This window comes from Nelumbo lutea, chromosome 3 (assembly GCF_056320005.1).
Source record: "Nelumbo lutea isolate HS-2025 chromosome 3, American lotus-T2T, whole genome shotgun sequence".
NCBI lineage: Eukaryota > Viridiplantae > Streptophyta > Magnoliopsida > Proteales > Nelumbonaceae > Nelumbo > Nelumbo lutea.
The window spans coordinates 99,913,551-100,017,525 of record NC_142686.1 but is presented as its reverse complement, the minus strand read 5'-3'; the positions used below and the strand labels follow the sequence as shown (position 1 = coordinate 100,017,525).

The following is a 103,975-nucleotide window of genomic DNA, read 5'->3' as shown; positions in this document are numbered from 1 at the left end:
TTGGTGTCACAGAGGACCTTGCTAACATATTAGATAGGCCTTTGCACTCCATCTTCTCTTATCAAAACTAAATTAATGGCCTCGTCTACCGAGAGGTATAGGTATAATACGTCTCCTAGAAGTGGCCAAGTGAGTAGGGGAGGCGAGGCATGGTAGAACTTCAATTCCTTGAAAGTGGCACTCATCCATCCATCGGAAGTCCTTTAATTTCTTAGTGGCCTGAAAGAAGGACAGACAGTGGTCGACCGATTTTGACATGAAGCGGCTAAGGGCAGCCACTTGGTCAGTGAGTCTCTGAGTCTCCTTAATTGACTAAGGTGGTGCCATGTCGAGTATAGCCTGGATCTTTTCTAGGTTGGCCTCTATACCCTACTACATGACGACGAAGCCCGGGAACTTGCCCGAGGCGATGCTGAAGGCACACATGCTGGGGTTGAGCTTCATGTTGTACTTCTACAAAGTGTTGAAGGTCTTAGCTAGGTAGTTGGTTGGCCTTTAGGCTCTTCACAACCATGTCGTCCATATAGGCTTCGACGTTTCTCCCCATCTAGTGCTTGAAGACTTTGTTCACTAGGCATTGGTAAGTGACCCCAACGTTCATAAGGCCGAAGGGCATGACCTTGTAACAATATGTGCCATACATGGTGATGAACGAGGTCTTCTCCTCATCCTCGGGGTGCATCTTTATCTGATTGTGTCCGAAGAAGGCATCCATGAAGCTGAGTAGCTCATACCCTAAGGTGGCATCGACGAGGTGGTCTATCCTCGGTAAAGAAAAACTATCTTTGGGGCAGGCTCAGTTGAGGTCTCTCGGATGAAGTGGATGTCAAGTAGCTTGTCAACTTCCTCTCCTATGGCTTCCATCGCTCCTTGGCAAAATTCCTCTTCTTCTACCGAACTGGCTTAGAGGTCAGGTCCATGCTCAGCTAGCTCGGAAAGGCTGTCTGAAGGAAGGTTGGACCCGATGCGAACCATTTTCTCGGGCTCGGCCTCATCGAGGCCTCTATTGGTAAAGCTTCTTTGTTCTTGCCCTTTAGTGCTACCACATTGCATTGGTGAGCAATTTGCTCATCCCCGCGGATGACTCCAATGCTATGTTTAGTGGGGAACTTGAGAGCGAGGTGATAAGGGGAGATGGCTTCCTTGAGTTCATGGAGAGTTAGCCGCTCGATTATGGCGTTGTTGGGGGAGTCGATCTTCATGACCAGGAACTCATTCATTCTCATCACCTACCGAGGTTCTATTCCTATTTTAACCGGTAGGGTGATTCTTTCCTCTGGTTTGACAACATTCTCGGAGAAGCTAACGAGTGGCATGTCGGCGGGCTGAAGGCGCTCTAGTGCTAGCTTTATCTTCTCGAAGGCGTCGTAGAAGAGGATGTCGGTTGAGGAGCCGCTGTCGACCAATATCCTCTTCACAATGAAATTTGTGATGACGACTGACATGTTATGGTCACACCAACCAGCAGCGCACTGCGGCGTAGTCATAGGCAGCAGCACGCACAGCTAGCCGCACAGCAGCAGGCACCGCCTGGCAGTGCCGCACAGAAGCACGCACCACTGGCAGCGTGCAACGCACACCTCCTGGCAGCGCACAGTGCGCACCGCCTGGAAGCACGCAACATGCACCGCCTGGCAGCATGCAGCACGCACTGCCCGACAGCGCGTAGCATGCACCGCTTGGTAGCACGTAGCACGCACCGCACGACAACAACACTAGGCAGCAGCACGCATTGCACGACAGCAGCACGCACCTCACGGCAGCAGCACGCACTGCACGGCAGTAGCACCACGAGGCGCGCGCACCGCCCGGCAGCAGCAGTAGGGCGGGGCCCATGTGACAGCTCATCAGGCTAGGCCCACACTTATCTTACCACATCAGCTCTGCCGCCAACTCGCCGCCAGCTACACCATTCCTTATCCCTTATCCCTTATCTTATCTTATCCTTATCTTTATCTTATCTTAAGTAAGAGTGAGTTACCAATAGGAGTAGGTGATTAGGAGTTTGAGTTCAAGTTGGACTTTGAGTTTAATTAGGAATTTCCTTCTGTAAATCTCTTATTTAAGATCTATGGATTGAAGTAAAGCATTCAGTTTTGCAGGAAAAAAAAGTGTGAGGAGAGTTCGGGTGGTCTCTTGGAGAAATCACCCCAAGGGAGAGTTCGGGTGGTCTCTTGGACAAATCACCCATTCAGTTTCTGCAATAGGGTTTGCACGCAAGGGAAAGCAGGGCTTTCGCACCATGGACCGACCTGTGACGGGATCCTACGCGCGGGATCATAACAATTGGTATCAGAGCCAAACGTCATGGGCGATATGGAGCAGCTGACTTCCAAGGTCCACGAACTGGAACACCAACTTGCAGAAACCAGCATGGAGGTTCGTGAAGTCAGAGAAGACGTCCGGGAGATGCAACGCCTGCTGGAACCTCTCCAACAAAGAAATGAGTTCGGAGGGAATCGCCAACACCAACAGACACCGTCCGGACTGGGCAGAGGCATCCAACGAACAACAGATCGCTGCCCCTACAGCCGCAGTTATTCCCAAGGATCAGCTATGGAGGATGAAACTGTAAAGTCTCCTCCTTTGGCAGGGGACAACATCACGAACATTATAGTAGAACCTGCAGAGCGGGCTCCTTCGACGAAGACAGGTAGGCGTGGAGATGTTGCTAGGGCTTTACCGAAGGCCTTGGCTCGGCGTGGGCATAGAGTTATGGTTGCGGCACCACAGTATGTTAACTATGCAGAAATCCAAGAAATAGGAGTGCACAATAGATGTAAGATGGAGGGGCAGGATATAGAGGTAACTTTCTCTCAAGCTTATATTGATGGCATGGATTTTCTGTTCATAGAGAGCCCTACGTTTCGCAATATTGAGAAAAATATATATGGGGGAGGCCGAGAGGATATTTTAAAACGCATGGGTCTCTTCGGTAAGGCTGCGTTCTTGTGATCCACAACATAGCACATCGGGGCCGTGGTCCAGTACGCGATTTTTGTTATGTGGATCTTCCACAAAACTACTTCAAACTATATGACCCAGGAGGTGGGGAACACTTCAATGTCCTTGCGGCTGGCCTGAGTGCAGCAGATCGTGTAGTCACTGCAAGCCTTGGTTATGCTTGGGAGCTGGAAACTAAAGAAGGGGGCTGGGGTTTGTGTCAAATAATCCAGCTTTATGCACTGAGCTACGGGGCAGTCCCTGTTGTTCATGCTGTGGGTGGACTGAGAGATAGTGTGCAACCGTTTGATCCATTGGCAGAGTTCCAAGCCCCGTATCCGGAATTCGAGCTTGAGGACAAGATCGTTGTCCAGGAGGGGTGTAATGTTATGGTCACACCAACCGGCAGCGCACTGCGGCGCAGTCATAGGCAGCAACACGCATAGCTGGCCGCACAGCAGCAGGCACTGCCTGGCAGTGCCGCACAGAAGCACGCACCGTCGACAGTGCGCAACATGCACCGCCCGGCAGTGCCGCACGGCAGCACGCACCGCCCGACAATGCACAGCACGCTCCGTCAGGCAGCACGTAGCACGACAGCAGCACTAGGCAGTAGCACGCACCGCTCGACCGCAGCACGCACCTCATGGCAGCAGCATGCACCTCATGGCAGTAGCACGCACCGCACGACAGCAACACCATGGGGAGCGCGCACTGCCCGACAGCAGCAGTAGGGCGGGGCCCACGTGACAGCTCATCAGGCCGGGCCCACACTTATCTTACCACATCAGCTCTGCCGCCAACTTGCCGCTAGCTACACCATTCCTTATCCCTTATCCCTTATCTTATCTTATCCTTATCTTTATCTTATCTTAAGTAAGAGTGAGTTACCAATAGGAGTAGGTAATTAGGAGTTTGAGTTCAAGTTGGAGTTTGAGTTTAATTAGGAATTTCCTTTTGTAAATCTCCTATTTAAGGAGCTATGGATTGAAGTAAAGCATTTAGTTTTCTAGCCAAGAAAAGAGTGAGGAGAGTTCGGGTGGTCTCTTGGACAAATCACCCATTCAGATTCCGCAATAGGGTCTGCACGCAAGGGAAAGCAGGGATTTCACACCGTAGACCGACCCGTGACGGGATCCTATGCGCGGGACCATAACATGACACCTGTAGCGCGTTGTCATGGGAGACTAAGATCCCGTTCAAGTCCTCATTTGTAAAGGTGAGGGCCTCACTTTTCTTCAATTTCCTGGGAGTCAGTCCTTGGTTGTTTAGCTGCTTGGCATATGCCTTTTGTGCTGAGGCCAAGGAGCCACCCGAGGTCGTGCCCCTGATGATGATGTTGATGACACCAACTAACTGTTGTTGTTGTTAGGAGGACAAGGCATCAGCCTTGCCGCTCATGTACTACTTCAGGTAAGGGACTTGATCTCATTCTTTAGTTCATAGCAGCCCTCGGTGTCATGGCTGGTACCACGATGGTACTTGTAGTACTTTGGATTACCCCTCTTGGGGTTCTCTTCATCTTCTTGGGCCACTTCACATACTCCACTCGGGTGGAGTTGAGTGGCGTATAATTGTTATAAGCCAGGGCCAAGGCTGGTGGCTTTTTGTTGTCTTTGTTGTTGTTGTTGTTGTTGTTGTTGTTGTTGTTGTTGCCACTGCGGCCGTCTCCATTCCTTCTTCTTCTCCAGGCCTCAACAGTGCTAGTCGACTTCTTCCTCCTGATGGTACCCAATCGAGGCCTTCTCGGTGGCAATGTACTTCTAGGCTTTCTCAAAAATTCTGCCTTGGACTTGGGTGGGGTCTTAGCAACGGAGCACTTGAGGGCTGAGCCCGGATGGAGGCCTTTGATGGTTGCGTGCATGGAGACCATGAAGTCGAGGTCTTGGACCTTGAGTGAAAGAATGGTAGAATCCATCTAATGGACGCCAATACGATTGCGGAATGGGTGGGCGAATTTCAAAAATTTTCCTACCTTCTTCCAACTGGGAATCATATTCCCTAAATTTAGAATACTATATTCAAGGATCTTACTTGAACCATAATCGAACCAGATCTGAACCAAAAACCAAAAGGGAGGAATATACCTGATCCGGAGAAGCAGTATCTCCCAAAGTTGGTGTTCACGCCCAAAGAAGAAACCAAGATCCGCTCCCGCTGAAGATGACACAACTGTGGATGGAACGGATCTAGCAGGGTGCGTCCTTCACACTGGATCCTTCACAAGAATCCTCTGGAAACTCTGAACACTGAATCTTTCTTAGTCTTTTTCGCAAGACTAATGCCAAGAACTGATTTCTTGACTCCCTATTGCTGCAAAGATCAAATATTGCAAGAGGGAATTGAAGGGGATGAGAGATCCATCCCATGGACGCCCAAAGATTGCGGAATAAGGGGCGAATTTCAAAAATTTTTCTCTCCCTTCAACTGGGAATCACATTCCCTATTTAGAAAATCATATTTTCAAGGATCATTCTTGAACCTTAAACTGAACCAGATCTGAACCAAAAGGAATAAGAGAGAATTATACCTGATACGGAGAAGTAATATCTCCCAACGAAGGTGTTCACGCCCAAGGAAGGATCCAAAGACAGATCCACTGAAGATGGCGCAGTGCAGGATGGAGCAGAATCAGTTGTGTTCATCCCCAAGAACTCTGTCCTTCGAAAGAATCAGTAGAATGGTATGTGAGCACAACTTCCTTTCAATCTTTTCTCAAAGAATTGATGTCAAGATCCAATCTTGACTTCTCCCACAACTGGAGATCGAACTGGCAAACATGGCGGCAAGAACAGGGAGGCGGCAAGAGAGTATTCGCAGGGTGCAGAATTCTCTCTTCTTGAATTCAGCACTAAAGAGGATCTGATGTATGTCTTCTAAAGGCTGCCGCCCCCTCCTTTTTGTTAATTTAAAGGATCAGCTCCTAATCCCATTAGGAGCTGCTTATCCAAATCATATTTGGATTAGCCTTCTCTTCTAGTGATAAGGATAAACCCTTATCTTATCTGCAGATTATATTAGCTTTCTCCTAATCCCATTAAGAGGTTTCTAGATCTGAATCACATTCAGGTCTAGACTCTCTGAGTGGATAGGATTAAGACCCTATCCTATCTGCTAATCCATCTCAGAATTCGCCCCTTTTTTTTAACTAAATAAATAGCCCAGTTCGAAATGGGCTTTAAGCCCATTAAGCTTATGTGCTCACTTAACCTTCCTAACTACTGCCCAGTTGGGCTTCCTTGTATGGCGTGGGACCCAAGCATTGATCTACACATCAGTCACATGGGTTTGGCCCAGCCTTTGTTACAAGGCCTGGTTGAATACACTGTTAAAGACAATGCACCCCCTGAAACCCATTGAATGGGCTCTATGGGCCCAACACTTACCCTAAGTGGTCCCTGGGCCAATCCACCTTGTAACACCCAGGGACTGTGGGCAGATGCAAGATTAGCCCATCAGGTATTATCCTCAATGGTCTTACACTTAACCTCTCAGCCCTTAATGATCATACACTGCTCGACAAGAGAGGACCTCTCCCTCGGCTGCAAGGAACAGTGTTGCACTCTCCACTTATATGGATCCCGGGAATTAAAACCTTTTGCAAACATTTTAGAAACCATAATATATATACTTTTATATCTCATATAAAATATACTTTGTAAAACAAATCTCAACGGTTGAAATCAGCTGCCTGTAGTCTTGGTTTCCAACAGTGAGAGTGCATCCCCGATCATTACCTTTGTCCGACAAAGGGGCTGATCCTGTCACTATGATCACCCACTCAGATGAATTCTCGGATTGTCCCAACATACCTAGGTTTTGACCCCCGCTAAGGATCTCACTGATTGATACATCAAAGACAGCTCGATCCGACACCTAGTGCAGTATCATAATCGAGTCTAGGGGTCGGGTGTAACTTTCCAGTTTTGCCCATCAATCTCCAAGGTCCAGGGCAATACTAGAAATCTGGTCCAGTTCAAAGATTCAATTAATCCCACATTGTAAGTTCCTAGGGTCTCACCCTGGCAGCTAAGACAGGCCACCCCAACCGACTTGGTGGCACCACAGTGTCAGCCTTGTCAGGATAGGTCTCCCAGACAGACCCATTGGCTGTGAACATTCTAAACTAACACGAGTCTCATTAAGTGTCCAGTTTAAGAGTATTACACAGAAACATACCAAGGGAACATCAATCAAATATGCACTTTTATTCATTTACAATAAACTCATAAAGTACATCATTCTGATTGAAGCTAAGGGCATACAAAACTGTCTAACAGGAATGGCGGCAGCTGGAGGAGAACTCTTGGGACAAAGAGGGCTGAACTACTTCTCTTCTCTCTGGAGTTTTGTGTGAGATCTTATCTCAATTCTCAGGGAGTCTGTTTGCTTTCCCTCCCTAGGTTCAAAATCTGATATATTTCTCTTGAGCTTCTCCTCCTTTTTTTCTTGATTAAGAAACCTCCTAATTAGGAGTTATCCCAATCCAAATTTGTATTTGGATAGGGGATTATCTTAATCCTATCTCCAGATTAAGTTAGATTACTCCTGATCTTATCAAGAGGTTACCAGATTCAAATCTGTTTTGAATTTGGTCTCCCAGAATGGATAAGGTTAATGGCCCTACCCTTTTACTAACATTAATCTCAGATTCGCCCCATACATGGGTGATCATATCAGCCCCGCTCGAAAATGGGCTTTTGGCCCATTAAGTGTTCAGTGTTTAATTAGTTTCCAATTTGCTGCAAAGTTGGGCTTCTTTGTATGGCGTGAGACCCAAGCATTGATCTACACACCAGCCACTTGGGTTTGGCCCAGCCTTTATTACAAGGCCCAGCTGAATTCACTGAAAAACACAATGAACCCTATGGGCCCAACGCTTACATGAAGTGGTCCCTAGGCCAAGCCATCTTATAAAAACCCAGGAACTGTGGGCAGGTGCAAGATTAACCTATCAGGTACTATCCTAAATGGTCTTACACTCAAGATTAACCTCTCAGCCCTTAATGATCAAGCACTGCCCGACAAGAGAGGACCTCTCCCTCGGCTGCAAGGAACAGTGCCGCACTCTCCACTCACATGGATCCCGGGAATTAAAACCATTTGCAAACATTTCAATACCATACATATATATATATATATATATATATATATATATTAATTTTGCAAAACAAAATTCCAATGATTGAAGTCAACTGCCGGCAGTTTGGTTTCCATCAGAGATAGTGCATTCCCGATCATTACCCTTTGTCCGACAAAGGGGCTGATCCTGTCACTTTGATCACTCACTCAGATGAATTCTCAAACTGTCCCAACATACCCAGGTTTCGATTCCCATCTAAGGATCTCACTGATTGGCATATCGAAGACAGCCCGATCCGACACTTAGTGAAGTGTCATAATCGAGTTTAGAGGTCAGGTGTAACTTTCCAGTTTTTCCCATCTATCTCCAAGGTCCAGGGCAATATTGGAAATCTGGTCCGGTTCAAGGATTCAAGTAATCCCATATTGCATGTGCCTTGGGTCTTACCCTGGTGGCCGAGACAGGCTATCCCAACACTTGATGGCACACCAATATCAGCCTTGGCAGGATAAATCTCCCCAGACTTATCTAATGGCTGTGAACATTTAAAACTAACACGAGTCTCTATAAGTGTCCAGTTTTAGGGTTTTACACAGAATTAAACCAAACAACATGAATCAAACATACACTTAATTTATTTCCACTAAATAACAAAAGTACATCAAATCGGATTGAAGCTAAGGGCATACAAAACTATCTAAAATTGAGCTCCTTCTTGAAGCGGTTGATGTAGGACTGTAACCTCTCCCCACGTTTTTGTAGCACGGTCATAAGAGAGACAACACTCTTTTGGCATCGTCGACTACTGGTAAAATGAGACAGGAAGAGGCTGGCGAACTACTCCCATGAGCTGATGGATTGAGGGGGGAGTATGGAGAACCATCGATGAGGTCTGGCACGTTATGGCGTTGGAATACCCATATAGGAGCATGAGTGCCTTGAAACTTTCTAGGTGGTCATCTGGGTCGGAGGTTTCATTGCACATCTCGAGCGTTGGATTTTTAAAGTGTGGCGGGAGGAACTCCGAGGTGATGTCAGTGGTGAAGGCGTCCATTTTCTCGGACGATGGGTCTTGGCTTGCTGAGGCATCAACTCGACTCTCTTTAACTTGGTGGATTTTGTCTTTGACAGCGCTGAACTACGCCTACAGGTCAATGATCTTCTGGTCGGTGGGGGCTTGGGCCTCATCTTGGTTTTCCCGGACAAGGAATGGATCAGCCCGATTCTGTGAGTACTTTGATGCGAGTACCTTTCCATTCCTTTTGGTCTGCCTATCGTTCAAAAGATCGCAAAGGTCTGAGACACGAGAGGGAGAGGCGCGGTGTCGGCCCTTCGCCTTTGAAGAAGGGCTATGGTGGCCCGATCACCCGCCTTCATCCTTGTGGGATTTCTCATTGGCGGCGGTGTCCTTGGTCTTGGCAGTGATTGCAAGACTACGTTGATTCAACCCCTTGTCGGCTACAGGGCCAGGAGGTCCTCGGTAGCTGACTGGCACGTTGGCTATCGTTGGACTCTGAGGGGTCGGCCCTATTGGATCCAACTGAGCCGATGGCCATTGGGTCTAGAGACACTTGTCTGCCATGATGCCCTAGGCTTCCATCTGGGCGGCCACCCTGAGGGCAGCCTCCTACCGGGAGCCCCACCTCATCCAACCTCTATGCGAGGTTGTCGAGGACCGCTTGGAATTAGTCAATCGTGACCAGGTTCTGAGCATTCCTAGTGTTCCTTGCCATCTTAGCTAAAGCTTTGGAGTTAGTTTTTTAGAGTGAAAGTTCAGTTGACTACGATGCCAATTGTTGCTACCTTGGATGGGTTGAAGGCAACAAGGTAAATCTTCTTTCGAGCCGAGGGTTGACTGATGTATCCGCGATCTACTGTGGTTGAGGGTTGGTGGATCAGACTTGGAGAGAGAGAGAGAATGTCAGAGGCCTTAGGTGCTGACCCAAGGTGAGGGCTCCGATGGTTAAGTTAGCACATGAGTGATAGGAGGTGGGCAAGGGTGAGGTTGGGATGCTCAAATGAGGCCACAAGGGAGGTAAGAAAGTTTTTTAGTTGTAGAGAGTCTAGATGTTTACATTGGGGGGTCACTCCTTATTTATACTTGAGTCTGCCTGGAGGTAGGTGGACGTGGACGGCCAGGATGTGGTCCGGCCTTGAGCGCATGGCCATCCAAGGCCGCTGCGTGTGGCCACGCTATTGGTCGTGTGTCGTGTGCTGGCCTCTGCTCTACGCGCACTCTCATTGGGTCTGCTCTGCATGCTGCCTCTCGCCATGTGTGTGCACTCCATTGGCCTGGGCTATAAGAGCCTATATCAGATTTAGTAACCTGAGCGGGTCATGGAAACTAGTTGGATTGTTGAAACTTGATTGGTTTTCAATGGTTCCATCAAGTTTTGATTGGTTCTTCATGTTTTTCAAAAATATGGAACTAGGGTGTAAAAAAATTAGAATACCTTCTAATTCCTAGGTTGAACGGTTCGACCATCCAGTCAGGTCTAAGTCTTAAAACATGCTTGGCATTGTCCTATGAAACCTTGGTGTATCCTTAGCTATCTCCTCATGTTTTCCCTTCTTTCATTATTGTCTTCCTTCCTAACCTCTTTCCTTTGTATAATTAGGTTAGAACTTCCTTTGGATGAGGTTTGCATTTGGGGATCTATTGAGCTATCTTTGCTTTCCTCTATAAAGAAAATTTTCGTACTAAGCACTTCACTTGAACCCCCACCCAATCTTTGGTTACCATTGATATTGCCATTGTTAGAGTCTTCGTCTGACTTTGATTCCTCGTCATTTGAGTTGTCACAATTTATTGAACCAACATCCACCTCTTTAAATTCCTTTATTTTATCCCTTGAGTACCAAGGGTTAGGCCGATCAATCGGTTGGGCACTAGCCACTAGGGAATTGTTGCAACTGCTATCAAAGGGTCATTCTTAAGAATGGCAATGGGGGAGGTTCAGAGTGGGGATCATATTCACTGCCTCCTACCTCGATCCCTTTCGGGGATAAAAGTTGTTCTTCATCGTCAATCTCCGACAGGGATGGTTTCCTTACGGGGACTCAAATCCCTAGAATTTTTTTAATTAATAATATTAAAAAAAATAAATTTATTTAAAATAAAGAAAAAATATAAATATAAATTGATGGAGGAAGATTTGACCCGACCCCTTGGCCATACGACACGTGGAAGCAACCGAGAGTGACTTAGCAGAAGCGCCAGCTCGGCACGACAGCGGGCCCACAACCTGAGCCCACAACCCAAGGAGGAACCCCAGCTCTTCCTTGAAGGTCCTGATCCATACAAAAAGCACAAAAGGCAAAGACCAGAACTGCCCATCGAGGGGCAGTTCGAGCCATACTTCTGTCCGAATTCAAGACTTCACCTCGCACACCACTTTGGCTCCAAGTCGCTTGACTGAACCGTACCTGATGCCCAGGAAGCCCGTACACGGAGACGACGCACCTGACTGATTAGGGGTCCGACACATGACAGTCGCCCCCCAATGGTCACCTGCCACTGCCATCTCAGACGTGGCAGGGATGGCCCTGACAAGGAACAATGGAGGTTATGACACCCAAACTATCAACTGGCAATTGGTAGTGGAGGTTATGACACCTGAAATGACACCCGATCTGGCGGAGGTAATGATACCCAAACTGGTAGAGGTATGGAAGTAAGTGTACAAGGTGATTATAAAAGGCCCCCATCTCTCAAAGAAGAGATAGGTGGTTCTTGCGCTTTCTGGTCTTGAAATTCTTCATTTCCCTTGCCTTCTCAAGAGTACTAACTTGAGCTTCTGAGTGTTCCAACCGGGTTCCTCCCCGGAAGTCTCCATTTTCGTCCTTGTTTCAGTCACCCCCGATTCCATCAGAGGCGAGTTAACCGACAACTAGGACCGATCGGATTGCGCACCATCATTTGGCGCCGTCTGTGGGAAACCTTCAAAAGGCCTCCCCAATCCTTTAACTCTCTCTCTCAAAGAAACTTTAGCTTCCATGGTTTCCTCCAGCAACAACAAGCACAACGCCGACTTGAATGCTGTAGGCCATACAAAACTGTCTAACAACTCCCATTTGCACTTAGGTCAAATCTGGTACAAGTCGGAGTCCCATACTTTCCACGGGTTTCTCAAACACTGTTAGACAGTTTTGTATGCCCTTAGCTTCAATCAAAATTGATGTACTTTATGAGTTTATTGTAAATGAATAAAAGTGCATATTTGATTCATGTTCCCTTGGTATGTTTCTGTGTAATGCCCTTACCTTCATAACCGAGTTCGGCCTGTACTGCTACAAGGTTATGCCCTTCGGACTGAAAAATGTAGGGGCGACCTTTCAAAGGCTCATGAATAAGCTGTTTCTGCCCTTAATTGGCATGAAGATAGAATGTTATGTAGACGACATGGTCGTCAAGACACAGTTTTCGCATGAATTTATACAAGACTTATATTCTGTCTTTCAAATTCTGCGTCAATTTAGCATGAAACTAAACCCAAACAAGTGTGTCTTCGGTGTCACCTCGGGTAAGTTCCTAGGGTACATCGTCAATCGATGCGGTATTGAGGCCAATCCGAACAAAATAAAGGCCATCCTATACATGAGACCACCCTGAAAAGTTAAAGAGGTTCAGAGGCTAAACGGCAGGATAGCCGCTCTGAATCGTTTCATGTCTAAGTCAGCAGACCATTGCCTTCCCTTCTTCAAGGCAATAAAAGGCAAAGGGTTCGAGTGGAACCCAAACTGCCAGCTCACATTTGACGAGGTTAAGAAATACCTCGCCAGCATCCCGGTGTTGACCCGACCCGAAGAGGGCGATGTTTTAGAACTGTACCTCTCGGCAAGCAACGAAGTGGTAAGTTCAGTACTGATAAAGGAAGAAGATCGGGTCCAACGACCCATCTACTATGTTAGTAAGATATTGCAAGGAGCAGAAACAAGATATTTAGAGATAGAAAAGCTAGCCTATGCGCTGGTCATTGTGGCTTGCAAACTCCGCCCATATTTCCAAGCTCATACCATCATCATCCTCACTGACAAACCCTTGAGGCAAGTATTACTCAGGCCCGAGGTCTCTGGACGATTGACGAAGTGGGCCATCGAACTCAGTGAGTACGATCTCCAGTACAAGCCCCGAACCGCTATTAAAGCCCAAGCCTTGGCAGATTTTGTTGCAGAATGCACGTTCAGCTTCGAGGTCCTCAGCCCGGTTGAGCACGAGGCTCCCAGTCCGGGTGAGTTTGGTGCTCCGAGGCTAGTTGAGTCTGAGCCCCGTGAGGTCGCACCCAGTTCGGTATCTCTCCTAGTTAGGTCGAGCGCGAATTGGGATGAAGAGCCCTGGATCCTTCATGTAGATGGCTCCTCAAATCAGCAAGGCAACGGAGCTGGTGTAGTTCTTCGCGGACCGAGTGGCACGAAACTGGAGTACGCGCTACGCTTCGAGTTTGCGACATCCAACAATGAGGCGGAATACGAGGCATTGATAGCAAGGCTAGCTCTGGCACAAGAGGTAAAGGCAAAACACAGTTATTTGCAGCGATTCCCAGCTCGTTGATAGTTATAAATATATAACTCTAGCAAGTGCACTAGTTATCAAGTAGTATAATAATATCGTTCCCATGGGGATTTAACAAAATAAGTATTAGAATCACAATTTTCCTTAATTATTTGGATAATCGAAATTTAGAATTGAGCAAGAACTACTGAAAATAAAACTGGAACAAAGAAAATAAAAACAAAAGTGATCACTAATCGAATATGCAAATGATGGAATCGCTAGGACTTTTGGTCCACCTAACCAATGCAATGAATATTGATGGGTCCAATTATCCAAGACTAATTGTTATTCCCATAAGCTGAGATTTTCACAAATTTATTTAATATTCTCTCTCTAGATATACTAAACCTACGCCCATCAGGTAACCCTTCGATCTCTCGAGTAGAGCTCTCAAGATGGAAGTGCATTAAGTCTAAGAAAACCATTAAATTTAGATGAATCATGTATATATATTTCTATATATCATTCAATTCACACTATGAATTATTCTGTTAATTATGTGAATTCCTCTCTCAATTCATTCACATAACCCAAATCAATTAAGAGGTGGCCAAGCTCTTAATTGCAATAAGCACAATAATTCATAGAATATATGGAAATCACAATCTTGGATAAATCAAGAAGATAAAAATATATTCATTAATATGGCTAGGCTTTCCATAGCCCTAGCAAGAAACAAATCAGTTCATGATAAAAGAATTAAAACAAACAAAGGGAAAGAAAGAACTCTTGAATTCGCCCATGGTGCTGAGATATCCTCTTCTTGCCGCCACCTTCTTCTTGAAGTTTCTTGAATTCTTAACCCTTTCTTGACTAATTGCTCATTGCTTCTTGATTCAATCCCCAAGATTGTGTGATGACTAAAGCTGGTCCGCCCCCTCCTTTATATAGCTTAAAGGGGAGGGGTGGTCTCCTACTTCCTCTTGAAGTTTATCTTACAAGAATAGAAAGTCCTATTCTAATCCACTCTTATCTCTTTATCTAATGAACTTAATCCCTTTATCTTTCTAAGATTACATCAAGAATTTAGATCTGGAAGGACTCCTCTCAGTTTCTTGTTCTTGGATTCGTATTAAACCTCTTCTGCGAATTGGGCTTCAGCCAGGCTTTTCTACAAGTTGGGCTTCAGCTGCGGATTGGGCCTTCCTACAAATTTTCCACGACTTTGGGCCTGGGTTTGACTTCGATGCAGGCCGAATCTGCGAAAGCCCAAAACATTAAAGTTGTGGCTTTTTCTCTTATCTTTCCAGTGGGTCTTGAATCAGCCCAATCAGAGTTCGGATACGCGAGTTAGGCCCAGATTACTGAACGGTGCCGAAACTGTGAAAAATCATCCGATTTGCCTTTCTTTGCTCCTGATGCCTTCTTTCATGCCCTGAACCGAAATACAAGATATATGAGTCCAATTAAGTACTAATTAGGTATGAAAGACAAAATATCTGGGGATAAAAATGTGATAAATTCTACTTTCATCACTCGTGGTCAACCAAGTTACAGGGGAATACGAAGCCCGCGAGCCAGCTATGATCGCCTACTTGGCAAAGGTAAAAGAGGCACTGCTTAGCTTCCAGTCACACTTCATCAAGCAAATCCTGAGGTCAGAGAACACTGAGGCCAACGCCCTGTCCCGGCTAGCCACACCAGTGACAACACCATGAGAACTGTGTACATAGAGGAGTTACCTCGACCTAGCATTCTCCGGGGGGCAGAGGAGGTCGCTCTTGTCACCCAAGCAGAACCAAGCTGGATTGATCCACTCACGAGCTTCCTGCTACATGGAGCCCTCCCCGCAGAACGCAATGCCGCCAGGAGGGTAGAGCGCCAGGCATCCAAGTACGTCATGATAGACGGACGACTGTACCGAAGATCCTACATGCTCCCCTACCTGCGCTGCTTGCGACCTCCCGAAGCCGAGCTTGTACTCCACGACATTCATGAAGGCCTATGTGGCGGACACCTAGGGGGCAGGGTTGTCGCTCAGAAAACACTACGACATGGGTACTATTGGCCAACAATGAAAGTAGACGCCGTCGGGCTAATCAGGAAGTGCGAGAAGTGCCAAAAGCACGCCAATATTCACCATCAACCCGCCGCCGACCTCAAGTACCTCACCAGCCCATGGCCTTTCGCACAATGGGGTATCGACCTACTCGGGCCATTCCCGCCAGCAACGGGAGGAAGGAAGTTCCTAGTAGTGGCAGTAGACTACTTCACCAAGTGGGTTAAAGCTGAAACTCTCGTAACCATCACAACTCGAAACGTCCAAAACTTCTTCTTGAAGAACATAGTGTGCCGCTTCGGGCTACCTCGGGTGATGATCTCCGACAACGGAAAGCAGTTCAAAGACATCAAATTCCAAGAGTGGTGCCAAGGCATGGGGATCTAGCAAAACTTTACGTCGGTTGTGCACCCACAAGAAAACGGTCAGGCAGAAGTCACGAATAGATCTATCCTCTGTGGACTAAAAGCCAGGCTAGACCGAGATAAAGGGTTATGGGTAGACGAGCTGCCCAGTGTCCTATGGGCATACCGAACTACAGAGAAGACCACCACTGGAGAAACTCCCTTCAACCTCACCTATGGCACGGAGGCAGTCATCCCAGCCGAAATCGAAATCCCCTCACTTTGGTTGGAAGCATACAAACAATACTAATAACGACGAGCTACGTACCAACCTCGACCTACTTGACGAGGTGAGGGACCTCGCATACATCAGAACCGCAGTGTACCAGCAAAGGGTATCTCGATACTACAACGCCGGAGTTAATAAATGAAACTTTTGCATCGGCGACCTGGTCCTCCACAAGATCATGGTTCTTGAGCCCGGCGTTGGCGAACTCGGGCCGAACTGGGAAGGACCCTATCGAGTAAAGAGAGTACTCGGGGGAGCATACGAGCTCGAGACCCTAGAAGGTAAACAGATACCTTGGGCATGCAACATCATCAACTTAAGACGATTTTACCTATAAATTATCAAACTAAGCAGGCCATGAAGCCACTACCAGAGCCAAAGGACCAGAATGCCGAGCTAACAAAGACCTCGGCACCCTAAGGCCCAGAATGCCGAGCTAACAAAGACCTTGGCACCCTAAGGCCCAGAATGCCGAGCTAAAGATGACCTCGGCACTGTAAGTTCAGTGCATAGCCCAAGGCCCAATTCAGCCTATGTTAGCTAACCCCGACGGAGAACAGATCGGGCACATAGCCTTGCTATGTTAACTTGCCTCGGGGCTTAAGTCTAAGCAGTTTGGGCTGTTAGACAGTTTTGTATGCCCTTAGCTTTAATCCGATTTGATGTACTTTTGTTGTTTTGTGGAAATAAATAAAGTGCATGCTTGATTCATGTTGTTTGGTATGATTCTATGTAAGACCCTAAAACTGGACACTTATAGAGACTCGTGTTAGTTTTAAATGTTCACAGCCATTACATAAGTCTGGGGAGATTTATCCCGCCAAGGCTGATACTGGTGTGCCACCAAGTGTTGGGATGGCCTGTCTCGGCCACCAGGGTAAGACCCAAGGCACATGCAGTATTGGATTACTCAAATCCTTGAACCGGACCAGATTTCCAACATTGCCCTGGACCTTGGAGATAGATGGGCAAAACTGAAAAGTTACACCAGACCCCTAGACTCGATTATGACACTTCACTAGGTGTCAGATCGGCCTGTCTTTGATATGCCAATCAGTGAGATCTTTAGATGGGGATAAAAATCTGGGTATATTGGGATAGTCTGAGAATTCATCTGAGTGGGTGATCATAGTGATAGGATCAGCCCCTTTGTCGGACAAAGGGTAATGATCGGGAATGCACTATCTCTGATGGAAACCAAACTGGTGGCAGTTGATTTCAATCGTTGGAATTTTGTTTTGCAAAATTAATATATATATATATATATATATATATATATATATATATGTGTGTGTGTGTGTGTGTGTGTGTGTGTGTGTGTGTGTGTGTGTGTGTGTGTGTGTGTGTGTGTGTGTACGGTTTTGAAATGTTTGCAAATGGTTTTAATTCCCGGGATTCATGTGAGTGGAGAGTGCGGCACTGTTCCTTGCAACCGAGGGAGAGGTCCTCTCTTGTCGGGCAGTGCTTGATCATTAAGGGCTGGGAGGTTGAGTGTAAAACCATTTAGGATAGTACCTGATGGGCTAATCTTGCACCTGCCCACAGTCCCTGGGTTTTTATAAGATGGCTACCACTAAATGTAAGTGTTGGGCCCATAGGGTCCAAGTGATGGACTCAGGGGTTCACTGAGTTTTTCAGTGAATTCGGTTGGGCCTGGTAATAAAGGCTGTGCCGAACCCATGTGGCTGGTGTGTAGATCAATGCTTGGGTCCCACGCCATACAAAGAAGCCCAACTGGGCAGCAGATTGGAAACTAATTAAACACTGAACACTTAATGGGCCAAAAGCCCATTTTGAGCTGGGCTGATATGATCACCCATGTATGGGGCGGATCTGAGATTAATGTTAGTAAAAGGATATGGCTTTTAACGTTATCCACTATGGGAGACCAAATTCAAAACAGATTTGAATCTGGTAACCTCCTGATAAAATCAGGAGTAAGCTAACTTAATCTGCAGATAGGATTAAGATAATCCCCTATCCAAATACAGATTTGGATTGGGATAACTCCTAATTAGGAGGTTTCTTAATCAAGAAGAAAGGAGGAGAAACCTAAGAGAAATACATCAGATTTCAAATCTAAAAAAACAACAAGAAAACTCCTTGCGAATTGAGATTAGATCTCATACAAAACTCCATAGATAAGAGAAGCAGTTTAGCCCTCTTTGTCCCAGGAGTTCTTCTCCAGCCGCCGCCATTCCCTCTTGCAAGATTTGATCTTTGCAGCAATAGGGAGTCAAGAAATCAGATCTTGACATTAGTCTTGCGAAAAAGACTGAGAAAGATTCAATGTTTAGAGTTTCCAGAGGATTCTTGTGAAGGATCCAGTGTGTAGGACGCACCCTGCTGGTTCTGTAACATCCACAGTTGTGTCATCTTCAGCAGGAGTGGATCTTGGTTTCTTCTTTGGGCGTGAACACCAACTTTGGGAGATACTGCTTCTCCAGATCAGGTATATTTCTCCCTTTTGCTTTTTGGTTTAGATCTGGTTCGATTATGGTTCAAGTAAGATCCTTGAATATGGTATTCTAAAATTCACCCACCCATTCCGCACCCTTATTGGCATCCATTAGATGGATCCTACCATTATTTCTGTGGTATCAGAGCCACAGTTTCGAATCTTGAACCAAAGAAAATCAGATCTGACCCTGCGTAGATGGACAGAAGTTGTTATGCCAAGATTTGCGCAGATTGCTTTCTTTTTTTTTTCAAGAAATGGTTTCTTGTTAAGGGCGATTGATCTAAAATTAATCCAAAATTTATTTAGAATTGTTCTTTATTTATTGTGATTTAATGGATTGTTCGAACCTGGAGATCGCAATGTAGATTTGGCACAGATAGTCTGCGTACCTTTTTCATTTATTTCATTCAATTCGGTCTGTAAATAATTTTTTTTTTATTTTCTAGACTGAATGTATAGGATTTGATCAAGAATGTAATTATTTAATAGAAATAGGATTTCTGTTATTTATTTTCTTGATTAAAGAAGAAGGAAGAAGATGGCGGCACTAGATATTTGCAGATGGAGAAATCGCTTCCTGCGATATGCAGTTTGTGAAACTACAACATTAGTGATTAACCTATGTTTTGCAGGTGGTGCAAATAGTCCATAGTTGATTTGTGATTGTTTAAAATCAAGATTATTAATTTCAGATCTTTCATGAATTAATTCTTGAATTAAAAATCAGTTTTGGAGCATTTTGGACTAGATTGGACCAAACCTGTTTGGACTGAATCTAGGGTTCGAATGGGACTGTTTTTCAGTCCATATTTCTCACACTTGTTGTTCCAAATCTGATGTTCAATTATAGGGATTAATTTAACCCACCTGTAAAGCCTAGTTTTAAAGGGTTATAACTGCAAGAGCCCATTATTGTGAGAAAAGATGTATGGGCTGAACTGCTAACTGCGATTCAGCCCATACACCTAGTAGACATTAATTGTTAATGATTTAGATTTTAAATGGGCTATTCGATGGGATTTACAACAGTTAATTGATTGGATCAATTCCTCCTTTACATGTGATGTTTGGACGTTTGATGTGTTGCGACCATAGGCCATAAGCACTTGGCCCATGATGACTCTTTAGTGGCTCTTGCGCACACCATGGCTGAATGCACATCATTGCCATGGTGTCCCTTAAGGTCATTGGATGATCCCTCCTTGCTTGGTGGGCCCCACAACCCTGAAAAGAGATGCGTGCGGAACCCCTAGCCGATTAAGGCCCACTAAAAATCTGACTTTATGAAAGTCAGTGGGAGCCACTCTGGTTTAACCTAAATTAGAACTAGGGTGTAATCTCATTCCCTCCAGCAAATATGAATGCATGTGATAGGGAGATCCATATGATGGACTCTCTAAAGGCCTTTCGTCATTAGCACAATGATGGGTCCTTCAGTAATGAAGAAACGCAACATAAAATTGGACTATCCATTTGCTGTTGGATCTGTCAGGGTGTTTCATAAGATGATAGGGGCATCATAGACCGATGTGGGAGGGGCTTCACCAAAAAATGGGAACTCTCTCACAGTACCTTGGCGTAACCTGAATATGATGGGTGAGCACTCACTGGACAGAAAGGTTTACCTGAAAACGGCTCTGAACCTTGTCTGACAGAGGCCAAGGGGATACTCATTTGATGAGTGGATATGATCCGTCACAGAAGGGTGGGGGGGTTTTGTAGCTGAAACAGTTGGCTTCACGCACCCCATGTGATTTCCCACATTTCCAGAGACATTTCTTCGTCTCCATCACTGAGAAAGGAGGGAAATCTCAGAGATGAATAAATGGGAATGGAACATAGATTAAAAACCATATCTATGTAGGTAACATGAATCAAACTAAGGTTGTGGACTAACGTCTTTGTTGTTTTATCAGAAAATGGCAAACGGTCAATTTGCAAAGCTTCTAGATGATAACAAGCTTAAGGGCCCAAACTATGCCGACTGGTACAAAAATCTTATGCTGGTCCTAACTTCTGAAAAGTTAGATAAGGTGGTGAAAAATCCTGCCCCGGAGCGTCCGGGTGATAGGGCTTCTGAGGCCCGTAGGAGGGACTACCAAGATTGGGAGGATAAGAACTCCCTAGCCCGCTGCTTTGTCATTGCTTCATTAGAAAACTCAATACAGAGGCAGTTCGATCAGATCAAACTAGCCAAGGACATATTGGACGGTCTAAGAACAATGTATGAAGAGCAGAACCGTTCTACTCGACAGAAGGTCCTGAAATTGTTCATGACCGCGTAGATGTCCAAGGGGCAGAAAGTTCATGACCATTGTCTTCGCATGATGGGATACATTAATGAAATAGAAGCTCTTGGATCCGGGCTAGATCTTGGCACGCAAGTGGATGTCATCCTGAACTCTTTGCCCTCTTCCTTCAATGCGTTCACAATGAACTACAACATGAATAAGTTGAATGTCAGCATCTAGGAACTCAACAATATGTTGCAGAGGGCCGAGGATCTACTCAAGAAGGATGAGCCTGTGGTTATGCTTGCTGAATCTAACAAATGGGGCAAGAAAAAGAGAAAGGCAAAGAAGCCCCAGAAGAAAGCTACCAAACCCAATATGAAGAAGAATAAGGCATCTGATGTCTGTCACTTCTGCAAGCAGACCAGCCACTGGAAGAGAAATTGTCCGGCCTACCTGGAATCTAAGAAAGGTAACATTGAAACTTGTGTCATAGAAACTAATATGTTAGTTACTTCTGTGTCCTGGTGTATTGACTCTGGGGCTTCAACTTATGCGTGTAACTCACTGCAGGGGTTCAAAGTTAGTAGAAGATTGAGTGAAGGCGAAGTGACACTATTCTTCGGAACTACTGCAAGTGTTGTAGCTGTGGCAATAGGGACTACCAAGATTGGGAGGATAAGAACTCCCTAGCCCGCTACTTTGTCATTGCCTCATTAGATAACTCAATACAGAGGCAGTTCGATCAGATCGAACTAGCCAATGACATATTGGACAGTCTAAGAACAATGTATGAAGAGTAGAACCGTTCTACTCGACAGAAGGTCCTGAAATTGTTCATGACCGCACAGATGTCCAATGGGTAGAAAGTTCATGACCATTGTCTTCGTATGATGTGATACATTAACGAACTAGAAGCCCTTGGATCTGGGCTAGATCTTGGCACGCAAGTGGATGCCATCCTGATTCAGAAGGTAGCATCAGCGGATAATGTGGTAGACCCATTGACTAAACCACTGACGCAGAAGGTGTTTGAGAAACCTGTGGAAAGTATGAGACTCTGGCTTGTACCAGATTGGACCTAAGTGCAAGTGGGAGCTGTTAGACAGTTTTGTATGCCCTTAGCTTCAATCCGATTTGATGTACTTTTGTTATTTAGTGGAAATAAATAAAGTGCATGTTTGATTCATGTTGTTTGGTATGATTCTGTGTAAGACCCTAAAACTGGACATTTATAGAGACTCGTGTTAGTTTTAAATGTTCACAACCATTGGATAAGTCTGGGGAGATTTATCTTGCCAAGGCTGATATTGGTGTGCTACCAAGTGTTGGGATGACCTGTCTCGGCCACCAGGGTAAGACCCAAGGCACATGCAGAATGGGATTACTCGAATCCTTAAACCGGACCCAATTTTCAGCATTGCCCTGGACCTTGGAGATAGATGGGCAAAACTGGAAAGTTACACCTGACCCCTAGACTCGATTATGACACTTCACTAGGTGTCGGATCGGGCTGTCTTTGATATGCCAATCAGTGAGATCCTTAGATGGGGATCAAAACCTGGGTATGTTGGGATAGCCTGAGAATTCATCTGAGTGGGTGATCATAGTGACAGGATCAGCCCCTTTGTCGGACAAAGGGTAATGATCAGGAATGCACTCTCTATGATGGAAACCAAACTGCCGGCAATTGATTTCAATCATTGGATTTTTGTTTTGCAAAATTAATATATATATATATGTACGGTTTCGAAATATTTGTAAATGGTTTTAATTCCCGGGATCCATGTGAGTGGAGAGTGCGGCACTGTTCCTTGCAGCCAAGGGAGAGGTCCTCTCTTGTCGGGCAATGCTTGATCATAAAGGGCTGAGATGGATCCTACCATTCTTTCACGGGCATATAGTCACTTCGGCAAAAGAAGAATTTTTGCACAACACTTGAACAGAAAAAATACTTCATTTCTAAATGTTCGCTTTGCAGTATTTAAAAAACAAAAACAAAAAACACAAATGAGCTCACAAGCCAGAAGGTCAATCTTCCTCGCCTTTAGAAGGGACTTCGACAATACCCGAAAGTCTCGCTTCGTCTTCGGAATCCGCAGCAGCCATTTTCATGGTGATGCGCGAAGTGGTTATGGCACTAATATCGAGCACGGGGTACGTGTTCCTTATCATCCACGGGCTCAGCTTGAAACCCCTTCTGTAAGAGCCCACCATCACATCGTCAAAGTGCGGTGAAGCGATGTAATCCTCAACGGCTTTCACCTTCGCCTCCTCAACGGCTTGAGAGAAGATCTGAGTCTTCTCCCTGATATCTTCCTGGAGGTACTCAACCTGATGCTCCAGGTCCAACTTCAGGTTCGCCATGTGCCTCACCACCATTCCTAAGGCCTCTTTGTCCCTCTGAGACCTCGACAGCTCAGCTCACGCAACACGGGAAGCCGCTTCGGCAGCTTGTGCTCGCTTCAAGCCCCTCTCCGCCTGGATTGCCAAAGCGTGGATAGAAGAGTTCACCTGCTAGAATGAGGACAAATCAGCTCGGTAAAAAAAAAAAGAAACACTACTTCAACTTATCACCGTGGCGTGAGTGGCAGCCCGAGCGCCTATGAGATTTGTAGGAAGATCGGCCCACGCTGCAACCTCCTCGGGGCAAGTAGCCTTCTTGCTTTTTCGGAGAGCATAGCTCGGTGTCAGCATGCTTCCAACCTCATCTTGACTTCTCAAGCCCGAAGGCACAACCCGGGTATAAGCAGTGTCAGCATAGGAGACCCCTGCCGCTTCCTGAACTGGAGGGGGCACCTCGGGCTCCCCAGGAGGCTACATTCTCGGTGCCTCGGGCTCCGCAACCCTGGAAGAATCGGCACGGACCCACTTAGTAGCTCGCTTCCTCCTTTTCATGCCAGCAAACAAGTTCGCACCTCAAGTCTTCTCTGCCTCCATAACACCTACAAAAAGGAGCTCGGCGTCATAAGACAGGAATAAAAGCAAAAGAGTATCTTCGTCTGAGCAAGAAATCTACCCGAACTCAGACCGGCCTGAATAAGCTTGTCTTCCGTTAGGTAGACTTCGCATTTGAGCCCTTGCCGGGCCTAGTCCTGGAGGCCCTTCACCGTATCTTCGTCTTATGCGACACCGGGGTCAGGAGCGGCCAAACCCCACTCAGTAGGAAACGACCACCCCGTAGCACTTCGAACCACAAAGTAGTCCCGCTTCCATGCCGGGACCTTATTTGGGAGATTGTGTAAGAGCTTGAAGCTCGGGTGAGGTGACAAGTAGTACGCCCTCCTACGCCCGGGCAGGGGACCCGCTTGTTTCTTAAGCATGAGAATAGCGGAAAAAATTTCCAAGTCCAAAAGAAGGCAGTGATCACAACAAAGGGAGATGGTTTCGACAAGGTTGCGGATAGAGTTCAGGTGAAGCTGACCTACAGTGACACCGAAGTGGTTCATGACCTCGACGATTAGGGGATGGAAGGGAAGGCGCAGCCCGGCAACAAGCTGCTCTCGGAATATAACGATCTCATCTGGACAGTGCTCCCAAGGAAAGTCACCCGAGAGTAAAATGTAAGTATACTCCTCGGGCAGGTTGTACTAGACGATAAGGGACCAAAGCCTTTCGGACGTCATAGTGGAAGGTACAAACTTATCTGGCACCCGACCTCGGCGGGAGGTGGATGCCAAACTACCCGAGGTGACTCGGCTTACGGGCTCGAACTCGAGCTCTACCTCGGGCCCCGCCTCGGACTCACTAAGGCTTTCCGGTGCAGCAGCTCGGTTTGTAGAACCAGCATCGAACCCCCAGGAGACTACCTAAACTACCCGAGCTAGACATCGAAACAAAGAGGGCTGAGGACTCACTAGGAAAAGCTACCGGACTATGAACAAGTGACGCGAGCTGGCAGGCTTGGACGCGAGCTCAAGGAACAAATGCTGAAGGATGACAGAGGAAAGTGACAAGGGGCCCCCCACTATTTATAGCCACTATACCTACACATCAATGGCCAAGATCGAAACCATCCAACGGCTCCCCGCGAAATCAGTTGTGCACTCCCCGAGGAAAAGACACTTTGGCGCGTGTTGTTTACGTTCAAAAATTTGAAATCGTTTACGCGCGTGAGCTACATGCAGCCCGGGACTGACCCTTGGTCGAACCAAGCCGACCCTGGTTGAGCCAAGAACACAAGCAGGTCACATCAAAGAAGTACCAGATCGAGGCCAAAGTGTCCCGAGGCAAATCCACCTGTCATCCCATGAACTCCCCACGCCGGGTCAAGACCCCGAGCATGGGGAGTGGGGGGCAATTGATGGAGGAAGATTTGACCTGACCCCTTGGCCATACGACACGTGGAAGCAACCGAGAATGACCTGGCAGAAGCGCCAGCTCGGCACGACAGCGGGCCCACAACTCGAGCTCCGAGGAAAAAATTCCTGATCTCCCCCAAAGGGGGAACCTACAACCCGAGCTCCAAGCTGAAGAGTCCCGAGCTCGCCAAGGAGGAACCCGAGCTCTCCCTTCGAGGTCCTGAGCCTTACAAAAAGCACAAAAGGCAAAGACCCGAACTGCCCACCTAGGGGTACTTCGGGCCATACTTCTGTCCGAACTCAAGACTTCACATCGCACACCACTTCGGCTCCAAGTCGCCTGGCTGAACCGTACCTGATGCCCAGGAAGCCCGTACACGAAGGCGACGCACTTGACTGATTAGGGGTCCGACACATGACAACCACCCCCCAATGGCCACCTACCACCGCCATCTCAGATGTGGCAGGGACAGCCCTGACAATTGTCAGTGGAGGTTATAACACCCGAACTGGCAACTAGCAGTGGAGGTTATGACACCCAAAATGACACCCGATCTGGCGGAGGTAATGATACCCGATCTGGCGGAGGTATGAAAGTGTGTATAGGGTGATTATAAAAGGCCCCCATCTCTCAAAGAAGAGGTAGGTGATTCTTGCGCTTTCTGGTCTTGAAATTCTTCATTTCCCTTGCCTTCTCAAGAGTACTAACTTGAGCTTTGGAGTGTTCCAACCGGGTTCCTTCTCGGAAGTCTCTGTTTCCGTCCTTGTTTCAGGCACCCCCGATTCCATCAGAGGCGAGATAACCGACAGCTAAGACCGACCAGATTGCGCACCGTCATAAATAATATTTTAAATATATTTTGATATAGTATACTATAATATATATTTAAAATGAATAATATCACATATATAAAACAATATAATAGAGGTTGGGGCAGGGTGGGGACTTCATTCCCCATCCCCAACCCTGACCCCGATTAGGGATCCCTATTAATCACCATCCTCAACCCCGACGCCGAATAGGGGGATCCCTATTAATCCCATCCCTGTGCCCACCCCACCAAAGCAATACCCAGGTCGAATACCCAACGGGAATGGGGAAAATTGCCATCTCTAGTAATTCTTTGAAGCTTTCTTCCAAACTCACTACACTAAGTCTTGCTTGAACTTATGAAGAAGAAGATAGACCCAAGGAAGTATCTATAATCCCAACCCCCATATTCAACTTCACATGATCACTAAAATAGCCACATGAGTTTGACCCTCCTCTTTCATGAACAACACTGGTTCGTTCTTTTGCTGGGTGGACCTCATCGGTCTTCTCTTGGGCTGGTTCACTTAACATCTCATTGTGAACCATTTTTATCTGACCACCACCTACCCCTCTTTCTTTGAAACCCTCCTTTTTAACCTGTTTGTCAGAAGCCTTATACTTGGGCAAAGGATTTAGATTGGGCCTCTTGAATTTCTTCGTGCGGCCCATATACTAATGTAGATAGGAATTTGACCCTCTTCTTTTCTATTTCCAGAATCTTGCTCTTCCTTTCTTGTGAAAACCAACTCACACCTATTCACCAATTAAGCTTTCCTACTAAGGTGGCATTTGATAATTCTGAAGTTTGATGTCTGAAAAGTTAAGAAAACAAAAAACTAATTAAGGTTTGAAGTCTGCAAACTAGCAAAATAATTTTCTACTTTTTATATCCTCATTGGATCAATGTTCCAACATCTGAAAATCAAATTTTACTTTTTAACCTCATTATTCATCTCTGTGAATGCGCATTCACATACCAAACCATGAACTACCTGAATTACATAAACAATAATTAACATTCTATGAATGTTAATTTTCAAAACCAGTAAATTAGATCCAGTATCCATGAACACATTATAATCTCTAGAGTGTATTTTGATCTATACAAATGTAAAACTGGGTTAGTTCTGCATTGAGAAACTTACCTTCTTACCAAATGAATTTTTGCTGTAATGGATATAAACCCGAATCCAAATAAAATAAGATGTCCTTTTTAACAAAAATTCACTTTGAATACAAATTTATTTCTTTTTTATCGATGCATCTCATTTTTTATGTAAACATGCTTTGGAATGTGTTTTCTGTTATTGTCAATGAATAAATGCATTATTGCCAAACACTAGCAAAACTGAACCATAGTGCATATTTACACTGAACCGCATTTGCACTCTTTCCAGAGCCTTGGGCTCAGCTTAGAAAGAGTATATATACAAATATGTACAGTGCAAGTACATACAAAAATACAAGGTTTTGCACTCACATATTTGTATTTGCACTCTTCCTAAACTGAGCTTATACAAGGTTATGCTCAGTTTGGGAAGAGTGCAAATACAATGTCTAAAAATACCTTATACAAGGTTTTGCACTGATGATATTTTGTATTTGTACCGATCACATACGGGTTTTAGTCAAATGAAGATTTGGAGATGTAATAATAGATTATGTTATTATCAGTGAACTTTTCAGTGTCAAATGGTAATGGCAATCTTCTTTCCAGTGATAATTGTGATGGAAAAAGCAAAGTGAACCGTAGATATGAAATCTCAAGCTAGTTATTTAAGATGGTAATTTTGAAATTGTCACTTTGCCATCTGCTCTTGTTTTACTCTAGTTGAGTGGTCCGTGCATTTGCACGAGAGAGAGATTAATACCAATTAGCTAAGCCAGAAATTTTGCACGAGAGATTAAGTGAACTAAAAGTTTTGGGATGACACCTTTGGACGTGAGGCCAAGGCAAGTATCTGCATATAGTAAAGATTAATACCAATTAGCTAAGCCAGAAGCCTGCTTCCAGCAGAAAAAACTCCGCTTTCTTCTTTGTTCTCAAAAGACACAGAGGAATCAACCCACGATCCTTCCACCGACGTGCTGTTTTGTATCCAACTTCCTTGAGATGTGCTGGAGACATTTGATTGGCTTTGGCTGTAATTGTCATGGGAGACCAGCTCAAAGGCTTTAAATTTCAAACCCTCCTTCACTGAGCCTTGCTTGTGTAGTGACTCTTGGACTGAAATCTTGCCCTCGAGCATTCTCACCACAGTAGACATGAGTGGCCTGAGAGAAGGAGATGGATTTGTGCATAAGAGAGCCAAATTCAGCATTGTCATTGCCTCTTCTTTGGAATAGTTTGACTCAAGGATAGGGTCAACAAGATGTAGGAGATTCCCCCGCTCTTGTAAAGCATAAGCCTGCAAGTTCCATGAGAACAGAAATTAAATTTATCTGTGTCTTGTCAAACTTTTATCCATCGAAGTGTGCATGACACTATACTTATTTATCCAACCAATAAAAAATAAATAAAATATAATCTATTGTATGATATTCCTTGTTGTAAGTATAGTAGTACAATTGTACAACTAGCTCAGCTGTTAAGGTCTGTGGCTGGTTGTAGCAGAGACTTAGAGAGAGAGAGAGAGAGAGAGAGAGAGAGAGAGTATTAGTACAACAAATCAATGGCAATTTCTTCTCATAATGCCAAAAAATCTATACATGTTAGTTGTGAAACTGTAGAGATTGTGAGAAGATCTAGCCGCAGGGCTAGTTTTGTACTTTTACTTTTATTTGTTGTATAACTATCCTTTGTGTAGAGAGACTGGGCTGAATGGGCCCTAGCTCATTTGTGTCTTTCTTATTAGTTCTTTTTTGTTATGTTTTCTTATTGGGCCTTTTTTATGGGCCTTTCGCTCTTGTTTATTTTTTCTAAGTATAGTGCTAATGTGGACACCTACTTAAGGGAAATTTTGTAAATTATGTAACTTAAGCAAGTTTATTAAAAGATTAGTGGGAGAAATAGGAGATTGTAAATTATATAACTTAAGCAAGTTTATTAAAAGATTGTGGAACAAAACATGGTGTTTGAGTTCCTTACAGGACTCAATCCTGAATTTGATATTACAAGGTAGAATATCCTAGCCAATGATGAAGTGTCACTTTCTCAAGCATACTCTATGGTGAGCACTGAAGAGAGCAAGTAATAGGTACAGCTATAGACCCCACTTCCTCCATAACATTTTGCACATGCTGGAATAAAACCAAAGGGGCTAAATGAAAAAAGAACAGGAGGTGATATGTGAATACTGCAAGAAGCCGAAACATACTAAGGATTCTTGTTGGAAGCTTCATCCTGATCTTTTTCCTGAGAGGTTTTGAAACAACTTTAAGAAGGGTGGTCACCTGAAAAGCCCAAGAATGCAAATGTTGCTACAGTATCTGAATGTGAAGAAAAATCTACTATGGAACAGCTAGCAGCAGTGAAGGCAAAATTTGAGAGATATGGGAAGTTCATAAACCACTTGGAGTCTACTGTTGCATCTTCCTCGTCAAGCACCCCCTCTACATCTGCTTTTTCCCATTTAGGTATTCATGCTTCTACAACTCATGCTACAACCTCAAGTAATCGTAGAATTCCTTGGATCATAGATTCTGGTGAATCAGACCATATGACTAGCATACCCAACCTTTTTTGTTCATACCAGCTCCTCTCGGGTAGAGAGAAGATTTCTCTTGCCAATGGGTCTCTTGCTCCCATCTCTGGCAAGGGGAATATTAAAGCCTCTGAATCATTTGTATTATCCTCTGTCCTTTATGTTCCAAAACTTAGCACTAACCTTTTATCTGTTAGTAGTTTAACAAAATCAATGAATTGTAACATAACCTTCTTTCCTACTTATTGTGATTTTTCAGAACTTGTAGTCTTAGAGGACGATTGGGAGTGGCCATGAGGCGAATGGGATATACTTGCTGGAAGTCTCTGATCAAAGTCCTTGATTACCTAGTGGAGTAGCTTTGGAATTTGTTTTATCAAAGTCAGTTAATAGAGTCATGATATGTCATTTCAGATTTGGTCATTGTCTTTTTCAGCTTTGAGAGATTTGTTTCCAGAAGTTTAAGGGAATATCCCTATCGAATATTCATTGTGAGTCATGTGAACTTGTAAAACATTGTAGACAATCTTTTTTCAGTGAGTAACAAAAGATCTGTTTCTCCTTTCCATATTGTGCACTCTGATGTATGGGGGCCATATCATTTACCTACTATGGGAGGTTAAAATTATTTCATTCTTTTCATTGATGATTTCTCTCGTTAACCTGGATTTACCTCATAAAATCCCAGGATGAAGTACCAAATATTGTACAAAAATTTCATGAACTTATACTTACACAATTTAACACTCAGGTCAAAATATTCCGATCTGATAATGCAAAGGAATATTTTGAGAAGAGTCTTTCCTCCTACTTTAATACCTTTAGAGTTATTCATCAGAGTTCCTATTCCTACACTCCTCAACAAAATGGAGTGGCGGAAAGGAAGAACAGACATGTGGTTGAGGTTGCGAAGAGCCTCCTTTTTGCTTCCCATGTTCTTATTAAGTTTTAGGGTGATGCTGTCCTTACAGATATATACTTTATCCGAATGTCTTCTTGGGTTCTAGGGTTTAAAATTCCCTTTAGTTTGCTTTTCCTAAATAAAGATCTCTTCTCTCTTCCTCTCAAGGTGTTTGGGTGCACTTGCTATGTTCATGTTCATAGTCATCAAAGACAAGTTTGAGCCTAAAGCACACAAGTGTGTCTTTTTGCAAAATGTTCTGTAGGTGGACTCTGCAACTGCACCTGCCGCCTACTCTCCTCACTACTTATCATAGCATATGCCTGTGAAAGAGTAACCTCATCCCTGGCCAAGATGTTTTGTTTGATAATATCAAACTCAGGGTTGAGTCCAGTGAGAAACTCAAACACCCTGTTTTTCTCCACTAACTTTCTATACATTTCAGCATCCTTTTTACTCTCCCATACCACTGTCTCCATAACATCAATTTCCTGCCATAGGGATTTTAGTATAGAGTAGTAGATTGCCACACTCTTTTCCCCCTGTCTCAGGTTCTTCACACCACTTTTCAATTTGTATGCTCTAGCTACATTCATTTTCTGTGAATAGGTCTCAGTTACACTGTCCCATATCTCCTTAGTCGAAAACATCCAGAGATAGTGTTGGCTTATATGGGGTTGCATAGAGTTGACTAACCATCCTATAACAGTATAGTTCTCTTGCATCCATTTTTCAAATTCAGGGTCTATCTCTTCGGGTTTCACCTTACTACCTGTGAGATACCCGAATTTTCCTCTACTACAAACATAGATTTTTATAGACTGTGCCCAAGCAAGATAGTTCGTTCCATCTAGCTTAATTGTGGTAACACCAGTCAAAACGAAATCTACTGAGGCAGGTCCAGAAACCGGCACCTGCTTGAACTCACTTCCGTATGCCTCTATTAATCAAACGGAAATCAAAGAACATAAATTTTGACTATGTAAACTTACTTGAAGTCAAACCAAAACTCGGGTGCTTGAAAAAATAGGGTTTTGCTCCGTCTAGCAGATGAAAGGAAGAGAGAAGATGCTGCCGCACCTACCAGACTAACCCAAACTCTTCCAAACCTGAACCGCCCTCCTTTATTCTTGTTTTATTTTCTTTATGTAACTGCCAAGTTGGCCGCCCACTTAAGGGTATTCTTGTCATCATCAAATATTTAGATATTAATAAAATAGGGTTAGAGGAGAATGGAGAATTATTCGACTCCTTCTCTTACCTCTTCTCTTCGCCATCTTCTTCTCTTGTACAACTATTCAGACCTGTTTTATTCTGTTAATCACTAAGCTTAATCTTGATATTAGAGGACTGATTTGCATCTCTGGGAAATTGTGGATTTGCCTAAGGGAAAGGAACTGGTTGGTTGTAAGTGGGTGTTCACCATTAAGTATCATTCTGATGGTACTGTTGAGAGATATAAGGCTCACTTGGTTGCTAAAGGATACACTCAGATGTATGGCATTGACAAATTAGAAACTTTTGCCCCAATAGCCAAGATGACTTCAGTTCAAGTTTTGCTATCTTTAGTTACTGCTTTTGATTGGCCTCTTCATCAGTTTGATGTAAAGAATGTTTTTTTGAATGGGGACCTACATGAAGATGTTTACATGTTTTTATCTCCAGGGGTGTATGGAAAGGAGATGCAAGGAAAGGTCTATAAATTGAAGAAGTCTCTTTATGGCCTCAAGCAATATCCTAGAGCCTAGTTTGATATATTTCGGGCTGCTCTTGTTTCTTTTGGGTACACACAGACTCAGTCGGATCATACTTTGTTTGTTAAAAGGAGAGATTCCTTAGTGACCCTTCTGATTGTCTATGTGATGATATTGTGGTTACTAGTAATGACACTCAGGAAGTTCATCTCAAAAGTTTTCTTAACTCTGAGTTTCAAATTAAAGACTTAGGAGAACTCAGATATTTCTTGGGAATTGAAGTTGCCAGATCTAAGGATGACATCTTCATTTCTCAACGGAAGTATGTTCTTGATCTCCTTGCAGAGACTAGCAAACTGGGGGCTCAACCTACTTCTACTCCTATTGACCTAAATCATAAGTTGTCAACTACTAAAGGTGAACTATTGCCTGATAAGGGAGTGTTCTAGAGACTAGTTGGGAAGTTATTATACATTTACATGACTCGGCCAGATATTTCTTGTGTAGTTAGTGTAATAAGCCAGTTTATGCATTCTCCCAGAGATACACATTTAGCAGCTGCTGAGAGAGTTTTGTGCTATCTAAAAGGTAGGAGGTCAACTTCAGGTTACTGTGCTATGGTAGCAAGATTGTATCATGGAGCAATAAGAAGCAGTTTGTAGTGGCAAGATCCTCAGTTGAAGTGGAGTACAAGGCAATAGCAAATGGAGTTTTTGAACTTTTGTAGTTGAGACCACTTTTAGATGAATTGGGTATAGACTGTGAGAAGCCAATGATGTTATATTGTGACAACCGGGCTGCTATCAACATTGCACATAATCCTGTTCAACATGACAGAACTAAGCACATTGAATTTGACAAGCATTTTATAAGAGAGGGAGTTGCCTCAGGAGAAGTTTGTCTACCATTTGTTACTTCTAAAGAACAGTTGGCTGAAGTTTTGACAAAATGTGTTCCTAAAGGAAAGCTGGTTCATTATATAAGCAAGCTAGGCATGATGGGTATCTATGCTCAGCTTGAGGGGGAGTGTAGAGAGACTAGGCCGAATGGGCCCTAGCCCATTTGTGTCTTTCTTATTAGTTCTTTCTTGTTATGTTTTCTTATTGGGCCTTTTCTTTATGGGCCTTTAGGTCTTGTTTATGTTTTCTAAGTATAGTACTAATGTGGATGCCTACTTAAGGGCAACCTTGTAAATTATGTAACTTAAGCAAGTTTATTAAAAGATTAGTGGGAGAAAGAGGAGATTATAGAACTCCTCCTTTCTTTCTCCTTTCTTCTCCAATCTTCCTTCTTCTTCTTGCTATCTTCTTCTTCCTTGCTTTCTTTTTCTTTAATCTAAAATATTTTGCTAATTTTATTGGTTTGAATCACATCTCTTTGTACACTAAGGGTAGATTAGTCCTTTAATCTTTTTAGTATAAATATATCCTTTAGGGTTTCAACTGACACATTGTGTCACACCCGTCAATCTGCTGTGTTTTCTTCTCTCTCTCTGACTTCTCGATTTGACTCTAACATGGTATTAGAGCAGGTCATGATCTAATCTGCATATAACCTCTTCATAACCCCTTTCTTCTCTACTATCTAGAGTACTCCCTAACAGTATTTGGGAGGTTCTCAAGTGCTCTTAAATCCCTTATCTGAGGTTGCATTAGATCAGAACTCTACAGACACTTTTATTGGACTGTTGTGCCATCAGATTTCTCTTTTTTGTTGGATCTCCCTCTAGAGGCATCGGATCAGGCTGAAACTTTGGATCTAGTGTTGACCAGAGCAGATCTACTAAGTCTAATTGGTTTGGTTCGAATTGGATTTGATTTAGAAGGGTTTTGAGCCACTTTTGAGTTCAGTAGACCCTTACAGTTTCCTTTTCTAGATGTCGGCTGAAAGGTACCTCTTTCTTTCATCTGTTTTGAACCCTACTCTTTGTGGTTTTCTTGCTCTTGTAATTCAATGGCATCAGAAAGGATGCAAGTTCTCCCTATTAAGTTTAACAGTACGAACTATGCACTTTGGAAATTTAATTTTCAATTTCATGTGGAGGCAAAAGGTCTCTGGGGATATCTGGATGGATCTGTAGTTAAACCTGATGATTTAGACATTAAGGGTCTTAATCAGTGGAGAATTGATAATGGGAAAATCGCATCATGGATCCTAGGATCGGTTGAAATTGATATCGTAATTCCTATGAGAGGATACATGACTGCCTATGAGATGTATGAGTATCTTGAGAAAGTATATCAGCAATCGAACACCTCGAGATAGTACTAGATAGAGGTTGACATCTTCTCATATGATCAAGGAGAAAGGAAGGTCTAGGAGTATTATGCTGGGTTTATTAACCTTTGGGCAGAGTATGAGCTTGTACACTTGGGAAATGATCCATTAGAATGTTGTGTGAAGTATATGAAGGAACATTTTGATAAAAGGAAGATTACGCACTTCCTAATGCATCTCAGACCTAAGTTTGAAGTTGTTAGATTTAATATCCTAAGCCGAGGAATGCTTCCTGACCTAGATACTATTCTTGGAAAAATTCAGAGGGCTGAAACCAGATTTGCCACACAGACTACTCTGGATGGAAGAAAAGAGTCCAACATTGATACTGTCTTCCTGGCAACAAAACCGAAGGGGAAGAAGGGCTTCTCTTAAGTACAATGCTATGAGTGTAAGGAGTTCGGGCATGTTGTCTCCCACTACAAGAAAAAGAATACCTGCACTTACTGTAAGTAGTTCAGCCATATTATTACTGAAAGCCCCACTCGGCCTCAGAAAGGCAGTTGATCAAATCAGAAGAAAGGAAGCTACAAGGCTTATCAAACTTCTGTAAATGGATCAAATGCAATATCCTCCATTACTTCTGTGGCTGGCCAAAATGACACTTCAGGTGGCATGTCTGAAGAACGGATTCGATAGCTCATCCTCGGTCATCTCTTCAGCCTTCTATGCTATTGGTCTATCTGGCAAGTCACTAACCTATTGTCCCTCACTGAACCATCTCTGGTATATTGACTTAGGAGCCTCTAACCATATGAGAGGGGCCACACTTGGTCAGTGTCCCAAACCCCATCTTCCCAATAAATACATTGTTACTGATAATGGTGAGAAATTAGATATACTTGGATGTGATGAATTGTATTTATCTACTTCTAAGTCATCTCTATTTCATTTATCCAAAACTTTATTTGTACCTAAGTTTACCACCAATTTAATTTCTATTGGCCAACTTGTAGAAGAAGGTAACAATGTCTCATTCACTTCTGATGGTTGTTTGATAATAGGACCAGCAAATTGGGGAGGTGAAAGGGAAGGAGCGTAGAGTAGGAAGACTATTTGCTTTGGAATTTGAGAAGAATAAGACTGCACATGCTTCTACTTCGTGTTTGATTTCTACTACTTCTAGTTTTGAATCTATTAACTGTAATAATGATTGGCACTTGTGGCATAAACACCTGGGCCATCCATTCCCTAAGAAACTTGATTAGTTATTTTCTTCTGGTAGTTTACTCGTTTCTACTGTTTCCTTTAAGAATGTGAACAAAGATTGCATCACTTATGGTTTATGTAAGAGTCATATTTTACCTTTTCCTTCTCACTTTGAGCATACAACAGTTCCTTTTTATTTAATACATAGTGATGTCTGATCGTCTCTAGTTGTCTAACGGCTAGGATATAAGTACTTTGTGACATTTATTGAGGATTGCACCTGTTTCACTTGGGTTTATTTCCTTCGAAAGAAATCTGAAGTGTAGATAGTATTTAAACACTTTCACACCTATGTTACTACCCAATTTGATGCTTGAATATGTGAAGAAGTGTGCTACGATCGGATTTAGGGGAAGACTATATTGATGGAAACTTTTAAAATTATTTAAAACAACATGGAATTCAACCCCAAAAGTCTTGTCCAAACACCCCACAATAAAACGGGATAGCAGAAAAGGAAGAATGGGCATATCTTGAGTACAGTCAGAACACTTATAGGATTCCCATGTACCCTCTTGGTTTTGGGTGGAGGCGGCCAACACTGCTGTGTATCTCATATATTGTCTTTCGTCATCTGTTTTGAATAACTCTTCTACTTTTCAATTTCTCTTTCACAAACCCCCAGACCTATTCATGCTTAGGGTTTTTGGTTGTGCTTGTTTTGTCCACCTCCCACCTCATGAACGCATGAAGTTAACTACACAAGCAGCTTTGTGTGCCTTTATGGGGTACACTTATGAACATAAAGGGTTCCTTTTCTATGATCCTTCGGTTCGTTGTACTAGAATCTCTCGTAATGTAGTTTTTCTTGAAAGTGTGTCATTCTTTTAGCATATTGTAAAATTCCTAGCTGCTTTCATTTCCTTGTTGCACAGTTTTGATTCTATAGGTACCTCGGACATTCCTTTGTCAACCCCGCAACAACTTTAGATCTACTTCAGGAAGCAATAGTCACTCCAGTTGCCTCAGTAAGTGTACTTGACCTTCACCTGAACCTATTGTTCCCACTCTACACCGTTCTTTTAGAATTTCTCACCCACCTGACCGTTATGGTTTTTCACTTGACCATAGCTATTTTTCTGCCATTTTATCTACCACAGACATTCCTAGAACTTACCAGTAGGCTATAACAGAACCATACCGGAAAGATGCCATAGATTCTAAGATTCGAGCCATTCTTGAGAATGACACCTGGGACTTGGTTAAAGCTCCACTTGAGACATCTCTCATAGGAAGTAGATGGGTCTACTTTGTGAAACTAAAATTTGATGGAAGCCTAGACAGATACGAAGCTAGGTTGGTTGTACAAGGCTACAAACAGGAATATGGGATAGACTATGAGGAGATTTTTGCTTCTGTAGCTAAACAGTGGACAATCCATCAGATGGATGTCAAGAATGCTTTTCTCTAAGGGGAGTTGAAAGAGACGGTCTATATGAAGCCTTCTCCTGGATATTGTAGAGACCTACAACATGTTTTTCGTCTAAAGAAGTCACCTTATGGCCTGAAGCAAGCTCCTAGGGCCTGGTTTGAGAAGTTCAGATCTGTCATCACTGATGCTGGCTTTGTCCAGAGTTCTTCTGATTATTCTTTATTCATCTTAAGGCGGATGTAGGGAGTAACGATATTACTCCTCTATGTCAATGACATTTTCATTACATGAGATGATACAAAAGGAATTTCTAGGCTACAACAATTACTCAGTGAGTCCTTTAAGATGAAAGAGTTGGGGCCTTTGACATACTTCTTGGGACTTGAAGTGAGTAAAAACTCTTGGGCCTACTTTATTAACCAACGAAAGTATGTGGCTGATCTTGTCAAACTGGCAAATCTTAGTGACTCTAAAATTGTGGATATCCCACTAGGACTAAACTTGAAACTCAACAAAGATGATGGCTCTCTCCTTGAAGATCCTACCCTTTATTGTTAATTAGTGGGCAGTTTGATATATCTCACCATGACTCGGCCAGATATATCTTATGCAGTTCAGATAGTGAGCCAGTTTGTGTCTTCCCTAAGACAACCTCATTTATCTGCAGTTCATTGGATCATTAGATATGTGTGAGGCACCTTGTCACACAAGATATTCTTCTCTTCCTCATCCTCTATTAGCCTTATAGCTTATGCGGATGCTAATTGGGTTGGATGCCCTGACACCCAATAGTCTACTACTGGCTGGTATGTATTCTTAGGCAACTCTCTTATCTCGTGGAAGTGCAAGAAATAAGCTATTGTGTCCAAATCTTCTACTGAAGCTGAATACAGGGCTGTCTTCCATGTGTAGTGAGATCATATGGCTTCGGGCTCTTCTATTTGAAATACTTCATGAACCACCACCGTTTGTTCCTCTCTATGCAGACAATGTTAGTGCAATTAAAATTGCTCCCAACCCTGTCTTCCATGAGCGCACCAAACACATAGAAGTTGATTGCCACTTCATCCGCGACCTCCTTCTTGAGGGTACCATATCTCTTCCTCATGTCTCCTCCGGGCTCCAACTAGTAGACTTGTTGACTAAAACAATGACTCGAGCTTGGTATCTATTTCTCATGGACAAACTGATGCTTATTCCTAGGCATCAGTTTGAGGGGGAGTGTAGAGACTGTGAGAAGATCTAGCCGCAGGGCTATTTTTGTACTTTTACCATTTTTTTGTTGTATAACTATCCTTTGTACACTCTTTCTTTTGTACACTAAGGTCAGATTTGTCTTTTTACCCTTTTAATATAAATATATCTTTTAGGGTGTCGACTGACACATTGTGTCACACCTACCAATATGTTGTGTTCTTTTCTCTCTCTCTCTTTGACTTTTCGATCTGACTCTGACAAAAACTACTAGGACATAAAACTTCGGAATATGTATTATGTAATATCACTTTATAGTTTAAATAATCAGGCAAGTACCTAAGATTAGAAAGACAATTAATCAAATTAGTATGGCATATATTTTAGTTGAGCAGGTCTAGCGTAGAGACCACCATGCATACCTCTAATCTCAACAAACCTATATGCACTCACAGGGAGAGATATGCATAGCCAATGATGCCTTGTACAGATTTCTAAATCAATCAAAAATCCAAGTTCTGAATAGAAAATTACAAAGCATTATGATTTGTATAGAATGCAAAATGATACTTGGCTTACCCAATCAAGAAGTTGAACAAAATCCTCCTTTAGCAAATGGCTTGTATTGCTCTTTCCACTGACAGTCTCTAACATGACAACTCCAAAGCTATAAACGTCTGCTTTGTCAGTCAAATAGCCCCTTGTTGCATATTCAGGTGCCATATATCCTCTACAATAAAAGGAAAAACAGAAAATTATGTTATATTATACAGCTTAGAGCCCGCATTTATATACGATACGGGTCGATACGTGTCGGGTCTATGGCTTCCCAATACGCCCCTCCAGGGGTTGTATCGGGTCAGACCATGGTTCAGAGGGTAGTTGGGCCTTAAACCGACCCCTCTGAACCGGTTTAAAAAAAAAACCTAAAAAAGAGTACTGATACAGGCTGATATGCCCAACCGGCATATCGATCAGTGTCGATACTTTGAACCTTGGCAACATGGTATGCATATATCTGCACTGACACTGACACTGGATGGGACTTTACTTTTTGGCTGTATTTAATTTGATAAACAACAAAAGAGAAACAAAGAGTTGAGGAAAAGTTCTTATGGAACTTTGTCTCTTATTTTCTATCAAACCAGACATAGCCTTTGGGTATTAAGGTAGTAATTTTGTAACTGTCATTTTGCCAATGGCTTTAGCCTATGTAAGACTAAAACCTACAAAGCTAGAAATTTCATATTAATAATATGATGCTTTAACTAATTGAGCTATAGGGTCTTGTGAGTTTTTTATTTATTTTTGTAGAGAACACTGATGTGGGCCCCATAGCTACGGTCCCACTGTGTTCGTAGGGTAGAAGATGTTCTAGTCTGCCTAGGGTTAGCTATTGGTCATTTAGTTGTTTCAGTTGTTATTTATTTCAGTCTTATTTTTTGCTCTATTTGTTATGTAAAGACTAAGGGCAGATCTGTCCTTTCCATGTAATGAGCATAACCTATAAATATTATTTAAAGTGGCGGCGGCAGAACATTAAGCTTCTGCTCCTCCTTTCAACTCTTGTGTTCTACTACTTCTCCTCCCTTTTCCTCTTTTTCCCTCTTACCTTTCTTCTTATTTTCGATCCTGAAATCCATTAGGGTTCAAGACTGATAACAGTCCTGAACTTCTACTTGGTATCAGAGCTAGGGTTTCTCATGTGAGTCTAGTCCAGCCAACCACATGAGAACCATCTAAGGCTGGAAGCTGAGATAGCAGAGTTCGTTGACTGGTTCTTGGAGATCTCCAGAGGATTAGCAGCTGTTTGAAGAAGTGCCACAGTTGCAGTGAGTTGGTGATCAGGAAGAATTAGAGAAGGCTAAGGTTCGGGTAACCTTGGTAGGCAGCGAACTGAATCCTATTGTAAGTCCTTTATTTTCTGAGATAAGTAATATCAGAGAAGGTAGGTTGGACCTATCCAGCAAGGGTGGCCGAACCACTCTAGGGTTTTATCTCTCTATTCTCTAGGGTTTTGTCTTATCCTTGCGGCAAACCCTAGTATTGGATTGAACCTTGTGATCTTATCCCTGCGGAAAACCCTAATAGTTCTCCTCAACATTGATCAGTTTTAGGGTTTCATATTAACCCTAATACAAACCTTATCTGTACGGTACTGTCTGGAGTGTACGGCCTTTAGGACTGATTAAAACCTCAAATTGGCTTCAGCATATCAGATTGTTCTTCAAACAGTTTTTTAGTTTTCTCTTGGGGTTTCGAACACTTCTAAAGGGGTGAAAACAGTTCGGACTGTTGCTGTTGTGTGTGGTTATTGATTTCAGATCAGTTTTATACATGTTTCATGCACATCTACTGTGAGTACAGATTGGTTCTATACTGTTTTTTGTGATTGTGGTTGGTAGTCCTAGTGCTGGTTTTGACTGTAGTAACCTAATTTTGTGACTTTTGGTTCTTGACCGAAATGGAGTTTAAGAATCAGGCAGAAGGTAGTTGTGGGAACAGCAGTTATGGTGGTGGTTCTGAGACAGGTTTTCAGATTACAACCGTAAAGTTTGATGGATCAAACTATTTGGAATGGGCTCAATTAGCCATGATGGCTATTGGGGGAAGGGGCAAAGTAGGGTATCTCTTGGGAGATGTGGCAGAACCTTCCAAGGGAGACCCTATGTACCAAGTGGATCCAAGAAAACTACTTGGTTATGACATGGCTATGCAATTCTATGCATCCCCATATCAGCCGAAATTACTTAAGGGCAAAGACAACCAAGGAGATATGGAATGTGATGAAAGAGACTTACTCCCAACCCCTTAATGTTGCCGGAGCATATGAATTGAAATGTGAGGTGAATTCCCTTAAACAAGGAGAGAAACCGGTGTCGGTCTACTTCTCTACCTTGAAGTCCTTGTGGCATGAGATTGATCACTTAGAGACTCTTGAATGGGAGAGTCCCAAAGATGCTCAGATACGTAGAAAGCACATCGAGACAAACAGAGTGTTTGAATTCTTGGCAGGACTGAATTCAGAATATGATATTGTGAGGCAGCAGATTTTGGTTGTGGGCCCATAACCCAGTTTGATGCCAGGATCAAAGTGCTTAGATCTGATAATGCAAAGGAATACTTTGCTAAGCCATTGGCATCGTACCTCCTTAATCATGGGGTTATCCACCAGAGCACTTGCCCTCATACACCTCAGCAGAATGGGGTTGCAGAAAGGAAGAATAGGCACATCTTGAGGTGGCTAGAAGTATTATGTTTACCTCCAATGTCCCTATTCGCTTTTGGGGTGATGCTATCCTTACGGCGGTATATCTTATTAATCGGATTCCTTCCCGAGTTCTTGATATGAAACCTCCTTTTTCCCTTCTGCACCCTAGTGAGGAGTTGATCACTATTCCCCTCAAGGCATTTGGTTGTACCTGTTTTGTTCAGCTTCTCGGTCCCCATCACTCCAAGTTTGAACCCAAGGCCTCCAAATGCATCTTTATTGGTTATGCACAAACTCAAAAGGGTTATTGTTGTTATGATCCTGTCTCAGGGAAGAAGTTTGTATCCATGGATGTCACTTTCTTTGAGGAGACACCCTATTATTCTCGGGTCTCTCCTCAGGGAGAGAGTAGTGAGCGTGGAGATTTGGGTCCTTTTCTTCAGGGGGAGTGCAGTGAGGACAGGGTTAATACTTTTGGGGCTGTTCCCTTACCTATTCCAGTTGGTGATGAGGACTACAGTAGCGAGGGTGGTCAGAGGGATCGGGAGTTGAGAGCCTATCACAAGCGACGCATGCAGGTTGATCCCGGTCATCAGCAATCCTGGCCAGCTCCAACCTCTTCTGCGGCTCCAAGTCCAGATATTACAGTCCCAAGGCCCACAGAGACTCCTTCCATTGTTGCTACCTCACCCCCTGCAGATGACCTTGACCTTCCCATTGCCCTCCGTAAAGGAAAACGGCATTGCACCACATCTACAGCCCACTGCATCTCCCAGTTTTTGTCCTATGATCACCTATCTCCCTCCTACAGGTCCTCTCTCACCTCCGTTGCTGATGTCCCTATTCCGAGAACAGTGCAAGAAGCCCTATCAGTCCCGGAGTGGAGAGGTGCAATGCAAGTTGAAATGGATGCACTGTTGAAAAATAATACCTGGGAGCTAGTTGACTTGCCCAAAGGAAAGAAACCAGTTGGATGCAGGTGGGTATTTACTGTGAAGCACAATGCGGATGGTTCCATTGAGAGGTACAAAGCTCGGCTAGTTGCAAAAGGGTTCACACAGACTTATGGTATAGATTACTTGGAGACATTTGCCCCGGTAGCCAAGATGACCACCATTCGAGTTCTATTATCTCTTGTAGCAAGCTACACTTGGCCTTTGTACCAAATGGATGTTAAGAATGCCTTCCTGAATGGGGACTTGCAGGAAGAGGTTTACATGCAGTTGTCTCCTGGATTCTATGATACAAAGGCAGGTAAGAAGGTTTGCCGGCTCAATAAGGCATTGTATGGTTTGAAGCAATCACCTAGAGCTTGGTTCGACAGATTTAGACTAGCCCTTGGGAAGTTCGGTTATGTACAGGACCAGTCAGATCATATACTGTTCATCAAGAGGGTGGAGTCGTCACTAACACTACTTGCAGTATATGTTGATGATATTGTGGTGACAGGAAATGACAACCATGAGATTGAGTCCCTCAAACAGCTCCTTCATCAAGAGTTTGAGGTGAAAGATCTAGGTACACTACGGTATTTTTTGGGTATTGAGGTTGCTAGATCTAAACAGGGGATCTTTGTCTCTCAGAGGAAATATGTTTTAGATCTCTTGGCTGAAACTGGAAAGTTGGGTGTCAAACCTGCAGATACACATTGAACAGAACCACAAGATTAGTGCAGAGAGTGGGGAGCTGCTTGAAGACAAAGTTATGTTCCAGTGGTTAGTGGGAAAGCTCCTATATCTATGCCTCACCCGGCCAGATATCAGTTATATCGTTAGTGTTGTCAGTCAGTACATGCATTCTCCTAGAACCACACACCTTCTAGCAGCAGAAAGAATACTAGCATACTTGAAGAGATGCCCGGGTAGAGGTATACTGTTCAAGAACAATGACCACATGATGGTGGAAGTCTATACGGGTGCCGATTGGGCTGGGAGTGTTGATGACAGAAGGTCTACTTTTGGATATTATGCTCTTGTGGGAGGTAACCCGGTCTCTTGGAGGAGTAAGAAACAGAGTGTTGTCTCCCGATCCAGTGCTGAAGCTGAGTACAGGTCAATGGCTAATGGAGTGGCTGAAATTCTTTGGCTGAGATCACTACTTGGGGAGTTGGGTATTGAGTATGAGAAGCCCCTGATGTTGTATTGTGATAATCAAGCGGCTATTAATATAGCACACAACCCAGTGCAGCATGACAGGACTAAACATATTGAAGTTGATCGACACTTTGTACGAGAGAGGGTCTCATCACAAGAAGTGTGTCTCCCATACATCACCTCCAACATGCAGCTGGCAGATATCCTCACCAAAGTTGTACCACAGAAGAAGCTAGAGGCAGATCTATCCAAGTTGGGAATGATAAACATTTATTCCCAACTTGAGGGAAAGTGTAGAGAACACTGATGTGGGCCCCACAGCTACGGTCCCACTGTGTTCGTAGGGTAGAAGATGTTCTAGTCTGCCTAGGGTTAGCTATTGGTCATTTAGTTGTTTCAATTGTTATTTATTTCAGTCTTATTTTTTGCTCTATTTGTTATGTAAAGACTAAGGGCAGATCTGTCCTTTCCATGTAATGAGCATAACCTATAAATATTATTTAAAGTGGCGGCGGCAGAACATTAAGCTTCTGCTCCTCCTTTCAACTCTTGTGTTCTACTACTCCTCCCTTTTCCTCTTTTTCCCTCTTACCTTTCTTCTTATTTTCGATCCTGAAATCCATTAGGGTTCAAGACTGATAACAGTCCTTAACTTCTACTATTTTAAATTTTAGATTTTCAGATTCTTGTATAATATATATATATTTTAAATTTTCAGCATCAACATTTAACTTCTTTCAGGCATTTACCTTGCCTTGTACTTTGTGCCTTAGGCTCTAGGGACTCTTTACACTTTATTTGTGCTTCTTGCTTTTAAAACATTGCCTCAGATTAACAGCCAAAAAGCACTTAATTTAAAAGGAAAACAAATATTCCTGTGCATTTAATTTTATCATTATAAAGAAATATGTATTTTGTCTTTTCATTGTGCATGTGACTGATCACAAAAATGTAGGGGGTGTTAGCCAATAATCATACATATTGGCAAACAACCCTACTGTATTCCCAAATTAGAACCCTTTTTCAATTTTATCCATAAATGAGGCCTAGATGTAGGAGGATTGCATCAAGTTCGTATCCATCTGTACAAAAAGAAAAAAAAAACAATAATCTGATTTGATAACAATGAGAAAGAAGAGAGAGAGAGAGAGAGAGAGAGAGAGAGAGAGGGTTCTTAGTGAGAAGAGAAGAGAAAGAGAAGAAGAGATGGGGAGAAACCAATAATGATCTGGCTGCCCCTCTCATTATCTTATATACTCATAATAAAGATTAATTTCAAAGACTAATATGCCCTTACTAGGGCGGCTACTGCTAATAACTTAAAAGCAGTCTCAAAAGGCAACACAAACTGATGGGCCTTGGGTCCAACACCACTAACTAATGGCCCAATGACACTAACTACTGATTTATGTACAAGAAAAGGCATAAAAAATGCTGAATTTCAACACCATCCAGAAGAATTCTCCCCATCCTTTCCAAGAATATTGATTCCTTATTCTATAAATTTATGCTTGTATGAGTTTTGGGCTTCAGGCCCTCAGCTAATGTCAAATGGTAGGGAGGTTTGTATAATTATATCCTTAAACAGTATGTAATAGGCTTGGAGATGATCCATGTAATTAGTTACTAGTGTATATTGAAAGACTGGTCGTATTATTCCAAACCTCATCACATGCAAAGAAGAAAAAAGTAGTGGGAATAAAACACATCACTCACATAGTTCCAGCTATTCGGGTGATGATATGGGTTTTCTCCTTTTCATCAAGTTTAGCCAAACCAAAGTCAGATATCTTAGCATTGAGATCCTTATCAAGAAGCACATTGGTTGTCTTTATGTCTCTGTGGACAATTTTCAACCTTGATTCTTCATGCAGAAAAGCTAGACCCCTAGCCATCCCTAAGCAAATCTTATGCCTTGTTGGCCAGTCTAAGTTTGGTTGATGTTCCTCTTTTCCTACATAAAAACCAAATGTATTAAGAATATATATTGTTGGCTGAACCAAATAGAACAGGCAGTGGTAGTACTAAAAGGATATACTTTTTAATGGCTGAAAGAAGGACAAAGGGACTTACCAAAGAGAGCATGGGCAAGGCTATTGTTTTCCATATATTCATATATTAGTAGTAGTTGGTTTCCTTCAACACAACATCCGAAAAGCTTCACAAGATTTGGGTGTTGTAAAGCAGATAACATGCCTATCTCATTCATGAATTCATGGTTTCCTTGCATTGACTTAGAGGATAGCTGCTTGACAGCAATGGCTGTACCATCTGGCAGAATACCCTAAAAACAAAAATGCAAATTTGGGAACCTTGAGTTTATGGAAAAAATGAGCATATGAGACATGGAAAAGCAAAAGCAATAAAATTCGAAATTGCATCTTTTTTCATATGCAAGAATGGGATCATTGATCTTGAGGCTGCAAAACATATTTTGCCAAGTTAGAGCTGTCAATCCCAAGAACAAGACACAATGATGATAATAACAGGAAAAAAAGGATATACTCTCAATCCAGAATTACCTTATAAACTGGTCCAAAGCCACCTTCACCTATTTTATTTGCAGAGTCAAAATTCCCAGTTGCAGCTTTAATTTGTTTGAGAGTGAAATAACCTTTTTGTAGCTTTAGATGTCTAAGTTCTGCAAACCAGTGAAAGCTCATATTGAAGTTAAAAATATAATCTGAGAAAAGAATACTGCATTATTTTGGTGCTACAGGAGTGATGTGAAAAAATTTACATGGCTAACCAGAATTATAAGTTAAGGATACAATGGGTGAGGATATCAGCAAATGGGATGGCGGATGCTTTGGCTAAGTATGGGATGAATAGATCTATTTTATTCAGGGCACAATTCTAATGTGTTTTCTTTTTGTATGAGAGGTAGCAGCTCATGCCTTTCTAGGGGATGCTTGTAAAGATTACATAAAGTCTATTAATAAAACTCAAATTATTCTTCAAAAAAACTGCATTAATCCTTCATGGATAATGATTTAAACAGAGACGGATACCTAATGGCATGTGACAACAGTGTCAACATGGACACACATGAACAATGTCTTATCTCTGTATAAGAAGATGATGAACAGTGTTTTGAAGGGTAATTTTGTCATTTTTAAAATATTTAATTTGCATATGTCATCATGTGATACATATAACTGACAGTAGGTACTAGATTGACATATTTTGAAAGTTCAGGTACTGAATTGTTGCATTTTAAAGTTTGGGGACCAAACTGGCACTAGGACCAAAGTACAGGGTACTAATCGGGAATTTTCCCAAAAATTAAATAAATTTTATTTCAAAAATTACAAAAAAATAAATGTTTTACAAGAAATTTCAATAGATCTATGGATATGATAGATCACCCATAGATCTATGGCACAATTACTCTTCATTGGCGGATTACACCATAAATATAAAATTTTCTTTGTTTTTGTTATTTCATTTTTTTTGAATTTTCTTCAAAAAATTACATAGATCTATTTAAAGTCCAAAAAAATATAGGATTTTCAATACAGGGAGAGTATATCAATGTATATAGAAGCATTTTGAAGTATCAAAACAAAAAGAAAGCATAAAATATTGCAACTTATTATGAAATAAATTGAAAAAATACCTACCTTTGCAAATTTTGAAGGAAGTTGAAAAAACTTCAAAAATCTTGAGTTTTGAAGTTTGTTTTTGGGTCTTTTTTTAAAGATCTTGCAACCCAAGAATGTGTAGGGATGATTTGGTGAGTTTGGTAGAGAAAGAAGGCCTTTGGAGAGAGTTAGAAGTCTTTATTCTCAAAGGTTTTTAATTTTTTTTTGCCTATAGTAAAGTTGTACTGTATCGGCTGATACACCTTGATACAGTTACAATATGGTCCCAATAGACCCCAATATGGCGCCGATATATCCCGATATGGTCAAGATACGGGGTCAGCATAACAAAAAGACACGATATAAAGGATTTTGTAGTGTTTCCCATACCAACCCCTTAAAGATACAATATGTGACGGGCCGATAAGTTGCGAAATTTTGAACCTTGGTAGTGATTACTGTAAAGCTAGATGGGACTAACTCTTTGGCTTGGTCTTAATAAAGGAAAAATGGGGGTACCTCACAGCTAGTAAGAAGAACCAAAGGAGGATGATCCTACTTATGAGAATAGAATTTAAGAAAACTACACTGTTATAGGTTTGTTAGTAAATTTTGTGCAACCTCATATTAGCCAACACTATCCATCGATGGAAACGACAACAGAGATATGGGATAATGTTGCTGAAACTTATTCCTAAGGTTAAAGGTGGCTAGAGCCTTTGAGATGAAAAATGATGTGAACAACTTAAGATAGGGGAGAAGCCTTTGGGCGTGTACTTCTCAATGTTGAAATCTCTCTAGTAGGAGATTGATCTGATAAAGATTGTTGTGTGGGAGAGCAATAAAGATGCCAAAACTCACAAGAAGTTGGTAGAGATAAATAGGGTCTTTGAATTCCTCACTCGACTCTACTTAGAATATGACAGTACTAAACATAATATTCTATCGAAAGATGAGGTGACATTAATCTCAAGCCAATGCTCTGGTTAGTAGTAAAGAAAGCAGAAGATAGGTTGAGGATTTGGAAGTGTTCTTGAACCTATAAGAGTTTTGGAGAGGAAGAAGGGAAACTTCAAAGAGAATGGACAGTAGAAAAATCTCTCTCTACCTGACCCTAATTTCTTTTATTAAGACATGATTTGAAGTTACATAAAAATACAAAAATACCCTTGATTAATAAAACATGAAATGGATCCAACAGGCCCACACGTGTGACTCATCTACTACAACACTCCCCCTCAAGTTGAGCATAAATGTCAGTCATGCCTAGCATGCTAAGTAGACCTTGAAACTTTGCTGAAGCAAGTTCCTTAGAAACATCAGCTAGTTATTACTTTGCAGGAGTGTATGGAATAACGTAGTTCCCCAGAAACAATTCCCTCATGCACAAAATGTCTATCAACCTCTATGTTTAGTCTTGTCATGTTGTACTAGATTTTTGGCAATGTTAATTGCAGCCTTGTTATCACAATATAACTTGAGAGGACCATCAGCATCAAGCTTCATTCACAACTCAGTAATTAGGATGTGGATTCTTGGGGTTATAATTGTTTTGAATGGGTGTGGATCCTTGGGCGCTATTTTTGGCTTTGTTTGGAAGGGATTTGGTGGGTGCAGACCCCTTTTATAAGTGATATTAACATTATAAAGAGTAAAATCACAGTAATGCCCATACTAAAGTAATAAAGAATTAACTTAATAACATTGACATCTATATCCTATGGTGCAGAATATATAACTTTAACAATGTGGAACACATTCCTATCAAAAATAAGGCCCTATCACATGAATTAGTTACAAAATTCTAAAATAAATGGTCAGGAAAACTGTATACTATATAAACTTTCTACTGATATACAAAAGCCAAAATCATTCCCAAATAAATAAATAGATAAGTTGAAAATTCATTTATCGTACCTTCGTCCTCAAGGTATTTTCCTTTCTGGTGACATTTCACCCAAACAAACATCACAATCAATACAATAACCATGCAAGCAGCAGCTACAACTCCAAGAGTAGCTCCGATAGAAAGTCCATGATCAGGATCTACAACATGAAACGATCACTATGGTGAGATTGTTGAGAGGGGAAACCAGGAAAGAGGCCCAGTCATCAAACGTCCAGATAAACTTACTACGTGTCACTGCTATGGCTGATATAAGGGGTCCATATACACCTCTGGCTGGAACAAAGGTAGTGCCTTTTCCTGCCCAGTACAAGTGAATCTCTAGAGTGCTACCACTAACAATGATGTCATTAAATTCCCTAACAGTGTCTCTACCAAAACCTTTAGCTTCTTTGGCAATATTGAAATCTTTCAGTCGCATCTGACCCTGCAAGAAGCAATAGCACATCAGAAGTTTCATCAAGATAAGAACTGTCATCATTATTCTTCAAATACAAAGCATAATTGAACTCAAGAAGTTAAATATATGTTCTATTTTTCATAAACAAAAGGAAGAAACTAAATGCTATCTTCCGTTGGAAATGATTATCAGCACTCAGAGATGACATCAGTGACTGTATGAATGATGGCAATTTATACTAATAAAAAATGAATGCTGGGAATTCTCAACTCACTCACTTGAATTAATACATCAAAAATGCGCTCCCCAACACTGTTAAACGTATGGTCATCTGTATACATAATTTCAGCAAAGTGGAGTTTCACTGTATAGACTCCCTTCAGTAAGCAAAGTCCATAGTACCTAAGTGACAGAGGGGCAAGACGAGCTGTCTTGTATATTCCTGGAACAGTCAGTGCATTGTTCGAGGTATTGTAATTAGTAATGCTAGTTTCCAAGTAATCTCCTGTGGTACTACAAGCCCATTTCTCATTAGGTTGGTAGAAGTATGATGGACCCATCTGTGCTGAGTCATCTTCATATTCCTCCCCAGCAAATTCCTCCTTTGGGCCACCACAATTAATGAACAAGGAATGATCTACATTTGTAACATGAATTCCATTCAATCGCATTCACAAGTACCAATTCTTTCATGGGAATGGTAAAATATAGCACCAAATATATAAGAACTCAAGGATCTCATAAATGGAAAATTACTTAAAGAGATTACTTACACTTGGATTTACTAGAGCATGGAAGGTCCTTCTTGAAGCACCACTCCATTCTACAGAAGTTTTAAGGACACATATGTCAACATGGTTCCTAAGTGAAGTAAATATAATTCTAAAGAGCTAGGAACTTACGAATTGTTATTTGAAGATGAATAACTGGCAATCATATTCCTGTTAAAGAATATGAAGAGGAAGGTTGTAAGAGAAAGGAAAAAAAATGGGACAAGGAACTAATAAATATCAAATATGGAGAGACTCACATGCTTGGTTGTTTTTTACAGTTCAGAATTGACTCTCCTGTAAAATTGTTGCAAGATATGTCACTGCAAGAATTATCTAACAAGTGTTACAGTAATGAATTTCTTGATGGAACAATGGCCTAAATGGCTAGTAGGAGATATATGGGGTAAAAACTAATTTAACAAAATGAAATAAGGTTTCAAGCTTGCAATAAGAAATACTCACATATTCCATTTGCTACTCATATGCACCACCCAATCTGGTACTGTTCCAGATAGTGAGTTGCTGCTGAGATACCTACATATGCATAAATACTATTATGTCTACCTTGTAATTAAGGTATCTACGTATGAAGGAATGCCAATAAATGGTTAAATGCAATAAAAAATAAAAGAACAGGACTTTAAAAATAAATTTAAATTTCTAATGTAAAGAAAATTTAATTTTAATTATTTCCTACATGATGATTTACATACAAATATTGTAAATATCGCAATTTATTGAAGCTTTCCGGAATTGGGCCAGTCAATTTGTTGAAGGTCAGGTCTCTGCAATGACAAAGAATCAAGTTATGGTGAGAATCAAAAAATGAGAGGAAGCATATCTTCATAGTTTAATAGACAAGAAACTCATGATACATGTACATATTGGATAAGCCATCTGTAGAATACAAGGTTATCATTACATTCCTAATGCATTGTATTTAAGTAAACTAGAACACAGTTGCGAAATGTTCCCTGAGCATTTTGGCCTGGAAAAGTAGGTTATCACCTAAGTCAATACATACAGACATACATAAGATTCTTGAATAACCTTCCTGGTTCAAAGTAACAAAGACATGTGAACGTACAAGAAGATTGAGAGAGAATAGGATTCTGAGAAAGATTTTCTTCAATTCTCATGCCCTTCTTTCATTAGAACATATATTAATTTGATGAAATTACAAAAAGGCCATTAATTATGCACCTCATTTGCAGCCTATGAACAATTACAATGTTGCCCTCAACATTCTTAAAAGATCACGAGAGTCTAAATACAACCCCATCTTGATTAAACTCAACTATCATTTGTCAAAATTTGTGTTCTTATTGCAACTGTAATAGGATGTCTGTTCAATGCATGATCTTAATAATCAGGACCTGTAGGATTGTTGGTAATTTTTTACAGAAACTGCTGTCTGATTCGTTCATTGGGAACTGGACCAAACTTCCCGTCTGATTACATTCATTCCATCACTATAATTCTGTAGAATCCACAATCAGAATATAGACAGGAGACGCTTAAAGACTGTAACTATGATATATATTTCAGGAATTCTCAGAGTCTCACAATGTTCAAAAACCAATAGTAAATAATCTAGAGAAAGGCATCTACCATGGAGACTTACATTTTTTTCATATGTGTCATCACTTCTCCAATGTAGTTGGGGATTTCACCAGTAATCATGCAATTTCTAAGTATCCTATAGAAAACAATGAATACCCCATGAGTGAAAAGAACCACAGAGATCACTATACAATTAGACAAATCATATTTCAACTCACAATTCATTTATCTGTGTCAGGTCTTTGAGGTCAGGAAAACTCATATTTGATCCATTCAAGTCAGACACCCTCCTGAAATTTAAAATCCTTAAGATTAGAAAGCTCATAGTGTCATTATATCTTTTGTCTTAGAAGTTTACATGTAAAAGAACTCCACTAGACTAATCATAGAAGTCAAATGAGACCAGAATCTTGACTCACAGTTGAATTAAGCTTTTCAAGGAGGAGACTGTAGAAGGAAATGGTCCCTCCAAGGATGTTCCTTGCATATCCCTGCAACAGTTTGAATTAGTGTTGACACAAATTTCGTGTACTGAATTAACACAAAACATGGAGACAAATTACAAATGAAATTTTGTAACGAAGAAAATACAGTAAGATTTAACCCACATTAATTCTGCTTGATCACATAAGCAACCTCTAATTAATAATCGAAAATGGTGAAGACAAGGGTCATCAGTGTCATTCTCATGGTTCTTGAAGTGTTGATGTAATTTTCTTCACTCCAGGCTTTGTGCTTCGTTGGTTGTGAAGAGTGCTTCTCTAAGGACTTTTCTTGATGGGTTGATCTTCCTTGAAAGTTTGAGTCCAGGTGTGAAGTAGAGACAAGAAATTGTGTTTCTTCCTTCTCTCTCTTGAACTTTAAGTAGTGTTGGATTTTGCAAGTGCTTGTGATTGCTTGCAATACTCAAGTATGTTTAAAGAGAGCTTCTTCTCCCTAGGCATTGTCATTTACAACCTAGGATTAGGGATGCCACCTCAGCCCACTTGCTGACCAATCCCATGTAAGTGGGATGTTGGTTAGGGTTAACTCCTATACATGCTTCATTATGTAGGAGCTAATGTGATTGCCAAAGGAACCACTCTATTACAATAGGACATGGACCTAATTAAGCTTATACACTTGGATCCTTAGGCCTTGGATCATGTTTACTTAGGCTTTGGGCCTATGGAAGCCCTTTTTAGGGCCCATTTGTAAGAAAGAGCCTGTTTGTGGACTTCTAAAATTTTTTATACCTATAAATGCCCCTTCAAGGATGTGGTGACAGAGGTTTGTACATTTCCAGCATCCTTGATAGATGTTGATTTCAATGTTGAATAATTATTTCCAAGGTTGTAAGACTCAAACCATCTCTAACGACCTCCTTATTACTTGGAGCGTGTCACTTCATTTCATCTAAGAATTTACAAAAATGAATGCCAGATGTGGTGACCAAATTTAGAAGTGTCATGAACTTGTTTGCAAGGTGAAGCTTCAGAAGGCCGTCAGCTAAAAGATTGGCACCTAGAGGCTAGCATTGTAATTGCAATCCTAGTTGACCCGATGACTTTTCATTGCCATAAGTACCAATATTCTTTGGGGTGTGATAGCTGACATGAAGTTGTAGAGTGAATTTCCAAATTGCAAAGGATATTGTGCATTTTATTTCGTTAGAACCACCTCCTTTCTCTTGTTAATAGAGGAAATATATGTAGGTCATTAAATGGACACTTAATCACATATGGAGTGTGTAAACACCAAGTTCTAGTGACATGCCTTTCCTTCTTAATTGGCTAGTAAATTATTTATGCATGATGCATGTCAACAGCAGGAATCAGTTTGTCCTTGATGGAGTCATGATAAAGAACACATGGCAAGGAATCACATGACATTGTATGACCTCACCCACCTGGGAAGTTAATTGTAGTGTGATCTGCTTGTGACCTGCAACTTTCTTCATCTTGAGTCGTTTCATGTACATAATGCTCTCCACTATGAAAATTTATTGCAAATTGAGTTGAGATAGGATTCTGTTACCGTTTGAATCCCCAGTGTTACAGGTTAACCAACATGAGAACAGTCTCATAGTTTGAATGGGATACAAGATAATGAATGGCACAAGCTTTGAGATGTTTTGAGGTGGGCCATCCTCTTCTTTTCATCTATCCTCTACTCTTAGTTTTGATAGAGTAGAAAGGGGAAGGCCTCCAACACACCTGCATCTACTTCTTGGTTGTACTGCATAACTCTATTGTAGAGTTCAAGTGATAAATGACTTGTTTGACAAGAACCAAATCAGGCACAAAATCTGCTTTATTTATATACCCTCAAACATCCTTTTCTTCTTCTTTGTTTTGTAGTCTCATAGGCACAATTTGTAATCTGTAAATCGCACCCAGCAACAGTAAAACAGCAAAAAGAGAAGCCTTGAAACAGAAAGAAGAAGAGAGAAGAAGATAATGAAGGAGAGGAGAAAAATTGATGAGCAGGACAAGAAACTTAACATCTGCCCTAATAAAACACTTAGGGTCCATTTGGTTCATGGTCGGAATCCGAATCGAAATGGTCTATTCCCCTCTCCAGTTTGGTTCAGAACTTCAGATGGGAATTGGAATTGACTGGAATGGGATTCTCATTCCCAAGGGACAAGAAGGGAATGGGGGAATGCCATTCCACCAGGAATGGGAATGGGATTCTGATTCTGCCCAACCAAACAGTTGGAACCGAAACAATAAAAGGACCATCATACCCCTGCTGCCCTAATAGTGGTAAGGTCCCAAATAACTTATACAACAGTTCAAAAATAAAACACCTAAACCAGGCCCATTAACCCAAAAAGAATAAAAAAGACACTAACAAAAGACTAAAAATATACTAGGCCCAACCCATAAACCAGCTGGCCATACAATATAGCCCATTACACCTATAAACTCAACATTCCCCCTCAAGTTGGGTGTGGACAATAATAACACTCAACATTCCAACATCATTCTTCAATTTATTTGTTGCAACTCCCTTTGTAAATGTTGAGTGAGGGCAATTTTGTAATTTTGGGCTTATTGTAATAAGGAGCACTCTTAAGAGGACATTGGTAATTGTCATAAATATAATCTTGTCTTGGGTCTGAGAACAATTCACTCTGTCCATCCAAATCCCTTTTCCTTTCTTCTCTTCCTACTCTTTCTTCTCATTTCTTCACAAACTCTCTATCTCTAACAACTTGGTATTTGAGCAAGACCAAGGGAAACTTTTGCTCTTCTTCTGCTGGTTGTGCCAGCTAGGATGGCCTGCTGATGTTAGCATGCCACTGGATGATGTTATCAGTTTGTTCCAGTGTTTTCGAACCGTCATTGACCCAGATGGTTCGACCATTCGGCCCAGAAACCATCCAAGCAACTTGTTCCATTTCACCCTTAACCCGTTCCTGGGCTAGAAACCATAGATTTGGTCAAAGAACCACTGACCTGGGTGGTCAAACCGTCGACCCGGACAGCGGTTTGCAGTTTAACAAGGAGGCAGAGGAGATTCAAATATGATGGTCTGAAACAAGAATGAAGAATGATTTTAGATCTGAGATCGTCCTAGAGAGAGCGAGAGAGAGGGTGAGATTGAGATCACAGGGAAATCAGATCTGAGATCTGAGATCTCAGTTCTCAGATCTCAGATCTGAGTTCAGAGAGAGATTCGATGCTTGGATGCTGCGTTGCTGTTGCCTCTGCTTTCTTCCCTCCTTCCTTCCTTCCTTTCTTTCCTTTCTCTCCTTCCTTTCCTTTTTTTCCTCTCTCCTCCCTCATCTCTCTTTCCTTTCTTTCTTTCTTTTTTTCTCAGCCGAGTGCCAACCAGATATATCTCTTTCTCTTAATAAAAGACTAAACCACCTGAACCGTTTGACCCGAATTGGTGAACCGCTGACCTGGAAACTGGTGGCCAGAACGGTTCCGTTTCCGGGTTGGTTTTTAAAACCTTGGTTCGTACAGTAGGTGGCAACTCTGCATAATGAACACTATCTAGGGCATTCCTTGATTTTAGACGAATTTTGGTATGGTTTGGTTTGAAGATTAGAGACTGTTTAGTTTTTTTATTCTTTTTTTTTTGAATTTTATGGATTAGTAGTAGTGAAAATTGAAGATCTGAAGTTGCAACTTGTGTGATTGATTGAGGCAATGCTAGTGAACGAGACCAGTTGTAGTTGATCCGTGCCATATTTCATGACTCTTAAGAATGTGGTTTTGTAATTATCTAAGACTTGGAAATTTTTTTCAAAATTTTTCTTCTCTTGCTTTTCTGCCAGCCCTAGTTTCCCACCTTTTTTGCTGTCAATATGTACGCGAACCCGGCATTAGGGTTATAGTGTTGGCAGCAAGTGTTGTGATGGTGTTTTGGGTTGGTAAGAGGTGTTTGAAGAGATGTTCAAAATCAATGGATTTCAAAAATTTTTCTTCTCTTGTTTTCTGTCAGCCCTAGTTTCCCAGTTTTGGGTATTGTGATGTGGACAGAAAAACAGGTTATATGAAGCAATTCAAGTGTATACAATAAGCAAAAAAATACCAAGATGAAAACAACAAAACTAGTTGGCTTCTTAGGGATTTCAGATCTGAACCTGAAGTAGTACTCCGCTTAGAACAATTCTTCTATAGTAACAATGGTATCAAGCTGGCTTCTCGTTCAAACACATAGTGATAGAGGGATTGGTAAGTGCCAAAATGGGTTGACTCCCCAAAACCCAAGCTCTCAATACTTGAAAACTCTAGCAAGGCCTAAGCTACAACTGAAATAAGAGAGAAAGAACCAAAAAGATCCCCACAGAAGCAGCCCCCCGTCCCCCCCCTCCTCTTTTATAAGACTCAATGGCTTGCTAGAGAAGACAATTTATGCATAAGACCCTAAAATGTTCTCCCCTTCACAAAAGCTCCTTAAAAACAAAACAACTTCAAACAGACCCCCAAAAGATAACTTTTATTACAAAAAGACCCAAGAGACCAAAACCCAACAGATGTGCACGTAACTGCCCTTGGCTAGAATCTGAATTATAAAAGATGGCGGGTGCTGTTCTCAGTTGATCAGAATTCTGATGTAGCTTCAGTAGGAAAAAACAAAAAGCAATAACAGAAGAAGAAGAGAGAAATGAAAGAGAAGAGAAGAAGAATGTGAAGAAGAAAAGGGTGCAGATTAGGATTGGTTTCTGCCGCCCAGAATTAGAATTTATATGCTTCTATTAAAACAATAAACACAAAGACATCTATGCCCCTGCCGCCCAACACACTCCTTAATCAATAATAGGCCTAGTACAGCCCATAAAGACTAATAACAAGGCCCAAAATACTAATAACAAGTAAATAAAAGAAAAGACAACTGATAATGGCAGGGACTCCACTAAAATACTAAAATACTAGTCTATTTCTCCACACTCCCCCTCAAGTTGGGAATAGATATTAGTCATTCCAACTTGCATAAATTTGTCTCTAATTTGACTCTTGTAACTGCTTTGGTGAAGAGATCGGTCAGCTGCATATTGGAGGCAACAGAAGGAAGGCACACTTCTTTGGAGGCAACTCTTTCCCTAATAAAATGTTGATCCACCTCAATATGTTTGGTTCTATCATGTTGTATTGGATTATGAGTAATATAAATAGTGGTCTGATTATCACAATACAACATTTAGAGGCTTTTCATATTCAACCTCCAACTCCTCAAGTAGTGATTTTAACCACAACACTTCAGCCACCCTATTAGCCATAGATTTGTATTCTGCTTCAGCACTAGAGCGGGCAACAACTATTTGTTTCTTACTCCTCCAAGAGACAAGGTTGCCCCCAACAAGGGCACAATACCCTGAGGTAGATCTCCTTATCATCCACACATCCAGCCTAGTCCACATCAGTGTACACTTCTATCTTCATATGATCATTATTCTTGAAGAGTATACCTCTGCCTAGACACCTTTTTACGTAGGCAAGTATCCTCTCGATTGCAAGAAGATGGGATGTTTTGGGAGACTACATATACTGGCTGACAACACTAACAACATAAGAAATATTTGGGCGTATTAGACAGAGGTAGAGAAGCTTTCTAACAAGCCGTTGGTACATGGTTTTATCTTCAAGTAGTTCACCCCCTTCTGCATTTATCTTATGATTTGGCTCAATTGGTGTATCTACTAGCTTAATTCCCTATTTTCCAGTTTCTTCTAAAAGATCAAGGGCATATTTCCTTTGGGATATGAAGATACCATGCTTGGATCTAGCCACTTCAATTCCCAGAAAATATCTCAAATCCCCTAGATCTTTTACCTCAAACTCCTTACTGAGAAGCTTCTTGAGAGAATTAATTTCATCACTATCACTGCTTGTCACCACAATATCATCAACATATACAGCTAGGAGAGTTAAAGCCGAACCTATTTTCTTAAAAAAGAGAGTGTGATCAGATTGAGCATGTGCATACCCAAATTTTTCCAAGGCATGTCTAAACCTATCAAATCATGCCCTTGGAGACTGTTTCAAGCCATACAAGGCCTTCTTCAATCGACAGAAGCAAAGGAGACTGGAGGTGGCCCGGACTGTTCATTATTGGAACCAACATGCTTCCACCATCGTTTGTGGAACACTCTCAACTCCTTACACTTTTGACAGCCCCCCTCACTATATTCCCCTTCATTGACAGGAATAAAGGTAATGGAACTTCCTGAGCAAAAACACCCTGCTCGCCACTCTTCCATTGGGGTGAAGCCCTGGAGTAATAAGGGACATCCTCAAAGAATGTAACATCCATAGACACAAACCTAGTCCCAGAGACTGGATTATAACAGCAATATCCCTTTTGATTTTGTGCATGCCCAAGAAAAATACACTTGGTTGCCTTAGGATCAAATTTAGAATGGTGAGGCCCAAGAATTTGAACAAAGCAAGTGCACCCAAAGGTCTTAAGAGGAATAGTGAATTGGTCTTTATCAGGGTACAATAGGTTCAAAGGTGCTTTCATGTCTAAAACCCATGAAGGAACTTTGTTGATAAGGTAGACAGCTCTGTGGATTACATCCCCCCCAAAAAGCGAATGTTTCTATTCTTTCTCTCAGCTACTCCATTTTGCTAGGGTGTACGAGGATAGGTACTCTAATGGATAACTCCATACTCAAGTAGATATGAGGCCAAGGGCATTGCGAAATACTCCTTGGCATTACCAGATATGAGAATTTTGATCCTTACTCCAAAGTGAGATAAAACCATATGGTGGAATGCACGGGTTAGAGTAGGAACCTCATCTCGAGACTGCATAAGGTAAACCCAAGAAAAACGAGAATAGTCATCAACAAATAGAAGGAAATATCAGTAACCACCCATTGCATTAATGTGATTAGGTCCCCAAACATCGGTATGCACAATGTCAAAAGGAACAAGTTGAAAACAGCCCACTTGAAGTATAGAACTGCTTGAGATTAGATGCAAAACTAGAAAACAAACAAGAGAAGATTAAGAAGATGAGAGAGAGAGAGAGCTGGTGGCAATGAGAGTTAGAGAGTGAGAGGTTCGAACTAAACCTTCCTCTAACACTCTAAAACATTTTATTAAGTTAATCTTTGAATTATTACAGAGAGGCCCTTGGGTGGGCAAGAAATTACAAAAACATAGTATATAAGAGTATGGACCCAGAATAAGGCCCATTACAGAGGAAAACATAAACATAACATAGAATGACAGCCTATGGGCCATTCGGCCCATCTCCTCTACACTCCCCCTCAAGCTGAGCATAGATGTTAATCATGCCCAGCTTGCCAGTGTCATGTTGAAGCCTTGCCTTGGAAATACCTTTGATGAAGAAATTTGCCAATTGTCCTTCAGAAGTAATGAATGGAAGACACACTTCACCAGAAGAGACTCTTTCTTGAATAAAGTGTCTATCAACCTCAATATGTTTGGTTCTATCATGTTGTACTAGGTTGTGAGCAATGTTGATGGCAGCCTGATTATCACAGTACAACATCATGGGTTTGTCATGATCAATCCCAAGTTCTTCCATTAAGGACCTTAGCCACAACAATTCAGAGACTCCAAGTTCTTCCATTATCACAGTACAACATCATTGATTGTTTCTTACTCCTCCAAGAGACAACATTACCAGCTACCAGACTGTAATACCCTGAAGTAGATCTTTTATCATCAATATTTCCAGCCCAATCAACATCAGTATAGGCTTCAAGTTTCAGATGACCATGCTTGGTAAATAGAATTCATTTTCCTGGAGAGCCTTTCAGATAGCACAAAATTCGTTTTGCTGCTGCCATATGAGTACCTCTAGGAGCACGCATGAACTGGCTAATACAACTGACAGCATACGCAATATCTGGCCGAGTCATGCATAGGTACAGGAGCTTCCCAAGAAGTCTCTGAAAGTTTGTGACTCATATCAATGGGAGTTGTAGTTGGTCTAGCACCCATTTTTCTAGTTTCAGACAGCAAATCAATGACATATTTCCTCTGGGAAATAAGAATCCCATCCTTGGGTCTAGCAACTTCTATGCCAAGGAAGTATCTCAACTCCTCCAGATACTTAATCTCAAATTCTGTACGGAGGAAAGACTTAAGGGCCCGAATGCCTGAGGCATCATCACCAGTCACTATAATGTCATCAACATACACAATGAGATACACTGCTAGAGATCCACTTTTCTTCATAAAGAGAGTATGATCTGACTGTGTCTAAACATAGACGAATTTAACAAGTGCAGCTCTAAATTTCTCAAACCAAGCTCTAGGAGACTGTTTGAAGCCGTAAAGTGATTTCTTCAATTTGCATACCTTTCCTTGCATATCTTTCCCATACATTCCTGGAGGGAGACACATGTAGACCTCCTCATGTAAGTCACCATTCAGAAATGCATTCTTTACATCCAACTGATAAAGAGGCCAATCAAAGTGAGCTAACAGAGATAAGAGAACCCTCACAGATGTCATCTTGGCAACAGGGGCAAAGGTCTCCAGGTAGTCAATCCCATATGTCTGTGTGTAGCCTTTTGCAATAAGTCTGGCCTTGTACCTCTCAATAGTCCCATCAACCCTGTATTTAATGGTAAACACCCACTTGCACCCAACTGGATCCTTCCCTTCAGGCAAATCCACCACCTCCCAAGTATCATTTTAGTGTAGAGCATCCATTTCAGACTTCATGGCATCTCTCCATTATGGAATCCCAAAAGCTTCTGACACAGACCTAGGAATGGGGTTAGAAGCAACTGAAGAGAGGTAGGCAAAGTATGAAGGAGAAAGTAGATCATAAGAAAGGTGTTTGGAAATGCAGTGTGCAGTGCACTTCCGCTTTCCTTTCCTAACAGCAATGGGGACATTAAGATCTGGGAAAGATGGTTCCAAAGAGGCTGAAGCAGTACCTGATATCTCATCTGTGATTGGGAATGTATGAGTCTCATCTGTTGTAAGGGAAACAACTTACTCATTCCTGGATCTTTGCCTTTGATACACTTTGGGATTATGGGTAGGACGAGGAGGTAAAGAAATAGGGGCACTAGGACAAGAGGAATGAAGTGGTTGATCCTCCTTTGATTCATTTGGTGAGGATACAGGCTTGTCAAGTGACTCAACTGGGACAGGAAGAGGAAGAGCAAATACTTGTGACAGATTCTCCCCCTGTTGACAATGTCCTTCCTGAGAGGAACCATAAAAATGAGAAAGTTCATCAAAGGTAACATCCATAAAGACATGTCGAGTGCCAGTCTTTGGATCAAAACAACAATAACCCTTTTGTGTGGGGGAGTAACCAAGGAAGATGCATTTGTGGGCTTTTGGTTCAAACTTATGTCTCTGGGCATTTGGAATGTGAACATAACAGGTACAGCCAAATACACGAAGAGGAATCGGGAAGAGATCCTTGTCTAGATGAAGAAGACTAAAGGGGGATTTAAACCCTAAAACCCTAGATGGCATATGGTTTATGAGATAGGTAGCAGTAAGAACAGCATCACCCCCAAATCTTGTGGGAACATGTGAGGCAAACAAAAGGCTCCTTGCAACTTCAACAATATGTCTATTTTTCCATTCAACAACTCCATTTTGTTCAGGGGTTCTAACACAGAAGCTTTGATGAATAACCCCCATGTCAGAGAAATACAAGGATAAACTCTTCTCAAAATACTCTTTTGCATTGTCAGATCTGAAAACCTTAATTCTGGTATCAAATTGAGTTAAAACAAGCTCATGAAATTGCCTCACAAGTCTTGGGACTTCACGGGATTTCGTTAGGTATATCCAAGTGAATCTAGAAAAGTCATCAATAAACAGGATGAAATATCTGTAGCCCCCCATAGAAGATAAGTGGTAAGGCCCCCACACATCAGAGTGCACAATATGTTAAGGAAAAGAAGATCTTTTATTGCTCACAGGGTAATTGTTTCTACAATGCTTTGACAACTGACATGACTCACAATTGAGACTGGACACACTGACTCCCTTAAACAATTCGGGAAGTAAATGACATAAAGCAGAAAAAGGTAAATGACCCAACCGACAATGACTCAACATAATTCAACTGACAGACTTTGAAGAAGTAGAACCAAAGGCAACATTCTTGGGATGATCAAAGCATTGGCCAGGAGTGTTGAGCAAGTATATTCCATTTGCTTCATGGCCACTCCCAATCACCTTTTGAGACTCCAAGTCCTGAAACACACAGTGAGAAGGGAAAAAGGTTACACAACAATTCAATGACTTGGTCAAGCTACTTACAAATAATAAATTGGTATTTAATTTAGGTACATGAAGAGTGGAAGATAAGAGTAAGGAGTCTGTAGCCTTGACAGTTCCCTTGCCAGAAATAGAGGCAAGAGAACCATCAGCTAAGGTGATTTTGTCTCGACCAGGAAGCAAATCATACGAAACAAACAGAGTGGAAAGGTTGGTCATGTGATCAGAAGCACCTGAGTCTATGATCTAATGGGTCTTAGGATTACCTGAGGTGAATTCATGGTTAGCAGAAGCTCTTATACCTGAGTGAGCAAATGCGGTGGTGGCTGAATTTCCAGAAGGGTTGGATGATGAAGTTACACCTTCAAGATGGCTGATCATCTTTCCAAACTTCTCATACTCAGCTTTCATGGCTGCCAACTATGCACAGGCAGACTCAACTTTTGTATCTGTACCCATGGCTGCATTTGCACTCCCTGTCTTTCTACTATCATTTTTCTTCTGGAACCAAACAAGGACAAGACTGGGATGCAATTTCCAGCACTTGTCCTTGGTGTGTTTCAGCTTCTTGCAATATTCACAGACCACCTCCTTCTTTCCTGTGCCACTGGGAGCCCCTATAATCCCTTTGGGTTTAACCCCCATATTTGCAAAATGATCATTGATGCCAACTCCTTGAACCTGTACTTGTCTTCTACTCTCTTCACTGCTGACCAAAACATATGCTTGCGACAATGAAACACTTTCCTTGGACAAAATGTTCTGCTTTGTGATATCATATTCAGGATTCAGCCCAGTTAGGAACTCAAAGACCCTGTTCCTTTCAACTAATTTCCTGTATGTTTCAGCATCATTGGAGGTATCCCATTTTACAGCCTCTATCAGATCAATCTCTTGCCATAAAGATTTTAGGGTTGAGAAGTATGCCGCAAGGGATTTCTCCCCCTGTCTTAGATTCTTCACATCACTCCTCAGTTTATAGGCTCTGGCAACATTCAATTTCTGGGAGTAGGTTTCTGCAACACTATCCCAGATTTCCTTAGCCGAGTTCATCCAAAGATAGTGTTGACTAATCTGTGGCTGCATTGAATTCACAAGCCACCCAATCACTGTGTAGTTCTCTTGCATCCATCTCTCATAAGATGGATCGTCCTCTGGGGGAGCTTTCTTGCTCCCAGAAACAAACCCCCATTTTCCTATGCTACAAATATGGATTTTCACTGATTGTGACCATGCCAAGTAGTTGGTCCCATCAAGTTTAATTGTAGTTACAGCCAACATAGAATTGGCAGGGGTTCCCAAAGTCTGTCCATATTCAGTAGCACTCTTGCTTTCAAGGTCTGAGAAGTCCATCATGAAAAGGTTCCAATTAGGGTTTTAATATGTTTCTCAAAGTGCAGGGATTCTAGATGGACTTGGTTTGAGCTGATTCGGCAACACCACACAACTCACAAAATCAGTTCAGTCTTGACAACCGTGACAGCCAAGCTCGGTGGCAGCTCTTTCTAGAAGAAGAAATACTATTTCAGCCTTCAAGGGGCAACCAGCAGACCTCCAAACACAAAGTATTCCAGGTCCCCAACAACCGTTGTCCCAAAGAAAAGAAATAACAATCCACAGTCCTTAAGAGGCATTTTAACAAACACTCTGTGTGTAGTAGTTAACACCCTATTGATAACTAGTAGAAACCACTTCAATAGTATTTTGTATAGGTCCAAGAAAAGGCTGGGCTGAATTAGAGACTAATACCACTGAGTCCAAACCAGTTTCAGCAACTTGACAGTCCAACAACAGCTGAACTGCTCCCCAAATAACCCAGAAATCTCTGAGTTGAATCAGTCCAGCAACAGCGGAACAGTAGGGCAGAATGGAGAGGGGTTTCGAGTACTTTAACAGCCCTCCCAAGCAAAGAAAATAACCCAGCAATAACTGCGGTAACTTACAGTATGTGAATCTCTGATTTGAGCTTCAAATCAGGCCGAACACCTTTCTCTCTGATTCTTCCTGGTCACCGAACTGTTCTCCAAGTGGGTAGAGACTTGGGCACCCTTCAATGACCTCCAAGAACCAGGTGAATATGACATTAAACTTCCAGCCCTAGAACATCCTCATGCAGTTGGCTGGACTAGAACCACATGAGGGTCACGCCAAGCTCTGACCTGCTCTGATACCAAGTTGAAAACAGCCCTCTTGAAGTATAGAACTGCTTGAGATTAGATGCAAAACCAGAAAACAAACAAGAGAAGATTAAGAAGATGAGAGAGAGAGAGAGAGCTGGCGGCAATGGGAGTTAGAGAATGAGAGGTTCGAACTAAACCTCCCTCTAACACTCTAAAACATTTTATTAAGTTAATCTTTGAATTATTACAGAGAGGCCCTTGGGTGGGCAAGAAATTACAAAAACAGAGTATATAAGAGTATGGGCCCAGAATAAGGCCCATCATAGAAGAAAACATAAACATAACATAGAATGATAGCCTATGGGCCATTCGGCCCATCTCTTCTACAGAACAATGCTTCTTTTATTTCTCAAAGAATAGGTTGATCTACAATGCTTTGCAAGTTCACAACTCTGACACCTTAGGCTAGGCACTTTGACAGACTCAAACAAAGTAGGAAAAAGACTCTTCAATGACCCAAAAGATAAATTACCCGATCAATTACCAAAGCATAATCTGACTCATAGACTGAGACACAAAAAACCTCCCAATATCTTTATTCCTTCCATGTGGATGCTCAAGCAAGTAAATTCCATTCGTCTTATGGCCAATCCCAATCACCTCCTTGTCACTAGATCCTGAAAGACACAATGATCAGGGAAAAAGTTTACTGAGCAATTTGGATTCTTAGTAATGCTACTAACTGAAATCAGATTTGTGCTAAGTTTAGGGACATGTAAGACAGAGGATAATGAGATGGTATCAGACACTCTAATATCTCCCTTGCCTGAAATAGGTACAAGGGAGCCATCAGCAATAGAAACTTTGTCTCTACCAAAAGATAAGGAGTAGGAAGTAAACATGGAGGATAAGCTAGTCATATGGTCAGAAGCACCTGAATCAACAATCCAAAAACGGCTAGTGTTACCTGGGGCTGAAGCATGATATGCAGTAGCTTGAGTACATGAGTGAGAAAAAGCCAAAGTGAGAGTAATAGTAGATGTTTGTTGAGCAAAAAGAAGAAGAAGAAGAAAGGAAGGAGGAAAAAGAAGGAGAAGAAGAGAAGAGGCTGCAGACTTAAGGCCTCAAAAGAACAGCTTCAGCGGGTGAAGCATTTGTATTTATACTATACTGGCCGTACAACACAAGAGGACTACAAAATTACAGAAATACCCCTGCGGGCATTAAACCTGTGTACAGTACATACAATACATCTGTCAACACTGTCCCTCAAGTTGGGGCATAGATATCAATCATGCCCAACTTGTCATAGAGATCTTGGTGTCTGGAATGGTTTAGCCCTTTTGTAAAGATGTCTGCTAGTTGGTCTTCAGAGCTGATGTATGGAGTGCATACTTCGCCTATGATGATTTTCTCTCTGATAAAGTGCTTGTCAACTTCAATGTGCTTTGTTCTATCATGTAGTACCGGGTTAGCAATGATACTTATAGTTGCCTTGTTGTCACAGAGTAGAGTCATGGGTTTGTTCATTGGAAAACCCAATTCTCCCAATAGATTCTTTATCCACATACCTTCCACTACATGAGCCATTGCACGGTACTCAGCTTCAGCACTGGATCTAGCTACCACGGTTTGCTTCTTACTCCTCCAAGTAACGAGGTTCCCTCCTACAAAGGTGCAATAGCCACTAGTAGACCTCCTACCACTTTGAGATCCAGCCCAATCCGCATCTGTGTAAATTTCAACTCTCAAATGTCCATGTTTCTGGAATAATAAGCCAGCACCCGAGAACTTCTTAAGATACCGCAGTATTCTCTCGGCTGCTTCAAGATGAGTGGACCTAGGTGCATGCATGAACTGGCTGAGGACACCAACATCATATGCTATGTCTGGACGAGTCATAGAGAGGTACAACAATCTCCCTACAAGCCTTTGAAATTGCTTCACATCCTTAAGAGGTTCACCTTGGTTGTCACTTAACTTATGGTTGGGGTCAATGGGAGAGTCAGCTGGCTTAACCCCAATCTTCCCAGTGTTCTTAAGCAAGTCTAGGACATATTTCCTTTGGGAGATGAAGATACATTTTTTTGATCGGGCAATCCAATTCCAATGAAGTATTTGGCGGGTCCTAGATCCTTCACTTCGAACTGAATGGCAAGGAAGCCCTTCAAACTTTGAATTTCATCATTCCAGTCACCAGTAACAATTATGCCATCCACATATACTATTAGGGCAGCCATTTTACCTTCTCCCCTTTTTACAAACAGTGTGTGATCTGACTGACATTGCTTGTATCCCCTCTACTGAACTGCAGTATGAAATCTGCTGAACCAAACTCTTGGTGATTGTTCAGCCCATATAAAGACTTCCTAAACTTGCACACTTTCTGTTCATTTCCTTGAGCCAGAAAACCGGGGGGGTTGAACCATATAAACTTCCTCTTCAAGGTCACCATTTAGGAAGGCATTCTTGATGTCGAGCTGATGTAGATCCCAATTCAGATTGGCAACAAGAGAGAAAAGAATTTGGCAACAGGGGCAAAGGTTTCTGCATAATCAACTCCATATACTTGAGTAAAACCCTTTGCCGCTAAATGAGCTTTATACCTCTCTACGGTTCCATCAACCCCATGCTTAACAATGAACACCCATTTACATCCAACTGGATCCTTTCCCTTAGGGAGATCAACAAGTTCCCACGTTCCATTCTTATGAAGAGCATCAATTTCTTCATTCATGGCATTTGTCCATTCTGGTACTGAGAGAGCTTCTGCCACATTCTTGGGAATAGGGATACTATCAATGGAGGTAAGGAAGGCACGAAATGAAGGTGAGATGTTTTCATAGGAAACAAAGTTGAAAATAGGGTGTTTAGTGGTGCACGACCTAACACCTTTCCTGTGGGCAATAGAAAGGTTAAGATCATTAGTAACAGGGAGGTCATGACCATCATTGGGAGTTAAGTTACCTGAGTGAGTATGATCTTCCCCCGAGGAATTTGATGGCATTTGAGGTACAACTTCTGGATTCTCCACAGCTCTTGAACCTGGTTGGCCTTTACGACGACGAGAAAAAACACGGAAAGGTGGAGGATCAGAAGGAGAAGGGGAAGGAGGAGAAGGATTAGGAAGAGGAGGAAGCTGAACTAGTTTCTCCTCATGTCTACACTCCCCCTGAGGAGAAACAGGAAAGAAGGGCTCATCTTCAAAGAAGGTCACATTCATGGAGACATAGAATCTCCGAGAAACAGGATCAAAGCAACGATACCCTTTCTGAGAGAATGAGTAGCCAAGAAATATGCACGGGATAGCATGAGAGTCCAATTTCCCACGGGTGGGAGATAGGTTTTGGACAAAGCACCGACAACCAAATGAGATGTATAGTCTAGTGATAGTAAGATAGATAAGTTTTCGCACCATCCTTGTATCTTCTTGGATCATCCAATAACTCCCCCTCACTATCAGTTACCTTAGTGTTCGGGTCAATAGGAGTTTCAATTGGCTTAACCCCTAGTAACCCGATTTCTCCCAACAAATCAAATACATACTTCCATTGTAAGAGGGAAATTCCATACTTCGACCTTGCCACCTCAATCCCCAAGAAGTATTTTACCTGTCCCAAGTCCTTGATTTGAAATTTGTGCTACAAAAATTGTTTCAATTCATCAATCCTCAAGGGTTGAGAATATGTATCTAGGCAAGGATATTTTGTCTTTACCTCTTATTTGTTTTCAAATGCCTAGTTAAGGGTAGTCTTGTAAGTTTTTTATCACAATATAATTAGATCTTTTTGGGGTGTGAACAATAACTTAACCTCCTTTATTCATAACATCTCTCTTTTCTTTTCTCCTCTCTCTTCTCTTCACACTTTTCACAACTTTACAAACTTGTTGATATAGCTTTTTCCACTCACACTTGATTGGTTGTGAAGAGTGCTTCTCTAAGAAGGGCCTTTCGTGATGGCTACATGATCTTCCTTTAGAGATTGAATCCAAGTGCACAGTAGAGAGACAAAAAAATTGTTTTCCTTACTTTTCTCTTTTGCACTTGAAATAGAGTTGGAGTTTGCAACTGCTTATGATTACTTGCAATTCTCAAGTGTGTTTGTAAGTCAGAAAGAGAGAGCTTCTTCTCCCTAGGTATTTCTATTTATAACCTACAGTTAGGGCTGCCACCTCAGCCCACTTTCTAACCAATCCCATGTAAGTGTTAACTACTATACATGCTCCATTAGATAGGAGTCAATGGGATTGCCTAAGGGCCCACCTTAGTACAATAGGAAATGGGCATAAATGGGCTTGGTACACTTGGATTCTTGGGCCATGGGTCATGCTCACTTAGACTTAGGCCTTGGACATATGAAGGCCCTTTTTATGGCCCATTTGTAAGAAAGAGCCATTAGTGGGTTCTTAAAAGAACCTTCAAATAACAAAAATCTTTCTGTGGAATTTTTTATTAAACTCACCAAGTGCAAACTGCAGAGAAATGGAATATAATAATATAAAAAAGTACTCACAAGGTTTGAAGTTTGGTCCAATTCCCAATGAAATCAGGCATCCTCCCAGATATGCTGTTTCCATCTATCCTACTGCATGATGTAACCAAACTAAATAATATGCATTTGGAAAATGACAGATGTCAGAATTAGTAGAATTCACTTACAATTCAGTCAAGTTCTTTAGATTTCCAAACGTTTCAGGTATAGATCCCATAATATTGTTTGCAGAAATAACACTGCATGATTGAGAAAGCAATCTATGTGAGGTTGTTTTTAACAATAACAATTAGTGTTGATTATGATGATGCTGATGATGGAATCATTGATAGCAAAAGAATTAGAAATTAAGAAAGATACATAAATTGGGTCACAAGGACCCACTAAGTAACATTCACCACACAATGCTTTATAAAACATGCATACTCTAGCATGTATAAAATTTCTGTGCAAACCAGAGATGGGGGAAATTAAAAAGCACAAAACAGAAATAAGGGCCCATTCTACAAAATATGCAAGAGTAGCTAGAGAAGAGAGAGAATTGAGAAGATAGGAACCCCCATATCCTCTTCCAGAGTCAAGAGACTTCACACTGCACATATATCCCTAAACTGTTGACAACTTCAAAAATACACAGTAGATTACTGAAAAGATAATCATTCTACGGAATTAGTTTTCTAATATATACTGGCATGGAAGGAACATGAACAAATCTATATTTTGTCTTTGAGATTGACTCTAATCCTGCAATAACGTCAAAAACTTGCAAAATCATAGGGAGAGTGATGGCATGTGAAGTGTTAGTCATGGCTCGTAGGGAGAGTGATTCTTTAATTGCTCATACTAGATCATGGACCACTTGAACAGGTTGTTCATTTAAACCCTATTTTGGATATAAAGTTCTTCACTAAATGTTGATACAACTATAAATACCTGACAATATGAGAACAAAGGATTGAATTGTGATAAATCTTCAGTAATTTGATACTCTTTCTAATCAGATAAGAGATAGCATCAACATACAATAATTTGATACTCATTCTAATCAGATAAGAGATAACACCATCATGCAACAGCTAGTGTCCTCACATACATTTGAATCCAAGAAAAAGCTTTTTGAGTTATGCACCATGGTAATTTTTAATGGAAGATAGCTGATGAAAAATGCATACTTTGTTGATTGTAGGAGTACCATCTCCAATTACTTAACATCCCATGAGATGGAAAGATGTACATTTATGCTTTACTCAGTCCCTCTCTTTGGAGCAGTTAACCAATACAAACACTGACAATATCATCTCAATTAATAGTTGGTGTGACCCCAAATTTCTCTCATTTTAACAGATTTACAACACCTTTGCAAATCACCATGTAGCCACCCAATGATACAACTATACAGTATTTGGATAGAGAATATGTTTCCAAAGACTTAAAATCTTACCTCTAATCTAATTTTGTAGAAAAGAACTGGTCACAACATTTTATCTATGATTCCCAGATACAGATGTGAACATGGATATGGGTATGGATATTGATGCAGGATCAAAGAAGCAAAAGCTGGAATATTTTGAGTATTTTATGTATTTTTGTATTCTTAGACAGTTGGGATATTTGGGTCTTTTTATACAGTCTGTGGGGTCCAGCATAATAGTTTGATTTGTCTAGTTTTATTTTACTTGTATTCAAAATTTCAGAGACATCGGTTAATTAGTTTAAGAATTATTTAGCTTTCTTATGACAGTGACAATTCTCTGATTTTCATTTTTCCTAGTTTTACTAGGTTGGCCACCCTATAGTATCAATAAATATATGTATAGAGTGCAAAAATGAGGATGGTGAATGAAAGAATATTACTTAAAATCTTAAAGCTGCCAGTGAAAATTTTTGAAGCAACTCCAGATAATTACACATATAGACCAGTTTGAACCAGAGCTGATCAATAACCATCAGATAAGGAGCTGCCAAGATCAGAGTGAGAGGTGAAAAGACCATGTTTGATGGGTTGTAGTTTGAATTCTTGGAGACAGCAGAACTGTTTGACCTGGGAACTGGTTGTGATTTTGGGTCTGGTTTTGGACTGGACCACTTTTTGAAAAAAAAAACGTTGAATTGGTCAGAGAACCGCAGACGTGGATGGTTGGACAACTAAACCGTTCAACCAGGGTAGTTGGTCGCGGTTTAATAAAAAATATTTAATTTTTTTAAGATTATTAACAAAGAGAAAAAGGATATTGAGAGATGAGGGACCGAGACAAGATCTCAGATCTGAGAGAGAGAGAGAGAAGCAAAATCTCAGAAGTCAGATCTGAGATCAGAGAAAGGGAGAGCCATCGTCATTGCCGGTGTTAAGTCCTTAATTTTGCTTGACTAGGAGCATGTTATTAAGCTACTCCCAATCACAGCTTAAAGAAAAAAAAATGAAAAAGGGGCTTTCTTTCCAACTTGAAATTTTAAGCCCAGTCAGTCCTATGGATGGGATGAAATAATTTAAGAAAGAAAGGGGGCTGCAGTCTAGTTTAGTGAACAGCAGGCCCTAAGTTAATTGGGCCTTATTTGTAATGCAATAAGCATTTAATGGGCCTGTAGTAGAGCCCATTTAATGGGAAAGCAGGCCATAAAAAAATGTATTTGTGTTAATTCATAATTTTGTGAGTTGTCACACTTATTTATAAAGGGGATGCTATTTGTTCTACTCTAACAAGAGGGTTATTTTCCCTCCTTTAACCATTTGAAGTGTGGGGACACATGTCACCTTAGGGAAGAGAGTTATTTTCCCTCTAACTATTTTAAGAGGGGGACACATGTCACCCTAGGAAGAAGGATTTATTTTCCCTCCCTTAGCCACTTGAAATGGAGGGACACATGTGACCCCAGGGGAGAGTTATTTTCCCTCCTCTAACCACTTGGGGGGACACTTATCACTAAGGAAGAGTTTTCTTTTCTCTCCTTAACCCATTTTAAGTGGGGTGACACTTGGCACCCTAAGAAGAGAGGAGTGGGGAGTTACTTAACCACCTCCCTCCTCTATATAAACCCCTCTCCTACAAAGAGAAGGGGCTAATGCTATTCAGTTTATAGAATTTACAGCAACAAGAGATAAACCAAAGGAAAAAAGAAAAGAAGATTGTGGTTTGGAAGAAAAAGGAGACTAGAAAGAAGAAGGTAGGGATTGCAGTATTCCTCCTCTACCTCTTCATTATGATACTCCTACAACTTCCTTTATTAGACCTATGTATTTCCTTATACTCCTTTCACATTTTCTTTCCTTATTGTTATTATTTTTTTTCTTTGTCCTTGTCTCATTTTTAATCATACATGAGGGAGACAACCATCTATAGCATTGTTTATGAAACTTGGTTGATTATGGTTTCTCACAGCATATTAACCTATGTGTGACGGGGAAAACTATCTACAACTTTGTTCATGAAACTTGGCTGATTATGGTTTCTCACATCATGATATTGCACAACCACAATTTAAAGGCCATTTGTAGCCTTATTGATGAAATATGACTATTTGTGATACTTATTTACTTGTTATGTATAAAAAGTTTGTTCATTTATATTTGTTGGCTTTCTCTCAAACAAAGAGGGAATATATACCAGAATTTTCTAAGAAAAATTCTGTAGAAAAATGATACTTAGTTTGTCTATTCATTTGTACTTCTAAATCAGAATCAAAAGGTTTTTTCTGCCCTTAGTAGAGATGTAATTAAGGGAACATCTACGTGATTCTTGAATGGGGCTTACCCAAATAAAAAAAAACCCAGTTATTAGTCTAATTGGGTGAATTATGTCATGTGAGAAATTATACTAAAAATTTTTTCCACTAACAGCCAGTGGACGTCGCCTCCTTCTCCTTCTTCTTCGTCGTCATCGTCTTCGTCTTCGTCTTCCTTCCTTCCTTCCTTCCTTTCTTTCTTTCCTTTCCTCCGTCCTTTCTTTCCTTTTGTTGAAATCAGCTAGTTTCTCCTAGTTGTTTATTTATTTTTCTGTTCTGTAGTGCCGCATGGGCACTTTTGTAATTTCTCTCTTGTTTATTATAAGTTGGGTCGCCCTAATATAAAAGTAAAAATAGCTGGCACCGCCAAACACATGTTTTGAATCCAAATTCTCTTCTCTCTTCCTCTTCTTCCTTCCTCCTCTCTTCCTCTCCTTCTCTGATATGTCTGGCCTGAAAACATGGTATCAGAGCAGGCCTTCTGAGATTAGAAAGTGTGTGGTAAAGTTTCCTTTTTTGGACTCTCCTTTCTGTGGATCGAATCTGATCAAGAAGCAGATCAGACTGATCTGAAGGGGGCTCTGCTGGTCTCCTTCTCTTCTCCCTTGGTCATGTGCCAAGAAACCCTTAAGAGGAAGGGAAATCTGATGTTGCGAGGATAAACCTATCTTCTGTGGATTGAGTGATCCTCTCTTGTACCCAGGTAAGTGGGTTTTTTTGGAGGTCTAGATGACCTCAAACTGCTAGGTTTCCTTGAACTTTGGATCGTCTGAACCTGGAATGTTTTTTTTTACCCAGACAACTAGGCAGTGTAGGTCTAAATGACCTATAACTGTAAGACAGTGGTCAGCTACCTTCTTTGTTTCTGAACCGTCTTTCAGCAATGTATAGACAAGCTGATCTGTGTGGTATTCAAAAAATTTATGACTGAATGTGAACTGGGGACTAAACTGAATTAGGGTTTGAACCTTGACTGAACTGTGACTGAATTGGGGACTGAACTGACTGAATTGTAACTGGACAGAACAATAACTATTGCCCCATTCTCTTGCTCAAAACCTTGATGGTATCAAGGCAATAGAAGTTCCTTTAGGGATCGAATCTCCTTCACTCCTTTTCTCTTCCTTCTACATTTTTTCTTTCTCCTGAAGTTTTGCTACATTGAAACTCTAATTTGTTTTTGGGGTACCAGAAAGGCTGCACTCCAACTTCCAGGGTTTCTACCTTGGAAAGAGACCAAGAGAACCCAGTCATGTCATATTAGGGGAAGGTGAAGAACAGTAGTCTAAGGACTGCTAGAGAGACATGAGTTTCAGGTCTAGTTTCTTGACAACAAGCATAAACGACATAGGAGGCTGTTGGAGGCTGCTACCTAAAATCAAAAGAACAAATATCTAGACTGTTATTGCAGGTTTTGGACTGTTCCTTCGCATCCAAAAGGTAAGCAGTCAAGTTCTGTTCGCTGGTTTGCAGGTGTTTTTGTTTCTAGGGTGAAGTATCCACAATAAATATGTCTACCTCTAGTGAAGTTTCCTCTAAATAAATCAGATCAGGGGAGGATCTTCCTAGTCTTGAAAACCCTATCCTTCAGATCACCAACGTTAAGTTGGATGACTACATTCATGCTGATTGGGCTGTTTCAGCCAAGCTTGGTATAATAAGTAGAGTGTTAGTGTCGAGTAAAGAAGGATAGAATAGTCAATTAAGTTCTATTAATATGGTGTTATGTGGGTGCTGATGTGTCCCAACTTAAATAGGAGCATAAAAGTCTTTTTATATTCATTTTAGTAATCTATATATCCTGGCCGACCTAAGAGAGAATGAGAACGCTTGGGTTCGAACAGGTTTTTCTTCTTCTTCGATTTCTCTTCTTCTCTCCCTCTCTCTCTCTTTTACTTCTTCTTTTCTACATCAAGTTAAGATTTGAAACTGAAATCGTCACATGGTATCAGAGCCAGGTTAAGTCGGTCCAGATCTCTTCTGTTCGTAATCTCTCATTTTTCTTCTCTTTTTTTTTTGAGTTTCGAAAAAGGGCTGAAAAGGAGTTGCCGTATCTTCATTCTGGAGTTTTTAATGTGTTTTGTTGGGTGTGAAGCTGTGGTTTCGGGTGATTAGTAGAGAACCCTCTACTCGATGGAACGAAGAGGGCTGCAACAGTAGGTTTCGTGGTAGGTGCAGATGTGTGGTTCAGATTAGTATCAGTTGTATGGTGGCAGGTTCAGATGTGTGGTACTCTTGTGTGTGATGTGTTTGTGAGGTGCCGAAAGTGAATAGTAGAGGTTAACATTGCTGAAACCTGTGACAGTGTATGTTTCAGCAATGGTCAGTCGTATGGTGGTGAGTAACTTGAGGAGTGAAGTACAGTGTTCTTAGAGAGCAGTGTAGTGGTTACTGGGTAAGGCAGGTTGAAACAAAAAAATAAATAAATGAATTACAGCCATGAGAGATAATGAACATAAGTCGATTATGATCCCCCAAGACTACTTGAATGTACAGATGACCTCAATTAAATTGAATTGAGAAAATTACATACCTTGGGCCAAATCTGTTGAAGTGTTTCTCAAAGCCAAGAAGAAAGCAAAGTATATAAGAGAAAAAAAAAAAAAAAAAAAAACCCCACTTGATTCCTAAGAGTATGGTGATTGGGAGCAAAAGATGCACAGATTATGACTTGTCTGTGGAACAGTATGAAACCTAAGATTAGTGTAAACTTCATGTTCTTAGACACAGCCAAGGAAATTTGGGATCATGCAAGGAAGCTTTATTCAGGACTGGATAACACCACCAGAGTATATTAGCTCTATCAAGAGTATTTTAGTCTGCAGCAAGGTAACCGGAGTCTTGAAGAGTATTATGCTAGTCAGAGAAATTTGAGAAATGAGTTGTGTGTATCACCCCCTTACATCTGATGCTAAAATTCAGCAACAACAGAGAGAGCAGCTAGATGTAGACAGATTTCTAGTGGGATTGAATCCTGAATATGAACTGGTGAGGGCTCATATACTAGGTGGGTCTGCCCTGCCCACTCTCGAGGAGGTGTTTGCCCATCTCCGGAGGATTTCTGTTGGCTTTCCAGAGAACCCCACCATATCCGATAGGACTGCCCTTGCAGTGGCTAGAGGGGGCGGCCGTGGTGGTAGAGGAGTAGTTCATCAGGGCCGGCCAGGCAATGGTGGTAGAGGTGGACTCATGTACAGTCGTGGTGGTGGGCGTGTTGGCGGTCGAGATTCAGGGGGAGCTCGTGGTAAAGGACGTAATCATGGTCCGAGAAAGTGTACGCATTGTGGTATGGATGGGCACACTATTAATTTTTTCTATGATCTACATGGCCCACCATCATCCTAGGCAAATCATGCAGTGGAAAGTGGTGATATGGAACAAAGGAGTCAACAGACCGGTCCGACACCTTCACCTATAGATGCCTCTAGATAGGAGATGATGAGTATTTCTCGTACTGAATATGAGCGGTTGATCCAGGCTACTTCTCAGCCGAGTACAGCTACGCTTGCCCACTCAAGTATGGCTTGTCTGGCATCCAAACCCTTCCACTGGATCATTGATTCTGGAGCTTCCAATCACATGACTGGGACTCCAGGTGTGTTCTCTTCACTTTCTTCATCCTCTACAACCAACAATGTCACTCTTGCTAATGGTTTCACTTCTTCCATAAGTGGTATTGGTGATGTTAAGCCCAAATTTACTTTTAATCTTATGTCTATTAGTAAATTGACCAAGTCTCTTAATTGCTCTATCACTTTTTACCCTTCATCTTGTGTATTTCAAGGTCTCAAGATGGGGGATGAAGATTGGTGGAGGGCATGAAGCTAGTGGACTGTATTACCTTGATGGTGGTGGGGGTGGTTCTTCAGCAGCTCTTCAGTCGTCTCTCACCCCCCTCTCCAGTGGCATTGCAAACTTGGGCACCCGTCTCTTAAAGCACTTAAGCAACTCGTTCCAGCATTGAGTCGTCTTTTTACTTTGGATTGTGAGTCGTGTTAGTATGGGAAACATCATCGGGTTTCCTTCAGTCCTAGAGTCGATTATCGTATGCCGAGTCCTTTTTTTTGGTCCATTCGAACATTTGGGGTCCAAATAAAGTAGTGTCACACAATGGATACAAGTACTTTGTTATTTTTGTTGACGATTATTCAAGGATGACATGGCTTTATCTTATGAAAGAAAGAAGTGAATTATTTTCTATTTTCCAAAAATTTCATGCTGAAATCTACACTCAATTTGGTGTTCACATTAAGATCCTATGTTCAGATAATGGCAGAGAATACTTTTATACACCCTTTTAGCAATATTTAGAACAACATGGTATTATTCATCAAACCTCTTGCTCTTACACCCCCCAACAAAATGGAGTAGCTAAATGGAAAAATCGCCATCTCTTAGAAACCACTCGATCCCTGTTGCACCATATGAATGTACCTAAGCACTTCTAGAGTGATGTTGTGCTTACATCTTGCTTTCTTATTAACAGAATGCCTATGTCCATCCTTGATGGTCAGTCTCCCTTCACTGTTCTGTTTCCTACATTGTCTCCTTTTCCTCTTACTCCTCAGGTTTTTGGGTGTGTGTGCTTTATTCATAATTTGGTCCCGAACTAGACAAACTAGATGCACGATCTACGAAGTGTCTTTCTTGGCTATTTTAGGACCCAGAAATGGTACAAGTGTTACAATCCCGATTCTCGATGTTGTTTTGTGTGTCCCGATGTTACCTTCTTTGAGTCGGTTCCGTTCTTTTCTGGCTCAGATGTCTCTTCCCCTTCTTCTTTCCTTCCGCTTCCAGTTCCTGTCGCGAACCCAATTCCTCTTGTTCCAGCTACGCCTAAGTCTTCACTTCCGGTGCCACTTCCTCTTGCATGGCCACCTATTCATCAAGTGTATACGCATCGAAATGCACTGGCCCCTCCAACTTCTTCACTGTCAATGGATCCAGAAGTGATTTCCGCGGCACCATCACCCCTCGTTTCTGACCTTGACGTTCTCATTGCCCTGCGGAAAGGTAAATGTAGTTGTACCCTTCGTCCTATTTCCAATTATGTTTTTGTTTCTCACCTATCTCCTTCCCATCAACAATTTATTTCGTTGTTTTCTTTTGTTTCTGATCCTAAGGATGTCCAAAAAGCCCTTATCTCTCTAGGTTGGTGTCAGGCGATGGAAGAAGAACTCTCCACTCTAGCTCATAATCATACATGGGATCTCACCACTCTTCCCTCGGGTAAGCATGCTATAGGATGTAAGTAGGTATATACGGTCAAGTATTTGCCTAATGGTAGTGTTGAAAGATTGAAAGCTCAATTGGTTGCCAAGGGTTATTCACAATTATATGGTATTGACTACACAGAGACCTTCTCTCCTGTTGCCATGATTGGTTCTGTTCGTGTTTTGATCTCCCTAACTGCTATACATGATTGGCCCTTGTTTCAGCTTGATAATAAGAACACCTTTTTGCATGGCGATCTTCTTGAAGAGGTGTATATGAAGCAACCACTCGGATTTGTTGCTCAGGGGGAGGATGGTAAGGTGTGTAGACTCAAGAAAGCTATTTATGGACTTAAACAGTCCCCTTGCGCTTGGTTTGGCAGATTCAGTGAAATTGTAAAGAAGTTTGGCATGAAACAGTATCATGTTGGTCATTCAGTATTCAGCTATGACTCTGATGCGGAGAAGATTTTGTTAGTGGTTTATATTGATGATCATTTTCAAACGAAAGGCCTTGGCAAATTGAAATACTTCTTAGGGATAGAAGTGGCAAGGTCCAAGTATGGTATTAATTTGTGCCAAAGGAAATATGTACTTGATCTATTGGAGGAGACAGGCTTATTGGGTGCCAAACCAGTGGAAACACCCATGGAATTGAATGTCAAGTTGAGCAGTGATACATGTGAGGAGTTTGAAGATCCAAGAAGGTACAGAAGGTTGGTGGGCAAGCTAAACTATCTAATTATCACTCGGCCAGATATCTCATTTGCAGTGAGTGTGGTGAGTCAATTTATGCAGAATCCGCGAGTTCCACATTGGGACGCAATCCTAAGGATTGTAAGGTATTTGAAGGGAGCTCCTAGTCGTGGCTTGCTATATAAGAGTGGTGGAAATATTGAAATAGAGGGTTATACAGATGCTGATTGGGCTGGATCTATATCTGACATAAGGTCCACTATAGGTTATTATACTTTCCTTGGGGGTAACTTGGTGACATGGAAGAGCAAGAAGCAGACCGTGGTGGCAAGAAGTAGTGCAAAAACTGTATACAGAGCCATGGCACATACAACTTGTTAACTAGTGTGGCTGAGAAATCTCCTACAAGAGATGGGGTACTTGATTACCACTCCGATGAAGCTATATTGTGACAACCAAGCTGCAGTTCACATCTCCTCTAACCCAGTTTTTCATGAGAGAACAAAACACATAGAGGTTGATTGTCACTTTGTGAGAGAAAAGATTCTTAAAAGAATGATAAGTACATCATATGTTAATACAGGGAGTCAATGGGCAGACTTTTTCACCAAAGGGTTGAGTCGGGCAAGAGTGGGTTACATATGTAACAAGCTGGGACTATATGATATATACTCTCCAGCTTGAGGGGGAGTGTTAGTGTCGAGTGAATAAGGGTAGAATAGTCAATTAAGTTTTATTAATATGGTGTTATGTCTTTTAGTGAGTGCTGATGTGTCCCAACCTAAGAGAGAATGAGAACGATTCTCTTCTCTTGGGTTCGAACAGGTTTTTCTTCTTCTTCGATTTCTCCTCTTCTTCTCTCCCTCTCTCTCTCTCTCTTTTACTTCTTTTCTACATCAAGTTAAGATCTGAAACTGAAGTCGTCACATAGAGGAATGCAGGTACATATTAATGGGTAGATTGTTGAGCTGAAGGAGGATAAGCCTGAATATAAGACTTCATGTAGAGAGAATGCCAATGTAATGTCTTGGCTTCTCTATTCTATGACACCTAAGATTGCTAGGACAATGCAACACTACAGCACAACTTTATATGGGATAAACTTTTGAAGACCTACAGAGAGAGGAAAAACTTTACATGAATTTTAGGCTGAATAAAAACATTGCAGCCATGAATCAGGGAGAAACTCACTGTAGCCACATATTTTGCAACACTTGAGGTCCTCTGGGAGGAACTTGGTCATCATTTGATAATGGGCTAAGAAAGCAACAAGGATATAGAAAAACATGATAAACAACTTGAAGGAAGAATTTTCAAATTTCTTGCAGGGATGAATCTATCATATGATAGCATTCACTCCCAAATCCTAGGGAAGGGAGTGATGAGCTACCTGACCTTTGGCATGCTTTTTACTTATCAGGAATGAAGAATTGAGGAGAAAAGAGATGGGAAGTGAGATTCAGTTTCAGCTCACTGAACAACCAGTTCTTTTATCAGCTTCAAGTAAAGGAAGTAAGGGTGGAGACAAGGAACATTTGAAGTGTATTCATTGTGGAAGAGAAAAACATACGAAAGATATGTGCTAGATTCTGTATTCAATCTAGTTGCCTCAAGGAAGGTTAGGAAGCCATATAAAAGTTCTAGTGGTGTTGGTCATGTTTCCAGTTCAAATGTAACTGAAGGTGGTAAAAAAAATTGCTACTCCAAGTGCTTCACCCATTTGGGACAAACCACTACTCCTAACCCTAGCTTTCCTGACTTTACTACTGAGGTAGATCTTCTCAATCAGCTATGGATCAATAATCAATTGAAACAGTCTTCATTTGCTTCTTCTTCATTTTCTAAGACAAGTGTAGGTTCTGCCTTCAATGTCATTCATTCTTCTTCCTCTTTCCCCTGGGTGATTGACCCAAGAGCTTTGGGGCATATGACTAGTGTGTCTTCATTGTTCTCATCGTATCATCTTTCTTCTAGTCAAGACAAAGTAAAAAATTGTTGATGTGTCTCTTTTACCCTTCTAATCAAGGGAACTTAGGATGACTACAAGTCTACAATGTAGACAAAGATGGCCAATGACCAAATATTTGAGATTGGTCACTCTGTCACTCCAAAAAAAAGGAGTCATAGGATCAAAGTCATGGAATTGCAGGCTCTTTGCGGTATGGCCAATGGGCCTTATGTGCACCCTTCTCTGTCCTCCCACTCCTGAGTCATCACTAATTTATACTATGTAATAACAAATAAGAAAAAAGAAAGTAGATAAAGATGGTTTGAATATGTGGAATAAAAACCATCTGATGCACTCGTTAGAAGAATTGACTTGGAGATGATTGAATAATCTTAGTTGAAGTCTTGCCAGATAATCTACTAATAGAACATATGGCCTTAGTGCGGAATGGAATAACATTGTATCTGCTGCTGCCAACGCAATTAGAATGATGATGATGATGTCAGAATTTCAGTGATTCATTATGACTAATGCACAAATTGACTTATATCCTTAAAATAGATGATAACCGGTATGGGAGACTCTCAGGGAACTACGAGACAGTAAATGGATATTCATAAAATAACATAAAAACAAACTAAGGAAATTAGAACTTTAGTCTTACAATCTTCTCAACCGGCTTAGGTTTCCAAGTTTTGGAGGAAGTTTTCCTCCGAGCTGGTTATCTTCCAAAATCCTGCAAAAACCAGTTTGAATCAGAAAAACAGATGGCACTCCCTGCATAATTTACCGAGAGTATTAAGCCATGACTCACAGCTCCTCCAGCGTTTCAATATTGCCAAGAGCCTCTGGAATTGATCCGCTAATGCGATTTCCCAAAAGAGATCTGCGATGCACAATGATGTTTGTAAGGAAATGCCATTAAATGATTCTTTTAGAACCATATAATGACGAAGAATAAGAGTTCTTACATGGTGACGAGAGGGATCCGGGCCCAACTCACGGGAATGGATCCATTGATATAATTGAGAACTAAATCTCTGTTTTTAAGAAGAAGAAGAAGAAGAAAAAAAAGATCAGCCAGGCCAGAACCAGAAATCTTTCTCAATTTCCGCGCGCTCTGTGCGGACTGCGGAGCCCATCTAAACATCTCCAAACTGCAGTAAACTGTGAGACGGTTGTTACTAGGCCCCACGGGCCACGGTCAAGCTAGGGTACCGAAAAGATACATGCAGTACCTGAAATATTGAGAACCAATGGACGAATGAATTGGGATTGGGTTTAGACTATGATATGGAAAAGATATGATGGGTGGGTTTTGATCGGTCAAAACTCTTTCCATACCATATCTTTTCCCTATCATAGATTTTTCTATTGGGATTTCATTCTCATACAGTTTTTAGTTTTTACAGCCCTTGCAGCTAAAATTGACTCACAATAAGTCAATGCTAAATGCAAATTGGGATATGCTTCTCATAGACGCACCTCACACCGACCTTACAACACATTTCAGCTGTGCATATAGAACATCTCTCCATGGATAAAAAATTACAAGCTCGGAAATGTTTTAGATTTACAGCCAAAACAACAATGTGCAGTGAGACTGGTGTGAAGCATGCTCTATAAAGAGCAGAAGGGATTATGAGTATGGACTTGTGTGAACATTGAAGTCAATTTCTCTTCCATTGAGGAATAAATATCACATCTTCGCCCCACAATGCCCTACAACACATCCCTGCCATGTATTAGGAACATCTCTCAATGATAATGATAACATCATCGGTTCTGATACTATCATTGGGATGTTCCCAATACACGGCGGGGATGTGCTGTAGGGCGGAGATGTGATCTCTTGAGAATATTTCCTTGTATGACTTTTTTCACGATGAGATATTCTCAATGTAAGCCTATAGTTTTACAATTTTGCATTGGGAATATCTCATCATGAAATAAAATACATAAGTATAGAAATAATCTCAATACAAAACAGTAAAAGCTATTGGAATAGGCATCACACTGACCAAAGCCAAGCTCTAATACAAAGCTGCAAAAGACTGCGAATAGTGTGAGCACAATCTTATGAGCATTGAAGTCCATCTTGTATCTGCACTTGTACATTAGTAGGAAGATATTTTTAATGCACGATTGCAGTTGCAGGCTGTGAGGACTAATTTTGTGATTACAAAATCCGAATTCCCAATGAATATTCATCTCAATAGTAACTATAGACTTGATAGGTTGGTATTGGGTTTGTAATTGAATAAGTTATTTACCTTGATAGACATTTTTTATGGGAAATTGTCTAAAACTCACCATGAGTTTTCAGCATTTCTCTTAAACTCACCGGTCACCACAACTTTTCAAAATGTCAAAAACTCACCATGTCACTAATTTGACGTTAAACAAACTAACGGATGTTAATATATTACCATTTTAACCTTTATAGAAAAATATAAAATATATACAAAATAAATCAATGGGTGTTAATGTATTACCATTTTAATATTTAGACATGAAAAAAGGAAAAAAGTTCAAAAAAATGTTTTCAAATATAAAATACATAAAAACATATAAATTACAAAAAATATAAAAAAATTAATAGAAATTTCTAACAAAATAAAAAATTATTTTCAAATTATAGAAACTATAGAAATTGAAAAACAAAACCAGAAAATAAAAATTGCAGAAAAAAAACACCAAAAATTATGGAAAAACACAGAAATTGTAAATAAATAACAATAATACAGGAAATTTTATAGATTGTAGAAAATAGACAAATGTAAAAAAAAACATAAATTATAATAAAACATTGGAAAGTATAATAAAACACTAAAAATGCAAAAAAAAAAAGAAAATTGAAAACTGAAAAGACCATTTTTTTCTCTAATTCACCATTCAAGGGTAATTTAGTCATGAAAATTGTTATTTATGCTGACATGGACAGTTCTGTTAAAAAGCATTTACGGTGCACTAATGGAAGATGAGTTTTGGAAAATAAAAATTTATTGACATGATGAATTTTAGACATTTTGAAAATTATGGTGAATTTAAAAAAAATATTGAAAACGCATGGTGGATTTTAGACTATTTCCCCTCTTTTTTACCTCATTCATGGTAAGGATTACACACACAATTCAAAACACACAAAGGACTCAAGTAATTGGCCCAAAGGTAAAAATGGAAATAAATTAAACAAACAATCAACTTATCGAGAAATTAATAAATGCAAAAGAACATGAATAACGGAAATTATCTTATTTAAACAGATAAATTTTCTAATAAAAGAACTCGGATAAGTGTGCTCCTGTTTAAATAACAAGCCTTTGTGAAATGTCAATGACTTACATATCTGTCAAATATGGAAGATCCCCAAATTCTTCAGGTAGAACTCCGGTTAAGTTCAAACTCTTTAACTGGCTGAAATGTACAAGGAAGAAAATATAAAAAAAAATATTATTATTATTAAACAAAAAACGTGACAATATACAAAGGATGTGTGGATGGGAAATAAAGAGGGGCTAGCCCCTTCCCCAAACCCCCTGTGGGATTTCAATCTCGAATCCTCACTACAAATCTACAGAGATCATTACATCAGCGCCTCTATTTTACAAGAACCTCACATGCACATCTCAGGTTGCATTGCCAAATGGAAACATCTTATGTACTTTATTATTGAGAGATATTTTCAATACACGAGTGGGATGTGACATGGGGCAGTGTGAGCGCCGATTTGAACTCAAATCTACAAGCCAATTAGTCAAATGACCTTAAGCCGGTTGATAGGACGTTCAAAGCTAAAATATGTAACTGTGGATTGTGATATTTGATTGAGCTGATGTTTCTTTTTTTTTTTCTTTTATTTTGTCAAGCATTATTTAATATGACCATGTTAGAGATGACAATAGGTCAGATCTGACAAGGTGGACCATTCTCAAACTAATTATTAATAAATTCTATAAAATAGAGCCAAAACCGAGCGGGTTATTAATGGGTGTTTGGTTATGTTTACATTTATTCAATAAATGTTTATCGGTGGTGCCATCTTAGCATTTTTTCTCTTTTGCTCTTTTGCATGTATAGAAAATGTAAAAAGTGAATTTTGGTTTTTGTGCATACTAATCTTGGTGGAAGTTATTTTTTAAAGTTTCCATAAATGATCAAACATTTATTCATTTTTATAATGATATGGTGTCTGATTGTCATAAATGATTGCAATTATTGCATTTTTCGATTTTACTAACAAATAAATTACAAATGTTTATTCAATAAACATAAACGGAACCAAACACATACAAAGACTGACCAGATGATGAGACCTAATTATACTTAAATGGGCATTTTCATGGTTTTATCCCTTCATAGTAACGTAAGTTTAATGGAGTTGAACTTAAATGTAGATTTTTTTTTTAAATTCAGGTATTACAATGGCACATTTGAAAGTTCAGCCCTAAAATGAAACTATTCCTATGAAGTACTTGTATGCAATTTACTTTATTAATTAATAAAATAATCAAACTACAAAGGTTGGTCTAATCCAACTATCCAAGTATGATCAGGACACAAAACTAAGAACCAATCAGTTCAAACGGTTTGGTTCTATCATGTGGACCCAACCCATTGACAATTCTAGGCACTAGTTCATGTGGAACCATTTGATGATGGGTCTCCATATTCTTTAGTTGAATACCTGGAAACTGCCATGGCATGTTAGCATGCCTCTACAAAAGTTTCTCATGTAGGGGTAGATGGTGTCCAGGGATACATCAGTTGGGTCCCACTTCATTACCTAATATGAATTCCCCACTCCCACGCTCCCTTCTCCCATCTATTTGTCATCCGTGGATGTTCCCAATACAAGGTTGCTATGTGCTGTGGGGCCTTGAATTCAACTGGAGATCATATCAGCACCCCATAGGGGTGCCCCACATGCACATCTCAGTGTGCATTGGGAACATCTCCTGTACTTGTCATCAGGAGATGTTTTCAATACAAAGTTGGGATGTGCTGTGAGGAGTTGATGTGAACTCTATGAACTGATACTCCCCCCCCCCCCCCGCCCCTTCCTTCAAATTGACATTCTCAACATGCAACTCTACGTAGGTGTGGATAAGATTCTTATAGGTAGGAGATTTGGATTGTTCCATTTATAATTCTATTAAAGAAAAATATATTTTTTAGGATAGAAAATCTTTGTTAGTATTTTTGAACCATTGTTGACCTGGACAATCGGGTCGTTCGGCCTAGGAACCTTCCAAGCAACCAATTTCATTTCGACCCTAACCCATTCTTTTGCCAAAAATCATTGATTTGGGCGGTCAAACTATCGACCCGTTTGATTCAAACAACGATTTTGACCATTTTTTATTTTAATTATTTTTAAGTTTTTATTTTAGAACTAACTGTTTGTTTGAACCGAATGATTAAATCATTGACCTAGAAACCGATGGCCAAAGCAGTTATGGTTTTGATTAGTTTTTAAAACATTGATATCTATGAAGATAAACACATCAATTTGATTTGTAGAGGAGGTCTTCTTTTCCTCTATCAAAACTTTCCTAAAATAATAATGATCTAGAGGTCAAAGATTTCCATATCATTTTAAGATATTATTGAAAACACCACAATTTTCTTTAAAAACAAAAAGAAAACAGCACAAGTAAACTAAAAACACAATTGTTGTGATTGTTTTTAACTTGTATATATGAAGCCTAATTTTAAAATTTCCTCTTTCCCCTCCCTTGGAATATCAGCATCACTACTCAAACCACCCGTGATCATCCTCAAAATTTGTGGAAGCATTACACTTGGATCTTAGTAGCCAAATAAATGCTTGTCAAATGAAGAACTAAAGAAGTTAACCATACAAAGTTACATGGAATTTTTTTCATGATCTTGAGATGGTTGTCCATTGTTCTTTAAGGACAATCTTATTGTGTTCGGGTAGCAGGGCGCAGCTTGGTATTTGTTTATCTAATAAAGCAAGCAATTCCTAAGATGGTTTTTCATTCTGCAAATAAAAAAATAAAAAATTTCTTAAACTATCCCTTCTAATTCTGCCTTTATAGTACTTTTATTGTTTCTGAAAATTGACTAATTACCCCTACCAGTAGGGTTCCACGTATCCGTCATAATCCACTGACATACCACATCACGTGACTGTTATATTTTGAAAAATGATAGTAACTTCACCCCGATGGTGCTTGTTGTCAGAAACGTGGGAGGTGTTGATACCTGCTGTTTGAACCTCAGGAGCGGGTGCTTGCTTCTATTCTCCCCCGGCCTCGGTGCTTGCCGTCTGAAGCGTGAGGGTGTGTCAATGCTTGCCATTTAAAAATGGGTTGTGTTAGGTATATAAAAGATTTTTTTTTCTTGTTTTTCTTTCCAACACCGTCCCTGCAAAAGAGGCTAAGTTCACTATTTATCTAGACTAGGGACAGACGATGGGTCACAACAACAATCTGTTCACCGATCCCTGTCAGAGTCACAACAAACAGACGATGGTCCTAGCAACAAAAGAGGCAGTCATTTCTCTGACGATTTGGTGCTGCCACATCAAACCAAGAAATCCTTAAAGCTTGAACCCATTGATGCCTTCTACTTGGAAGCTTCAATAGCTCGTTCGTAGGTGGGGAAAGGAGAGGCGGCGGCCATTTCTCTGGTGAACCTTTTTCGATGTTGTTCCATTTACTCTATTTCTTAGGCGGACAATCAATCGGGTCTGGTTTCCTGCATTTTCTTCCATTCTCCCGCATGGCCCAAATCTCCATAGCCCACACAACACCATCAGAACTACTATTGGAACTGCCACCGCAGCCCTCGCCAAAGACCTTTGTAACACTAGTGGTATTATTGCTTTTCCCCATTGCTACAATCCATACAGCTCGAATCTCCACCGTCTACATGAAGATCGTCGTCTAGTTGTCTTAGGCCCATTTGGTGTATCTTTTTGGAAGATCTTTTGGTCTGATAGTCAAAATATGCATTGATGTCTTAGGCTCATTTGGTGTGTCTTTTTGGAAGATCTTTTGGTCTCATAGTCAAAATATGCATTGAGATTTTGCATAAAAATCAAAGTAGGCTGAAGCACATTTGACAGATATATGTCTTTTCGTATCTTTTTCTATACGAGAATAAAATGTGAAAGCGAAAAACTTCATTTGGAGCTTTCTAGAATTAACATAAAATGAGTTTTTTGCATCTTTTCAGCATTCTATCTTTTGGTGGCTAAATCTTCCGTATGCTAAATGGAAATAAACTGAAAATTGATCTGTCCAATTTATAAATAGTCAAAAGACCGCACGGAAAGACAAATGGGTCCTATATTGGTTGTCCATCATTTAGAACCCTACACAGCTCAAAAAATGGAGAAACCCAATGGTCGATTTACCATATCTACAATTCTAAGAGAAAGGACGAACCCTAGATTTGGGGATCAAAGGGAAGAAGAAACCCTCCTTTTTTTCCCTTCACTCAGCAATGAAAGACACGACAATCTTGACTGCAAATCCAACCATTCTCTTTCACACCTTTCCATTCCATATCTTCCCATTCTAGAAATCATCCACCACTTGGGTTGTAGTGCACCAATGGCAGTTGTAGAATGGTATCATACATAGGGCTGCTTGATTTAAAGAAATACTCTTTTTGTTGCATACCCTTTTCACATATGGAAACGGATACGCAACTCGCTCGAGCAATAACGCCGGAGCGCTGCTCAAAGAGGGCTCAGGATCACAAGATCACTGAAGAAGAAGAATTTGGATAAAATGTCGAATACCTTCCTTATTGGTTTATCTGATTTATATAGGCTCATGGCCGTTAGGAAATGATTTGCAATGATTACAATTAGTGATTATCCATTCTCTCATCAACTCTAACGGTCTCTAGTAGTGCCTATTGCTTTTACATAAATACCCATGCCAGACCCGTACGCGTCAGCAGTAGTAAAGGTAGTAAGCTTTTCATCCCAGGGAACATTAAGGCTCGTAACACTTTTCTATGTCTTCACTTTTATTGGAGAGATTGACGGAGAAAAAGAAGCTTAGAGAGATTTATGAAATTGAGTTTTATTTTGAAATTTTGAAGAATAATAAAGAAAAATTTTAATATTTTATTTTTTCTGTTAGGATTTAATGATGATGACAATTGTTAGAAATAATAGGAATATTTTAAAACAATATATAAACAATAAGAATAGAATTTGTCAATTATCTAAACAAATAGTTTAAAAAAAATTCAAAAAAATCAATAGAAATTTAAAGTTTCAAGTTTCAAGAAACAAGTAAATAAGAAAGGGGAAGAGGCATTGTACAAATATAAAATAATAAGGGAGAGAAGTACCAATCAGCCCAGATCAGAATTTACCAAACCCAAAGTATATGATACCAAATTCATGAGCAGGATGTAGTATATAGAGGGGAGAGAATTCAGAATTTTGCATCGTGTGTATCAGTACTTTTTGAAAAATTTTTATGCCTAAAACCCTATATTTTTTAACCTTGTAAACCAGTTAGGGTGTATCCTATGGGAGAGAGAATTGATTTATTGGGTTAGTAAAGAATAGAGCTGAGAAAAGTCAATACGAAAAGATCCGTTTGGAATTGATGTACGTACATATTTGTCACGTGGCAAACAGTCGATTGATTGAATGAACAGTTGCAGGTGACATTGCTGAGCATCGTAGGCGAATCAAAATTCCGATTGAGGTCCTTTTTAGTACAAGAATCTGGGCTGAGCTTCTTCCAATATGTGTTATTTAATTTTTCTGATATTTGATGAAGCGTCCTTACTGTCAAGAAGAGTCGACAGAAGACAACACTTAAAATCATTGATGTATCTATTTGGAAAATATAAACAAATAAGAAAAAAAAAATGAAGAAGATCTTCTAATTGCTTTTAAAAGTTTTGAAATGAAAATTCTTATTTTATTCGTTGTGACGTGTGAATCCAACTATTATTTTCTCCCCGTTGTAATGGTAATTTTTTCCCTTTCCCTATAGGGAGAGCATTTCTCGCCTCGTGGGGTTCCTGATCTCTACTTCATAGAATCCCCATTAATATATATATATATATATGCCTATGTATACGTTATATATGTATATATATGTATATATACATCTATATATTAATATTTTAAAAAATATGGTTGAATATGTTTGAATCTTTTTTAATGGAATTATAAATTTTAATTATTTTTTAAATAAAATTAAAAAACAAAAATAAAATGACTAACATTATAAAAAATCAAAGGATGGGGATGGGATGGGGATAACTTTATCCCTATTAGCAGACACGAGAATGGGGATGGGAATGGGGATTTTCATAGAGACGGGGATGGGGAGAGCATGCTCTGCCCCGTTGCCATTCCTACCCTCCCCCTTCATTCCCTCTCCCTACTGCATACTTTCTCCCTTGTAATTATGCTTATACTTTATAGTTGACATTTTCTCTTCTCTCATTATGTTTATACTTTATAGTTGACATTTTTCTATTTGAGGAATGATAATTCTTCTTCTTCTTTGGGAATGAAATCTCATTTCTGCTTATTTCAATTTGATTTTAATTCTTTTTTGAACTAAACAAATTATGAGAATAGACCATTCTAATTCTAATTCGAATAGATTTTGATTTTGATTCCAACTATAAATCAAATGGACTCTCAGCTCAAAGAAATGATTGTAAAGGGAGAAGATGATCAACCAGATGATTAGAACAAGTGGCATGAATACCAACGGTAGAAAAAAGGGATTTAGAGTTGAAGATACAGGCAATAGTTTTCATTTAATATTTTCATTTTTACTAAAAGAAAGAACGAAGAAAGTTGTAAGGATTTCAAGCATTTAAAGTGGGAGCCCGTGTTTTGTGACTATATAGATGTCACTCCTTGAACGGGAGGACACTGAGATATTGATGGAGGATCCCATTCCCTAGGGATAGCTTTCTAAGGTGGATCTTATAAGGACAGATTTAAGTTATGTTTGGAAAAAAAATCCAATAGCCCAAATTGATTGTCACCTAGTTATTATTTGTGTTGTTTGCTTAGCCTCTTTAAATAACTTAGTAGGAGTGCCTCAAAGCATCCAATTAATTAGCTGTTCAGCTCAGCCCTCCCGAAGGCCCTTTAAGGTTCCAAGTCTAGGTTCCTATGGTTCCGTTCCCATATTGAAGAATATCCCTTTAGAAATTCCAGTGAATTGGGTTAAGTGGTAAATCCACACTAACCTGACCCTATTAGATTAGACTCGAGAGTCAGTTTTTAATCAAGTTTTGTGTTGGATCAGGTTGACGTGAACTCATTCTAAACCAATCCATTGCCATTGCATATTGAAATTTAGGATGAGTAAATGAGTCGGTTTTACTTGAAATCAAATGGAACTAACCTTGAATTGGTCTCCAACTGGCTTTATCCAATCTATTACCAGATAGGATTTAGTTCCAAATTCTTCGAACCAACTCCCACCCATGTCAATTTGAAGGTTTAGAGGCAAGGGCAGAGCTAGAGTGAAACTAGGGTTTCCATGATACCCCTATTTTGTCCCCCCCCCACCCCCCCCCCCCCCCCCAAAAAAAAAAGAGAAGAAAAAAAAAATTACTGGTTTCACTCCTATTTGGAGGTTTATCTTACATCCTTACCCAAATTGACCTAAAGAACTGGATTTGCCTTAAAATAAATCCCATTTAAGGATATGAAGATTTGATTCCAAGCACTCATGGTTATATACAAAGACTATAGTCTCACTTAACCATTGTGTATGATAATTAATTTAAAATATAATACTTACAAAGTTTAAATTGTAATGATAGTTTTGTAACTACATGTTAATATATTATAATAATCTAAAAATTCAATCAGTAAAGGTAACATAAGTTTAGATAGTAATAGTAGTTTTGAAAAACAGGTTTAATTCTTAATGTTATGGAATGTTTAGATAGTAAACATTTTCTGATTGTGATTGTTAATTAATCATATATATTGATAGTACCATTATCAATAAATATCTATCTAGTTTGATTCTTAATGTTATGGAATGCTTGTTTTTTTTAAAGAAAAGGTTTTGTTTTTTTTTTTTGTCTTTTTTTTGGGTAAGGTAAGAACAGATTCATAACTAGACTCTTGAACTAACAAGGCCAAAATTGACCCTAGAATTAATCTTGATGGGATAGGTTTTGATTCAAGAATTCTAGAATTGACCCCTACAAGATAGGTTCCAAGTTTTGACTTGAAGCGGAATTGAACCAACCCATATTCACCTCCAACATTGAGATAAACCATATCAAACCCAACCAGTTAAGTAAACTGTGTAAATCCTAAGGGCTCGAAGATTCTGGCGTGATGAAGTCAATGAGTTAAGGAAACCATGTAAATCTCAATGGCTAAAAATTAAAGATATAATAGGTAAATTGAAAGAGGTCTAACAAGCTTAAGTGAAAGTGATTCTCTTTGGGGGAGATGAAGAAAATAAAGATTAAAACAGAGTGGGGAAAAGAGAAAGAAAAGGAAAACGGTAAAAAAAGGGAGGAGAAGAAGAAGGAACAGAGAGAATTATAAAAACCCGGGGGTGCTCTTCTCGTCTCACTCAGTGTTTACAAAACTGTATTCACATCGATTGTATAGCATTTTACACTGTGCATTGGAAGTATCTTCGTATTTGTATATTTTTTTTCATAAAGAGATATTCCTAATGCAAGACTATAAGGGGCTGTGCGGTGTGAGAGTGGTCTTGTGAACACTAAAGCCGATTTTGTCTCGATGGCCTTAATGGGAGCTTTCTGTGTATGATACTCTACCATGCAATTTGAAAATTCAAAAAGGAGAAAAAAAAAACAGTTTGATTGCTTGAACTTTCTCTGTATGTCTGTATGATACCCTACTATTGGATTTGAAAATTTAAAAAGGAGAAAAGAAAACAGTTTGATAGCTTCCTTTGTATCTAGATCTGAACTAAATCCGATTGGCTTACAGCCCTACTCGTCAATGACTTGGCTTAACCTAATAGCCTTGAATTGAGTCCTTATTATAATGAAATTACTACAATGGAGATCGGATGTAATGGAAATTCCCTTGTAAGTATAATAATCATTCAATAAATATTCTAATGGAATTTGTTGTGAATGCACGAGGATTGAAGTCTGAAATGCAGTAGCTTCTGATTAGACCTATTAATGATACCTAAAATTTGATGGATCAATTCGATATTTTATCCAATTATTTTAGACTTGGATGATGGGTAGAGTCAGATTAAACCTGAATCCAATCTAAGTCTATTAGAATTCAAATTTATATCTAAGGTTTTAAAATTCGATCAAATTTGGATACAAGTTTTTAATAATCAAATTGGATTTGGATTTTACTAAATCTGATGAGAATCCAATTCATTTACAATCATACTTCTAACTTTATGACTTTTTGAGGTGGGTCTCTAAGCCATGATTAGTGAAAAATCTGGAGAGCCCAAATTGACTGTCAATTAGTTATTTTGTTGAGCTGTTTAGAGCTTCAACTTCTTCAGATAGATTATCGGAAGCACCTTAGAGCAATTAAAACCAGCTTAAAAGAACTTAATATTCAGCTCATCCTATCAAATGGGGGCCTGAATTATTATTATTATTAGTATTGGTAATGGATTACGCAACAAGGTAACCCGTAACCTTGCCCCAATCCCTTAGACCCTTTTAAACAAGGTGAAGGCAATCCCAGATCTTCATTATAACCAACTAGCATCAGGGCCAGTGGTTTGATAGTTCAGTCCAAACAGATGGCCCATTGCAATTTGAAAAACAAATTAAAAAATTAATTAAAATAAAAAATGATAAAAAAACCATTGTCTAAGTCAAATGGATCAATGATTTTATTTTCTAGCTAAATGAATGAATCACTGATCAAATCAATGATTTTTGGCAAAGGAAGGGTTTAGGAGTGAAACAAAACCGATTATCTGAATAGTTTCTGGTTCAAATGGTCCCACCGTTCGAATTAATGACAGTTTGAAAACCATGATTGGACTGGAGGTATCTAAAATACACAAATCAGAAAAGAAAAAGTAAAAAAAAAAAACTTGAGTGTTTTCATGATCCCAGCAGGGTAAGTATTGTTTTTTTTTTTTCATTTGTTTGTTAAGGTAAAATGTCATAGAAATTAACGACTCTAAAATGTTAATCCTATGGGTTTATGGTATAGATCCAGTTAGTTTTACACCCATCTACTCTCATTAAACTGTTAGTTGTGTAGAAGGATGAGATGCAAAAGCAAAGTAGAATTTTTATACACAATTATCTGTAAAGAAAAAAAAAAACTTAACTATTAAAAAAAAGAATTTCTTAACACATTCATGGATCATCGTAAGTCACCGGTATGGCTCACCAGGACGTCGTTGAATAAAATTAGCCAAAAAAGAAAACAGAAGTAATTCTAGGCGATCAACAAAAGATATAACAGAAAGAGAGAGAGAGAGAGAGAGAGAGAGAGAGAGAGAGAGAGAGTGTGTAGGTTGTACCTTCTTCATCCGGTAAGCGTTGTGCTTCAGATCTCAACGCTACGAAGCAATGCAACACAGTAACAATGAGAAGAGCAGCCAACAACTTATATGGGTTCGCAACAATAGTTACTGAAACCATCTCCCTGTCACTACTGCCTCACCCTCTCAAACCCCTAATTGACCAAAAGTGAGGATCTTGTTGATGAAGTGGAAATAACTCAATAACAACAACGGGCACTCAACTTAGGTCTATGTTACAGAAACAACCCGAGAAGATGTGAATAAACGGACGAAACTTCTTACCAAAAGAAACGATGAAAGAGGGAAAGTAACCAGGGGCTCAAGAATCAAGGATTTTTTTTATACGGTGATCTGCTACCAGCCTACCAATAAACACTCCCAACAATGTCCGAACTACCAATAGCATCCCTAAGTAAGGTCAATTCAGAAAGATAATAGAAAATAAGAAAAAGCTGCTTGGAGAATAGATAACATATTGGCAATGTTGGAGGTGCATGGCCCGGAGCAGGCTTCTCTGTAATCAACTGACAAGGCCAAATGTAAGGTCAAAGTCATCTCGTCGTCGTTGCCTAGTCGTCTCTGATATACAAATTTATTTGTTATTTATATATTTTATATCTATATATTAAAATGTAATTTGTAAAATTGGTATTTTTCTTTGTGGGATCATTTATTAAAGCACACCTTATAGTTTTGTGGATTTACTTTTGTGTTTTACTAAATCTCTCGTTAGATGATGACAGTGGAAAATGATAGTTGTGACCTTAATGTTCATTTGAATGAATTTAATTAAATGAAAATAAAAATAAAATAATATTATTGCCCCTAGTAAGTTATAAATAAACATGAGCAACCACTCTATTTGGCTCGTTCTATTCAATTTTATTTTATTTTTTGTGTAAAGAAGTGTTAGGGGTGTTTTAATAAAATGAAAACTATGGCTCGGATTGGAAGGAATACAAATACAAATATGTATAGTATAAATATATACAAAATAATACAAAATAATGTGAAACTATAGGGTGTTCTAGAAAATTACCCTTTGTTAATTTTAAAATTGAACACAATAAATCGATTGGTAAATCACCATTAGGACTTTTATCTCTCTTCATTAAATCATCATTAGCTTTCTCTCTCTCTCTCTACCATTAACTCTTTTAATTATCTCTCGTCATTAACTCATCATGTCACTAATTCTCTCTCCTCTCTATTACTCCATTAAATTAAACCAAATTCATTAATTTTATCTATATTTATATCCATTTCAATTTAACTATAATTATATATATATATATTAAATTATAATTATTAATAAAATTAATTATATTGAACTGGAGATATTCAATGATATATTATTAATTAGGCTAAATAATCTACTTTCATGTAAAAGATATTTAACTTTAAATTATTTAATCAAGTAACTTACATTTCAGAATAAGTTCTTTACTTCACTCAACAAATAAGTAATGTTTTAAGACTTCAACTGAACAATGGAACTGTTCAACATTTTTTTTGGTATTAATCAACGCCTGAATCCCCTATAGGGATCGTTATTTTTATGAATAGTAAAACATCACATCATTAACCATTTTGGTATTTATTCACAACTTTTCTTTTAGAGATGATGATAGTGGGACTTGAATCCAATTCTTTGCTGGGACAAATCATCCAATGTACCAACTAAGCTATCCCTCAGTTAACTGTTGAACCTGAGAACCAAAAGGGAATCAGGTTTTTAACCTGTTCAAAATAAATCAGGTTTTAAGATCCAACCTCGGTTTTTAAAATGCAAATGGAAAGACTTAAAACTAAGATCTCATGGTTATATGTGTCAACATTAAACTATCAAACCATCATTCATTATATGCTTATTTATTTATATGTATTGATTAAATATGTATGTATTTTAATAAAACACAAGTAACAAGACTTAAACCTTGGTTATTTATGCTAAAAAGCAACATATTAACCATTTAGTAGGCATAACATTTGAGTAATAAATTAAAAAATCTATTTTATTTTATTTTTTGTAACTTACAATCAAATTGGTTCACTCATGACCCGCAAAGCTTTCTGGTTTTGTGTCGGATCTAAGTCTTAAAACACATTATAAAACCATAGTTTTAGGTATGGGTCAATGGTTCAATTGTCCAGGTTAGAGGAGTCAAACCGTGACACATCATTGATTATCCATATGTATATAATATAATATAATATAATATAATATAATATAATATAGTATAGTATAATATAATTATAGTTATGTGTGTGTGCACACTATTTTATGTCTAATTTGTACTTTTATTATAGATTTCAATTATTATAAACAAAAGATAGAAAAATGGAAATTTGAAGCCAAAAATAGAATTTTCTTTTTGTATAGTGGAACCGCAATGATCACAAAAAGTTATCCAAACTATAAAAAAAGGTCACCCAAATCATTTTCAGTGATTGAATGGTTAGGTCAAAAGGGTCAATTATTCAACTACTTACGTCGAATAGGTTCGAACCAAACAAACAATCTTAGACTAAAATAGTGGGTTTTAGAAAACTTGGAATTAGTGGTTTATAGAATTGTTATATGGGGTTTTTTATAATTTTACCTAAAAAATAACATAAAAATAATAACAAATCAATAAATTTTAAATACTAATAAAAAACTTAGCATTAATATACAAAAAACTAATACAAATTTATCTAGAATATAGGAAATTGTTCACTCTAACTAATTAAAGCATAACTTGGATTGTGACTGGCTAAACTAGACTTAACCTAAAAATAATGCTTGAAGTGGACTTAGATAGTCACAACTTAATTGGAAAATTCATAGAACTCCTTTCTCAATTTTGGTTAATGAGCCCATGCGTTGCACGAATCCCAACTAACGTATATTATATATGATAGGGATTAACGGTGGGGATAGATAGGGATATATGATAATCATTCGCCCTTTATACACCTCATCCTACAGGGATCCTTGCTTAGTGTAATTATTTAGAAAGAAGTAGAATCGAAAACAAAATGAATATGACATCTTAAAAAGTAGCAGGAAGTGGGGATCTTCAGGGGATAGGGAAACCCTTGTCTGAGAGCTTGCAGTTAGGTAGTAGGTTCATTGACCTTATACAGTTCTGAGAGCTTGTAGTTAGGTAGGTTCGACCCCATGACTCTATATTTGGAGGGACGCTATCTAACCAATAACCATCTCGGCTATGGGTCCCTAATATGTCTCTATACTCTATAGAATGTAATAAAATATCTTTGTGCTTACGATTATGGGTGCAAGTTGGATCAGGTTAGGCTGGGTTGACGTTCACCTGTAGAATACCTGTATATTCTTTCTGCATATTCAGTGCCGCTCACAGTTCATTATAGTTCATCATTTAGTTAGTTATTAGTTTTATATTATTCTTTTATTTCATAGGGTGAGTTGGCAAGTTTGTTAGAGAGTTTGTTATTTTCTACATCATTCTTTTTTGTCAACTTGTATATATATGTAGAGAAAAGGACCTTTGTTTTTCATTAGCTTCTGGAATAATATTTTACAGAGCTTTTCCTTCTCTAGACAAAGGATTCATCTTGGTTTTTTTCTTGATTAAGCAATACAACAACCTTATTGCAGCTACAGTAATGGCTAACGAACAAGAAGTTGTAGTCGAAGGAGATGAAACAGAGGTTGAAACAAGCTTGAAGAAATATCAAAATGTAGTTGATGAAGGAAGATTTGGCCCGACCTCATAGTTACGCAACACGTGGCAAAGGCAACAGCTCGGCACCAAAGCACGCCTAAGGTGCGAAGCACCAAGGGGAGAAACCGGCTGACCGAACTCCCCTACCAACGGTCCGAACTCCCAACTAGGAGCCCGAACTCACCCTTCGGCCCCAAACCAGACATACCTCGCTGAACTAGCTTGCCTTATAATAGTTCGGAACACACCTCGCTGAAATGGCCTGCCTTATAATAGTTTGGAATACAATTCGCTGAACTGACCTGCCCTATAGAAATACAGGGCATACCTTCGAACTCAAGACTTCGCCTCGCTCACCACTCCACCGCATCGTCCTCAGGACACCAAAACCAAACAAACCGTACCATGCCTGACACCGAGGAAGTCCGTACCCAAGGGCGGCACACCTGACTGACTTAGGATCTGATGCTTGACGGCCGCACTCCAAACGGCCACCTGCCACCGCCTCTTGACACCACCATTTTCAGTTACAGATACGGTTCTGACAAAAAGCAGTGACGGTTCTATCCCAGCAGAAAGGACGATGCCCGAACTAACAGAAGCAAGGGTAATCATACCCGACCTGACAAGGGCTTCGGAGCGAGTACGCGAAGTGGTTATAAAAGGCCTCCTACCCCCAACAACAAGGTATGTGAACTTTGCGCCATCTGGTCTATACTTTGCCTTTGAGAGTACTAACTTGAGCTTCATAGTTATCTCATCGGGTTCCCCCCGGAGTTCCCTCATATTTTCCGTTTCAGGCTCCCCGTCGCTCCAGAGGCGAAATCGTTGACAGCTAAGACCGGCCGGATTGCGCTCCATCAATTGGTACTGTCTGTGGGAACGCTTCTAAAAGCCTCCCTCCAAATCTCTCTTACCTACCCTTCTTTCAAAAACTCCGACACCCCATGGCCTCCTCCAACAGTGCCGGACGTGGAACAGAAACAGCCACCACCGGAGAGCAACTCCATGTTCCTGCGGTGTGCATTGGGCAGTTCACCATCCCTCTTTCAGTGGATGGGATCCCTAGTCTGAATGTGCCACAAGCAGTGGCGCCCCTGAACCCTCCTTCGTTGAACATCCCTCTTCCACTCCCCATTGAAACGAACTTCGCTGAACCAACTGCTGTCCCACTGGCAACCTGTCAGAACCAACTGGATGATCTAATGCAATGCATGCGGGCAATGCAAGCCCAAATGCAGCAATTCCAGCAGCACCAACTCCAGCAACACCAGGTACTGCACCACCTCTCCCAACACCATTATCAATAGCAGTTCCCTCAACTACCCTTAAACCAGTCACTGCTCCCCCCCCGGCACCCTGTTTCGAAGCCGGTCAAGGCCTCCCCTCAAGGTGGACGACCTCACCAAGGAGAAGCTTCCCAACCCCAGAACCCCCCTAATAGTTAGGCTTCATCCCCAGGCCGAAAGCAAAGAAAGATCACCCCCGCCTCGCAGCTTGCAGGTGGGTCAGGAACCTCACCCACAAAATACCTCGGCGCTCCAAGCCCGAGCTCCCACTCACGAAGAACCGGTTCAGCACCTTAGCAGTAGGCCAGCATTCCGGGCCCATCGAGCTCGGCAACACGGAGGCCAGCAGCGCCTACACCAGGCCCACTCAAAGAAGGCATCGACGAAGTCGCTGAACTGCTACCCGTGTCCTACCCGAGCTCAGAGGCAAGGAAGAGACGAGCTCAGGCGAGGTAAAAACCGTCCCAATTCTCTCAGTTCCTTCCTCCCTTTCAACAGAACTTCTAGCAGTCCCCTTGCCCAGAGACTTCAAACTTCCATCTCTGGATAAGTATGATGGGTCCTTTGACCCCAACGATCACGTCGACGCATTCCAGTCACAAATGCACCTTGCTAGGGCCAGCGAGTCGTGCATGTGCGTTGCCTTCACCACCACCTTCAGGGGGTGGTCCGCACCTAGTACCGGAACCTAGCTTCTGGGTCAATAAGAAGCTGGGCCCAGTTCGTGCAGATCTTCACCGCACAATTTGTTACCAGCAGGAGGTGCCCCAGAACTGAGGAAAGTATCTTCGGGGTAATCCAAAGAGAGGGAGAACCCATCCAGAGCTACATCAAGCGGTTCAATGAAGCATGCTTGCAGATCCCTCGGTTAGACCCTGTGGTACAACTTGCTGTGGCCAAAAGAGGGGTGACGCACAAAGAATTCAAATGGCACATGGTGGCCAGCCAGCCAGCAGCCGTAGCCGACTTCCTCAAACTTGTGGACAAGTTTATGAGAATAGAGGAAGAGATCAACCAGAGAACCAAAGGCAGGGTTGAAAAAGGAAAAAGAGAAGGCGAGCCCTCCAACCCTAGCGATAGAAGAAGCCAGACCCGAGAGGCGAAGCCAATCCAGCCGTCCCGAGCTCCCTTAGCAATTCGGACGGACTACACGCCATTGAACACAAGGCAGACCGAGATCTTGATGACGATCAAGGACGCCCCCTACATAAAGTGGCCACCTCGCCTAAAGAGCAACCCAAACGAAATGAACAAAAATCTATATTGTAGTTTTCATAAGATCACGATCATAGTACCGAGCAATGTAATAATCTCCGCGACGAGATAGAAGGACTCATCCGTCGCGGGTACTTGAGAAATTTTGTACATAGTGACAATAGTAATAAAGCAGGTCGGCAAGGGGAACACAGGAAGGATGTCCCCGAGTTGAGTAGCAGACCGGTCGGAGCCTTGCAGCGACCTCCCCCAGAAGAGAGGCCAGTTCGGGGTACCATCCACGTGATAGTGGGCGGTTCGGTGGTGGCAGGTTGCACTTCGGCAGCAGCACGAACGTCAGTTCGTGAGGTAGCCCGAGAGGAGCAGAACCCTCCCAAGAGGCTGAAGACAGAGGAACCGATCTTTTTTACAGAAGACGACGTGCGAGGTGTTCACTATCCCCACGACGACGTGCTCGTCATAAAGCTAAGGATCAGCGACTTCGAAGTCCGGCGCGAACTTGTGGACTCAAGCAGTTCGGCGGACATCCTATTCAAATCGGCGTTCGACCAATTACAGTTGCAGAAAAGCGAGTTGAAACCCATGCACACTCCTCTGGTGGGCTTCAACGGAGAGGAAGTCAGGCCCCTGGGGAAGATAGCAGTACCTGTGGAAGTCGGCACATGGCCGTGCACGGTAAGACTCAACCACGATTTCTTGGTTGTCGCAACCTCCTTCTCATACAATGCCATAATAGGGTGACCGATTACGCATATTCTGCGTGCAGTGGTCTCCACTTATTATCTCGCAATGAAGTTCCCCACGGACTTCGGTGTGGGGGTAGCGCGGGGCGACCAACTTGAGTCCCGCAAATGCTATGTTGCCGCCCTAAAGGGAAAAACCAAGGCAGCCGATGACCTCAAATTGGAGCAGCCTGCGGAGCAGGGCGAGGAACGAGCTTCACCCACTGAGGAAACAGTCGCAGTCCCGACCTCGGCTACAGATCCGACGCGAACACTACAGATCGGTGCTTCCATCAAGGAGCCTTTGCGAACTGAACTTGTAAGATTTTTACTTCAAAATTTAGATATTTTTGCATGGTCCGCGGTAGATATGCCCGATATTGACCCTTGCCTTATAACTCACAAACTTAACACTAACCCTGTAGTCAAACCCATTAGACTAAAGAAACGCAACTTAGCCCCAGAGCGCTGGAGGGCGGTCGACGAAGAAGTCGAAAAGCTCCTCGTAGTGGACTTCATAAGGGAAGTTCATTATCCGAGCTGGGTAGCCAACCCAGTGCTGGTGAAAAAAGCAAATGGCAAGTGGCGCATGTGCATCGACTACACCGACCTGAACCGATCTTGCCTAAAAGACTGCTTCCCCTGCCACGAATTGACTGCCTAGTGGACGCGACCTCGGGACATGAGCTGCTAAGCTTTCTGGACGCGTACTAGGGCTACAACCAAATCAAGATGGATCAGTCCGACGAAGAAAAAACCAGCTTCTTAACCGAGTTCGGCCTGTACTGTTACAAGGTCATGCCTTTCGGACTAAAGAATGTTGGGGCGACCTTCCAAAGACTTGTAAATAAGCTTTTTTGGCCCTTAATCGGCACAAAAGTAGAATGTTATGTAGACGACATGGTCATCAAAACACAATTCTCGCAAGAATTAATAAAAGACTTGGATTCTGTCTTCCAAATTCTGCGTCAATATAAAATGAGACTAAACCCAAACAAGTGTGTCTTCGGTGTCACCTCGGGTAAGTTTCTAGGGTACATTGTCAACCGGCGCGGTATCGAGGCCAACCCGGACAAAATAAAGGCCATCCTTGATATGAGACCACCCCGGAAAGTAAAAGAAGTTCAAAGGCTAAACGGCCGCATAGCCGCTCTGAGCTGCTTCATGTCAAAATTGGCAGACCGCTGCCTGCCTTTCTTTAAGGCAATCAAAGGCAAAGGGTTCGAATGGACCTGAGATTGCTAGCTTGCGTTTGATGAGCTAAAAACCTACATCGCCACTGTGCCAATCTTAGCCAGACCCAAGGAGGGCGAGGTCTTAGAACTGTACCTCTCGGCGAGCGACGAGGTGGTCAGTTCGGTACTAGTAAAGGAAGTAGATTGGGTCTAGCGGCCCGTCTATTATGTTAGTAAAATTCTGCAGGGAGCAGAGACGAGATACCCGCAGATAGAAAAAATACCGTACGCACTGGTGAATTCAGAATTACTTCCAAGCTCACACCGTTGTCGTCTTAACCGACAAACCCCTAAGACATGTCTTGCTGAAGCCCGAGGTCTCCAATTGGCTAACGAAGTGGGCCATCGAACTCAGCGAGTATGATCTCCAGTACAAACCACGGACCACAATTAAGGATCAAGCCTTAGTAGATTTTATCGCCGAGTGCACTTTCAGCCTCGAAGCCCCTCAACAGTTTGAGCCCGATGTCCCCAGTTCGGGTGAACCCGAAGCTCCCAGGCCAATAAAGTCTAAACCCTGTGAAGTAGCAGCCAGCATGGCATCTCTCCTGGTCAGACCAAGCGCGAACTGGGATGAGGAGCCTTGGATCCTTCACGTAGATGGTTCCTCGAACCAGCAAGGCAGCGGGGCTGGAATAGTCTTATGCGGCCCGGGTGGCACAAAATTGGAATACGCACTATGCTTTTAGTTCGCGGCATCTAACAACGAGGCAGAATACGAAGCACTGATAGCCAGGCTGAACCTAGCGCAAAAGGTAAGAGCAAAGCACTTAGTCATCTGCAGCGATTCCCAGTTCGTGGTCAACCAGGTTACGGGCGAGTACGAAGCCCGCGAGCTCTCCATGATCGCATATATTGCGAAAGTAAAAGAGGCCATGCTCAACTTCCAGTCACACTTCATCAGGCAAATCTCGAGGTCAGAGAACACTGAGGCCGACGTTCTATCCCGGTTAGCCAGCACAAGTCACAACAACATGAGAACCGTGTACATAGAGGACTTACCTCGGCCTAGTATTCTCGATGGGGAAGAGGAGGTCGCTCCCATCCTTGAATCGACCCACTCGCGAGCTTCTTGCTAGACGGAACCCTCCTAGTAGACCCCAATGCGGCCAAGAGGGTTTAGCGCCAGGCAGCCAAATACGTCATAATTGACTAACAGTTGTACCGACGGTCCTACATGCTCCCCTACTTGCATTGCCTGCGGCCTGCCGAAGCCCGAGTTCGTACTCCGCGACACTTATAAAGGTCTATGCGGCGGACACCTGGGGGGCAGAGCACTCGCCAAAAAAGCACTTCGACAAGGATACTATTGGCCAATGATGAAGGTAGAAGCTGTCGAGCTCGTCAGAAAATGCGACAAGTGTCAGAAGCACTCCAATATCCACCATCAACCTGCTTCCGACCTCAAATACCTCACCAGCCCGTAGCCCTTTGCACAATGGGGCATCGACCTCCTGGGGCCATTCCCGCCAGCAACAGGTGGGAGAAAATTCCTTGTGGTGGCAATGTAGGGATAGGAAATCCATCACATGGACGCCCAAGATTGCACAATAAAGGGGGCGAATTTCAAAAATTTTTTCTTTTCCCTTCAACTGGGAATTGAATTCCCTATTTAAAAAATCATATTTT

At 40.9% G+C, this 103,975-nt stretch overlaps 1 protein-coding gene across 2 annotated transcripts; it reads right to left on the bottom strand.

The window, feature by feature from the left end:
- Window positions 1–27,775: 27,775 nt before the first annotated feature.
- LOC148867143 (putative LRR receptor-like serine/threonine-protein kinase At1g53440) lies at window positions 27,776–94,749 on the bottom strand. Of its 2 annotated transcripts, XM_088981437.1 has the most exons (24): window positions 94,194–94,509; window positions 89,314–89,488; window positions 84,046–84,117; window positions 81,672–81,740; window positions 81,515–81,586; window positions 81,365–81,436; window positions 69,291–69,362; window positions 69,145–69,216; window positions 52,260–52,331; window positions 52,059–52,130; window positions 51,902–51,976; window positions 50,991–51,062; window positions 50,740–50,811; window positions 50,535–50,597; window positions 50,407–50,445; window positions 50,278–50,327; window positions 49,783–50,141; window positions 49,333–49,531; window positions 49,116–49,244; window positions 46,137–46,255; window positions 45,688–45,898; window positions 45,331–45,568; window positions 38,890–39,040; window positions 27,776–28,427 (listed from the first exon to the last, which is right to left on the bottom strand). In XM_088981437.1, the coding sequence occupies exons 1-24, from the start codon at window positions 94,312–94,314 to the stop codon at window positions 28,011–28,013; spliced, it is 3,063 nt and encodes a 1,020-aa protein (XP_088837563.1). In that variant the 5' UTR covers window positions 94,315–94,509; the 3' UTR covers window positions 27,776–28,010. The 2 variants fall into 2 exon arrangements, with proteins under 2 accessions (XP_088837563.1, XP_088837564.1); XM_088981438.1 differs by lacking the exon at window positions 89,314–89,488 and having other exon boundaries at window positions 94,194–94,749.
- Between the last annotated feature and the right edge of the window lie 9,226 nt (window positions 94,750–103,975).

Coding starts and splice junctions, on each gene's coding strand:
- LOC148867143 (XM_088981437.1), bottom strand. CDS start 94,314: ATGGTTTCAGTAACTATTGTTGCGAACCCATATAAGTTGTTGGCTGCT. Junction 52,332..69,144: donor TGGACCAAACTTCAAACCTT/GTGAGTACTTTT, acceptor AAACTGTTGCAG/GGATATGCAAGGAACATCCT. Junction 50,328..50,406: donor TCATCTTCAAATAACAATTC/GTAAGTTCCTAG, acceptor AAACTTCTGTAG/AATGGAGTGGTGCTTCAAGA.